The following is a 122,473-nucleotide window of genomic DNA, read 5'->3' as shown; positions in this document are numbered from 1 at the left end:
CCTAATGTTGATCTTGCTTTTTGAGCACCAACGTTGCAGCTGTAACTTTGTATTCCTCGCTCTGTTCAATCATTCCATGATCTTTATCTGGTATGATCTGCCTGTACTGCACACAAAACAAAACTTTTCACTGTACCTAGGTATGTGTAAAAATAATAAATCAAATCAAATCCAATCAAACCATCTTATTGAATGGAGCAGGGTGCATCACAGGGGTTTAGATTAGATTAGCTTACTTACAGTGTGGAAACAGGCCCTTCGGCCCAACAAGTCCACACCGACCCGCCGAAGTGCAACCCACCCATACCCCTACATTTACCTAACACTACGGGCAATTTAGCATGGCCAGTTCACCTGACCTGCACATCTTTGGACTGTTCACCTGTTCTCTTTAGCATTCACTATGCACCTACTTGGATGTTCACAGCATCCCCACTTGATTTGTGCTTACACCCACAGCATGTACCTGTACCCTCCATAGCAAAGTGATGGTGACTAAGTGATCATGTCTGAAAGGCTGTGGGGAGTTCTCCTCAGTCAAGTCCAAGGGATTGTCAGTCAGGGGTTAGCTGCACAGTAATTAAGTTGCATTATATTCCAGGCCAGTTCCCGATAGCAAACATCAGTCTTTGTTCTCTTCTCAGTTATTTTTACACATACCTAGGTACAGTGAAAAGTTTTGTTTTGTTCAAAGTTCAATTCTTAACTTCAACTCCAGCTCCAAACCAAAAAAGCTCAGTAAAATAAAAGAAAAATAGGGGTAACCTTAACACTTTGGTGCCTTGCTCTTGCTCCTGAATCAGATGGTTGTAGGATCAGTCTGCACCATTGATTTTAAACAGATAATCTCATCCAGCATTCCCATGCCATTAGAGTTTCTCCATCCACTCTGAAAACAAGTAGGATCTTCGGGTCCCTGAAGCATCATAGCTCTGATACTCCAGCAAGAGTGACAGCCAAAGCTACACTACTTTGAATCCATAAAGATCTGACGACAGAGCATGTGTGCCAGCATCAAAACATGGCCAATGTCTCAATAAGGAACTGAGAATATTGTATCAGAATGATCAACTCTTCAATCCTTGTACTCAAAATAAATGCTTGCCGAAGCACGAAACCACATGCAGCAGCAGATCCCACTGGGATTTTATTTTTTTTTCATTCATTGGACATAGGCATCGCTGGCTGGGCCAGCACTTATTGCCTGCCTCCAGTTGGCCTTGACAAGGTGGGAGTGAGCTGCTTTCTTGAACCAGGATGTGGAGGTGCTGGTTTTGGACTGGGCTGGACAAAGCCAAAAATTACACGACACCAGGTTATAATCCAACAGGTTTATTTAAAACCACAAGCAGTTCCTTGAGGAAGGAGCGGGAGCTCTGAAAGTTTGCAGTTGCAAATAGACTGTTTTTAAATGTTGGACTATAACCTGGTGTCAAGTCATTTTTGAACCAGTGCAAGATTAGAGTGGTGCTGGGAAATCACAGCAGGTCAGGCAGCATCTGTGGACCATGAAAATTGAAGTTTCAGGCAGGAGCCGTTCATCAGGAAGGAACCAGTGCAGTCCATTTAGCGTAAGAAGGCCAGCAATGTGTTGAGTTTGCAATCTTAGGTATCACAATAAGGTGCAGACATGCTGCCCTCTGTGCTGGGAAGGAGACAACACAAAGTCAGTCTTTTCCTGATGGTTATCCAGCTGCAAATGTGTTGCTGGTCAAAGCACAGCAGGTTAGGCAGCATCTCAGGAATAGAGAATTCGACGTTTCGAGCATAAGCCCTTCATCAGGAATAAGAGAGAGAGAGCCAAGCAGGCTGAGATAAAAGGTAGGGAGGAGGGACTAGGGGGAGGGGCGATGGAGGTGGGATAGGTGGAAGGAGGTCAAGGTGAGGGTGATAGGCCGGAGTGGGGTGGGGGCGGAGAGGTCAGGAAGAGGATTGCAGGTTAGGAGGGCGGTGCTGAGTTGAGGGAACCGACTGAGACAAGGTTATCCAGTCAACTCCTTTGGAATGTACATCTGATGGAGAGACTTTATACCAGGTTACCATCCTACCCAGCCAACTAGTCTGCAACCACCATCCCAACCTGATCAAATAGTCAGTCATCATTCTGATGGCATGTCATTGTCCACCAGTTAGGATGATGTGTAAGGACTAGGTTGATTAAAGACAAGAGGGTGGCTACTGCCAGTGGAAATCTAACCAATTAAAACTTCAGAGAGAGGAGGGGAGAAAGTTGCACGCGTGCATCTCAGGAAAGAAAGGGTAAGGAGAGAGAAAAGAGAGAATTCAGATTGATGACCATGGAGCACTCTAGTAAAAAATTCATTGTTCTCCTTAATGTAAAAGTGCTGGTTTCTGGAGAGGGAGAAATTTGGCTTGGTGTGACCCTGTTCAGGCTGCCATCTACTGGCGAACAACCCTGACTGCACTGAGTTTATGAGCCCTTCTCCATGCCCGAAACATCGACTCTCCTGCTCCTTGGATGCTGCTTGACCTGCTGTGCTTTTCCAGCAACACATTTTCAGCTCTGATCTCCAGCATCTGCAGTCCTCACTCGCTCCCTGCACTGAGTTTAGGCAATGATCCAAATATTTTGTGTGGGCATGTAAAAGCTCAATCTGCAAAACAAGTCGGGAACAGAGATTAACTTTAAAGAAGGCATTTTCAAAACACAATTCAGTCTTAAGCTGGATTCCTAGGGACAAAACAAAATCTAACATCATAAGGAAGGGAACATTAACTGTCCCAAGAAAGCAAATTTCACTTGACCAGTCTCAGATGAAAGTTGATTTTTGCTGAAAGCCTTTTTTAACAAAGAAATGGACACAATTTCTTTGATTATTACTTCATAGCATAACTCCATAGCTATGGCACTTCAAAGCCAACAAATAACTGTTTAAGATAGAATCTTTTTTGCAATGCAAAAAATTCAACTATCAATTTGCACACAGCAGGCTCCCAAGAATGGTGAGATGATAATGACCAGCAACCACTACCTGTGCTATTTGCGAAATAACTGTTGGCCAAGACATCAGAAATAATGCCGTGGAATCTCTTAAATTGACTCTTTTGAAATTCAATCACATCAGAGTAAATTAATCCTTTAACCCTTTTGCTCTCAGTTCTGAAATGGTTCAAAGTGATAATCTTTAGCAATTACACTAATGATGTTTGATTCAGTATAAGTTAGAGTTGGCATGTGGCAAATCTACAACAGCATTAGTAACACCATTGCACAATGGTCTCTAGACACAACTTATGACTAGGTTGCTATATGGAGAATTGCTATCATCTCAAGTCACATGACACTGTCCCCAGGTACAGGTGCATCTACGTGTTGTTTCTTAAATAAAATCACTTTTCAAGTAAAAAAAATCAAAGAACTGTGGATGCTGGAAACCTGAAACAAAACTAGAAATGGCTGGAGAAACTCAGCATGTCTAATAACATCTGTGGAGAGAGAAACAAGAGTTAACATTTCAGGTCCACTGACCCTTCTTTAAAACACATTAACTCTGCTTTCTCACCAGAGTTGCTACCAGACCTGCTGAGCTTGTCCAGCAGTTTTTCCATTTGTTTTAGATAACCCTTCAAGTGTTTAAACAACATCCCTAGCTTCCTCATATTTATGGTGGCTCCGTGGTTAGCACTGCTGTCTCATAATACCATGGACCTGGGTTCAATTCCACCCCCGCATGACTATCTGTGTGGAGTTTGAATTTCCTTCCCATGGCTGCGTGGATTTCCTCTGGGTGCTCCAAATATGTGCAGGTTTAATGGATTGGCCCTGTAGCCCTCGGATGCTGCCTGACTTGCTGTGCTTTTCCAGTACCACTCTAATCTAGACTCTGATCTCCAGCATCTACAGTCCTCACCATTGCAGTGTAGAAAACTGCCCATAGTATCAAATAATATGCAGGTTAGGTGGGTTAGCCATAGTTTGAAACAAAACCCCATGTGGGGTGACAGGGATTGGGTGGGATGCTCTTTAATGAGCCACTGGGGACTCAATGGACCAAATGGAGTCTTTCAGTATTGTAGGGATTCTATCATATATTCTCTTGGCATTTGAATTAATGTAACTGAAACAACTCAACCAACTTGAGAACATTTGTCATGGAACTTCTAAAATCTAGTGAATAATCCACTTGTGGTCTTTTAAATTGTAATGAATACTCCATCAAAGAACCAATTTATGAAAAATGAATTGTGTATGTAATGCCGATCATTAACACAGAATGTCCTAAAGCATTTGAATCATTGAAGTACATTTGACATTAAGTCGTTATGGTGTTATCAGAAATGTAGCTGTCAATTTGCACACAGCAATCTCCAACAAGTAACAATGTGATGGAAACCAAGTTATCTGTTTTTGTCATGGTGATTGAGCACTAGCTATCGGCCAGGACACTGAGGAAGACTCCCTTGCTCATCTTTAAAATGGTTCGATGGGACTTTTTTTAACATTCGCCAAAGAGAGTAAAAAGACACTCCCATTTAATATCTTTTTATTATTTATTTATGGGATGTGGGTGCTGCTGGTTGGCCAGACTTGAGAGCAACTTCCATAGTTTGCCCTTGAGAAGATGGTGGTATGCTGCTTTTCTGAAATGCTGCAGTCCATTCAGTATAGATAGACCCACAATGCTGTTGATGAGTGGGCATTAACCCAGAGACGCCGAAGGAACAATGATATATTTCCAAGACAGGATGGTGTGTAGCTTCGAGAGAAATTTCAGGGTGTAGTGTTCCCATGTATCTGCTAACCTTGTCCTTCTGGTTTATAGATTTCATGGATTTGGAAGATGCCCAAGTAGCCATGGTGAATATCTGCAGTGCATCATGTTGATGGTATACATTGCTGCTATTGAGTATTGGTGGAGGAAGGAGTGAAAGTTTGTGGATATGGTGCCAATCAAGCGGGCTGTTTTGTACTGGATGATGTCAAACTTCTTGAGTGATGTTGGAGCTGCACCCATTCAGACACATTGGGTTACTCCATCACACTCCTGACTTGTGTCTGGTACATTGTGGCCAGGCAATGGGGAGTCAGGAGAGGAGTTATTTGCTGCAGTATTCCTAGACTCTGGTCTGTTCTTGTAGCCAGAGCATTTATATAACTGGTCCAGTTTAATTTCTGGTCAATGGTACCCCCAAGATGTTGATAGTGTGGAATTCATCTGTTGCAATTACATTGAATGTCAAAAGGTGGTGGTTTGATTATCTCTTGATGGAGATGATCATTACCTGGCACTCATGTGTCATGAATGTTCTCTCAACCTGTCACCCCAAACCTGGATATTGTCCAGATCTTGCTACATTTAGCCACGGAGGAGGAGTCAATGACAGCGCTGTGTGATCATGAACAACCATCCTCACCTCTGAACCCACAATGAAATGAAGGTCATTGATGAAGCAAGTGAGGGTGCTTGGACCTAGAGCACTTACCTGCAGGGCAAAGGTACTTGTGGTGCAGTGGTAGTATCCTAACCCCTGGTCTGTGAGACTAGGGTTCAAACACTATCTGTTCTAGAGGCATGTAATAGCAACTCTGAGCAAGTCAGTCAGTGAAATATCCACTTTGAGGGGTCCTGTACAGGTGTTCTCCAACTATGCAAAAGCTCTGCTACTTACAGCAACTGACTCTTTCAATGGTATAACAGCTCTCATTTTTCCACTAGAAGTCCTAGGATTGGAGATTTAAGGACAGACATTAATATCAAAATGGCGGGCAAAGGAAGCAAGGATGGTGTGAGAAAACATTTTTTCACACAGTGAGTAGTTAGTGGCTGGAATGCACTGCCTGGGACTGTGGTGGAGGCAGGTTCAATTGAAATATTGCAGAGGGCACTGGATAGTTATTTGGATCAAAATATTGTACAAGGGCACGGGCAATACTCAGGAGGCTGACTCTTGGTAATGATGCTCATCTGAAAAGCTGGTGCAGGCACGATGGACTGAATGGTCTCCTTCTGCACAGTAACAATTTTATGATTCTGAGATCGAAGATGTTATTGTATAAAACATTTTCCACTCTCTTCATCGGTGAAACTAAGGGGCTCCTGCCTCCTTTAAAAACCTTGAGGCACCTTAATATCACATTCAGGCTGCACAATCGCTGTCAGCACATTTCAATCATTTAAATCTTTCACAGATTTTGTTTGTACCTCTGGGACACCTTTAATCTGCTACTGTAACTTTGAACAAAACTGTTGAGTATTCTGTTTGCGTGTTGTATTCAAACTTTCTGCCAACACTCAGCTGCTGCCAAGACACTGGTTCAGGGAAGATTCCTAGATTATTTCTGGAGCCGTACCTGGATGTTCCTCAACAATGGAAAGCAATGGTCACTAGATGGCACAGTTCCCTCACACAGCAGACATACAAGTCGTTGTGCTGTAACGTGATAGCTGTGTCCCTCTGCAACCCTACCTTATAGAAAGTCGCATGATGCAAAATTGCAATAGAAAATCGCACTGTACAAGATTGTGATAGAAAATCACTAAACCTGTTCAGTAGAAAGTTATCATTATCCAAACAACGTACACAATTCATCAATCGCTTTTTCTCAATTCGTGTTAACAAAACGTGTATTCTACCAAACAACCAGTAGTGCAATGTGTAGGGATATTCTTACCTCTGGACCGGACTGTTCCCTTGCTGCTCTTGACCACCCCTGTCTCACACCCTTGTTAGTGGGCGGCACGGTGGCACAGTGGTTAGCACTGCTGCCTCACAGCGCCTGTAGACCCGGGTTCAATTCCCGGCTCAGGCGACTGACTGTGTGGAGTTTGCACGTTCTCCCCGTGTCTGCGTGGGTTTCCTCCGGGTGCTCCGGTTTCCTCCCACAGTCCAAAGATGTGCGGGTCAGGTGAATTGGCCAAGCTAAACTGCCCGTAGTGTTAGGTAAGGGATAAATGTAGGGGTATGGGTGGGTTGCGCTTCGGCGGGTCGGTGTGGACTTGTTGGGCCGAAGGGCCTGTTTCCACACTGTAAGTCTAATCTAATTTAAGCCTGAATTCCAATAAAACTGTGCATTCCCCTTGTCTGAATTCACAAGAGGTCCCATTTCCTCAACACCCTTTTGCTCACTGACTGACTTGACTCCTGGCTGGCGATATCTTAAAATACTCATCCTTGTCTTCAAATCTTTCTATGATCTTGCTGCTCCTTTCCCTTTAACCTCCTCCAACCTTTAAATCATCCCCAATATCTGCCCTCATTTATTTCTGGCCCCTTGTTCAAGTCTGAATTTCACTGAGCCACCATTAACAGTTTTGTGTTTGTAGTCACCCCATTAGCATGACCACCTACTTCCACCTTCAAAAAAATGCACAACTTCACTCCTATCTCACTTATCTGTTGCTAAGACCTTGGTTCATGCCTCCGTTGCCTCTGAACTCACCAATCCCAATGCAATCCTGGCCAACCTCCCTCATTTCACCTTTCATACACTTGGGATGATCCAAAACTCTGCAGCTCATATCTTGGCTTTCATCAAGTCTCACTCTCTTATCATGATTCTGCTCACTGGCTCCCAACTCACCTAGTTCTGGTCCTTGAAGCTCTCCCAAATTCAATGACTCCATCACTGGAGGCTGAAACTTCCAGCTGCCTGGGTTTTACACTTTGGAGATCTGCACCAACCTACCTCTCTGCCTTGACACCGTATCACTTTCCACCTTTAGACTTGCCTCAAAACTGAAGCAGAAAGGAAGAAATCCAAGCCTGTGATATGCTAGGAGAAAGTGGGGACTGCAGGTGCTGGTGATCAGAGTTGATTTGTTTTTGTAGTCTGGAGTCCTGATGAAGGGCTTACGCTGATTCTCCTGCTCCTCGAATGCTGCCTGACCTGTTGTGCTTTTCCAACACCACATGTTTTAACTCTGTGATATGGTAGTAAGACACATTGATATTGTGGCACAGTGGTAGTGCCCCTACCTCTGTGTAAGAAGGTTTCAGTCCCATTACATCAGCTGTGTGTAAGTGTTGGATAGTTTTTTAAAAATATATGTCTTACATCATCACAGGAATTGTGCAATGCCTTTGATTTCTCTTGCAGCCTTTTGGGGTAATGTAGGGGGAACGAGCTGAGAATAGTTCACAGGTCGGCGCAACATCGAGAGCTGAAGGGCCTGTTCTGCGCTGTATTGCTCTATGTTCTATGTTCTAAGGTGAAGCTACAGTAGGATGTTTCCTTCCTCCATTCCTTACCTCGGCAGATTACAAAGAACAAAGAATATTTACAGCCCAGGAAAAGGCCCTTCGGCCCTCCAAGCCTGATCCAATCCAAATCCACTATCTAAACTTATCGTCCAATTCCTAAGCATCTGCATCCCTCTGCTCCTCACCTACTCATGCATCTGTCCAAACGCATCTTAAATGAATTTATTATACCTGCCTCTATTACTTCTGCTGGCAACGCGTTCCAGGCACCTATCACCTTTTATTCTATTAAAGGAGCGCTAGGAATATAAATTGTTGCTCTTGCTGTGTGGGGCCTAATCTCTAGAATTCGCCTTCTAAACCTCTTTAATACTCTTCCTCTCTCTCTTCCTGCATCTTTCCTTCTTATCTGTCTCAGTGTCGCATTTTGTGTGAAGCTCCCTCCAAAGATTCACTGTGTTAAAGCTGCTTCCTTGTTCTTGCAGCCATTGACTGTGTCTCCATCTTGAGTTACAATGTGAAGAGCTGTTGAAAGGATAAACAAATCTATATGAAGATGTTGGGTTTCCGTTTATTTTTGCTGGTTAGATCGGCACAATCTAAACGGAATCAGGCAAAACAGGAAAAGAGATCGGGAAATTTGAAACATGGATTGAATGCAGAGGCACTTACACAGTTTCAAGAGTCAATTCATCGAAAACATGGTTCACCCACTTAGATGTACAATGTGAGACAGACCCTTCGGTCCAACTCATCCATGCCAACCAAATATCCTAAAATAATCTTGTCCCATTTGCCAGCATTTGGCCCATATACCTCCAAGCCCTTCCTATTCATATACCCATCCAGATGCCTTTTGAATGGTGTCATTGTACCAGGCTACACCACTTCCTCTGGCAGCTCATTCCATACACACACCATCCTCTGCATGTAAAAAATGCCCGTTAGTTCCTTTTTTAGTTATTCCCTTTTCACCTTTCACTTATGCCCTCTAGTCTAGGACTCCCTCTATCCATGCCCCTCATGATTTTATAAACCTCTATAAGGTCACCCTTCAGCCTGCCTCTCCAGGGAAAACAGCCCCAGCCTGTTCAGCCTTTCCTGATAGCTCAACACCAGCAAACATCATTGTAAACTTTTTCTGAACCCTTTCAGATTTCACAATATCCTTCCCATAGCAACTCACTGGTTCAAATTCAAAATTGCAGGACAATATCAACATTGCAAGGTTCTGTGTTTCCACAGGTTTGGAAGAACCTTCAACACATACCCATGTTTTTTTTAATTTGCTCTTGGATATGTGCAATGTTGTCTAGGTTAACTTTTATTGTCCATCTCTAACTGATACTCAGTAACTGGTGGTGAGGTGCATTACCACTGTAGTCAGTATGGTGCAGGTACAGCCACAATGCTGTCATGGATGGACTTGCCAGCACTTGGACCCTGTGACAATGAAGGAACTGTGATAGATTTCCAAACCATGATGCTGTGTGGCTTAGGCAGGGGGTGGTGCTTCAATGGACCTGCTGCTCTTGTCCACCTCTTTGGTAGAGCTGGCAGGTTTAGAAGGTGCTGTCACAGGAGCCTTGGCAAATTGCAGTAACTGGTACGTACTATTGGACAGGCACTAGGAAGGACATTTTAAAAGATTTTTTTGCAACACAATAAAATGGTCATTGTCTAGGGAAACTAGCTAGTATACAAGGGAGGCAATGGCCTAATTATACTATTACTAGACTATTTATCCTGAGACATGTTTTGGTAACCTGGGTTCAAGTCCCACTATGGCAGATTATTGAGTTTGATCTTAAAAACAAAAAGGGAAATAATAACTTAATAATGATCATAAAATCATTGTTGGAAAAGCTAGTTTGGTTCACTAACACATTTTAGGGAAAGTAATTTCCATCCTTACCTGGCCTGATCTACAAGTAACTCCAGACCCACCGCAATGTGGCTGATTCTTAACTGCATGCGGGCAGTTAGGGATGGTTAATAAATCCTGGCCTGGCCACTAGCACACACATCACATGAATGAATTTTTAATGGTTATGTCATTTGTTTTAATAGAATGAGCATCCCTCTTCAATACACTCGTCTTTGGTTGGATAAGTTTCCATTTTGTTGCGATGTCAAGCTATCAGCTGGTGGCACTGTTGTACAAGTCTTGCCACCAATGCTTGGTCAGATATATTATTCTGGGATGTTGAGCTAATACTAAGTCATAATACTGCAGTTGTTCAATATCATTGCAAGATACAAACAAAATGCTGGAAATACTCAGCAGGTCAGGTAACATTTGTGGAGAGAAACAGTTAACATTTCAGATAGGTTTTCTTTCAGAACTGGGGACAATTGGAAGTGTTTTGAACAAGAACACTCACTGACCTTGACACCAACCTGGACAAAGCAGTCTGCTTGATTGGTACCCCATCCTCCACCCTCAATATTTACTACCACTATCACCAATGAACATTGGTCTCTCTGCTTACCATATACTCATAAGCCTCATTCAGCCATTTCTTACCAACCTGTGACCTCTATTATCTAGAGGACAAGGGCATGGATAGATGGGAATCCACTCCTGCCAAAGAATTCTCCATATCCACACACCATTTTGCTGTGGAAATGCAACATCGTTCCTTCACTGTCTTTGGTCAAGATTTTGCAAGCCCACCTCCCTAACATCACTGTGGATCCACCTACCAAAGACTGCAGTGGTTCAAGAAGAGAACTCAATATCCAGGATGGTGGAGAGGAGTGGGGGATAGGGGAGAGGAAGAACAGAAAGTGAAGATCAGTATTCAGGTCGATGGCAGGAGAGATAAGACAAGGAGGTTTCATGATGCAAGACAAAAGAGAATGGTAACAGAACAAGTATAGAAACAAAGGGTGTGTCTCAAGGAGGTGCGAATGGCAGGATAGGTGTGGGTCTAAAAGCAAAGGAAAGGGAACAGGAGAGAAATAAGAGAAATGCAAATAACTCTGCAGGAAGAAAACACAGAACAAAACGGGAAGAAATCTAACAATCTGAAATTGTTGAACTCAGTTCAGAAAAATGTAGTCAAGATTAGAGTGGTGCTGGAAAAGCACAGCAGGAGGCAGCATCCAAGGAGCAGGAAAATCGACGTTTCGGGCTGATGAAGGGCTTTTGCCGGAAACGTCAATTTTCTTGCTCCCCGCATGCTGCCTACCTGCTGTGCTTTTCCAGCACCACTCTAATCTAGACTGATCTCCAGCAGCTGCAGTCCTCACTTTCGTCCAGTAAAATGCATAAAGTCATAGAGTCATACAGCACGGAAACAAACCCTTCAGTCCAACCAGTCCATGCCAATCATAATCCCAAACTAAACTAGTCCCATCTGCCCACGCTTGGCCCATATCCCTCCAAATATGTCTTATTCATTTACATATTTAAAGGTTCTAATTGTACCTGCGTCCACACTTCCTCTGGAAGTTCATTCCACATACCAACCACTCTCTGTGTAAAGAAATTGCCCCTTGTGTTTTTTTAAAATCTTTCTCCTCTCATCTTATCTTGAAATCCCCCACCCTAGTGAAAAGACACCTGCCATTCACCTTATCTATGCCACTCATGATTTTATAAACCTCTATAAGGTCACCTCTCAACCCTCAACACTCCAGTGTAAAGAGTCCCAGTCTATCCAGGCTCTCCTCATAACTCAAACCTTCTACTTCCAGCAACATCCTGGTAAATCTCTTCTAAATCCTCTATAGCTTAATAATATTTTTCTTATAACAGTCGATAGAAAGGGCTGCCTTCCTGAATCTTGTTTTGAGTTTGATAGGAAGGCAGTAACAGGCCAAGAACAGAAAGGTCAGATTGGAAACAAGGCGGGGGAGGAATTAAAATGGTGGGCAACAGAAACGCGGGACCTCTGTTGCAAACTAAATGAAAGTGTCCCACAAAGTGATCGCTCAATCTGCATTTCATCTGCCCTTTGTAGCAGTGACCACATCATAAGCAGTAAGGGACATCGAAGGAAGGTGTTCTGAAAGACTACAAGGGAAGAGAATCTGCATTGCATTTCTCCAAATGTCCATGGTGGAGTTGGGAAACATACATCAGAACCAAGCAGATGGATGATGGGACAAAAACAGAAGCTGCTGGAAAAGCTCGGCGGGTCTGACAGCATCTGTGAAGAAAAATCATAGTTAACTTTTCAGGTCCAGTGACCCTTCCTCAGAACCAGATGGATGATGGGCTTTGGGGAATGAACCTTTTTTCGTAATTTCTTTGTTTACATCAAGCATTCCTCCATCAGCCACAGCACAGGTAGAAAACCCTTCACTGGTTTCAGCTGGAGAAGTTATTTTCAACTCATTTATGAGATGTGGATTACTGGGCCAACATTTATAGCCCGTCTCTAATTGGCACTTGAAGTGACTGGCTTGCTAGAGTTATCTCCAAGGCGAGTGAAGACTAAGGGCATTTGTAGGCCAAGCCAAGTAAGGATGGCAGATCTCCTTCCCGAACAGATGTTTGTGAACAAGTTGGGTCTTTACAACAATCACAATTAGGCCAGTGTGTTTTTTAATTCCAGATATGCATTGATTCAAGTTTCGCTGTCTACCTTGTTGAGATTTGACCCATGTCCCCACAGCACTCATCTGAGTCTCTGCATGACTACACTAATGACAATACTACTGTGATGTCACTGCCTCACCATGTGTGCAACATCCACATGTGTTTAGATTTGCACTTTCCTGTGATTGGGATTTCGGTGAGTGTGCTAAGTGATGCTCTGGATTTGTTATGTAGTGATGTTCAGTATTTATAACACAGGAAGGGGCCATTTGGTCCATCGTGTCCATGCTGATAATCAAGCACCATTTTTAGTCCCATTTCCCAGAAGTCGCCTTACATGCATTTCAAATGATCATCTAAATACTTCTTAAATGTTAGAAGTCACACAACTCCAGGTTATAGTCCAACAGGTTTATTTGAAATCACAAGCTTTCGGAGCGCTGCTCCTTCGTCAGGTGAAAGCAAAGCTCCAAAAGCTTGTGATTTCAAATCAACCTATTGGACTACAGCCTGGTCTGACTTCTGACAGATGAAGGGCTTTTGCCCAAAACATTGATTCTCCTGCTGCTTGGATGTTGCCTGAACTGCTGTGCTTTTCCAGCACCCCACTCTCGGCACTAATCTCCAGCATCTGCAGTCCTCAGTTTTGCACTTATCCACCGCAGTCCAACCCCAGCACCTCCAAGTCATTCTTAACTGTTGTGATGACTCCTGCCTCAACACCTTTTCGGGCAACGAATTCCAGATACTCATTCTTGTCTGGGTGAAAATATCCTTTCTTAAAATCCCACCTACCCTTCGCCTGGTTAGTCTTGGTTCAGGTAATTGCATTCTGACCATGGCCAAACAATGTTGTAGGTGGGAGAGCATGTCTCCTGCAAATGGATTGAAGGGATTGCTGTAATCACTGTCACCTCATCTCAGACATTATCAGGGAGCACCCACCAGCAGAGGAGCAGCTGCCCTGCAGCTATTTAACAGTAGCTCGGCCTTTAATAGACTCGGGGCAGGACAACTGCCCTTCAGCGGCAGGATAGAACAAAGAGAACAAAGAAAATGTACAGCCCAGGAACAGGCCCTTCGGCCCTCCAAGCTTGAGCCAATCCAAATGTACTGTCTAAACCTGTCGGTCAATTCCTAAGCATCTGTGTCCCTCTGCTCCCCACCTACTCATGCATTTATCCAGACGCATCTTAAATTAGTCTAGATTAGAGTGGTGCTGGAAAAGCACAGCAGGTCAGGCAGCATCCGAGGAGCAGGAAAATTGACATTTCAGGTAAAAGCCCTTCACCAGGAATAGAGCATCTTAAATGGATCTACCGTGCCTGCCTCTACCACCTCTGCTAGCAACGCGTTCCAAACGCTCACCACCCTCTGTGTGAAGTACTTGCCGTGTGTATCCCCCTTAAGCTTTCCACCTCTAACCTTGAAAGCATGGCCTCTCATTATTGAATCCTTCCCCTTGGGAAAAAGCTTGTCTCTATCCACTCTGTCTATACCCTTCAATCAGGTCCCCCTCAATCTCCTTTTTTCTAATGAAAATAAACCTAATACACTCAACCTTTCTTCATAGCTAACACCTTCCATACAAGGCAACATCCTCGTAAACCTTCTCTGCACCCTCTCTAAAGCGTCCACATCCTTCTGGTAATGTGGCGACCAGAACTGTACACAGTATTGTAAGAATGGCCGAATCAATGTCTTGTATGTTTTTTTCTTTTTTTTCCTTTGGCAAGTCGTGTTAAAATTGTACAAGGATATCCTGCATCACAAAGCTGCTGACTAATCAAAACTCTCCAGTACTCCAGGCCCAGAAAAGTCATGAGCTTCTAGCCTAAAATGGGCAATTTTCTGGAGCGGGTGCAGGGTGGTCTCATGTACCAAGCTGAGAGGACCTGGCAAGAGGGGTGGGTGCTAAGGTCTCCTGGAGAGCAAGGTAAACAGGATTCATCAAAGATTGTTGAACTTTTAACTTATTCCTTTATTTTCCTAGTTTAAATTACAAAAGTCTTTAACTACTACCTTATTTCTTTATTTTCCTACTTTTTCCATTGATTAATGCTGAACTTTTTAAGTCTGCTTCTCTTACTACTTTGTCCCTAAGTTTCTTTGTACCAAAGGATCTTAGTACCCAAGATGGCACCATGTGTGGTGATATTATACTCTGTTCACTGGACTGCTATACTTCTGCCTTGAGTACACGTGACAATAAAAATCTAAAATCTAAAAATAAATATGGAGAGGTAACATGGTGGCTCTCTCACAGCACAAGAGACCAGGGTTTGATTCCACCCTCGGGTGACTGTGGCATTTGCCAATGCTCCATGTATCTGCAGGGGTTTCCTCCAGGTGCTCCGGTTCCCTCCCACAGACTATAGATGTGCAGGTTAGGTGGGTTGGTCAATCAATTGGTCATGCTAAACTGCACCATAGTGTCCTGGGTTTTTGATTAGGTTTGATTCCCTACAGTGTGGAAACAAGCCCTTGGCCCAACAAGTCCACACCAACCCTCTGAAGAACAACCCACCCAGACCCATTTCCCTCTGACTAATACACCTCACACTATGAGCAATTTTGCATAGCCAGTTCACCTAACCTGGACTGTGGAAGGAAACCCACACAGACACGGGGAGAATGTGCAAACTCCACACAGACAGTCACCCAAGGCTGGAATCGAACCTGGGTCCCTGATGTTGTAAGGCAACAGTGCTAACTACTGAACCACCATGCCAGTGCTGGGTTATGCAGGTTAGGTGGGTTCACCATGGGAAATGCAGGGTTACATGGATGGGTCTGGGTGGGATGCTCTTCAGACGGTCAGTGGGCTGAACAGCCTGCTTCTACATTGTAAGGATTCTATGATAATTCCTTTGCAAAATGAAATTGAGCTGAATGTCAGATCAAGGGGCAATGATTTTCAGGGACTTCTAAATGGAGAAAAATACCCAGTTCTCTCATCCTGTAATTTCAAAGCAAACACGTATGTTGACTCTGCATCCCTCTGAGAGACAGTGTTCTTTCAAATAAGGATAATTAAGTTTAAGTGTCACATCCACCTCACAGATACCCATTTGATGGACTGTAGACAATTCACAATCTCAGGCTGAAATCTAGGTTTCAAATCATTGGCAGATAATGTGCGGTTATAGGAATCAGACTGAGACTTGGTGAATAGAGAACAAAATAGAACATTATATGGACTTGCTTTTAGGCTTGTATAACATTAAAAACAAACTATTTATTCTCTATTTTCTTTGGGGTAGATCCTATGTTCCACTTAAATTCACAATGCGATCTTGTGCTGAAAACATTTGGAGACTACTGACGTCACACACAGTCAGTAGACAAGTAGGAACATCACTATTCGCAAGATCCCCTTCAAGTTACTCACCATCCTGGCATGAAAATGCATCATCGTTCCATCACTGTTGCTGGCTCAGAATACTGGAATTCCATCCCTAACGGCACTGTGGGTGACCTGCTGCACTTCCAGAAGACAGCTCACCACCACCTTCTCAAGGGCAATTAAGGTCAGGCAGTAAATGTTGGTCTGACCAGCGATTCCACAAGCCTGAGAATGGATTCGAAAAATCTCTGCAGAGCACACTATTAAAGTGGAATTTGTGGGATGCACACTAGACCCTACTAATTACCTATTACTAGGTGCCACTAAGAAGGTAAAAACAATGACTGCAGATGCTGGAAACCAGATTCTGGATCAGTGGTGCTGGAAGAGCACAGCAGTTCAGGCAGCATCCAACGAGCAGTGAAATCAACGTTTCGGGCAAAAGCCCTTCATCAGGAATAAAGGCAGTGAGCCGGAAGCATGGAGAGATAAGCTAGAGGAGGGTGGGGAGAAAGTAGCATAGAGTACAATAGGTGAGTGGGGGAGGGGATGATGGTGATAGGTCAGGGAGGAGAGGGTGGAAGGTGTCAAAGCTGGCCCAGTTCGCAGTGTGGGACTAGAGTTGGATTGGAGCAGAGATGGTTGGGTCATTCCATTCCTGGAGGCCTACATAATCAATTGAGCTGATACCAGCAAATGAAAAGAACAACATAGTATTAACAGGGAAGATACAGGCCATTTGACCTATCATAAACATAAGCATCGTGCCACCATAGTGTGTCGAACTTGATCAGAATGTCCATTGCATCCCAGAGCACAATGATAATGGCCCATCTCTGGACTAGAACAGCCAGCTTCAAATCTCACCTGCTCCAGAGATGTGCTGGAACAGGCTGATTAAAAAAATCTATCCTCATGTTCCTTTATCCTCATGTATTTATCTCACTTCCTCTTAACAGATCTGCTACTTTCCTTAGCTACTCTGTGAGTTAGGAAATTCCAGGTTCCACTCACTTTCTTGGTAAAGAATTTTTCCCTGAATTCTTTATTGGAATTATTAGTGACCATCCAATGTTTATGACCCCTAAACAAATTGCCTGCTTTACCCAGTGTTATAATCATTGTCACAACCATAAACCAAACCAACGTGAGAGTTTTTCCATCTAATCAATCAACCAATGGGTGCCATAAGGGTTAAATAGGATAATATCAAATAGGAGTGTACTGGTTTCGTTTGGAGCTGGATGAAGGAAGTCATTAGGTCCAAGTCAGTCTGGTTCTCTTTAGTTTCATTGACCGTTCATTCTATAAATTCGTCAAGGTATTTTGAGAATTCAATGCTCCTTGTGAAATTACAGCAAGCTGATTATAGTCACATAGCTTGAACAGAATCAGTTATTCAGGTCTTTCAGTGTTGTTGCTTGGCTGTGGGGTGCCTGACAGTTTCACCTGACATCTCTTTGCCTGACACCTTCTTCAGCATTGGGTACCAATACCGATGAGGAGCAGGCACATTTGCTGATATTTCACTCCCCTGATAGGATGAGGGGTAGTATAGACAATTATAAAGGTTCTATAGTGGATGGTATCAGATAACTCAAATCCCTCCAGAATAAAACCAGGGATCATTTCCTCTATGTATCACATTACAGCTTCTGGCACAAACCTTTACCCAACTGAACACTGAGCAAACCATGAAACACATGTATAGACATGTTTCATGGCTTTATTTACACTGAGTAAAGGCCAGGATTAAGCCAAGTATGTTCAGATAATAGGGAATTGTGAGGAGGACATGATATTGAGGGGAGGGGGTTTGTAACTAAACCAAGGCATGTAGTTGCACTTAAAACCCCATTTTAAAGTGATTAAAATCTATCCTTATTTTGTCTTATCACTAAAACTCCCAAATTCACATTTAGAATGGCAAGATCCTATGAAAATTTGCCATGCTATTCATCATATTCCCCTGTTCCCACTACAGTATCACCACTGGTTGGAGGATTTTATATATATGTTATTTAATATTATATAACATGCTGATCAATCTACATGTTTACATCAGTGACGACCATTATTAGATTACTTACAGTGTGGAAACAGGCCCTTCGGCCCAACAAGTCCACACCGACCCGCCGAAGCGTAACCCACCCATACCCCTACATTTACCCCTTACCTAACACTACGGGCAATTTAGCACGGCCAATTCACCTGACCCGCACATCTTTGGACTGTGGGAGGAAACCGGAGCACCCGGAGGAAACCCACGCAGACACGGGGAGAACGTGCAAACTCCACACAGTCAGTCGCCTGAGGCGGGAATTGAACCCAGGTCCCTGGCGCTGTGAGGCAGCAGTGCTAACCACTGTGCCACCGTGCTGCCCTAAACTCAAACTTGGGAAAACATTTGAGAGGGACTGCATATGAGTGTGCGAATTTTCGCACATATTTCAAATGACATTCAGGTAGCATTAGAAGTAATTGTTTTCTTTTAATAGTACACAAAAGAAACAAATCAAACTCTGATCGTCAGCACTGGTCTCCAATTATCAAGGACAGACAAGCTGGTAGAAAAATAATTGTTAGTTAAGACTATGGTCAAATGCTCACCCAAATAAAACATGAAAACTAATTTTTTTTTATTTTCACCTTGGACATGTAGATACGCCATTTTTTATTTACAATTAACATACAGCACCATAAGGTTGCTAAACTAACATCCATTAAATGTGACGTGAAAGTTGACACCGGCAGTTACAAGACATCTATCACAAATAAAGCTTTTGCTTTCACCTAAAGACTAAACATAGACGATTCTGACTGAAGTGTGAAAATCGAAAAGAAAACGTTATTGCCTTTTATCAGAATAAATAACTTTATAAAATGTTACTTCTTTTCATGAGGTGGTGTGTCCAGCAGTGAATCTTTTGAAGTAGGTAGTCTCTAAAACGGAATTAAAGCAATCACTTGCCTTAGAACCAGCAGCATGCACTTCTCTCAATGAATATAAATTGTACATTTTTATACTGCGTGAATGTTTGTCAATATGTGAATGGCTAAGCAGCATGCACATTTAGACAATACACAGACATTATTTTCTTTTTACATTTTATAACCCATATACAGTCAATTAATACTGAACCCCTGTTTGTCATAATGGGTATAACAGTTTAAGCTAACAGTGTAAAGTTAGATGTATGTAAGCTGTGTCCCATTGCTTTCCAATGAAGAGTCCATGTTCTAGTTGGCTCTGTGGGTAATTTATTTTGCTGCTCTCTTTATTGATCCAGCAGTTCACAGAAAACCTCAGAGTTGGATGAGACTGTAGAGTTGATTTTTCAGCTTGCAGCCCGCATGTGAAACTGGTAACTTGGCCAATTTCCATCTGCGGTTATTTAATCTTATATAACTGCTGATCAATCTGCGTACATGTTTTCGTTCCTGCTGCTGCCTGTGTGTAAAAGACTTATTCAGTTTTATCTTAAAGATATCTCCTTCTGGGTATACAATTCCAAGAACCAAACAGCATCATTGATGTTTCCTTACAAACTTGCTGAATACATCTGATCTTCGTGCTTAGATCTAACTGTGTCTGTTATCAAAATAAAATCCAGCAGCTAAAGTTCAAGCTTACAATTGTATAGCACAGAAGGAGACCATTCAGCCCATCCTGTCCATGTGGGCTTTGCCTGGCTTTCCCAGCTCAAGAATTCTAATCCTACAATAGAAGTTGCCAAGATTTTCTTCTATTCCCTCTGACCTGCTCTCCGGAAGTTGATTCCTACTGGGATACGGTTCCATCACTATCACTATCTCCTCAATTTTCCAGTTCCATGGGAAGTCCATCAACAACAGGCAAGGACAACTGAGTACTAGTGAGAGACTCGTGATATCACAGTTAAGCCTCAATTTATCCTCATGTGATATCTTCCTAGTTTCCAACATAGATTACCAAAATGTAAACAGTATTGGAAACTTTATCTGTTACTTTCTTTCCATATCCAAATGGCATTGCGACTAATTGCAGCATCCTTATTCCCAATTCAGCTGCTCTCACCTGAGCTCGGGACCTTGTGGGCTTTATGTCCTAGATTTTATCCAACTTATGACAAACAGATATTTATAATTAATTTCTAACAAACTTCACTCTAACTCTTAATCTATGTTGAATCCTATTTAAAGGCTGGTAAAGATAAAGTCATCAGAGTGCTAAGGGACTGCTCTCTCATCAGAGAGAGATGACTGTTGGTCATGTTAACCTGAGTGTCTCCACACCTCAGACAAGGGAAGAGGGTGGGAAGGTGGGACCTTCACCTCAAATGGGCTGCAGGGTCACTCTGCATTGCAAACCAACTGTCCAGCCAACTGAGAGAATCCCAACACACACATCCCTGCAAAGCTAGGACCTAATTATCACAAAATTGTACCCATCTCTAAAAGGAGTATGAACAGAATAGAATCTCGGAAATGTGAATCAGAAATAGAAATTGTTAGGAATTCATTCAAGATCAATGAATATGCAAAAGAGAAAAATAAAATGGGGGAACATGTCACAAGTCTGTTTTGAATAAACATGGATTCCTCATCTTTGAGAAATGATTTTTTGACATCTACCAGATTCTAAAAGGGATAGGAAAGCTAAACTTGGAAAATTCTGTTGTGTCGAATCATCGGGATAGGATGAGAGGTCACAGGCTGAAAATAATTTAATGCCATCTTTGAGACTGAAATGATAACTTTTGGTTTTCTCCTTAAAAGGCGATCAGCGCTTGGAAATAACTGCAGATAAAGCCCTCAAGTTGTTTCAGAACCTAAGGAATGCTGTCCGAAGTCACTGTGGATGGATGAGCTGAAATGGAATAAATGGCTTTCACCTTCTGTAATGAAGGTGTGTAGATTCTTCATTGAAATTGCATTGATCTTCCTTTTATCTGTTGTTTAGGTGAGATGTCAAACTGAGCCCACTGTCCTTTCAGCTGGGTGTAAAAGATCTCTCAGCACTACTTTCAAGGAGAGCAGGACATTCTCCATGGAGTCCTGGCCCACAGTTATCCCACAGCAGATTAACGTGGATTATCAAGTGATTATCTGACTGTTGTTTGCCAGTTTACAGAGTGAAATGGATTACTACACTCTCCTGTAACAATAGTGGCTACACTTCAAATTAATTCATTGTTTCAAAGCACATTGGTATTTTCTCATGTCTTGAAAGTGTCTTATATAAATGCAAGTCTTCCTTTACCAGATGTGGAGGTAATTACATGCCATGCATTTCCAGCACAAAAAAAAATGCTCTGTCTTGGGTTACTGACGTTTTTTTTCTGCTGTACTTATTCCTGAGACATCGGGAAACCTGGAATCTGTAAACACACTGAAAATCCAAGGTTTAAGGAGCAATTCAATCTCACTCACCAACAGGAAAACATTTGGTGATGCTTGTGTTTGAATTGAGATTGTTAAATATTAATGGCTTATAAATGATAAATGGCTTTTCTGTATTATTCAACAGTGGGATATTCCTTGTCAAGATGTAATTGTTCAAATGAATTATACTGCATGGTTGGCTCTCAGCATCTAGCAACAACACTGGAACAAACTTTCCAATTTCAGATTTATAATCATTTTTAGACTGATACATTGTAGAAAACATTTGCAGGGCTGAGAGGAAAGAGATGAAGGAGTGGGTCAGATTGGATAGCTTTTCAAAGAGCTAGAGGGCTGAATGGCCTCTTTCTATGCAGTACATTGCAGATTGTGTTTTGCTTCCTTTCTGTTCTTGTCAAGGTGAGCAATTAAAAAGTTCTCCTTTTGTATTCCATAAGCCCCAAACACTGGCTGAATAAAACATTCTTCACTCCTTTTCAGAGAGGTTGTTGCCCCTGGGTGAGTGATCTCAAAGCACATCTTTCAGCTAATGGGGTCCATTGATCTAGCTTGATGTGAGGAGGAACTTCTTCACTCAGAAAATGGTAAATTGCTGAAATAGTCAACCCTAGATACTCCATTATTGAGTTCTAGATCGAGTTCAACGGAATCTTGAACTGTCAGGGAAACATGGAAAATCGGTGCAGGTCCTTCGAGCCTGCAGCACCGTTTAATATGATCATGGCTGATCATGCAATCACGGCATCCCACTCCCATTTTCTCTCCATACCCCCTGAACCTTTTAGCTGCAAGGACCAGATCCAGCTCCCTCTTGAATATATCTAATGAAATGGCCCCAACAGCTTCCTGTGAGAGAGAATTCCACAGGTTCCCAGCTTTCTGACTGTGACTCCTAGTGCTGGACTTCCCCAACATCAGGAACAATCTTCCCATATCGAGCCTTTCCTATCCCATCTGGATTTTATAAGTAGGATGATTCTAAAACTGCCTTAAGAACTGACTAAATGTTATTCTCTTTTTTTGTCACCAGATTCATGCACATTAAGGTGAAGCATGTTGCAGCAGGTTAGATGGAGAGTAAACCTTGCTCTAAGCCAATGTGATTCCATTCATTTCCTGTTAACATCAGTGATGTTTCTTCATGACAGTTCGGAACCATATCTACAGGCTTACTGCACACACGTTCACTGGAACATTGTCTTTTTATTTTATACATTAATTTCCAGGATATGGACAAGACTGACATTTCTTGTCCAAAGTTACTTGCCTTTGTGCATCTGTGTGCTTATTTCCTTGAGCCACTCAGAGGGCTGTTACAATGGCATGGGACTGGATTCACATATTGTCTAGGCTGGACTGAGTAAAAGTGATGGTCTTCCTTCCCTTAATCATTTACTACATTACAAGAGTGACTGTTTTCAAAACCTGGCAAGTTCCTTGGGAGTCCTGAGGTTGTGAAGGGTGCTTTGGAAAGTCAGGATTTCTTAGTGAACCAACCCCTTTGTTTCTCTTATCTCCAAATATTCTTAAACCAAATTTAAATTTCTATAGGCTTTGAACCCATATTCTCTGAAAGATGAGTTTGAACCTCTGGATTACTACTCTAGTGTTATAACCACAACGTTTACCACACCCCACGACCAAGCTCATTCCATACAGACAGCAGGCAAAGGAAAACTGCATTCCATCAATTTCATTGCAAGTAATGGCCGATCTGCAAGCTGAGATAGCAAGCCAGCCAACCCACTGAGCTACCCAGCTACCTTTGTAAAGGCCCTCTGTTGCAGTGCATGAATCAACAATATTAAACAGAATCAACTGAGGTCTCAACCTTTCCCTTATCGAATTGACCTATGCTCAGGTAAGGACCTCATGCTCAGGATCCTGAGGCAGGTCCAACAGTGGAACCAATAAACTTTCAATGGTGATGGTGGAAGAGCTAGGAACGACAGCTGCTTCCAGGTGGAGGAAGCTTTTTCAACAGGATTCGTCTTTTCTTTAGACACGCGTGAAGAAGGAGGTGGGGAGAACGCCTCACACATTCCTTTCCCTCATCGTTTTGACCATTGAAATTGAAAATGGGAGCAATTATCAGTGACTGAACAGGAAAGATTGGAGGCACAGAGAAATAAGCAGATAATCTGCCATAGGTAGATCACTACTGGACCCCTTGATTGGAGTGACCAGTAAACCTGTTTTTTCTTCAGTGCTTTGAAAGTCGGAGGAGATGGGGAGAATTCCCTGTTAATGCCATGAAACATTTCTACTTGAGAAGTAGACAAAGATCTGGAATAATGTTTCTTTCAAAGGAGAGCATTCTGTATTTGTTTTAACCCCCAAGCTAAAATTGCTTTCAACTGAACCGTGCTAACACTGATTACCCTTCATATGGCAACTGGAGCAAGGGGTGTTATAAATTACCTTTGACCCTGTGAATTACAGGCAATTTGACAATTCTTTAAGTTTCAGTCCACCCATCATGCTAAGACAAGAAGTTCCCATTAATACAGCTTTGCTGAAGCTGAAATCAGGAGAGAACAGTCAGAACGTTGATTGAACGCGGCCCTTTTAAATGTACAAGGGCTATTTCACCAAAGTCAATAATAGCACCATCGCGATAGTGATGGTGCTAGTTCATGGTTTGCACCAGATTCAGGAAACTCCCCAGCAAAACCTTACAAAATTAGCATGAAGTAGTCCGGATGAAATTTCCTAAAAATTGGTATCGGACGTTTTATAGAGGGAATACCCAATTATAAGGAAGTATGTATGGTTAGCAGAAGATCTACAACAGCAAGTTACCAGGAAATTGCAGTGCGCAAATGAGAACACTTCCAATAGTTTCCGACTTTCCCCATCTCAGCCTGTGGGGTAGGTGCACAGAACAACTTCTGTAAGTATGTGGTAACTAGCTATGAGAAAGCTTGGTGTGGGTACACAGAGCACAAGTGAGTCCAGTCACAGAAAGCACAGATGGTAGAGTGGATGCTTTAGGCTATAAGGACAGTGGTTAGCAGCTGTGCATATTACTGTGAGTCCAGAAGTGTTTGGAGAGCCCATCACATCAGAACCTGCTCTCGGGTTTCAGGAAGTCGGAGACCAAGCAGGGCACCTCCTACTAATGCAATGGAAGCCAGCAGGACAGGAACCACCTTTGTTATCTCCACAAATGAGGCAAATATTGATATACCAAGAATGGCAGCAAACTTGGACAGTCCATTCAGAATTCCAAATGCAGTTGCCCTATAGAAAGAAAAATAGATTTAGTTCGTCACCAATCACAGCAAAATACATTTGACAGATAATGTTCTTACAAAAGTCTTGTGGTGCAGTTGTAGTGTCCCTACCTCTGTGCTAGTAACTCTGGGTTCAAGGACCATGCCAGGGCTTATTGGCCATGGATATGTGTATTTGTAATGTGACCAGACAGTTTGATTTGTCAGCATATAACTCTTTCCAATACACCTGATGGTAGGTGAGGAAATACAGAGAAGTCCTTTGGTCAGCTATCCTGCAGAAGACTAGAGCAAACCATTACCCATGAGCATAGACCAATTCAATCGAAGTCCATGGCCACTCCTTGGAAATGAGGATGGGAGAACAGACTATCAAATAGCAATACAGATGTTCCAATTACTGTGGAGACTATATATGAGACATATGAAGTGACCCCTCAAAGTGTGCTCTCACTGTGGTTAAGCACTTAAGAAAGACTGGGCTGTTTGAACTTCAAGCTTGCATCTTTATTTTCTACTTAAAACTAAGAAGGTACCACTGTGGTATAATAGTTGCAGTGTTTAACTTTTAACTTTGCTCTTTCTTTCTACCTTGTTCTTCAGATTCTGTCCCTAGATACTTGTACCTAATGTGCGGCCTTGTGTGGTGTGCTCCTGTACTTTTGTATTTGATACATGTGACAATAAAATCAAAACCAAATCAAATAACATAATGATAACTTGTGGGGCGATGACATTAATTTTCAAAATGTTGACAGATAAGTCAGAAAAGTTCAGAGAAGGAATGACCCTAAGCTGTTTTGAGAAAATTAATTATGCAATGTCTTTTCCAGATCTTTGATTGATGAAAAAGAAATGGGAGCTCCATGAAGAGCAATTTCAAAGGAGCTTTACTATCCTATATCTCACTATTACTAGGCTGAGGGAGTATTTGATACTGACACAGTGTGCCTGAAAGAAAAAAGCATTGTTTAACCCAGCACTAATTCCCCTCACCTTGAGCAGAGCATTGGCAACATGAAACATGTTGCAAAGCAGTAAGGTTTTATGATGCCTGTGTATCCTAGATGAGCTGAAAATGTGTTGCTGGAAAAGCGCAGCAGGTCAGGCAGCATCCAAGAAACAGGAGATTCGACATTTCGGGCATAAGCCCTTCTTCAGGAATGAATGGTCCTAGATGAACCAACACACATGCTGCAAACATATGGGAAAGGATTCAGACCTACCTTTTATCTGTGGAATAGAGTTCCACTGTGATCACATCCAATGCATTCCAGGCTGCAATACTGACACCACAGAACAGACACTGCATTCCAATCATGGCTGACTCACTGTTGCCAAAAAACAGGAAGAAGCAAGTAATGGTCGACAACAGCATGGATCCACCTTTAAGACAAAATTAAACAAGAGTTGCCACATTATAACACTCACTGCCTCCAATCACTGTGGAAGGCAATTTGAGACATTTTGATAGGACGAGGCTTCTGTTATCTGTCTACCAATCATTCATTGACTATGTTGTGAAGGAGCCAGTGTTGGACTGAGGTGTACAAAGTTAAAAATCACACAACACCAGGTTATAGTCCAACAGGTTTATTTGGAAGCACTAGCTTTCGGAGCGCTGCTCCTTCATCAGGTGGTTTATTAGGACAGCCACCTAATGAGGGAGCAGCACTCCTAAAGCTAGTGTTTCCAAATAAACCTGTTTGACTATAACCTGGTGTTGTGTGATTTTTAACTAATGTCATTGACTAAGCAGTTATGCCTCTCTCCTTCATTAGCTTTTGCTCCCCCCGAGAAACTCTTTGAACTGAAGGGCTGTGTGAAACATCAGTTGTTGTCAGGCCAGATTGCAGCTTCCAGTTCCCCAAAATACATTGAGAAATGCAGAAGTTCTTCAGATAATAAGCATAGCTATTTCAACCAATTAATCTTGACAAATAATGCTTGGAGTCATCAAACTGAAAGTAAACTATTTCAACAGCATTGTATTTCTGCTCCATTTTGAGCACACTTAAAGGAAAACTGCAATCACAACCGAAAACTAGGTTCAGTTATCTCAGTTGGCTGTGCAGCTGATTTATAATACAGCGTGAAGCCAACAATTCAGGTTGAATTCCTGCATCTTCTCAACCTCTTCCCCTTGCTTGACCCTCAGGTTAAAACACCATCTTCCAACTGGGCTGCAACACCATATGTCGTCTTTCCCTTGTGGTGCCATCCTGACTATAGAGACACCAGAGGGAGCTGTGTTCTCAGAGTAGAATATCAACACAACATTTGTCATGTGAAAAAGAGGAATATCGATGCAGGAATTGGTCATTCAGCCCTTCAAACTTGTCCCCCAGAAGCACTGAGCTGCCTATTGGCACCTAGTGGCTATACATTCAGATCAGGCAAGAAGAGAGGTCTTAAACTAATCCGAGATAATGTGATCATCTCTTTCAAACAGTCACTACCTTCAGAAAGAAACTACCTGCAAGCCTCCTTGTTCATACAGCAGCCCCCTTGTACCCGTGGGGGATATTTTCCCGGATGTGCCATAGAGGCCCAGAAATGCGGATAGGAGTGAATCCGTTCATTTCAATGGGAAATATACCTTCCCAGCAGCCTCCTGGTTCCCTATAATATGTTCGGGGTGCGGTAATCTGCGGGTAACTGAAACTGTGGAAAATGATTCCGCAGATGGGGGGGGGGGTTTCCCTGTATTAGCAAATGCAAACTGGTGAAGTAGATCATCTAATCTTACAAGATCCTTAATGGACTTGATGTTTCTCACTGTCGGAGAGTCTAGGACCAGAGATAATAATCACAGTGTATGATGTTGCCCCGTTCAGATAGAGATGAGAAGGCATTTCTTCTCTTAGATGGTAGTAAATTTGTGGAATTCTCTCCTGCGGAGGGCTGTACAGACTGGGCCATTAAGTATATTCAAGGCTAACAGAGGTAGATTTTTAATTTATAAGAGAATCAAGGATAATGGGAGATAAAGCAGGAAAGTGGAGTTGAGTATCATCAGATTCTGGATTAGTGGTGCTGGAAGAGCACAGCAGTTCAGGCAGCATCCAACGAGCTAAAAACATTGACTACAGATCAGATCAGCCATGATCTCCTTGAATAGCAGAGCAGAATCGACAGGCTGAAAGGCCTACTTCTGCTCTTACACCTTATAGTGTTATCTTGACAGTTACACATAACTTTGTGTAACTAATTGTGGTCTTCCTAAAGAGACAAGTTTGGGGAATGCATCCTTCCTGAAAACAATGTCCTTTTAAATCCATGCGTTTTGCTAAGACAGATTATATAATGCAGTGGAGAGGATTTGGAATTGTTTGCTAAGAATATAACGGACAGTGACAGATGTAAAATAAGCCTGCATGAAGCACTTATTTAAGAACATAAGAAAGAAGTGCAGGATTAATACACTCGAGTCTTTCCCATCATCAACTTCACTTTCCTGCCCACTTGCCATATTCCTTAAATCCCTGAGAGATCAGAAATCCAGCCTTGAATACACTCCTCTGGTAACAGAAAATTGAAAAGATTCCCAAGCTTCTGGGTGAAGAAATTTCCTCCTCATCTCAATCCTAAAGAACTAACCCAAGTGCTGCTTTTGAAGGTTCCTGAGCCAGGGGCAACAACATCTCCTGCATACCCTGTCAAACCCATTCTTAAGCTTCCATGTTTCAATGAGGCAAACATTTCTTCTTCATAATTGCAGACAGCAGTTCCCCAATTTACTCAACAATTTATCACAGGTCAACCTTCTCATCTCACATCTTCACTATATCCCCTCTGAAGCAACTATATCCACCCTCAGAGATGGGGCCAAAACTGCCCATTGCACTCCAGATGTGATCTCTTAAGTCCAATACAAGTGTAGAAGGACTTCCATGTTCATGTACCTCACTTGCCTTGGAAGAAAGACCAATATGCCATTTGCTTTCCTATTCACTTTATGCAAAAGGCCTGGAGCATTGAATAATCATTTGGTTTTGACCTTAATAATCAAGACGAAGCAGGTGCTCCTATAAATAGATTTTACTGGTTTGTTTTTCTTCCAATATTCTGTTCTTGGAATTGCTGATTCCTGGAAAGATGCAAATTAACACAGGCACCAGCTGGTGTTCTCAAAGAATAGGACCAGCTCATTTTAGGGATAAGCCTACACAGTGAATGTTGGCAATATGAGGGTTTAACAACTGAATCACTCCCTGTTCCTACGTGACAGTCATGTACCTTCAGCAGTAATCACAGGGTAGTGATCAAGAGCAGCCATCTACAATGTTCCATCTCTTCCTAGCTCAGGGCAGTGCACTGAAATAATCCTTTGATCAGTTTTTCATCTCTATGCATTTCTCATTAAGCCTCTCTCTTCACTGCAAGTTCTAAGAGGCTTAATCAAACCAATAATGCAGACCCAATACCGAATATGGGAAGTTTAAACGTGGTTGCTCATGGAGAAAGAATTTTGAGCAAAGTACTGGAGGGCATCTGATGTCCATGGAGCAGTTCCCTGGCTTGTGTTGGGTGCCTTCAGGAATGGAGGGAACAGACAAGGGTGGAGGAGGGTGGAAGATAGGGGTGGGGGTGGAGAAGGGGAATAGACAGAGGTATGGGGGAGGAAGGGAGTAGACAGAGCTACGGGAGAGGAAGGAGTAGAGGGGGTGGAGGAGAAGAGTAGATAGGGTAGAAGTGATTGAGGAGAGTAGACAGGGATAGGAGTGGAGGGGAGTAGACAGGAGTAGAAGTGATCAAGGGGAGTAGACGGGGTATGGGGGAGAAGAGGAGTAGACAAGGTATGGGTGGAGGAGGGGAATAGACAGGGGTGGGAGTGATTGAGGGGTGTAGACAGGGTTATGGAGGGAGGAGGGGAGTAGACGGGGTGGAGGAAGGAGGGGAGTAAAAGGGTAAGGGTGGAGAAGAGGGGGTTGACAGGGGATGGAGTGATTGAGGGGAGTAGACAGGGGTTGGGGCGTGACGGGGTCGGTACTGGCTGGTTACCAAATGGAGGAAAATAAACTCAGAGAAAATGTTCTCCACGACTCATAGTCAAGATCAGGCAGAGGATAGGGGGCGAGTGGGTTTGCCTATGATAAGACTGACTAAGTGAAAATGGAAAACCTGCGGTGAATATCAAAGGTCAAACTCACTAACACAGCAAGATAACAAATAGCAGGGTCTATAAATTGGAGCAATTTAAACACAGGAGAAGCCTATACTCTACAAAGCTGCCATGCATGCACTTAAATAAACATAAATGTTCACTATTTGAATGAAAATGTAACATTAATGACAGGGCCCACTGTGTAGGACAACACCAAGGCTGGCAAGTGTAGGACATGGGGGCTGAATGAATATCGGGAACAGAGAATTAAATCAATAACTTTTTTTGACAAGTGACCCACTTTAGAAATGACCTTCTCGGTAATCACTCTGAAAGCCATGGAATCCTTTGGCTCCATTAGTGGACTGTTTAGAGATAAACAAATGAGATGACTCGAGCCCTTCCTGAGTTTAAACTGGGAAGCTGTAGAAGGCAGCTCTGTCGTTGAGTGATTTAAACACCAGACGACAAAGCGTGCCTCGTGGGTTTACTACATTCTGTATGTTGGCCATAACTGATCATAAAAGTGACAGGTCTGCCTGACTGAAATTTCTCTCTGGCTTCAGATCTGTTAGGAATTGCAGAAATGAGAAAATCCATTAACTGCCTGAGCTTCATCATGCTTGCCTTAAGCCTATTTCGTTACACAGGCAAGGCCATAAAAGAGTGAATTTCTTCTTTAATTGAAGCAGAAAGTATTGATCCAGAGTAGTATATCTGCCATTGCTTTTTTCATTTAAACCCCTTTCTTAAATATTTTCAATCAATTTTGCAAGATTTATCTATCAGCTAAAATAGTCCTAATACCAAATCAGAACTGTAGCTCTTGCGATTGGAGATGTGTCTTCTTTGAAAATTACTTTCTCTCCATAGGTGGCCTATTGAACTCCCCCTTACCTGCCCACTCCTTCATATAATACCCAAAGTGAGATTCTTCAATACTTTCTACAATCATTAGGACGTCTGTTGTTGAGTAATTCCATTAAAGTCAACTTTAGCCAGAATCCTATCTTCTGCCCAAACCCTCATCTTGCTACATGGTGACAATGGTCGTAGAGCCATTGGACCAGAAACAAGTGGCAGATCACCATAGTGAAGGCCAGTGACAGTACAGTGCAGTAGATGAAAGCCTTTAAAGGGTCTCCTGACCACCTGGACAATCTGCCAAACAACAGTGACAGCGCTGTAGGAGAATGGCGAACACTCGGCTGAACGATGAATTCTGCTCATCCCTTCACCCCCAACAAAATTTCCCGATCTTACAGGTGCCCAAGCAAACTGCACAAGGACAGGGTCACCAGGAAGTCTGCGGTGTCAACAGAGGTAAAGCACTATCCGCCATTTTACAACTGAATGATGCGATGAAACTCATTGCATCTCAGTTTCACAGAGTAATGGCTACGCAATGAATTCCTGATTCCTAAAACTCTTTCAAGGACTGACATGGCTTCTCTTTGTCCCCACTGAGAGCAGGTTTTATCAGATTTTCTATCAATACAGAAAGTGCCTTTGACTTAGCGTTGCCAGGACATGTAACATGGAGTCCTCCAATTAAAACACTTCATCATTCCTTCAGTTCCAGCCCAAGAATTGCAGCCTTTTGTTCACTTGCTCCATCCATTGTTTTTCTGTTCATTTATGGGATGAGGGCATTACTGGCCAGGCAGTATTTATTGCCCAGGGGGCAGTTGAGAATCAACCACATGGATGTGGGTCTGGAGTCACACATAGGCCAGACCAGGTAAGGGTAGCAATTTCTTCCAAAAGTAGAGGGCATAGGGTTAATGTGAGAGGGGAGAGACTTAAAGGGGACCGTAGGGACAGCTTGCTTCACACAGAGAGTGGTGTATGTATGGAATGAGCTGATTAGCATGGATGAGTAGGACCAAAGGGTCTGTTTCCATTCTGTAATCTTTAAACGACATGAGTGAACCAGATGGAATTTTCCTGACATTTGACTCACAGTTATCATGAGATTCTTAAATCCAGAGTTTTATCAAATACAAATTCCACCCTGGTCTCCAGTAACATTTCCTCGGGTCTCTGCATTAACAGTCCAGTGTTAATACCACTAGGCGGTCACCTCACTCTGAAAAGTACATTCTACTTCTACCTTTTCTAACCCAACCAATTTCATCCAATCCTCCATAACATTCTCTCTGTGATATCCCTTTTTGAAGGTGACAAGTCTCAGTGTAAGTGATGATGACAGTTCATCACCCTGGCACTGACCCTCAGTCTTTACTATCCCATTGCTACATTCAGGACTGAAAGGACTTCACTTTGCCGCATCAAGTAAATCTCTATGACACTCCAGTTGATGCCTTCCCACAGCCTTCAGTCTGCCCTCCCAGAACCTGCGCTCAAAGACCAATCAACACAAACTAGCATTTTAATCACTGAGAGGTTGGCTTTCCCAAGGGGTTCCTCTGTCTCCAAGAAGTTTCATGGGAACTCAAGAGAAACAGGAAATGTAGCAGTGTTTCTCAAGATGTTTCATGGATCTCCTGCCAAACATCCTTCAGGAGAACTCCCAAGGGAATACTGCCTCACATGTTTGAACACAGTTAGATGAAAATGACAGATACGTAAAGGCCAGCAACTCCATCAAACCTGTCCCAGATCGTCCATGGTCAAGAATACTTGGCCCAGCTCCCGCTTAGAGAAAGGGTAAGCATGCACCATATCACACACAACCAATAATTCATTCCAAAGGCTCAACTATCTCAAGGAAGGGAGAACCATCTGACATCAAAGCTATAAGAAATCGTATAAGGACATACTGACCAACGACACATCGAGCTATTTAATCAGTGATGGGTTAGATTTTAGAAAAAGTAATCAGAGGAAGAAAAATAACAGGCACTTCATGCCCCAGCCTGCACAGCCTTTGGTGATGAAGAATTCCACAGATTTACTATCGTCTGAGAGCAATAAAATTCCTCCTCATCTCTGTCTGAAACGGGTGTTCCCAATTATAAGTTTCTGGGTGGACCAACACTGCAGCCAGTTCTGGTCCACACTTTTAAAAAGGATGTAAGGCTTTCAGGAATGAGTGAGCTCAGTTCGAAGGTTAGATTAGATCAGTGATTCTCAATTGGTTTTTGGCAACAGCTCCCTTAGGAGCTCTTCTCAGGTTCCAGGGCCCCCCTTTTAAACAGGGATACAACACAGACAGATAGGCAGAAAGTCATTTATTATTGAACTTCAGGAAACCTTGAACATTCTGACATGCTGGACAAAACTTAAAAAAAAAGACCGTATGAAATTAAACATCTATCAGGCTTAATGCGATCCTTGAGCTTGGTGCTTTTCTGTAAGCTCTGTAAGCTCCAAATGAGGTGTTTCATCGGTTCAGTTACCAGAGGGTCTATAAACCCTTGGGGCTCCCCTTCTCACAGTTTTCAGTCTGTGGGCCCCTAAGGGGGTCATACAGTGCCCATTGAGAATGGCTGAGTTAGATTATTCTCCTTGGAGGAAAGGAGTTTGAGGGAAGATATGAGGCGCACAATGTTATGCCAGGTTTAAAGCAGACAAAGAAAATGTGTTCCTTTTTGTTGGTGGTACAAGGACTAGCAAACATAGCTTTAAGGTTTTGCAGAGGAGAGGCAGAGAAGATGTAAGGACAAATGCAGTGATAATGGAACTCCCTACCTGGGAGGACGGCACAAGCAGAGACAATCAATGGTTTGAAAAGCAAATTGGATGGCCCAGTGAAGGAAATAAATTTTGCATGGTTACAGGGGAATGGGACTGACTGGATTGCTCTATAGAGAGCTAGCATGAACTCAATAGGCTGAATGGCCTCATTCTGTGCTATAGTGGCTTTGTAAACAAAATGCATGGCCCAGGATTACCCCCAACCCACACACTGAGCAACGAGCCAATTAACACCCTAGATCTCACTCAGCTCCCACCTTTCCCATCAAAAGATTGACTCTTTATGAGGTTGCCAATGACAACTCACCAATCATCTTAATCCTTCCGATTTTATCCATAAAGAGTGCAGACACAATGTTTCCCGGCAACACAGCCAAAGAGCCCAGGAAACTGACCAGGTAAGTAAGAAATGCAGTTTCAGCATCATCACTGAAATCGATCTGGCAGCCTTCCTTATTGTGGAGGAACGTGCTGTTTATAAATCTGCTGTGAGCGAATCGCGTCTTGAACAGATCTGCAAAAGAAAGAAGAGTTCTATGTGATGGCATGCGAGATATATGAAGGGATACTCGTCCACAATGTGGGTGAAGGCACCTTTCTGGAGTAAAGCAAGGAGGAGCTCCATTCTGAATGCCTCCTTGTGATATACCAGACGTGAGGGTAACTACATGGCACATTGGAAAGGGAGCTTTGACATAACAGATCTGGGAGAGCTGGACATCAATAATGTGTCACCTAAAGTGAAAAAGCTTTCCCACTTCCCCTCACGGACATTTTTCTTCTTAATAAAGATAAAATCTCGCTGGAAACAACATTTGACAAATGTACCAAAACAAAACAAAACTCCTTTATTGCCTGAGCCTGTCTTTGTAAGATTATTAATGACACCCAAGCTGATCTCTATGCAATCGGCTGTGTGTAGACAAAAGTGTGCACGTTTGATGGGGTCTTGTGGAGCAATGGTAGTGACCTTATTTCTGAGACAGGAGATCTAGGTTCCAGTCCGACCTGCTACAGAGGTGTGTCACAGTGTGCTTGATAAGGCTGATTAAAATATTTACTAATAACATTCTCGTGTACACGGTGCTATTGGTATGTTTTCTCTTTAGCAATGCTGATGGTTTTTTTCCTTCTTCACTGTGAAATCATCCCTTTCTCCATTATTCTAAAGCTCCTCTTTCTCCATCTCTCTTTTTCTCCGCCTCTCCCCATGGCTCTCTCTCTCTCTCTCTATCTCTGTCTGACCCATCCATCCCACAACACAACTGTGTTCTTCCCTCTTCCACTGGCCATCTCTCCTCATCCCTATTCTTTTCCCAGATTTCCTGCATCTACAACCTTCAATTTGGCCAAATGCCTTTAGTCTAGACAAGAAAAATGCATCCCTCTATTTTACTCATTGCAATTGGAATCCCAAGAAAGGACAAATTTCAGCATCAGATTAAAGGAATTATTTGACTTTTCCACCTTTGGATTTGAATCCAAGTCAGGCGGGTAATACTTATTAGGTTAACACAGACAACATAAACACACCATCTGTTAAAAATTAATTACAGTTTGCTATATGAAGTGACAGAGATATAATCAAATCTGCCTCAAGAATTAATCATTTGCTGCCATTTTTAATTATGTCACACTCAATGCGATCTTAATCATTTTGTTTCATCCTATCTTAGAACTGAACTGAATTAGAAACAGCTGCAAATGTAATTCAAATAAATATCTATCAGTGATGCTATTATACAGTTCAGAAGCAAGTAACTCTCTCCACTTTCTTTAATTATGCTGTTGAGCCATGTTATGATACATCTGAACGATAGGTAGGACTTGAACCTTCTGACCCAAAGGTAAGAACAATGCTACCACAGAACACCAGCTCATGTCCCAGTATTTTAAGGGTTGAGAGTGTGCTGCTGGAAAAGCACAGCAGGTCAAGCAGCATCTGAGAAGTGAGAGAATCGACGTTTCGGGAAAGGCCATTCCTGGTGAAGGGCTTGTGCCTGAAATGTCAATTCTCCTGCACCTGGGATGCTGCCTGATCTGCTGTGCTTTTCCAGCACCACACTCTCGACTCTGATCTCCAGCATCTGCAGTCCTCACTTTCTCCAAGCATTTTAATCCTGGCCATTTAAAAAAAAACATGAGATGGAATTTGTAAAGGGAATGTTAAAACATGGCATAATAAGAATCTTGGAATCTCCAGGCTATAATGTTGTAATAAAGGTTATCACACTAAAACCTTGTTTTGCACTGTGTATAGTTCAGGAGAATGACAAACTTATTTCATCTACAGCATCTCCCAACCTCTCAACCGCAGGCAGCAGATGCCTGGGAGCGCCAGTCATGTTCTACTCCACATTAAAAACCGTCTTGACTTGGACATTCATACTGCAATTTTTTCACCATCGCTGAGTCAAAGTCCTGGAACTCTTTAATGCAGCATGGAGTTTGTACCTACACCACACAGATTACAACGCTTCAAGAAGATAATGTACCATCTGCTCCAAAAGGGGATGGGTTGTGTTCTTCAACCTTGCCACTGATGGCTGTATCCCATGAGTGATTAATAATAAAAGAAATTGACTGAACACATACAGAATAGCAGCTTAGGGGTTCCAACTGGACCCAGCTCTCCTTGGGCTTGGGAAGGAGGAACGGGGTGTGGCAGAGAGAGGAAATCAGCTCTGTTCTTAAACACAGCTGTTCACAAAAGGAGCCTCTCTATTACTATCGACAACTACCAACCATGGAGAACGGGTACAGGAATCTGGTATCCATGGGTTACCAAATCAGCAAGGATGAGCACCTTCACTAATGGGTAGAAAATCAGGGTTAATAAATTATAATCTGTGGGTCTTAATTAATGAGGGTGGGCTGTTTTCTTCCATCTCGTTATGTTTGTAGAATGGGACACCTCCTTATGCCATTGGCGAATGGAGACAACGATCATTCCACATCTCAGCTCTCCCATGGGAATAGTGATTGGAACAGACAAAGCAGCGAAAGGCTGACCTGTGTTATAGAAGAGAGTCGCTATGAAAGTGCAGTTCCTAAAGTGTGTGTTCGTCGATGTAATGTCTTCAAAGTAGCATTCCTCAAACAAGGAGTCTTCAAAGGTTACAGATTTAAATTTAATCCCAATGAATCTGTCCAGAAATAAATTTGCAGTTAGAAAAATACAGGGGCTTGGAGTATTACACAAGACAACATGTCACACAATGAGCATTATGCAGCTTGGATTTGTATGTATACTTTCTGCAAGACCCCATGGCCTCAACTACATCTCATGGTACAGCAGTACATGCTCTAACTACTCCCAGTGTGTGTAAAGGGAAAATATCTTTTACCTCTCTATTACTTTCTGGTTATTTCTAACAGCAATGTGGATTTACCTACCCCATGCAGTTGTTCAAGAAGGTGACTCACTAACTCAATTAGAGTTGGGCAATAAATGCTGGCTCAACCAGCAATGCCCACATCCTACGAATGAATTAAAAAAACATTCTTTCTATGACATGACCATCAAAATGCAGATAACAGTAACTAATGCCCAGTATAAACTGATCATAATATCTTCGCTCTTGTTCCCAGTTTAAAAGCCAAGATCCTATTTGTTTATATTCCTTCCCAATAGTCCCAGGAGCAATTACTGAGTTAGTATGAAGCCAGGGACTCTCTGCAGTTCAGAGCCTGGAGCTGATTGAGTAACACCAAGCATAAGCTTCTACAACAACCAGACAGAAGTGAGAAAAACATCAGTGATTGGCAAATCAATGACTGCCAGGCCAGATCTCTCTTGGCTGCCTCTCAATGTTTGCCCTGTGATTTTACAATGGACTTCACTTGAATGTGATTCCTCTACATGAGATTTAATGGTATGGTTTTGTGGTGCAATAGAAAACTACACATGTAAGTCTGGCTAATCCAAGGTAGTCCACACTAGTCCAGGACTTTGTAGTCTCATAATAATACAGTCTATACTGTTTCAAACTCTAGACTCTGTGCTGTTGACAAGATAACAGCTTGAAATGTACTGAATGTTAAAAAGATCAGGATTATTCTGATCAGTAGATAGAGTGAATACTTGTCCCACTCTGCTGGCCTGACGCTCCACAGTAGGTTTACCTGACATTGATGTACTCTCCTTCTGTATGCAGCTGGTTCTCCAGTGTGAAGTTAAACGTAAAGTCTTCAACTCTCTCCTGATGAAATGTCTTCATTTTGGATTCATACTCTTCATTTTGAAAGTACTTGATCATGTCCGGGAACCACACTGTCAGTCCATAGTAGCTGAATAAGAGCAGAATCCAAATTGAGTAAAATTCAATATACAGTTCCACAGCCTGTTAATACTTAGTAAATGCCTCAATCCAGTGTGACAAAGCTGCCTAATCATTAGTTTATTTGTCAATTGTTAAACGAATGAGAAGTTGAAATTGAAGGCAGTCCTGAAAAAGTAAAAAAAAACAGTGAAACTTGTGAATGACTCATACTGGTCCAACCTGGTTTGTATGCATCTGAACCATGCTGTAATACAACCAGTACATTCATTTCTCTTTTTTTTGCTGTTTCTTCTTCTGGGACCAATAACATAAGAGTCCAGTAAATTAGGACTTCTGACCTTAACCAGCTCTCTCAACTTTGTAAACCAGACTCAGTCTGGGATCAATACTGGCTTTGACCAATTGGTTGACTTGCATTATTAACTTGTGAACATCATGGTGACAACAAGTTGTGTTTAGCTTCGAAAGTTGGGGTCATCAACAAGCGTGCTTTGATGCGTCGATAGTGTGACCAGATTTCCAAAAATGAAAACCCCAAAATTCCCCTGAAGCACCCTCACAACATAGACAGACTTCCTTTTGCCATCCCCACAGGTACAACAGACTCTCTGCTTGTTATCATTGACGTACCTGAAAAATTGAGAGACTATTTCTTCTTTTTAAGTTCATTCCCCACCTGGGCCTGAAGAAACTACATCCTGCAGATGTCAACAATCAGAGAAGAGCCTTCCTATTTTCCTGTTATGGGGACCAGGCAGGATTGTGGAGTTGAGGCTGAGGTAAGATCAACCATGGTCATTTCAAAAGGTACAGCAGGCTTGAGAGGCTGAATGGCCTCCTCCTGTTCTAGTTCATATACTTCTGCTGCCCACTTGCTGTCTGCCTCACCCTGATGAGCTGTGCAGAAGTTATCATGGAATCATACAACACAGAAAATGCCCTTTGGCCCTTCATTTCTGAACCAGCAAAACTACTCCAAGTCTACGTTAGTCCCACTTGCCAGCCCTTGGCCCACAGCCTTGAATATTACAACAGTTCAAGTGCTCAACTAAGTACATTTTAAAAATTCGGAGGCTTCCTGTCTCTGCTCCCTTCTGAAACTTCACCTGAGGAAGCGGCAGTACTCCAAACGCTTGTGATTTCAAATAATCCTATTGGGACCATAATCTGGTGTCTTCACTTGTGACCCTCTCCAACCCAGTCCAACATTGGCACCTCCTCTTTGTGCTTTCCAAGACACTTTCCAGATTTCCACCAGATGGATGAAAATAATTGCCTCAAATTCCCTCTAAACCTCCCAAGTTTCACCTTAAAATTCTGCCCCTCATAACTGACCCTTCAGCTCAGGTGAATAGCTGGTTTCTATCCACCCCGTCATACCCCTCGTAATCTTATATGTCCCAATCAGGACCCCCTCAAACCTTTCTGTTCTGAAGAAACTAATCTGAGCTTATCCAGTTCTTTCTTCATACCTGAAGTGCTCCAACTCAGGCAACATTCTGCTGAATATCATCTGCTATCCATCCAGTGCAATCCAGTACTCCAGCTGTGGCCTAACCAAAGTCTTGTACAGCTCTAACATAATAACCCTGCTTTTATAATATATGCCATGACTGGCAAAGGCATGTGTCCCCTATGCTAGCTTAGCCACTCTAATGACCTGCTCTGCCACCATCGGGATTTTGTAAATCGAATGCCACGCTGGCAGAACAGAGCAACACCCTGCGCCGAATGTGAGACGATCCAGGTGATTTACGGAGCATTTGCAAACTTAAACTCCATTCCAAACCATCCCACTGCTGCAGAATGAATTGGAAATCTGTCAACTGGGAGCATCTGCACCATCCTGAGGAAACGGCTGGATGTTTTAACGAGAAACCAGAACTGTCCTGTCAAACCTGGTATCGCTGGTCACCCAAAGTGTGGAGGGTATTGCATGGGGAGCTTATCACTCAGTCGGAAGGAGATTCTCTCAGATAGCTGTGGCTCCGCTCATCTTTAGCTCTCTAGTGTTGTGAAAATTCAGGTTTCAGTATCCAATTCGATTCCCAGGAGAACATAAAAATTAAAGACTGAGTGATTTTTCACTGTTGATGCTTTGCTAGATCAGCACTAACCTGAACGATAAGGTGAACCAAACCACTGCGAGGAACAGAGTTGTCATCCTGTACTTAGGTGTAAAACAAAGCAACATGTTCTGCCAAACCTGAAAAATAGTCAAAACCCTAATGTCAGAAACTACTTGTGGATAATCCCCTGTGGCACTGTTTTATAACCATTATATTCCACCTTAATCAGTGAGAAAAGTATCAACATTAAACACAATGTTGTTTAGCTTTCATATAGTGACAGTCACATGTAATGTCTCTCATACCTTAAAGATTGGGTCTTTAGACTGACAATTCCAACAATTTACATTGAATTAAATCAGCAACCATACCATAAATAAGGGATTAAAAAGGACAGTAAATGCAGGGTAGCCCTGATGAACTGGTCAGTAAATCCACAATGTCAATGCAGGATGATATGATTAACATATTGATTAACGATCAATACTGTAATGTACAAAAAGATATTTGACGGTTGAGAAGCAGACTTTGAACTTGGTGTTGGCATTTCAACATTTCAATGTTTATGTTACCAGTAACGTATCTGAGACAATCATATAGACCAATCATAACCCATTGATGTTTTATGGAGAAATTTAAGGACAAAAATACCAGACTGTTTAGGTGGAGCTTGTTGTTGCAGCCATTCAATGAGAAAATTATGCATGTGGCAGGAGGAGATTGCCGATGCATTGTCAAGACTTGAATGAGAAACAGAGGCGTTCATTGGCAGGAGTACAACAGACTGAAAGAGAATGTCATTGTGCGTGTTTGCATGTTTATAGTCAATGTAATGTGCATGTGTGTTGTAGAGTACTACCAGTTTAAGATTAAAGAGTTTTAACATGAAGCCATGTTTGGGTATTGATTGTCCATTTTTTTGAAAGGGGGAGATGTGGCGATACTGCTCCTTTAACAAGGTTATAGAACATGGAACATAGAACATTACAGTGCAGTACAGGGCCTTCGGCCCTAGTTGTTGTGACGACCTGAAGCCCACCTATCCTACATTATTCCATTTTCATCCATATGTTTATCCAATGACCATTTAAATGCCCTTAAAGTTATTGAGTCTGCTAATGTTGCAGGCAGTGCATTCCACGCCCCTACTACTCTCTGAGTAAAGAAACTATCTCTGGCATCTGTCCTATATCTATCACCCCTATGTCTTCTTGTGCTAGTCATCACCATCCAAGGGAAAAGGTTCTCACTGTCCACCCGATCAAACCCTCTTGTATGTCCCAATTAAGTCACCTCTCAAACTTCTTCTCTCTAATGAAAACAGCCTCAAGTCCTTCAATCTTTCCTCATAAGACCTTGCCTTCATATCAGGCAACATCCTAGTAAGTCTCCTATGAACCTCCTCCAAAGCTTCCACATCCTTCCTGTAATGTGCTGACCAGAACTGTACATAACACTCCAAGTGCAGCCTTACCAGTCTTGTACAGCTGCAGCATGACCTCATGGCTCCAAAACGACTTAACAACCTATCAACCTGGGTAGCAACTTTCAGGGATCTATGTGCATGGATACTAAGATCTCTCTGCTCATCTACACAACCAAGACTACCACTACCATTAGCCCAGTACTTTTTATTTGCTGTTGCACCTTCCAAAGTGAATCACCTCACACTCTACCACATTAAACTCCATTTGCCACCTCTCAGCCCAGCTCTGCAACTTACTTATGTCCCTCTATAACCTGCAACTATCCACAACTCCACTGACCTTAGTGTCATCCACAAACTTACTAACCCATCCTTCTACACCTTCATCCAGGTCATTTATACAAATGACAAACAACAGCGGCCCCAAAACAGATTGTTGCAGCACACCACTGGTAAGTGAACTCCAGGATCAACATTTCCCATCAGTGACCACCCTCTGTCTTCTTTCAGCTAGCCAATTTCTGATCAAATTGCTAAGTCACCCTTAATCTCATGCTTCCATATTTTGTGCAATAGCCTACCGTGGGGAACCTAATTAAATGCTTTACTGAAATCCATATACACCACATCACCCACTTTACCCTCATCCATCTGTTTGGTCACCTTCTCAAAGAACTATGTTGTCCTTGGCTTTTTTTTTCAGAGATGTTGTAAAAGACACAGGCTCTGAAAAGTCTAAATTGAAGGGTTTTAGGACTAGTTTGATTATAGCTAACAGGTACTGCCTCAGGCAACAGGCTTTCAAGTTTTTGAAAAAAAACCACTTATACAATGTAAAGGGAGTGGCCAGTACTCCCAACTTAGCTTTTCTCTGGTTTGGTTTGGTGTTTAGCAGTATGGGGTAAAAATTGCTGGACTCATAGAAACAGGACCAGGCTGGTATTCTCTCTCTCTCTCTCGCTCTCTCTCTCTCTGACTTGTCTCCTGTAAGAACCTGTGATTGATTTTACCTTTCGTGCCAAAGTGTTTTTTTATAGGAATTGTTGCAAGTATTTGGAAAAACATCATTAAGTTGGTATAGCCTGTTGGGTTTTTGGATAGATTAAGTTACTGTGTATTCTGTTTTCCATTGTTTGTGTTTCATTCAGTAATCTTGTAAATAAATTTGGTTTTATTTAAAACTGTGGTTTGATCAACTGCACCCCTTCTGGAATATCCGTGTTGCACCTGCTTAAAACAATGAGCAAAGTTAGGGTCTGGGCTACTTTCTTGAAATGTTTTGAGGGGGTTTGCCCTTGTCCATAACATCGACATGAATAATTGATCAAATACGTCTGGAATAAAATGCTGGAGTCAGTAATGGTGACCATGAAACTGTCTGCCACTTGTCAAACAAAACATTTGGATCAATAATATCCCTTCAGGAATAATATGGACTGCTGTCACCCAATCTGATCCATGTGTGATCCCAGAGCAATGGCAATGTAGCTGACATGTAACTATCCCCCTCTGAAAGGTTTACTAAGCCCCCCCAGGCAGATTCATCAAGGCAGCTCATTACCATCTTAAGGGCAATTACAGATGGCCAATAAATGCAGGTCTTGTCAGTGAATGAAAGCAAAAGTTGGTCATGCGATTCCCCCGCAAAGTCATTCAATTGGATGGTTAGTATAACAATGTGCTGGAAGATCTGAGTTCAATAATGTGTCATAACACGTCAGAACAGGTTAATTAAAAATATCTGTTATTGGTAACTAAAGTTAAAATGGGGTTTGTGGGTAGCAACAAGGATACAAAGTCTGGCTGTAGAATTGTAAAGAACATGTTAACCAATTGGCTTCGAGATGGAACCTATTCAGTGGGGGCAAAATTGCAGTGTGCACATTGAAATGCAATCAAATAAAATTGTAAAGAAATCCCATCAGCTATGGTCATCAAAAGATAACGATCAGTGAACAAATGGAGTTAATCAGCTAATATCCAACTGAACGAAAGTACAAGCCAGAGGGAAATTACCTACTTCCATTGGCTTCACCATTTTAGTCAGCACTTTACTCTTACTTTACTGATCCTCTTCAGCCTAGTTGGGATCAGCTGAAATATTGCTGGTGCTACATAAATGAAAACACTTGTATTTTATTGAGCATCAGCTAAGGATGAGTGGACAGCATCCTCAGCCCTGTCTAAGAAGGTTGTGGGTTCAAGATCGAGTCTGGAAACAAATCCAGGCTGGCACGTTGTGTCCTGAAGGTGTGAGGAGCTGCCTTTCAGGTGAGATGCTAAACCAGGACATGTTTGCACTCTAAAGCAGATAAATACCATGGTAACACATCAAGGAAGAGCAGTTGCATTCTCTCTGATGTCATGAGCTAGTGTTTTTCTCACACCCAACATCATGAATTTGGACATTATCATACTGTTGTTGTGAGAGCTGTGTTGTGTGCAATTTGGCCGCTGTGATTCTGACATTACAGCATTTTAAAAAGTAGTGAACTGGCAATATATTTTGGGATAGGTGGAAGTGGGTACTGCAGATGCTGGAGATTAGAGTCAAGCTGAGAGTGGTGCTGGAAAAGCACAGCAGGTCAGGCAGCATCAGAGGAGCAGGAAAATCAACGTTTCGGGTAAAATCCCTTCATCAGGAATGAGGCCCAGCTCTCAAATATTTTGGGATACCCTGAGGTTGTGAAAGGTGCTATATAAATGCAAGTTCTTCTTTTCCTTCACAAAGAAATAAGACATCTCATATACAACCAGCTAATTTTCACAGGCAGTGTCTGCGGTTGTACAGGCACGTGGTGCGTGTTTCACTGTGTGAGCAAACTACCACAGACAGCAATGAGGTGAAGAACCAGGTCATTTCTGTTTAGTGTTCAAATCCCATGGCAATGCCATTCTACATGGAGGTAAACATGGTGTGATTCACTCCCATATGAAAAGATGACAAAAGCAACAACACCACAACTTTCCTGGAATCTTTCTGTTATCCAAATAACTTAGCTCTTTAAAGTTTAAGATGAAAAGGGTTCATTGGGTTGCAATCTTCTCTGTCTACCTAACATTTCTCCTGAATGGTAAGTTAACAAAAAAGCTTTATGATTGATTTATACAGACCTGCTTTACCACAGTCATGATCCTGACCAACCAACGCTGGAACCAGGTTCCTGTTGAGCTCTGAATCTCAATGAATTCATCCATTTGTATCGGGGTCTTTATGTGGGAAACCTGAGAAACATGAGAATTTGTATTTGTTTATTTATTGCTGCTTATATTCATCCAATCCCCCTCCCATGCCTCCTGCTCTTAGCTAAGTTAAGGAATGATGTCTGCGGGGGGGAAACATTGCCTGAAGTTTTGTTACTCAATTTTATACCTTCGTGTCTTCGGCTGTGAAGATTCAAAGAGAGAGGAAGTCAGGATAGATGGGGGAAGGAGAGAACTTAAGAAAATAAAGAAAAGGAAGGAGTCAGGAGAGGAGAAAAAGAATGAGAGGGGTAATAGTAGACAAAGAAAGGAGAGAAAAAGTGGGTGGGGAGAGATGGATATGGGAGAGTAAACAGATACATAGAACATAGAACATAGAACATAGAAGGATACAGCGCAGTACAGGCCCTTCGGCCCTCGATGTTGCGCCGACCGAGTCCTACCTAACCTATACTAGCCCAATAACTTCCAAATGCCTATCCAATGCCCGCTTAAATGAACATAAAGAAGGAGAGTTCACCACTGATACGGGCAGGGCATTCCATGAACTCACAACCCGCTGTGTGAAGAATCTACCCCTAACATCTGTCCTATACCTACCACCCCTTAATTTAAAGCTATGTCCCCTAGTAACACCTGACTCCATTAGCGGTAAAAGGTTCTTAGTATCTACCCTATCTAAACCCCTAATCATCTTATACACTTCTATCAGATCTCCCCTAAACCTTCTCTTCTCCAATGAGAACAGCCCCAAGTGCCTCAGCCTTTCCTCATACGATCTTCCTACCATTCCAGGCAACATCCTGGTAAACCTCCTCTGCACTCATTCTAAAGCTTCCACATCCTTCCTATAGTATGGCGACCAAAACTGCACACAATACTCCAGATGAGGCCTCACCAGAGTCTTATACAACTGCAACATGACCTCAGGACTCCGGAACTCAATTCCTCTGCCAATAAAGCCCAGTACACCATATGCCTTCCTCACAGCACTATTTACCTGGGTGGCAACTTTCAGAGATCTGTGTACATAGACACCAAGATCCCTCTGCTCATCTACACTACCAAGTAGCCTACCATTAGCCCAGTAATCCATCATCTTGTTATTCCTACCAAAGTGAACGACTTCGCACTTAGCTACATTGAATTCCATTTGCCACATTTCCGCCCAGCTCTGCAACTTATCTATATCCCGCTGTAACCTACCACTTCCTTCCTCACTATCCACAACTCCACCGACTTTCGTGTCATCCGCAAACTTGCTTACCCAGCTTTCAAGTCCTTCCTCTAGATCATTTATAAAGATAACAAAAAGCAATGGTCCCAAAACAGATCCTTGTGGTACACCGCTAGTAACTGCGCTCCAAGATGAACATAATCCATCAACTACTACCCTCTGTCTCCTTCCAGCCAGCCAATTCCTAATCCAAACCTCTAATGTATCCTCAATGCCATACCTCTGAAGTTTTAGCATTAGCCTACCATGGGGAACCTTATCGAACGCCTTACTAAAATCCATATACACAACATCTACTGCTTTACCCTCATCCACTTCCTTAGTCACCTTCTCAAAGAACTCAATAAGGTTTGTGAGGCACGACCTGCCCTTCACAAAACCATGTTGGCTATCCCTGATCACGTTATTCCTACCCAGATGTTCATAAATCTTATCCCTTACCATTCTCTCTAAGACTTTGCCCACCACTGAAGTCAGACTCACTGGCCTATAGTTACTAGGGCTATCCCTACTCCCTTTCTTGAACAATGGGACCACATTCGCTATCCTCCAGTCCTCTGGTACTATTCCCGTTGACAATGACGACATAAAAATCCAGGCCAATGGCTCTGCTATCTCCTCCCTAGCTTCCCATAGGATCCTGGGGTAAATGCCATCAGGCCCAGGAGACTTATCTATATTCATCCTTTCCAATATTCCCAAAACCTCTTCCCTGCATATTTCCAGGGCATCCATTCTAATTATTTGTGATTCCATATTCACATCAGCAACAGTGTCCTGTTCCTGAGTGAATACTGATGAAAAGTACTGATTTAATGTCTCTCCAATCTCCTCCGCCTCCACACACAACTTCCCACTACTATCCTTGACTGGACCGATACCTACCCTAGTCATCCTTTTATTCTTGACATACCTATAGAAAGCCTTTGGGTTTTCCCTAATCCTACCAGCTAAAGACTTTTCATGTCCCCTTCTCGCTTTTCTTAGCTCCCTCTTTAGCTCCTTCCTGGTTACCTTATAACTCTCAATCGCCCCTACTGAACCTTCACGCCTCATCTTTACATATGCCGCCTTCTTCCCTTTCACAAGGGACTCCAATTCCTTACTAAACCACGGCTGCCTCACAAGGCCCTTTACACCATGCCTGACTGGTACATACCTATCGAGGACACGCAGTAGCTGCTCCTTGAACAATCCCCACATCTCATTAGTGTTCTTCTCTTGAAGCCTGTTTTTCCAATCCACACAACCTAAGTCATGCCTCACTGCATCATAATTTCCCTGCCCCCAGCTATAGCTCTTGCCCTGCGGCGCACGATTATCCCTCTCCATCACTAAAGTAAAAGTCACCGAGTTGTGGTCACTGTCCCCGAAGTGCTCACCTACCTCCAAGTCTAACACCTGGCCTGGTTCATTACCTAGAACCAAATCCAATATAGCCTCCCCTCTTGTTGGCCTGTCGACATATTGTGTCAGGAAACCCTCCTGCACACATTGTACAAACACCGACCCATCTAATGAACTCGAGCTATAGCTCTCCCAGTCAATATCTGGGAAGTTAAAGTCCCCCATAACAACCACCCTGCTACCTTCACTCTTTTCCTGAATCATCCTCGCAATATTATCCTCTACTTCTCTAGGACTCTAGATAGGGAGGGAGAGGAAGTGTGAGAGAGAGAGAGAGAGAGAGAGAAAGACAGAAGGGAGTGAAAAATAGAATGGAGAAAAATGCAGGGATAAAAGAGAGAGATCAGAACGCAAATCATCCCAAGCTTTTAGGAGCAAATTATTGCAGATGCTGGAGTCTGAACTGAAAACAAAAAATGCTGGAGATCACAGCGGCTCAGCTAGCATTCATAGAGGGAAAGCAAGTTTGCTCTCTCTCCAAGGAAGCTGCCTGACCCACTGTGATCTCCAGCATTTTTTGTTTTCATCCCAATCTTTTAATGAGTTGACAGAGATTTGGGCCTTACATCACTGATATGAGAGAAAAATAAAACAAACAGGAAGAAGATCACAGCAAAAATAAATAAAAACTTCAATATTATATTATCCTCAATGATCAGCTGTTGAGTTTGCTTTCAGCTCACCGTGAAGACAGCTTCCGGGTGCCCTCTGGCCCTCATGTTCGTATCATAAATCTGCTTTAGAATCATCCAGGCTTCATCGTGCTTTCCAATCTATTCAGCAGAAATTCAAAAGCGTGTGATCAGGACAATGCTTAGAAATCAGAATTATCATTAATACTGACAGGAGATCAGCTTTGCTTGTCGCAGTCATAAGCACTTGCCAATCTTCATCTTCTTCAAAGGTCTTGCACGTCCATCAAACAGTTATTATTAATGTTCATCCTACCCTCATCTCTCCCTGATTCCACATCGCCAACCTCGGAAACCCCTACTAAATATACACCCTGCTGCAATTCACTAATTTCTCCTGCTGCTGGCCTACCATACATTCATTCTCTCCTCTCCAGTAACACTGTCATTGCCTCCATCCATCACAACGCTCAACTGAGGAATGTTACTCATGAACCTCTCAGCCCTGCTACAGCTCTCTAAAGCCTGCTTAAAGCTGCCTCTTCAGTCTCGTTCTTCAGTCACCTTAACCAGCCTCCACCGCACTCCTGCTCAGTAACCAGACTCTCACTTTGCAAAGTGGAGGGTCTACTCTGTCACAGCAATTACATGAGTAGAATTTATTGTCATTAAACCAACAACTCTAAAATCAAAGTTTTCTTTTAAACTGTGGAGGGAAAGGAATTTGTCCTGTTTATATGCTTTACCTTTGGCAAATGATCTTCAAATACTCTGTTTCACTGAGATTTATGGAAAATTTAACAGCAAAAATACCCAGAGGGCGGCACGGTGATTCAGTGGTTAGCACTGCTGCCTCACAGCGCCAGGGACCCAAATTCGATTCCAGCCTGGGGTGACTGTCTGTGTGGAGTTTGCACATTCTCCCCAGGGTTTCCTCCAGGTGCTCTGGTTTCCTCCCACACCCTGAAGATGTTCAGGTTAAGTGAATTGGCCATGCTAAATTGCCCATCGTGTAAGGTGCATTAATCAGAAGGAAATGGGTCTGGGTGGGTTACTCTTTGGAGGATCAGTGTGGACTTCTTGGGCTTGTTTCCACACTGTAGGGAATCTAATCTAAACCCCAAAATGTATAAAGCAATAAGTCTAAAATTAATTATGTCCTGAAACCCAGAGGTTAAAGGAGTTATTCTTAAAAGCCTTGAAATGTGCTGTTTCTCTCAGGTCTTTTGACAATTATGCATCATAGCAGTATCATTTGGGATGCTAAAGTATCACCTGACTTATCAAACTGTTGTCATACCCCGTACTCTTATGAACAGGATGTTCGCAAAAGCAGCATAATGATTATCCTTTGATCCAGTGGGATTACACAACGCAGTGTCCCTGTAAGGGGTACCAATGGCCACCAAAGTGTTCTTGGGAAATAGATAAGGGTGCATCCAAGAGGTGGCATGAAGTCATGCCTTGCTCAAGTTGCAGTGGTCAATTATCTTGTGTAACTCGCAGCACCAACTGGATCCCAAGGAAGCTAAGAATGATATTATAGAATGTCACGACATAGATGGAGTTTATTCATCCCATCGTTCTTCTGTCAGTCTTTGAAAGAGCTATTCAATTAGTCACAATTTTCTTTCCTCAGAGCTTGGAGTTTTGTTTTTCTGTCAAATGTTCATCAAACGCCCTTTTGGTAGTTCTTATTGAATTAGCTTTCACTATCTTTTCAGTCAATACATTGTTCACGCCACTTCAGCTTTTTTTGAAGCCAACCAGCTTAATCTCGTCACCTCTAGTTCCTGACGTTTATGTCACTGGGAATAGTTTCTCGGTTTTGTTCCGTACAAATCCTTCACAAACATGTCACCCGTCTATCTCATATTCTGGTAAACCTCCCTGCTCTGACATCAAAAAATGTATTTTAATGTATCATTTCACAATACTGTGTCTCCCATCGAGAGCTGCACTCACTGATTGTGTGAAGATTTGGGTCTAAAACACTGTACTCCCATTTGCTGATCTAAGATAATGCAGATACACTGACAGGGTAAACTAGGGATCTCAGGCATATGTTAAATACATAGAGTCAGAGCGGCCTACAGTATGGAAACAAGCCTAAGGTGCCCAGTTTTCACAATTAACTAGTCCCAGTTGCCTGCATTTGGTCCATATTCCTCCATACCTATCACATCCACGTACCTGTCCAAATGTTTCTTAGATGGTGGAATGGTACTCACTTCCACTACCGTCTCTGGCAACCCGTTCCCGACACTCACCACCCTCTGTGTGAAAAACTTTGCCCCACTGGACCCTTTTGTATCTCTTCCCTTTCACCTTAAACCTATGCCCACTAGTTTTAGATTCCCCTACCATGGGGAAAAAGCTGTCAACTAGCTAACCTTATCTCTGCCTCTCAAGATTTTATAGACCTCTTACCGCACATCACAGAACAACTTAGCCTTGAAAGATTAAAAGAAAATTTTGCAAATTATCTATAGAGGGGTTAGTGAAGTGACAACCTGGGTAGCTTCTACTCTGCTGGTCGTCTCACCTCTAGTAAGTAGCGTGGGCTTTCTGGCACAAAGAGAAGGCCGATCAGGGAAGACAGGCAGGGTAGGGCACATACCACGACAAACAGCCGCCAGCTGTGGAACTGAAACGAGGTGCCCATGCTGAAACCCCAACCTGTAACAGATAGAAAGACAATCGTTGGTAAGGTCAACTCTGCCACCTGTGCCAATCAAAAGAGCAGCTGGCAGTCCCTGGACCTTCTACTCCGACCACAACATTCCATTGACCTGACTTGCCTCCTGCCAGGTCTCACATTCGGATTCTATTCCATGGGTCTAACATTACCTTGCTCCTGTAACAACACAGAACATGCTTTTAGACATGCAAACACACAGTCTCTCACCTGCACTCACACTAACATACACACACTCACTCTCTCTCTCTCTCTCTCATGTATGTGCACACACATAAAAGTCTATGGAGTGAATTTGTATTTGCAGAATTATATTTGCAGATACATTCTATTTTGCTCAAAAAATAGGCAGGTAGTCAATACAGACAGTCAATACATGTAATATTTCATAAATTCCACTTTGAAAATAGAACCAGTCTGAGAGAGTTTTGAGAAGATTTGTAGCTCAGGTTGAGGTTTTGGATGTAGGTTTGTTTGCTGAGCTGAAAGGTTCATTTCCAGACATTTTGTTATCTTACTATGTAGCACCTTCAGTGGACCTCATGCAAAGCAATGCTGAAAATTCCTGCTTTCTATTTATTCTAGTTCTATAAATAGAAAGCAGGAATTTTCAGCATTGCTTCGCATGAGGTCCACTGGAGATGTTACCTAGTAAGGTAACGAAACATCTGGAAATGAGCCTTTCAGCTCAGCGAGCAAACCTACATCCAGAACCAGTCTGACTCAGGATTGGGGTACAGACACCTCTAACCTCACACCTTTAATGCATTGTCTGAGCTGAGATGTCACCTTTTGTTATAAAACCTTAAGTTATCTCGAGAACGTGACTTAAAAGGAGTTCTGGGATTTACATATTAATGACCGAAACCTGCAACCCATTCTAAAAGATAAAAGACTTAACAACAATCCAGGTTTGTTCAATATATCATTTCAGTTGTATGATACTGTAATGTTTTGCTATAAATTCTGTCACTTATGGTCTGATGCTCCACAAATACTTGATGAAGGAGCAGCACACCAAAAGCTAGCGCTTCTAAATAATCCTGTTGGAATATAACCTAGTGTTGTGTGATTTTTAACTTTGTCCACCACAGTCCAACACAGGCTCTCCCACATCCTGTAACAAGCCTAAGTAGCAGTAAAAGCCAGCCCAGCAGGGACTGTGAAAGAGCATTTCAACAGTCCTAATTTTCAGATAATTAGCAGAAGGAGGAAACTAAGCGAATTCAGGTGAGCAGCAACCATTCTTATCTCTCACGTGAAAATTAACATTCTAGCATGCAGATATGTTATGGTAGGTAATCCTGGCTGTCTCCCATTAGCAGTTATCTATCTTGGACCATCTCTTGTCTAGGATAGCCATTAGCAACACCCGCCAGAAGCACATTGCTCTCTCTTGACTTTAGATAGTGCACAGCTCAGCAAAAGGTTTCCAGAGAAGACATTCAACAAAAATAGGTGCCACTTGCTGATCCAACACACCCAGTAAAGGTCAACCACACTAAAACTAAGAATTTCAGAAGCTGAACATTGGAAACAAACAGAGAAATTGCTGCAGAAACTCAACAGATCTGGCAGCACCCGTGAATAGAAAGCAGAGTTAACTGAAGAAGGCTCACTGGATTCAAAACATTAACTATGTTTCTCTGACCTTGAATGTTGCTAGATCTGTTGAGTTTTTCCAGCACTTTCTATTTTTTCGCACAAATAAATACCAGCAAATGAGCACATTCATATGTGTTCAGTTCTTGTATCCTCTCCCTGTGATTAATCTTCACCACTGACAGTACAGGACATCAATGTTTTTAATGAGCATTTTATTCAATTTTTTAAAGAAATCAACAAGTAAACATTACCCATATATCTTAGGGGGCATTGTTTTAAATTTAGGGTCTCTCCCTTTCAGGATAGAGATGAGGAGGACTGGGCACTCTATTTAAACTCCAACCAAGGTTCTGTACAAGAAGAAAATAGTATGGAAATTTACAGTGAAATTTTCTGTCATAAACTGTGAATCTTTTTGCTTTAGCTTTCACTCACGATATTGAGTTTTATTTAATGGTATACTAGACCCAGATCTCGTTCTCTCACAGTTGGTATTTATTCTGTAGAGTGTTGGCATATCTGCCAATGGATATGCATGATATAACGCTGTCTCAATTCAATCTCATTTGCCAAACATGAATTCTTCAGCGTCTCCTCGCAATCGCCAAGTATGAGTTACAAAAATCAGGCTTGTTTTCTTTGGCAAAGCAAGGATTTTGACTTTGCTAAACATGTAATTTTTGGTGCCATATCTGAATTGACATTGTAGAGTTGTTTACAATGAGCATGTGGACATGGAGTGCCAGGGTAAAAACCTCTTCTGAAATTGCCTGGCTGAGGATTGAAGCACAAGGACACGAGACGTCCCAAAATGTTAAAGGAGTATGCTGCTTTGTTTCTAAAGGAAGGTTTTGGCCCAACTATTTGCATATTAGATGTGAGGAAGATGTGGACAGATTAAGTTTAGTAATAGTAAAAAATGAGGTCTGCAGATGCTGGAGATCACAGCTGCAAATGTGTTGCTGGTCAAAGCACAGCAGGTTAGGCAGCATCTCAGGAATAGAGAATTCGACGTTTCGAGCATAAGCCCTTCATCAGGAATAAGAGAGAGAGAGCCAAGCAGGCTGAGATAGCAGTGAGAGAGGGACTCACTGAAATCCTTGTAGAGGGAGGAAGAGAGCTTCTTCAAGGAAGGCATCCTTGTAAGAGGATTCGCAGTAGGTTAAAATCTTCGAGTAAAAAATGAGGTCTGCAGATGCTGGAGATCACAGCTGCAAATGTGTTGCTGGTCAAAGCACAGCAGGTTAGGCAGCATCTCAGGAATAGAGAATTCGACGTTTCGAGCATAAGCCCTTCATCAGGAATAAGAGAGAGAGATTCGACGTTTCGAGCATAAGCCCTTCAGCTGTGATCTCCAGCATCTGCAGACCTCATTTTTTACTCGAAGATTTTAACCTACTGCGAATCCTCTTACAAGGATGCCTTCCTTGAAGAAGCTCTCTTCCTCCCTCTACAAGGATTTCAGTGAGTCCCTCTCTCACTGCTATCTCAGCCTGCTTGGCTCTCTCTCTCTTATTCCTGATGAAGGGCTTATGCTCGAAACGTCGAATTCTCTATTCCTGAGATGCTGCCTAACCTGCTGTGCTTTGACCAGCAACACATTTGCAGCTGTGATCTCCAGCATCTGCAGACCTCATTTTTTACTCGAAGATTTTAACCTACTGCGAATCCTCTTACAAGGATGCCTTCCTTGAAGAAGCTCTCTTCCTCCCTCTACAAGGATTTCAGTGAGTCCCTCTCTCACTGCTATCTCAGCCTGCTTGGCTCTCTCTCTCTTATTCCTGATGAAGGGCTTATGCTCGAAACGTCGAATTCTCTATTCCTGAGATGCTGCCTAACCTGCTGTGCTTTGACCAGCAACACATTTGCAGCAGATTAAGTTTAGTCACAGATAAAGATTGTTTTGTATTAAAACTGAAACACTTAGCTGAAGGGTCAGGTTCTATGGTACAAAATGGCAAACTTGAAAATAGACTCAGGATTCTAGGTGAGTGAAGACATTTAGATTGGATTTTGTAAATTGTGGAATTGTAGGTGGCATGGTGACTCAGTGGTTAGCACAGCTGCTTCACAGTGACAGGGACCCAGGTTTGATTCCACCCTCAGGTGACTGTATGGAGATACACATTCTCCCAGTGCCTGCATGAGTTTCTTTGGGGTGCTCCGGTTTCCTCCAAAGATGTGCAGATTAGGTCAACTGGCCAAGCTAAATGACCCATAGTGCCCAGGGATGTGTAGAAAAGGTGGCAAATGCAGGGTTACAGGAAAAAGGTGGGATGCTTGTCAGAGGGTTAGTGCAAACTCAATGGGCCAGATGACCTCTCTCTGCACTGTAGGGATATTTGGAAATACAGGGGAGTGTGCAACACATTACAAACTCCATCATGCCACCCTTTTCCCTAAATGCAGCAGTTGTCAAGTGTCAAGAATGAGCTTGAGTCAAAAACAGCACAGTAAACCTTGATTTACATGTAGCAAGGAGGAGGAGTTTGTCACCTTTTATATTTTAGAGAACCCAGGAGGAACATCAAATGAATGTGGCTCAGTGCAATGTCAATAAACTAGTGAAAAGGCAAGGTTGCAGCAGAGAGCTGGAGAGGATGGAGCTGAATGAACCATTGTCTGACCATGACACATCTAATGTCAATTTTTGAATGATACATTTTATCACATTTCTGGTGGTTAGTGAGATAGCCAAGCAATGTTCGGTATGACAGTCTCTGGTAGTTTTTAAAATTGTTTACACCTTAATCATCATAGAGTCACAGAGTCATAGAAATGTACAGCATGGAAATAGACCCTTCGGTCTAACTTGTCCATGCCAACCAGATATCCCAAACAAATGTAGTCCCACCTGCAAGCACCTGGCCCATATCCCTCCAAACCCTTCCTATTCATATACCCATCCAGGTGCCTTTTAAATGTTGCAATTGTACCAGCCTCCACCACATCCTCTGGCAGCTCATTCCATACATGTACCAGCCTCTGTGTGGAAAAAGTTGCCCTTGAGGTCTCTTTTATATCTTTCCCCTCTCACCATAAACCTATGCCATCGACATATCACTTAAAATACACCTAAATTTAATCTTCCATGCCTTACCTCTGCATCTCAACCAAATCCTCCTTTGGCTGTCCATTAATGTGTATTACACTGTTTTATTAATTTTCACATGCTCTCATGACACCAGTTAGTTCAATCACTTCAATATGCTCTTTAAATTTCTCCATACATTCAAATGTATTCTTAAAATATATTTTTCTTGACCATAGTTCTGGCTGTCACGTCAAACATCTCCAATTCTCCAGTACAGAATGCTGTCCGCATTAAAGGTGCGGAGTTTTATTTTACAGATGCATTGTAACTTATCAACACGAGCCTCAGGATGGATTGTGTAAGCTGCTGTATATGTAAATAATTTTGCAATCACAATAAACATTTATTTTTGATTAATATAGACAATTAAAGGTAAAATTGCCATTGTCCTACCAGACCATAGGGCTAATCTTTCATTAGAGAGAGAAATGGATGACTGATGGTAAGTTTAATTTAACCTAAGGGTCACTACACCTCATGGAAGTGGAGAATCCTTCATGATAACCTCAGCCAGTGCAGGAATTGAACCCACACTAATCATATCACTCTACATTCTGAATCAACTGTCCAGCCAACCGAGCTAATCCCATTTATTCAATCCTTAACAAGAATGCGACCTAATTGGAGCACAGTTACAAGGTGCAATGTACCAACCAGACTTTGCGGTATGTTTCTCGGCTCCTCCCTCACCATGACAACAAGAGGTGTCAGGCGTAGGACCAGAGAGTGTGCTCATGTGGGTGTGCTGCAGTTTACCATAGCTTCTGTTCTTGCTTTCTTTCTGTAGCCCATCACTCACAAAGTCATGAATCTGACCACTGGATCCAAAGCACTGGGTGCTTGCAGATAATGCATGGGTCTATGAGCAGAAATATTCATGCTGCATGCAATCAATGTATTAGTAACATTACTCAAAGCATTTCTGCATTCTTGCAGGAAAAATCATTGCTGCAATTTCTCTTTGCTTCACCACAGGAGCTAACTTTTTAAAGATACCATATTAAGAAGTGCAACAGTGCACTCATGATTGGATCAGAAACATCAGCTGACATCCTTGTTAAATCTTGAAGCTCATTTCAATTTCAATGGTAACATGAGCTATGAGACATCACTGATACTCTGCTTCCTGCAGAGTCCATTTACAGGGATACTAATCAGAGAGTGGATGTCTGCAGTGATGACACTCCCTAGGGGACATAAAACAGCCTTCATGAAGTCCTTGAAAATAAACTGAGAAACCTAAAGCCCATAATACAGGACACTATTAAGGTTGAACTAAATGGAACCTGTCTTATCAGGCAAACATACTCTCTGGTATGAAACCAAACCCCATAGATGTTTGTCGGATTAAGATGATTTTGCAAATTTCAGACTGTGCTATATATGGCCTCAGTCTGCTTTCGTTTCAGGAGTATGCAACTGCGAGAAAGCTCTTTATTTCAGTCCAGGCTGGATTCTGAGCTGACCCCAAGGTGAAAGGACATTCTGTCACCCTACTGCACTTTGCAGTTTCCTGTCAAAACTCTGTGCAATTAATAAAGATGGGTGGATCATCCTTTATTTGAAACATACGAGTGATGGGAGTGTGCTGGCATAAATAAGAACAGCAAAGCTGGAAATACCCGAGAGGTCAGGCAGTACACGTGCAGTGTGATGACCATGAGACCTTACAGTCAGATGGGGAAGAGGGGAAGAAGATGGTCAGCCCAACAGCTTGGGCTAAAAAGCAGGAAGGAAACTGGGTTACCTCCATCTGAAGCTCAGTTCATCGGGGCACCAGCTCCCCATCACCACCAGGCCTCCACCCTCCAGTGATTGTACCCCTGTTAGCTCAGTTGTCTGGACAGACAGTTTCTGATGCCAACAGTGTTCCCACACTAGCTGGATCAACCACAATGCCATGGGGTCTGGATTCTGACAAGTAAACTCCTTCCCTAATGGACATTAGTGAGCCAGATGTGTTTTTTTAAACAACAATTAATGGCAGTCACCATTAGATTCAATGTGGAGGAGATGGTTTTGGAATGGAGTTGACAAAGTTAAAAACCACATAACACCAGGTTATAGTCCAACAGGTTTATTTGGAAGTACAAGCTTTTGGAGTGCTGCTCTTTCATCAAGTGGTTTGATCACCTTATGAAGAAGCTGCGCTCCGAAATCTAGAGCTTCCAAATAAACCTATTGGACTATAATCTGGTGTTGTGTGATCTTTATTCATTAGATTCTTAATTCCAAATTTTTTTATTGAATTGAATTTCCAACATCTGCCATGGTGGGGTTCAAAGCAAATTGTTACTATTATTGACCAGCAACAATACTACTAGGCCATCATCTCAGACTCTCGCTCTCTCTGAGCATGCATATAAGAGGTCGAGAAAGGATTGTGACACTCACCGTAGTGTGGGATGATGCTCCAGGCCATCACTGATGCGTAAATCCCACCCACCATCCAGAACATGCAGAGCCAGCTGAGATGCTCCCCTCGCTTCTCCCGAGCCAGGAATTCCGAGAAATAGGAGAAAACAATGGGGATGGAGCCGCCAATACTAAAAGAGAGAGAAATGACAGGCATTCTTGTGGGTAAATTTGTTTCCTTTTAAAATTTTCCTTCTGCTCTTTTTAATATTATAAATTATTTTGTTATGGCCTTGGCATATGGGTAATGCAGATGAGGCTGCAATTAATGTCCACTGTCGCTCTGAAAATGTAGCACTCGGTCTTCTTCATGATTCTTCCATGGATAATGCTCCCAAAATCCCCACTTTCCATTCCTGCTTGTCAAATCAGCAGTGGCAGTTGATTGGATCCAAATTATCTGATGGTACAAATTATATCTTTGGGTTACACCCAAAACGTTGAGTCCTCCACCTCCTGATTCTGCCTGGCTTGCTGTGTTCTTCCAGCCCTCCCGTTTGTCTTCTTTGGTAACTGAGACAATTAGTGTTAACCAGAGCCTCTGAGGGAAAGAGTGATAAATAACAACAAGAACAGGAATTGCTGGAAAATCTCAGCAGCTCTGGAGCTCTGAAGAAAGGTCACTGGATATGAAACGTTAACTCTGATTTCTCTCCACAGATGCTGCCAGACCCGCTGAGTGTTTCTGGCAATTTTGGTTTTGGTTTCTGAATTTCAGCATCCAGAGTTTTTTGGGTTTTTTTCTTTGAGTGATTAAAGAACAAATTGGCAAAATCAGGTCACTTACAAATTCCACAGAATCAAATTCTTAGCCCAAGCATCAGGCTAAATTTCACCTTTCATAATTTCACAAAATCATTTTGAAGAAGATATTTCTTTTGACACACTTGAGGTTACATTTCGTGAGCAGTGGACCCAATCATCATTCCAGAAACTCTGAAAAAGCATGACGCAAATCGGCATACAATACAGCACTCTCATCTTCTGCAGGTACATGCAGGAGAGATAGCTGCACATTCATAACTTGGCATGTGTTGTACATTGCAAAGTCTGCGCATTTTGGTATATCTCTCTTTCTCTTTACTGGGAGTAAATAAACATAGTCCATTCATGAATGTCTGCAGCACAGCGTGTATTACTTTTACTCAGGGGTAATACACAACAGTGTGTGTGCCCAACCCAGGAACAAGAATGCTAACAAGAATGACTAGCTAGTACTCAAATGCAATATCTCTGTGTCAATACCTTGTTTCAAAAGATTGATATCCCTTACCCAGCTCCTGAAAGTAGTCGGCAGAACAGGAATATACCATAACCCTGGACAAATGATGAAAAGATGATAAAGACTCCATTGATGCTGAGGGCAATCATCAGACAATATCTTCTGCCCATTTTGTCTGCCAGACCACCCCAGACAAAGGCTCCTACCATCATTCCCAAGTAAACTATCAAGCCTGAAAAACAGTAATAAGGAGATTAATAACAATCATATTAAATTTTTCCTCAGAGATTGAACTTTGTTTTGATTGATGTAAATATTGTTACGTGACCAAACACACCAGCTAATTCTGCACCCAGAATGATCCCAAACATATTCTTCTTTTTTGTTGGTATTGGCTGGTTGGGTCTCCGGGAGAACTCACTGCTTCCCTTAAAATATATTAAAGCTTTAACATCCATCTTAACACGCAGAAAGTAACTTGGTTCAACATTGCGTCAAAAGGATGATTTTAGTTAAGCCCTGAACTATGACCTTCTGCTTATGAAGGGTCGGTGCCATCCATTAACTCTTGCTGTTAAACCATAAACATACAAGGGCACTGAGTGAGGGCAGGATTAGACTCAGCTGGGATAACCATATCTGGGCAGCATGGACAAGTTGGACTGAAGAGTCTGTTTCCATGCTATGACTCTATGGCCCTACTTAATTACATTCAGTATCACCACCTACAAGGAGCTCCTGAAGGTGGGTATGAAGTCATGGCTTAATATATATTAGCAACTTCAGGAGAAGATAGGCAAAGGCTAAGTAATGGTTCACTGGGCTTTGGATTATTATGGAGGAGAAAGTGAGGTCTGCAGATGCTGGAGATCAGAGCTGAAAACGTGTTGCTGGAAAAGCACAGCAGGTCAGGCAGCATCCAAGGAACAGGAGAATTGACATTTCGGGCATAAGCCCTTCTTCAGGAAATGTCCTGAATGATTTCCTGAAGAAGGGCTTATGCCCGAAACGTCGATTCTCCTGTTCCTTGGATGCTGCCTGACCTGCTGTGCTTTTCCAGCAACACATATTCAGTTTGGATTATTAAGGGCCAATTTCTTCTCTGAGTTACCACAAAGCATCCTGCTATTGAGTAGTTTCAGAGATTAGATGTATGAAGTAGAGAACAATCCTGGCTCATTCACCTGGCACAGGCCTGCACCCTGACAGAACCTTGAATACTTCTCCTCCCCACTTACATTAGGAACTTCTGGCTGTTGTTGGAATATCTTTTTATAATAGATTTTCTTATTCCTCCCAGGATATGGATGTCACTGGCTGGGCCAGCATTTATTACGAGGTTGCCAAGAAGGCAGGTGAGAGTCAACCACATTGCCATGGGTCTGGAGTCACATGCAGATCAGACCAGGTAATGATGTCCTTCTCTAATGGACATTTGTGAACCAGATAGATTTTTTTATTTGACAATCGACAACTGCTTCGTGGTCACTCGCCTCTTAATTCCAGATTTTTAAATTGAATTCAAATTCTATCATCTGCCATGATAGGATTCAAATCCGGATCCCCAGAACATTACCAGGGATTCTGGATTAATCACCCCCTCAGCAATCACCTAAAATATTGTTGGGGCATTTCTGAAGATCTGAAGAAGGTTGCTGAACAAGTCTGTTCTCCAGGTTTGCTGGGACACCTTTCCACTTGGGGGCTCCAAGGTCACAATCAAGGGACAATATCAAGCTGGAGAGTCTAAAACATCTCCCATCATCTTCTCAATCACATCATTGTCCTGGGTCTGTGTCCACCACAGCTACACCACTAGGGAGAATCTCTCAAAAAGCTGGGTTACTCAGTGGAGTGGAGCCCCTGTGCCCACTACAAGCCTTTACGGTTTGTGCCTAACATAGAAGAGCTTAAGGTGAAGGAATCCTTAGGAGGCAGTGATTATAATATGATTGAATTTATTCTGCAATTTTAGAGGGAGAGTATAGAATCAGAGGTAAAGGTATTACAGCTGAATAAAGGCAACTACAGAGGCATCAGGCAAGAGCTGAGCAGATTTGACTGGAAGAGGAGCCTAGCAGGAAAGACATTGGAACAGCAATGGCAGGTGTTTCTGGGAGTGATTCAGGAGACATGGCAAAGATTCATCCTGAGGAAAAAGAAGCATGGTACAGGGAGGATGAGGAAACCATGGTTGACTAGGGAAGTCAGGGCTAGCATGAAAGCAAAAGAGAAAGCATATAATGTGGGGAAGGGCAGTGGGAAACCAGCGGATTGCAAAGCTAACAAAGACCAACAGAGGGCAACAAAAATAGAAATAAGGAGGGAAAAGATTAAATATGAGGGTAAGCTAGCCAGTAATATAAAGGAAGAGTGTATGAGTTTCTTGAGATATATAAAGGGCAAAAGTAAAGTAAAAGTGGACATTGGACGACTAGAAAATGATGCTGTTAGAGATAGTAGTGGGGATTAATTAAATGGCTGAGGAACTGAATAATGACTTCGCATCATACTCACAGTGGAAGACACAAGTAATATCCGAAAAATTCAGGAGAATGAGGAAGCAGAGCTTAGTATGGTGGCCATCACCAAGGAGAAGGTGCTAGAAAACCGGAATAGCCTGAAGGTGGATAAATCACCTGGACCTGATGGACTACACCCTGGAATTCTAAGGAGGATAACTGAAGAGATAGTGGAGGCATTAGTGGTGTTCTTTCATGAATCGCTAGAGTCAGGGAGGATCCCAGAGGACTGAAAAATCACTAATGTCAACCCGTTTAAAAAGGGAATAAGGCAAAAGATGCAAAATTATAGGCCGATTAGCCTAATCTCAGGCATGGGTAAGATTTTGGAGTCCAAAATGAAGGATGAGATTTCCGAATACTTGAAAGTGTATGGTAAAATAGGGCAAAGTCAGCCTGGTTTCATCAAGCAGAGGTCACGTCTGACACATCTGCTAGAATTCTTTGAAAAAGTAGTGAGCGGGTTAGATCAAGGAGAACGAATGGATGTTATCTATCTGGACTTCAAGAAGGCCTTTGATAAAGTGCCGTACAGGAGGCTGCTGAGTAAGGTAAGGACCCATGGTGTTAGAAGCAAGGTGTCAGCATGGATAGAAGATTGGTTGTCAGGCAGAAAGCAGAGAGTGGGGATAAAAGGATCTTTCTCAGGATGTCAGCCTGTGACAAGTGGTATTCCACAGGGGTCAGTGTTGGGACCACAATATTTCACTTTATACATTAATGATCTAGATGAACATGCTGAGGGCATTCTGGCTACATTTGCAGATGATACAAAGCTAGGTAGAATGACAGGTAACATTGAGGAGGTGGGAAGGACTGCAGAAGATTTGGACAGGTAAGGAGAGTGGGCAAAGAAGTGGCAGATAGAGTACAATTTGGGAAAGTGTGAGGTCATGCACTTTGATAAGAAGAATAGGGGCGTGGACTATTTTCTAAATGGGAATAAAATTCAGAAGTAGAAGGGGCAAAGGGACTTGGGAGCTCTAGTCCAGGATTCTCTCAAGATAAACATGCAGGTTGAGTCAGTAGTTAGGAAGGAAAATGCAATGATGGCATTTATTTTGAGAGGACTCGAATATAAAAGCAGGGATGTACTTCTGAGGCTTTATAAGGCTCTGGTCAGACCACATTTGGAGTATTGCGCTCAGTTTTGGGCCCTAGATCTCAGGAAGGATGTATTGACCCTGGACCAGATTCAGAGGAAGTTCATGAGAATGGTCCCAGGAATAAAAAGCTTAACATATGAGGAATGTTTGAGGACTCTGACTCTATGGAGTTTAGAAGGATTAGATTCCCTACAATGTAGAAATTGGTCCTTCAGCCCAACCCAACCGTCCAAAGAGTAACCCAACCAGACCCATTTCTCTCTGACTAATGCACCTAACACTTGGGCAATTTAGCATGGCCAATTCACCTGACTTGCACATCTTTGGACTGTGGGAGGAAACCCACACAGACACAGGGAGAATGTGAAAACTCCACACAGACAGTCACCCAAGGCTGGAATCGAACCTGGGATCCTGGTGCTGTGAGGCAGCAGTGCTAACCACTAAGCCACCATGCCACCTTCAAAGCTAATAGGGAAATCCCAGAAAATTACAGACCAGTCAATCTTAAGTCTGTGGTCAGCAAAGTTTTGGAAAGAATTCTGAGGATAAGAGGGGATCTAATTGAAACTTACAGGATACTAAATGGCCTGGACAGAGTAGAAGTTGGGAAGATGTTGCATTGGTAGGAGAGACTACGACCCGGGGGCAAAGCCTTAGAATAAAGTCATGACCTTTTAGAATTGAGATACAGAGAAACTTCTTGAGCCAGAGAGTGGTGAATCTATGGAACTCACTGCCACAGAAGACTGTGAAGGCTAGATCATTGAGTATATTTAACAGGTAGATAGGTTCCTGATTGTCAAGGGGATCAAGGGTTACAGAGAGAAAGCAGGAGACTGTGGTTCAGAAACATATGAGCCATGATTGAATGCAGAGCAGTTTCGATAGGCTGAATGGCCTAATTTCTGCTCCTATGTCTTATGGTCTTATAGGTCATTGAATGAGAATAGAGCACAGTCCACTTCAATTACTTCCTGTCCTCATGTAGCCTGGTGAAACAACAGAGTCATTGACTCATCACATCAATCAATACAAATTTGTCAAGTTCAATGTAGCAGAAAATCATTCCCATTAAAGTCAATGGTTTCGATTTCTATCCATTGTAAATGGTTCACTAATGTATAGTCAAAAGGAAATACAAAAGGAACAGCAAAGAGGAGACTATTCCAAAACCATTTCACCATCTCTGATGATTCCGCCAGTTAATAGTTTCTTCACCTCACACTTGAGCCACTCCTGAACCAATCTATTCCAGCAAATCAGCAAAGCTTGCTCTGAAATAGAAGATTGTTTTGTATCAGACACAGCTCAGGGTGATGATGCATATTGCTAGACACCTTGAAGTAATGCTGTTGTGTGTCTTTGAGGAGAAACAAAGTCGATGGCCGAGATGTCAGAACATATTACATTTTACAACTGCAACATGCAGTTACATAGTAGTAGTCATCACCTTAATCTCAGAAGACTATAAGGCTGCTCTCTTACTAGACAGGGTCAACTGGGTCACCACAGTTCATGTGAAGGGCAAAGTTGTGAAAGCAGGTAGTGAACTCAGCTGATGATAGGAATTAAGCCCATTCTGTTAGTATAGAACATAGAACAGTACAGCACAGAACAGACCCGTCAGCCCACGATGTTGTGCCGACCATTGATTCTCAAGTATGCACCCTCAAATTTCTGTGACTATATGCATGTCTCTTAAAAGTCCCCAATGACCTTGCTTCCACAACTGCTGCTGGCAACGCATTCCATGCTCTCACAACTCTGTGTAAAAACCCGCCTCCGACATCCCTCCTATACTTTCCTCCAACCAGCTTAAAACTATGAGCCCTCATGTTACATGGATAGGGTGAATACCAAACGTCTTTCCCCCAGGATACGGGAGACCAAAACTAGAGGGCATAGGTTTAAGGTGAGAGGGGAAAGAAATAAAAAGGGATCTAAGGGGCAACTTGTTCACGCAGAGGGTGGTGCATGTACGGAATGAGCTGCCAGGAGAGGTGGTGGAGGCTGGTACAATTTCAACATTTAAAAGGCATCTGGATGGGTTCATGAAAAGGAAGGGTTTAGAGGGATATGGGCCAAGTGCAGGAAAATGGGAGTAGATTAATTTAGGATATCTGGTCGGCATGGACGACTTAGATCGAAGGGTCTGTTTCCGTGCTGTACAGCTCTATGACTCTAAGTGACAGATGTGGGTACAATTACAAGACATATGGATAGATAAATGAATAGGAAAAGTTTGGAGGGATATGGGAGAGGAGCAGGCGAGTGGGCTTAGTTTAGTTTGGGATTATGTTCAGCATGGACTAGTCGTACCGAATGATAAGCTTCCGTGCTGCATGACTCTATAACTCTATTAGAAGACATAAAAATGCAATACATGTAAATTAAAAATAAGAGGCAAGCACATAAAAGATAAAAGCCAAAACACATATATGGATCAGTCCGAGTTCTGTGAAAAGCAGACAATGTTCTGTTGTGGATCTTCCACTGGATGATGCTGGTAACACTGACATTGACGGATACTCTTGGTTTTGCAGTTAGCTTAAATTCTTTTGTTCTGTTTCTCCCTGATGTGAAATGACCAGCAGTGTTCAGAGTAGGAGAATGCCTTTACCTTTTCATCTGCAATGCTGGAGTGTTTAATGCCTGCCACCAAGCTGTGACCCTCATAGCATGTTAGTACACACACACTAGCATGAAAGTCCACTACCACACACAGACTACAGGTTTCAGTTTCTACATTCCGGAAAGGATAAAAATGAACATGTCTTTCTTGATCGTATTCTCTCTGTCTCAATGTTGTACTTCTGAGAGGAAGAAATTAGTTTGTCTTATACTTCAGCCTTTTGAAGTCTCTCTTTGTGAGGCTTCCTTGACACCTGCCAGGTGTGACATTCCATGATGCCCCTCAAGGCTGTGGATAGTTCACACTGGTCATGCAGACTGTCACAGAATTACATTGTTCAGAATTTCCATTCTCAGTCAAGTTTTGGCACTAAGTTTTCTTTTTAAAAATTATGTTGGGCAGAACCTTAGAGATTTGAACATGTGACACGGTGGCTCAGTGATTAGCACTGCTGCCTCACAGCGCCAGGGTCCCAGGTTTGATTCCAGCCGTGGGTGACAGTCTGTGTGGAGTTTCCACATTCTCCCTGTGTCTGTGTGGGTTTCCTCTGGGTGCTCTGGTTTCCTTCCACATTCCAATGATGTGCAGGTCAGGTGAATTGGCCATGCAAAATTGTCCACAGGTTTTTAGGTGCATTAGTCAGAGGAAAAATGGGTCTGGGTGGGTTACTCTGCGGAGCGTCGGTGTGGACTTGTAGGGCTGAAGGGCCTGTTTCCACACTGTAGGTAATCTAATCTAAGTGTGGGGTAAGGTGAGTAAGATAGCAGTATAACAAGTCCAAATGGCCTGTTTCCAGTCTGTAGGGAATCTAATCTAAAAAGTGTTCAGCGAGGCTAATCTCAATGTTGGGAACAACTTGCTTCATCTTTTAACTAAACTTCCCACCTCCTCCAGCAGGACCTTTGGGTTTCGACCCACAAAGTGGAATGATGATTTCCCTTTCTTTGCAACGTCTGGTGGAAGTGTCAGGCACAGTGCAAGGCAGCTCTGGACTGACTGTGATTGGCTGGGTGCAAAGCAAGGATGCATCCTGGGATATCCTGGCACTACAGGTTGTTCCCGGCCTGGCAAGTGGTAGGATGGGGATAGAATTGGGCAAGGGGGCACCATGTGGGGTAGTTAGTCACCAAATGCAGTCAGAAAATCCCAAAAGCATGCAGAAAGATAGTGGACTTCAACAAAACTGGCACATCGCCCAAAAAAAACTTCTGCCCTTTGTAATGAAATGTTTTTAGGCTATCTGGGCATTATGATCTATCGTCATGACCGTGATACTCTGTTTTTATCATACGTCTTATAACACATTAAAAGAATTTAGAAAGACGACATGCCTATGATATAGGGAACCATACCCACTTGATTAACAGTGGCAAAATTCAATGGTAGGAGAAATGTTGGTTGAGGTGAATGAAATCTTTTTCAGAGGTTACTTGCAAAATGTATAATCAGTTACTTTTAGAATGCTACCACTGTTCCTCCATCAGCAAATAGTGAACAGCTTGTATACAGCAAGATCCTACAAATTACCTAAGGAGTTATCAGTTAGTGTATTGGTTCATCTTAGTAGAGGGAGAAAGTGAACCAAGGAGTGGCATGGTGGCTCAGTGGTTAGCACTGCTGCCATACATTGCCAGGACCCAGATTCCACCCTTGGGCAACCGTCTGTATGGAGTTTGCACATTCTCATTGTGTCTGCATGGGTTTCCTCCTACAGTCCAAAGATGAGCAGGTTCGGTCATTTGGCCATGTTAAATTGCCCATCTTGTTCAGGGTTAGGTGGGTTAGCTGTGGAAAATATTGGGATGAAGTGGGTCTGGGTGGGATGCTCTTCAGAGGATTGGTGTGGACTTGACAGGCTAAATGGCCTGCTTCCATACTGTAGGGATTTTATGATTTTAAGAAAACTCTCCACCTTTCTTTCAATAGGACTGAGTCATATTTTTCTATTTATTAGAGCAGATTGTTTAACATTTCTCCTTTTTTGGTTTGCTTTATTATTGTCACATGAACCAAGGTGCAGCAAAAAGTTTTGTTTTGCATGCTGTACAGATCGATCACACCATAGAAGGTGCATTAGGGTAATAGAACAGAGCTGAAAATGTGTTGCTGGAAAAGTGCAGCAGGTCAGGCAGCATCCAAGGAGCAGGAAAATCGACGTTTCAGGTATAAGCCCTTCTTCAGGAATGAGGAAAGTGCGTCCAGCAGGCTAAGATAAAAGGTAGGGAGGAGGGACTTGGGGGAGGGGTGTTGGAGATGCTTCTGTGCAGAGGAAATGACCTGGGGTGTGCAATGAGAGAGGGACTCACTGAAATCCTTGTAGAGGGAGGAAGAGAGTTTCTTCAAGGAAGGCATCCTTGCAAGAGGATTCGCAGTAGGTAAAAATCTTCGAGGAGAAAGTGAGTGCTGGAAAGCAACATATTTTCAGCTCTGATCTCCAGCATCTGCAGTCCTCACTTTCTCCTCGAAGGTAATAGAACAGAACAAAGAATATAATGTTACAGCTGAAGAGAGGGTGCACAAAGAGTGAGATCAACATTTAAATTTAAAATCTGATAGGTCCATTTAGAAAGTCTGATAGCAGTGGGGAAGAAGCTGTTCCTGGACCTGTTGGTCCATGTGTTTCAGCTTTTATATCTTCTACCCAACTGGAAGAGGTTGGAAGAGATTCTAACCGGGGTGGGAGGGGTCTTTGATGATATTGGCTTCCCTCCTGCAGCAGTGAGAAATGTAGATGGAGTCAACGGATGGAAGGGCGGTATGTGTGATAGACTAGCCTATGTTCACAACGTCCTTTAGTTTCTTACAGCCCTTGCAGAGCAGTTGCCATACCAAGCCATTATAGAATGTTTTCTGTGGTGCATCTATAAAAATCATTAAGAATCTTTACAGACATGCCAAATTTCCTTAGCCTCCTGAGGAAGTGGTGCCATAGTTATGCTTTCTTGACCATGAGTGGACCAGGACAGATTGTTGGTGATCATCACTCCCAGGAACATAATGCTCTCAAACACTTCCACCTCAGCATCATTGATACAGACAGAGGCATGCCCTCCACCTTGCTTCCTGAAGTCAATGACCTGCTCTTTTGTTTTGTTGACATTGAGGGTTTCAGCTTAGATTGTATCTCAGGTCCCTAAAGGATTTGAACCCACAGTCTCAAACTTAAAATGTGGCCAATGAAGCTTGCAATGAGATGTAGAAATCCAGGGCAAAAGTTTCTGTTTGATTGTGTTGGTGTGTCCAGCACAATTCACCCAGTAAACCAAGGAATTTCAAATACAAATGATGTCTAGCACAAACTCAGTTCCACAGTTTTGCACACTGGTTTAAAAACTGGTTTAAAACTGGCCTTGCCCATAAACCTGATTGCATTCCCAGATTGGAATAATCACTTTATAGAGTTTATATTTGGCACCACGCAAACAAACTTGATCCAAAACTCAAGAGAATAAAAGCTCCTAAAGGTAGTGCTAATTTTAACGGAATTTACGCTGGGATTGCATTATTTTGGCCAAAAGCTGGAGAAATAAAGATTAATGAACACGTCGATGAGATTCCGAGCTAAACTGTGACCTCACCGTGACCTCACCGGTGCGTATGCTAGTGTTTTTTGGAAGGCTGTCTCTCAAGTGGGGGGGGGGAAAGCGGAATCTTTGAAAATTTTCAAGGCAAAAAACTGATAAATTCTTAGTCAGCAAGTGAGATGTCGTCGTGGGTAAGTGGGAATATGGAGCTGAGGTGACAATCAAAACTGTCATCGTCTTAGTAAACGATGGAGCAGGCTTGAGGGGCCAAATATCTTACTCATGCTCCTAACATGTTTGGAGCCTATCCAAACCGAAGCATGTTGCTCTGTAGCTTTATCACCACGTACAATGTAATCATGAACATGGTTTAACAATTAGTGCAATGTTTGGACCAAGTTGCCTGGATTCGATTCCACCCTTGTGAGACTGTCTGTGTGGAGTTTGCACATTCTCCCCATGTCTGTTTGGGTTTTCTCCCACAGTCCAAAGATGTGCAGGTTAGGTGGATAGGCCATGCTAAAGTGTCCAGGGCTGGGGGTGGGGTGGGATGCTCTTTGGAAGCTTCGTGTGAATGCAGTGGGCTGAATAGCCTGCTTCCACACTGTAGGGATTCTATGAAGACCCAGAGAACCCACAGTACAGCACATCAAATAACTATCTCATTTTTAAAATCACTGTTCTGTATTATTTTCATGCTATACAAAGTTGCATAATAAATATAATTGATCTCCTGCCTTCTACTGGGAATCATATCAAGGGAATGAACTGCCTTGTTAGTTTCTCAGGATGTCACCAGTTTTGAATGAACCTACTAACAATAAAGTGATTCTACTCTGCAGAGGAGTATATCGTTTGAGATTTGTGCAGCAAACAAAATAACTGTGTTAACAATAGCTGATAGACTGATAATTGTAAAGACCTCATCTTTTTAACTCCACCAAACTCTTTCCAATTAGTTGTCAAAGTGGTGTATAATTAGAAAATTCACTACAAATTCACTATAAGCACAAAGTAAAGGCTGCTGTGGCACAGTGGTAGTGTCACTACCTCTGGGTCAAGAGGTCTAGATTCAAGACCCACCTAGCCCAGAGATGTGTCATAATGTGTCCAGTCAGGTTGATCAAAATAAGAATGACATATGAAGAGTAAAGAGGTCCCATACACCTCAGACAATGACTATCTAAATCATGGTAAGGAACTGTGGAATTTGGGGTACGAATACTGAGATCATTAAACATGGTGATACAGGTTAATAAAAGCAAAGCTAACACATATTTGGGTTCACCTATAGGATTGAGTAAAAAATGAGGTCTGCAGATGCTGGAGATCACAGCTGAAAATGTGTTCCTGGTTAAAGCACAGCAGGTTAGGCAGCATCTCAGGAATAGGGAATTCGACGTTTCGAGCATAAGCCCTTCATCAGGAATGAGAGAGAGTAGCCAAGCAGGCTAAGATAAAAGGTAGGGAGGAGGGACTTGGGGGAGGGGCGATGGAGGTGGGATAGGTGGAAGGAGGTCAAGGTGAGGGTGATAGGCCGGAGTGGGGTGGGGGCGGAGAGGTACCTGGGGGGTGCAGTGAGAGAGAGACTCACTGAAATCCTTGTAGAGGGAGGAAGAGAGCTTCTTCAAGGAAGGCATCCTTGCAAGAGGATTATAGGATTGGAAATGCATTTTAAACTAATATAACCGTTGGTTAAACCAAGATTGCAATGCAATGAACAGTTCTAAATTCCATTCCCTAGAAAGAATATCATAAAAGAATGAAGAAAGTGCAAAAAGCGTGTACTAAAACTTGGAGGTTATAAGCTGAATGTGGAGCCTGTTATCACAGTAGGTACCTAGATCAAGTAACAGAGGTGCATTCAAGAGGAAGCTAATTAAGGACATGGGGATGGAAGAGGGTTGGATGAACAGAGATGGACGAGGCTCAGGTGTAGCAAAAAAACTGACATGACCCATTTAGGCTGAATGGCTAAATTCTGTACATGCTCCATAATGTTTTGTAAGGAACATTCTATATAAATATTCAAAGGGCTAATTTTCTAGCCCTTTTTTTGGCCCTAATTTTTTAGGGCATATATTTGAAGGGCTAATTTTCAGGGTTAAGGGTTAAAGCTGGGCTTGGGACTAAATTGGACAGCTCTTTCAAATAGAGATAAATCCTTATTCAGGACACCAGGATGTCATATTGAGATGCATCCAAATCACTGAAACAGAGGTTGTTGTTATTATTGAATACTATATATGGTCTATTTGCTTCATGGCATGAATCTATGAAGGAAAAATATCCTCCTGCTCCTAGTCTAGTTTTGCTGTGACTATTTTCATCTCCTCCAGACATATGTTTTGTTTCTTTACTTTTCAGATTACTGCCTACTTTTATTTTGTTCTATCATCATTTGTAGAATAAAATCAATCCTGTCCTCCATCGTCTCTCAGTCTTTCCCCTTTCCTCCTCCCATCACTGTCTCTCTCTTATATCAGCTATTTATCCTTTCACGTGCTCCACTTCTCATGAAAGGTTAAATGTTAAATATTGCTTCTCTCTCCACACATGGTGCCTGACCTGCTGAGTGTTTAACAGTATTGCCTGTGTTGATTTTAAAAATTCCTATTCTGGATAATGGCCTTCTCTATATAATGGCTGCAAGGGTATGGTTATTGCCCAGTACATTATGGGATGAAGTTTACTTTAAACAAGGAAACTTGCAGCCAACAGAATAAAGTACCTTTTCATCCCATCAGTCTGAAAGGATCGAAATGAATGGATTCAAATGAGAAGTGACTGCCGCTTATTGTGCTGTCTGTATACAGATTGGAGTACTGGAGGTTCGTGCTCAGGATTGGAATTGTTATTTAAGGAAGCTTATAAATGTGTTAGAAGAAGCAGTTCAGAGAAGGCTTACCACACTAAGACCTGAAATGGATGGGTCATGTAATGTTGAATTTGTACCGACTGGAGTTTAGCAGACTAAGAAGGAACTTCTTTTATTCACCTGTGAGACGTGGGTGTCACCGGCTGGCAAGCATTTATTACCCCTCCCTAGTTGCCCTTGAGAAGGTGGTGGTGAGCTGCCATCTTAAACTGCTGCATTCAACCTGTTGTAGATAGACCCACAATATCATTAGGAAAGGAATTCCAGGATTTGGATCCAGTGACAATGAAGGGACAACGATAAATTTCCTTGTCAGGATGGTGAGTAGCTTGGAGGGGAACTTGTAGATGGTGGTGTTTCCATGTATCTGCTGCCCTTGTCTTTCTACACAGAACTGATCATGAGTTTGGAAGGTGCTGTCAAAAGGAGCCGAAATGAATTTCTGCAGTGCATCTTGTAGATTGTACACACAGCTGCTGCAGAGACTCGGTGGTGAAGGGAATGGACTCATGTGGATGCGATGGCAATTACTATATTGAAACATATAGGCTCCTATGTGGCTGTGGAAAGGACGTTTCCTCTTACAGGAGAATCTAGAACTAGGGGGTTACCATTTAAAAATAAGGAGCCACTCATTCACAGCAGAGATGAAGCAATTCTTTTCTTACAAAGATCGTGAGTCTTTGCAACTCTCTTCCTCATAAGGAAGTGGAAGCCAAGTCCTTGAAATTTTTGAAGACAGAGATGGATAGATACTTTTTCAACAAGGGAGTGAAAAGACATCGGGAGTAGAAAGATATGTGGAGTTGAGGTTACAATCATTATTAGAGCTGAAAATGTGTTGCTGGAAAAGCGCAGCAGGTCAGGCAGCATCCAAGGAGCAGGAGAATCGACGTTTCAGGCATGAGCCCTTCTTCAGAAACGTCGAGCCCTTCTTCAGGCTCATGCCGAAACGTCGATTCTCCTGCTCCTTGGATGCTGCCTGACCTGCTGCGCTTTTCCAGCAACACATTTTCAGCTCTGATCTCCAGCATCTGCAGTCCTCACTTTCTCCTACAATCACTATTAGCCTATTCCTGCTCCTAACTCGAACGTACATCCAAAATGTACAAATCAGTTCTTTTAAACAAAACATTCAGGAGAGATTAAACGTGTGAGCCATGAGTACACCGAGATTAAAGAAAAGCTGCTTCCTGCATGACCATCAACAGATCTTCAATCCCGAATTCAGAACAGCATCCCATTTTGCATCAGTAATGCATTCCAGCCTCCTGTTTGTCTACTTTGGATTCCAGCATCTGCAGTTTTTTTGTCTCGAACTCAAGATAGCATTTGCCTCATTTCCTACAGCTTTTCTGAGCATGAATTGTCCAGATTAATACGAGATTACAGCAATTCTGGGCTTTGTGTTCCATGCCCACTAGGTATTGACTTTCCCTTAGAAGGACAAGAATGCTTCTAACTCACCAGACTGGCTGGATCCAAAAGCTCGAGGTGAAAGGACAACTTCTAATTCACATCAATGCCCAGTCCCCAGGGAGGAAAGCCAATCTGTCCCAACCTTTATTTGACTTTACAGCAATGCTGCTCGAAAACTATTGAGTGGTTTTGAGGCACTCTGCAATCACAATCTCATTATGTTCCACTTTGGCCAAGGTACTTAAGAGTACTACAGGTCCAAAAATTTATTTGCTTGGTTGTCAATACATAAAATGGAAGATGGTACTTTACCAGATAATTTTTATTATTCTCCTCAATCAATAGGAGAGCTGAGAGCTCACATCACAGATCATTCTCTGTACAGTCTGGGCATTTGGCCATCATTTTAATGAGCTCCTACACGGACAGCAAAATATTGTTTTCACTCTTGTTAAAATGGTGTTAACCATTCAAAGTACCTCTATCGCATTATTGTTTAAAACAACTATTTAACCTCTTGAGTATTTAAAGACTTAAAGTGCTGCATCATCACACATTAACCTGAAATGATGCTGCGTCTTATTTGTGCAGGTTAGTGAGAGAGAAACTGCTCTCTTACTTGGGCACCTTTCTCCCATTCTCCCAGACCAACTTTCTCCCATTCTCCCAGACCAGCATCCTCTCACTCTCCCAGACCAGCATTCTCTCACTCTCTCAGTCAAGTTGAGTTTAACATTCCATGGATTTGAGGAACTTTCACAGATCTCATTCAGCTGTTGTTCTCCACCTATCAGCCTAGAGAATGTGGATGGTGTCCTGTTGTCATTATCTAATCTGACATTAGACTCTTGGAGCAGGATTTTCCCAGCACCTGGTTTTGGGGATGAGAGTCTGAATGAGAAAGAACATGTGAGAAGGGAGGAGATGGAGATATGTGTGAAGGGCAGAGAAGGTGGATGTGGGAGGAACAGGAAGAGTGTGAGGGAGGGCTTGGCAATGCTTATGGGAGTTGGGGTTGGGGTTGTTGTTTGTGACGGGTGGGGATGGTAGGTGTGGAGGGTAGGGGTGATACTTTTAAGGGAGGTTTGGGAATGTTGTTTGGAAGGGTGAGGGTGGTGTGTGTGTTGCGTTGGGGATGGGGATGATATATGTGGGGTGGGGAATGGTGTGTGGAGGTATGGGGTGGTGTGTCTGGAGATTGAGTGGGATTGGTGTTTCTTTGGGGTGGGGTGGGTGTGGTATGTGTGGGGTTGGGAATGGTGTGTGGAGGTGTGGGGATCGTTTGCGTGTGGGAGCGGGTTGGATAGGAGTGGTGTTTGTGTGTGGACATGGGGGTGGGTTGATATGTGTGGGGTTGAGAATGGTGTGTGGAGTGGTGGAGATGCTGTGTGTGGGGTGTGATAGACACGAGCAATAAATGCTGACTCAGCCAGAGATGCTCACCATTTATTTAAATGAAAATTGATGATAGCTTCATAGCAATATTACTGACACGAGCTTTTAATGCCAGTTTTTCTATTAATCATTGGAATTTTATTAATTGATTGAATTCAAAGTCCACCAGCTGCTATGATTGGACTCGAACTCAGAATATTGGCCATATCCACAAATCCAGTGACTCTGTCACTCCACCTCTATCTCCCCCTGATTCCCACTGTACCAAATATCCCTGTGGTACCACTTACCCAGCATTCCTTTGTTGGAATTAGACATGCACATGTCCCTTTCGGCAACAGGAAGTACAAAGCCGACCACAAACACTTCGACTCCATCAGCCATCAGTGCTAAGCCTAAGACAAAGAAGAGTGTCCACTGGAAGCGTCCATGTCCGCACTCCTCAATGATTGACTCGTACTGGTGTGCCAACTGCTCCTCATCCTTCATACGTTCAGCAATGAGATCTGCTTGGTCCCTGTACTCATCAGAAATAGGTTGTGTTGCTGCCATCCGATTGGCCTTAATATCATCTGGGTGTGGGATCCCCTGGTATTCCCCCTCATAGATTTCGTCATCTTCATCATGCCCTTCTGTGGCATCACTGTCAGCATCTTCCTGAGCATGGGGATCATCACTGTGGTAATATCCGCCATCTTGTGAGGCATGTTCCCCACCACCTTCGTACCGTCTAAAAGAGTCTTGCATCCTACCATGCCTCTTCACCTCATAGGCAATATCCTTGGCTCCTTGAAAGAAGTTTGAATTATTCCCAAATCTGTCGTCCATTGTGCTGACAGGAAAATAGACCTCTTGTGAAGGACACCTCAGTTACATGTACATAGTTTTGTCTGCATAAATCACAATTGATCTCACTGTCAAAAACAAGCCACGCCACTGTTTGAATTCTCCTCGGCAGGTTTCCTAGCGGGACACTGATGCTGTAAGAACTTTGAAATTCTTCACTATTTTTCAGTTCTACAATGAGGTTACTGCATGCCTCTGAGAGAAATGCTCATGTAAACCCGAAAATTGTAGGGCAAGTCTTGCGACTATAAAATCCTTTACTATTCGGTTCTATCGATGTCTTGAAGTGATGGATGAGCTTCAGTACCTCTCATTGACTGGTCCAAATGGTCAATTTCTGCAGTAAAGAAGAAAAAGAAAATAAACTTAGCTGACTTCAAGGCATAGATTGGAAATGAAATGAGTTACTTTCACAACCTGTCTCTTTCCAATCTCATCTCTGATTAAGCTGTTAAGATTGTCTGGCAAACTGACAGTCCGTAGAGGCTGCAAATAAAAATCTACATACGGTGGAATCTCCAATCCATTTAATTAAATGCAAAGCCTAAATTAAATAGATAGGGGATAATTTTTTTTTCAAACATAATGGGTAATTTATAGAGGAAAACCAAAGGAACTGCGGATGTTGTAAACCAGGAACAAAAGCAGAAGTTGCTGGAAAATCTCAGCAGGTCTGACAGCATCTGTGCAGAGAAATCAGAGTTAATGTTTCAGGTTCGGTGACCCTTCCTCATTCTGAAACGTTAGATTTAATTTCTCTTCACAGATGCTGCCAGACCTGCTGAGCTTTTCCAGCAATTTCTGTTTTTGTTGGATCATTTATAGATCCCGTTCATCAAAGTATATTGTTTGTTTTTACAGCTTTACTAGTCTCTGAATTACAAATGTGGGCGGCACGGTGGCACAGTGGTTAGCACTGCTGCCTCACAGTGCCTGAGACCCGGGTTCATTTCCCGACTCAGGCGACTGACTGTGTGGAGTTTGCACGTTCTCCCCGTGTCTGCGTGGGTTTCCTCCGGGTGCTCCGGTTTCTTCCCACAGTCCAAAGATGTGCGGGTCAGGTGAACTGGCCATGCTAAATTGCCCATAGTGTTAGGTAAGGGGTAAATGTAGGGGTATGGGTGGGTTGCGCTTCGGCGGGTCGGTGTGGACTTGTTGGGCCGAAGGGCCTGTTTCCACACTGTAAGTAATCTAATCTAATCTAAAAAATCTAATCTAATCCCCATTGTGCTCTGATCCTGGGCTGGCAATAGGAATAGGTGCAGTCCATTTGGTCTCCTTTGTCTACCCCAACATGAGGAGGTGCTACAACAGATGACAGTAGAGTTGTACAAGGAGGAGAGAAAACAGCCAACATTCCTATTGCAGGCTGCTGTGCCTGCTGGAGGATGCATGTAAATGGATGTTGAATGAGAATCAAGTGCTTGACTTGAATGCCCCCACCCCCCATCTCAAAGAACAACCTGACAATTATCAATTACAGGTATTAGGGTCACAAGTTTAGAATAAATATTTTGTTGAAGCTTTTCATTTTTGCACTCACCAGGAGAAATGCAAGAACACCAAACTTCAAATGGCAGCCATGATGTGGAGGTGCTGGGGTTGGGCTCATGTGAACTAGGTCAGAAGCCACATGACACCAGGTTATAATCATAGAGTCATAGAGATGTACAGCATGGAAACAGACTATTCGGTCCAACCCGTCCATGCCGACCCGATACCCCAACCCAATCTAGTCCCACCTACCAGCATCCAGCCCATATCCCTCCAAACCCTTCCTATTCATACGTGTGGAGTTTGCACGTTCTCCCCGTGCCTGAGTGGGTTTCCTCCGGGTGCTCCGGTTTCCTCCCACAGTCCAAAGATGTGCAGGTCAGGTGAATTGGCCATGCTAAATTGCCCATAGTGTTAGGTAATAGGGTAAATGTACGGGTATGGGTGGGTTGCGCTTCGGTGGGTCGGTGTAGACTTTTTGGGCCGAAGGGCCTGTTTCCACACTGTAAGTAATCTAATCTAATCTAATCTAATCATATACCCATCCAAATGCCTCTTAAATGTTGCGATTGTACCAGCCTCCACCACTTCCTCTGGCAGGATATTCCATCCTCGTACCACTCTCTGTGTGAAAATGTTGTCCATATTCAAGTTCTCTTTTATATCTTTCCCCTCTCACCCTAAACCTATGCCCTCTAGTTCTGGACTCCACCCCAGGGAAAAGACTTTGCCTATTTACTCTATCCATGCCCCTCATAATTTTGTAAACCTCTATAAGGTCACCCCTCAGCCTCCGACGCTCCAGGGAAAACAGCCCCAGCCTGTTCAGCCTCTCCCTATGGCTCAGATCCTCCAACTCTGGCAACATCCTTGTAAATCTTTTCTGAACCCTTTCAGGCTTAGCAACATCTTTCCAATATGAAGGAGACCAGAATTATACACAATATTCCAACAGTAGTCTAACCAATGTCCTGTACAGCCGCAACATGACCTCCCAACTCCTGTACTCAATACTCTGACCAATAAAGGAAAGCATACCAAACGCCTTCTTCACTATCCTATTTACCTGCGACTCCACTTTCAAGGAGCTATGAACCTGCACTCCAAGGTCTCTTTGTTCAGCCACACTCCCTAGGACCTTAACATTAAGTGTATAAGTCCTGCTAAGATTTGCTTTCCCAAAATGCAGTACCTCGCATTTATCTGAATTAAACTCCATCTGCCACTTCTCAGCCCATTGGCCCATCTGGTCAAGATCCTGTTGTAATCTGAGGTAACCCTCTTCACTGTCCACTACATCTCCAATTTTGGTGTCACCTGCAAACTTACTAACTGTACCTCTTATGCTCGCATCCAAATCATTTATGCAAATGACAAAAAGTAGAGGAATCAGTACCGATCCTTGTGGCACTCCACTGATCACAGGACTCCAGTCTGAAAAACAACCCTACACCACCACCCTCTGTCTTCTTTGTCAGGTGCACCTCATGATTTCAAATAAACCTGTGGACTATAACCTGGTGTCATGTGACTTTTATCAAATTTCAAATGATTTCAAGAATTATATTACAGAAGGAAAGGGATTCTGATTGATCAACAATATTGGCTGTGATTGGCTGAAGTGTTGCTATAGAGAAAGTAACAGGAAACTGTAATTTCCCCAAACTGCTTGTATAATTCCAAAAAGAAGCAAGACAAGAACATATTCCTTTTCATGAACACATGATGAAAAGCAGAATGTCTCCCTTTGCAGCCATATTCAAGTTCACCACCACCAACTGGCTGAATGATTATTTTACTCAACTGTTACACACTTGCCTCTGAGGCATATGTTTCTCAACAAACAACATCAGAGTAAGAACAGGCTATTCCATCTGTTCCACCATTAAAATAGATCATCACTGACCCATACCTCCATCTCATTTACTCCTCTATCTTCCATATTGCTCAGTTCAGAAAAATTAGCAACCACTATCTGAAAACTTTCAAATCCCACCAGAGGCAAGAGGTTTTTCTGTGTCTATCCCATCAACTTCTGTCCTCAATTTAAGCACCTCAATCAAATTAGAGATCACACCAAATGTGAAGATATTTCCCCAAACCAGTTGCAAATGTAAAAAGAAGTGCGCTTTTATGACTAAAAATCATTATGTTATCAGATCATCTATAGCCTTGTCACACAAGAATATTAGACCACCAATGTTATTCTGCAGCTTCACATTAATGTAAGCCCTGTTTCAATAATTAAACTATAGATAACCAAAGGGAGGCCAAAGTTCCAATTAAATCAGAGTGTATCTTAAACTGTCTGAACCCTCGGATTTGATTGCATTTCTAAATGCAATGTCTAAGATCTAGCAGTTGCTTTGTGCTCATCAAGGTCAATGCTGATAAAACAAAGGCTTCTTACATTTTGGCACTTAGAACCAATATTAAGAACTCCCATGTCATATATAATTGGTGTTATGTCCAGAAAAGACCCCTGCCCTGCCTTTTCAATATTTTTAACCTCAGTCCCAGAAGGGTGTAACTCCCTTCCCTTGTGGACTAGTGAAATATTTCCATCTTCCCCAGCAGCACCCATATTATTTCTCTCTATGTGGTTTCTAAATTAGTAACAATGTGACATTGTTGGATGTCAGACATAATCTGTTGACGATGCTCATGAGGTAGTAGAATGGGAAAGTAATCTTCTCAACTTAGGAAAACCGAAAGAACTGCAGATGTTTTAAATCAGAAAGAAAAACAGAAATTGCTGAAAAAGCCAGCAGACCTGGCAGCATCTGTGGAGAGAAATTATAGTTAATGTTTCAGGTCAAGTGACCCTTCCTCAGAACTCAATTTCTCCTCAGTGCTATATGGCTGACCCCATATCCCAAGATCACCATCCTTAGTCCAGGAGAAACTGGTTGTCAAATGCTCCCAGAATTTTATATTTCAATGTGATCTGCTCTCATTCTCCTAAACTCTAGAGATTGTAGCCCATTTACTGAATTTCTCCTCATGGGTCAGTGCTCTCATAACAGGTTTCAATCTAGCAAATCATTGTTCAGCCATTCTCTAATGCAGGTGCAGGTACGTTCTCTTGAAACTGCCTGTCTAAACTCCCAAGTTGTCAGAAAACTGGATATCTTTTAGAACAGACCACACATCTTGTTATTTTACTCGATCAAAATGTACCAAACTGTATAAAAGCTGAAGATCACAGCGGGTCAGGCAGCATTCATGGAGAGAGAGCAAACTAACTTTTTGAGTCTACATTTCTCTTCATCAGAGCCTTTTAGACTCGAAACGTTAGCTTGCTTTCTCTCCATAGATGCTGCCTGATCCGCTGCAATCTCCAGCTTTTGTTGTTCTCAGTGCAGATTCCAGCATCTGCAGTAATTTGTTCCTCCAAACTGGATAAGTTGGTTAGATGCTACACGGCACCACACTTCTTGTCTCTTTCACCACTTCTGTGTGCCAGCTCATTCCTGTGCTCTGCGTGACCCTTGACCTCACCTGGTTTGAACCATCCAATGTGCTGGACCTGAAAACTGGCAAAAGCCAAATTCTGGCACAAAAGCTTCAGCCTAAAGACTATTGGTTTTGAGGCAATGTATCTGCCTTTCCTTCTTTAGAGAAGGTGACCAAAACGCCATGTGTGCCTTCAGCGAGGCCCTGTACACTTTTCACTGTATCTAGGTACACGTGACAATGTTAAATAGTTCTAAATCTAAAAGAAATCGAAATACCATTGCAGCAAGACTTCTTTGTACTAAACAAAGCTTTGTAATAAAGTCCAACATAGCCTTTACATGTTTCATATTTGAAATTCAGTCCGATGCCAATTTCTTTACTTCTGAAAATGGTAATAGAACATAGAACATAGAAAAGTACAGCACAGAACAGGCCCTTTGGCCCACGATGTTGTGCCGAGATTTAATCGTAATGTTAAATATAGTAACTTCACCTACGTACTCCTCAACTCACTGCTATCCACGTGCATGTCCAGCAGTCGCTTAAATGTTCCCAATGTATGGTGAGAACATCTAGAAACAATCACTAAAGGGGGATTGCTGTTCATTGTCCAGATACTTCCCCAAAATCCTATCTCACATTTGAGGCCAAGAAGGTTTGCAAAGTTTGGATAAAAGCAATCTATCAAAAATGCAACAACTAAAATAATTTGTAACAATAACATTCAAAATTACTCACTAAGGTCAATGGAATCATTGACAGCTTTCACCTGTGGAGCGGTGCCAAACTAGAAGAGCTGTTAGAAGTCATTCTGTGTCTACTGTAACACAGCTAGACTGGGTACTGTCAATCTGTCATTACCTTTGCACTGTACTACAACAAGAGCAGATATTAGGCCACAGCTGTCCTTTATTGAAATGTGAGAGAATCATCTGAAGAGTGTCATCACCTATGCCACATGAACAATCCAGAGAAAAACTCTTTAAAAAATCTGATTCTGTGAAATGATAAAATTATTGTCATTTTTAAAATGATTACAATCACATCTACAGCAAAGGCTTGTCTGATTCATTGCTGGTTCCCTGCATTTATGGGGGTGGCTTATGCCTCCAGAAAGCTTTTGTTAATACACAGATGCATCTGTTCTGCTACTGTTTAAAGGGATACTGCCCTTTTGATCAAGATTTCCCAGCAACCTACTTTGCATTTGTTTGCAAAGACTTAATATGCGCATCGTGCTTGTATTTCAGTCATTTACACATGATGCTACATATGAGAGAAAAACTCATATTTTATCTTCATCGCATAAAATTTTGGCCAAACATATTTTCACAATGAAATGCCTTTAATTATGTCAACGCAAGGATCCCAGGAGGTGTTCTATACAACGTCGCAGAAGCTTTCTGAACTCCCCAAATGGTTTCTTAATTTATTCCGTTCGGGAAGAACTGTTGTTGGTTAATTAAGCGCTGCTCAGCGGCTGTCCTTGTTTATTCTTTAATCTTCTGTGTTGATAAGGTGAGAACTGTCGGTGTTGTTAAAATGGAAAACCAGCCACATCACCAGCCAAGTGTCAGTATCAAGCAGTTCCAGATCGCCTAAAGTTCTTATTATTCACTCATGGGATATCACTGGCTCAGAGCAAAATTCTCTCTATATCAACAATGTGCCTGGCTCCTACAGGCAGTTTCCTACACAGCGATAAAATATTTTTCTATTTTCCACGTCATCTATCTTGTCGCGACCTACAATGACCTCCAGACTGGTGAAGCCTCAATTCTAAAAGCCTCATCAGTTTTCAGATCTCCCCTTGGACTGATCGAGCTTTCCATAGCCCTGCAGCCCTCACAAATATCTCATTTCTTGAATCTCTTGTCTCCTGCGCTTTCCCCGTTTTTAATCAGTCACCCCCATCAGCTGCCTGAGACCATAGCTCTGAATTTCCTTCTCTACACCTTTCTCCCTCTTTGTCCTTTAAGATATTTCTTAAAACTTATCCCCAGCCATGTTTTTGGTCACTTGTCCTGCTATCTTCTTAAGTAACTCAGAGTCAAAGTTTGTTTGATAATGCTTCAGAGATGCAATATTTTCCCACATGAAAGGTGCTATACAAATGCAACTTGCTGCTGTTGTACTAATTCTGCTTTCCCCTCCAGCAGTACTTTTTCTACGAAAAAACTTGCCATTTAAGGAACAGCTCGGACAAGTTATGGCACTGTTCCATTGCAGATGAGATCCACTGGTCCAGAGATAGGGGCAGTACCACTCTATTGCATTTAACATAGAAACTCTACAGTGTGGAAACAGGCCATTCAGCCCATTGAGTCCACACCGACCCTCCAAAGAGCATCCCATCCAGACCCACCCACACCCTATCCCTGTAACCCTGCATTTCCCATGGCTAATCCACGCAGTCTGCATATCTTTGGACTGTGGGAGGAAATTCACAGACTCAGGGAGAATGTGCAAAGTCCACATGGACAGTTCCCCAAGGGAGGAGTCAGTGCTTTTCTTGAATACCAGATATGCTTCATAACTAACAAAGTAAAAATAAAATGTAGCCCCTGTAAAGTAGTAGGAAATGTGACAACCAATGTCTGCACAGCAAGATCACATAAAAAAAATCAATGTGATAACATCACTTCTTTTATGATATTGAGCAAGTGATAAATAGAGGCCAAAACAACAGTGTAACCCTCCCCGCTATTGTTCTCCAAAATAGTACCATGCGATCTTATACATCCATCTAAGCATGTTCCACAACCACCTGATGAGGGAGCGTCGCTCCGAAAGCTACTGCTTCCAAATAAACCTGTTGGACAATAACCTGGTGTTGTGCGATGTTTAACTTTACCCATCTTAGACAGATCAGGCCTTGATTTTCCATCTTGTTCAAAAGATGTCACCTCCAATAAAACAGCACTCACTCAGTGCCGGAGTGAAAGGTCAGCCTAGATGTTTTTTCCCTTGCAAGTGTGTCTTGAAGGTAGTACCTCAGAGGTCAGAGGGGTACCAACTGAGCCATGGCTGACACAATCAGGTGACCATCTTTGACACTTCCATTTTACAATGTCAGGAAAGAGATAGTGGTCAAGCCTACTTGGCATTCCAGCAGCTTCCTGCCAGGATTCGAGGGAGGTTCCATTGGAATAATCAGTTAGCTCCCAACAAGGAGCTGTCTATCTTCCTTCCCACTTATCCACTCCACCCTCCACTCTGAACTTTCACCCATCACCCCTCACGTTCATCTACTTATCGCACTCCTAGCTACCTTCCTCCCAGCCCCAACCTCCCCCTCCCATTTATCTCTCCACCCCCCCCACATTCCTGATGAAGAGCTTATGCTTGAAACGTCGACTCTCCTGCTCCTCGGATGCTGCCTTACCAGCTGTGCTTTTCCAGCTCCACAATTCTCGACTCTGATTTCCAGCACGTTCCAGAAGCATCAGCATTGGAGATTAACAAGAGCTTCTGTGTCCCCGCCCTCCCCAGGACTCACTGTTTTTCAGGCTTTTTGAGGCAATCTTTCAGTCAGTACAAGTGCGCAATACTGTGTCAGCCCAGTTATGCCCAAAACATAGTATTTCAAATTATTCACACGCAAATACAATTCATTTTTGAATCAAGAGCCTACGAGCAGATGCCAAGGTCCACCTGATAACTTAATTACCCACTCAGCTATTCTTTACTGGGCCAAAACGTGTGGCACTGGAAAAGCACAGCAGGTCAGGCAGCATCCGAAGTGCAGAAGAGTCGATGTTTCGGGCATAAGCTTTTCATCAGGAATGCTCTTTGAATCTGCCTGACCTGCTGTGCTTTTCCAGTGCCACACTGTTTGACTGGTCTCCAGCATCTGCAGTCCTCACTTTCTACTATTCTTTACTGGGCTCCATGCAAGGCCTCACTATTTGCTGATATATTAATTACAACCATGCTTATTACTGATTGACAGTTTCCAATTGATCCTTGCTTCAGGTTTTTTCTATGATTTCCTCATCTTTTACCCCCCACCACCGTGTCTTCCCTGAAGATGCCGTCTCCACAGTGATGGAGTTACCCTTGTGCTGCCAAATCCCAAATGTCTATTCCTCAGATTAAAGTGGCAAGTTTCATCAGACTACTTAACCGAGGCGATTTGGTATCGTCAAGCCAATTCTATTATGATCCCAGACTCATGTATGTACACAATGGTAGAGATGAACAGCCAGGATTTGGATTCCTTGATGATATTCCTTTTTCTGAAACAGTGCCAACCCAGCACCTCCTGTCCTGTCAGTCGCAACAGTCCATAAGCCTTGGCACCCCAATGAATCATGCTTTCACTTACCAGACCAGCAGAGGAGATGGAGCTCATTTACTTTCATTGCAATTAATGTCACTTCCTGCAGCGACTTAGTTTTCTCAAAGTCATCTCTCACTGCCATTAATCCATGTTCATTAAAGCTGCTAATTAGCTGTGGTAATAGGATCTGCATTGTCAGCAGGTCTCCCCACTCTTGAATTTTTTGTATTAACCGGCTAACAACAAAAACCACCGCCAACCAGAATGTTTCATGGAAAATGGAAATCTGATCCACACTTCACATCTCCCAAAGGGCTCTTGACACCACTTAGACAAACATGCCTCATGACCAATCTCACAAGAATATCCGAAACTAAAACTAATGCAATATTTATAAAATTACCTGTGCCAACTACTCCGTGACTTCCTTGAGTAAGGTTGCTATTTATTGACCATGGTTTCTACTCTACCGCTGGGCGATGGTGCTGTAGCAGTTATATCATTGAGGACAATAACGTCAGATCTGACGCCAAAATTATGGTATACAGAGATGTAATGGTTCCCGCCCTCCTACATGGCTCTGAGACTGACTACAGTAGACACCTCAAGGTACTCAAGCAGTACCACCAATGCTGCCTGTTCAGGGTCCAGTGACTCTGCTGGGAAGACAGACACACCAACACCAGCATCCTTGACCAGGTCAACATCCCCAGCATCGAGGCACTGATCCTGCTTGATTGGCTGCGATGGGTTGGGTACGTCGTCCCCAAGACCGACACGAGACTCCCCAAGTAGGTGCTCTAACTGCCAGCTCTGAAACGGCAGGCGTGCCCCAGGTGGACAGAGAAAGCGCTTCAGGGATACCCTCAAGGCCTCACTGCGGAAGTGCGGCATTCGCACCGACATCTGCCAATCATTGGTGCAAGACCATCCAAAGTTGAGGAGGAGCATCCAGGAAGGCGTCAATCACTTCGAGACTTGCCATCAGGAAAAAGTGGAAACCAGGAGAAAACAGTGTAAGGAGCCAGCTGCCACTCCTGTGCCCACCTTCTGCCCCTAATGTTATAGAGCTTGCATTAGCCACATAGGTCTGTCCGGCCACCTACGGACTCACCCTGAGAGTGGAAGAGAGTCATCCACGTCTGTCAGGGACAGCCGATGATAATGATGGCCCAGTGATGCAGGGGTGCAGACTAATACTCTTAAGAGTAGGGTTCAAATTCCAGCATTGCAACTGGTGCAGTTTAAATACAACTAATAAATCCGGGACCATAACGGTTATGATCAATTGTATGAAAAACCCAATTAGTTCACTCATATTAAGATCAGAATTTGCTGGAAAAACTCAGCAGGTCTGACAGCATCCAGTGACCCTTCTTCAGAACTGATTATAGCTGGGAAAATATTAGTGCATATGCTAAAGATGGAGTGGTGGGAAAAAGGGAGGAGTAAACAGGAGGTGGAGATGGAGCTCAGAGAGAGAGAGAGAAAACAAACAGTTGGACAGACAAAGGTATGGGCTGAAAAATGTGTTGCTGGAAAAGCGCATCAGGTCAGGCAGCATCCAAGGAGCAGGAGAATCGACGTTTCGGGCACAAACCCTTCTTCAGGACTGAGGAGGGTGTGCCAAGCAGGCTAAGATAAAAGGTAGGGAGGAGGGACTTGGGGGAGGGGCGTTGGGAATGCGATAGGTGGAAGGAGGTTAAGGTGAGGGTGATAGGGCGGAGAGGGGGTGGGGGTGGAGAGGTCGGGAATAAGATTGCAGGTCAAGAAGGCGGTGCTGAGTCTGAGGGTTGAGACTGAGATAAAGCGGGGGGAGGGGAAATGAGGAAGCTGGAGAATTGCTGCCTGACCTGCTGCGCTTTCCCAGCAACACATTTTTCAGCTCTGATCTCCAGCATCTACAGTCCTCATTTTCTCCTTGACCAAGGTATGGGTAAAAGTCAGCCTAGGAGAATGAATAGCTGCTATGGGAACCATTAATGGCTGACAATGGTTTGTTTGTGGTAGAAGCCTGGGTGATAACAAGACCTGGTATGTGGGGGTTCACCAATGGGAAAAAAATTGCTCATCTTTGTCTGGTGTGGCCTATTAGAACCTCATGCTCACAATGCTGCAATTGACTCTTAATTACTCTCTATCCACTCAGTTGAAGGGATGTGTGAGAAATGCTGCCTTTCCAAGAATACTCTCATCCCATGAAAAAAATTAAATAAACAAATGAATTGAAGTGCAACATTTTCACCCAGAAGGTGTCGCATACGTGGAATGAACTGCTAGAGGAATTGGTGGATGCAGGTATAATTTCAACATTTGAAAAGATTTCTGATAAGGACATGAATGGGAAGGTTTGAAGGGATATGGACCAAATGGCAGACAGGTGGGATTAATTTAATTTGGAAACATGGTTGGTTTGGACTGGTTGGATCAAAGGTTCTGTTTCCATGCTGTATGACTCTAGGACTCTAATGGGAAAAGTTTAGAGGGATTTGGGCCAAACGCAGACAAATGGGACAAGTTTAGTTTGGGAAACTTGCTTGGCGTGAATGAGTTGGGTCTGTTTCTTTTCTGACTATATAAATTTATGACTCTATAAAAGAAAGCACCCAGGTATCAATCAGCAGTTTGCCTTTGGTTGAGCTTGGGAAGGAATGAGTGAGGGAGACTATAACTGTAAAAAGCAGCAGACTTAATTGCACAGCAAATAAACAAGCACGATTAAACATTCCGGGAAAATCGTAGTAGGTCAGCAGCTGTTGCCGTGAAAGCTTCAATCAGAAAACTGGACTGTACTCTGAAAAAAACAATTGAATTGAAAATAGATTTTCCTCTCCATTAGAGCCTTTCACTTCAGCAGGGTGGCCAATAGAAATGGTCATCTGGGATGAGGCAGCAGTGGGTAGCTAGCAGCTTAGACCATTTATCAGCTCCGAAAGCACATGTCATCCTAATCAACTCCCCCAAAAATGTACAGAATTTAGTCAGCTTCCTTACTCTAATCTCAGAATAACATTGAGAAAAAAGAAATTGGATTAACCTTGAATTGATTTGGGACCAATGCAATCCTGTACTTCCAGTGAGTGTCGAGCATTCATACTCCAAACTGCCTCTCATTTGGTACCAAATTTTAATTCAGCTGAAGGTGCGGTGGGAAGCAGAATTGTGCAGAAGTGTCCGTTCTGGCCGTACTACTATTGTTTAGAACATAATGGGCCCAAGTTCTGTTCTTAAAACGTAGGAATATAATCCAGTCTGACATTTCCATGTAATACTGTGGGAACAGCTGTATCTTTTCGTTGTGGCTTTGATGTTTGTGCTAGGCCTGATGAATGGCACTGTTTGAGGAGGAATGGGGTTGTCTGATATCAATCCCTTCAACACGATCAGGAAAATAGACAATAAATTCAAGAAGATTGATAATAAAAGTAGACAGTGCTGGACATACTCAACAACATCTGTAGAGTGAGAAACGGAGTTAAAGGCTGGGATTTTACTGGAGACATAAGATTAGATTAGCTTCCCTACGGTATGAAAATAGGCCCTTCGGCCCAACAAGTCCACACCGACCCTCCGAATAGAAACCCACGCAGACCATTTCCCCTACCTTATAGTAACCCATAACTAATGCACCTAAAACTATGGGCAATTTAGCACCTAACCTGCACATCTTTTGGATTGTGGGAGGAAACCAGAGCACCCGGAGGAAACCCACACAGACACGGGGAGAATGTGCAAACTCGAGACAGAAAGTCGCCCGAGGCTGGAATCGAACCCAGGTCCCTGGTGCTCTGAGGCCACAGTGCCGCCTACATTATTAGTAGAATAATTACTGGAATAAATAAGGTACATTTCTATCGGTTATGTTTTGCTAGCGGCAGACCACCTTCTCCCTTCCACAACGAAAGAATAGAAGGCCATTCAGAGATTGGGAGGCAGGCTCTGTGAAACAAAAAGCAGGCAGACCCTCAAGATCCAACAAGTCACCCAGCCCTGAACATTTTTAATGTTTTGGAACTTACCTGCTTTGAACTCAAAGTCTCCTGCATGTCTTGACAGCAAACTACTGCTGCTGGCAGAGCTGCTGAGGCTTCAGACTTGGCCACTCAGTGCGGAGAGACCAACTACCATCTTTGACAGACGAAACAATGGCTCAGTGATTAGCGCTGCTTCCGTGCACTGCCAGGGACCTGGGTTTAATACCAGCCTTGAGCAACTGTCTGTGTGGAGTTTGCAAGTTTTTTTAGATTAGATTACTTACAGTGTGGAAACAGGCCCTTCGGCCCAACAAGTCCACACCGACCCGCCAAAGCGCAACCCACCCATACCCCTACATTTACCCCTTACCTAACACTACGGGCAATTTAGCATGGCCAATTCACCTGACCCGCACATCTTTGGACTGTGGGAGGAAACCGGAGCACCCGGAGGAAACCCACGCAGACACGGGGAGAACGTGCAAACTCCACACAGTCAGTCGCCTGAGTCGGGAATTGAACCCGGGTCTCAGGCGCTGTGAGGCAGCAGTGCTAACCACTGTGCCACCGTGCCGCCCATATCTCCAGGTGTCTGCGCTGGTTTCTGCCGGGTGCTCCGGTTTCCTCCCACAGTCCACGTAGGTCGTTCGGCCGCGCTGCACGACCCAGGTTAGGTCGGTTAGCCATGGTTAATGCAGGATCTTAGTGATTGGGTGGGAGGGTCTGTGCAGACTTGATAGGCCGAATGGCCTGTTTCTATACTGTAGGTATTCCATTGGCTTTCTGGCAACTGCCTCGAGAAAAATTGCTGTTTATTAAGAGGTTAAGGTATGGTAGTCAGTCACTCACATCTGTTTTCCATCATAATGTATTCATCACTGGGAAGTGCTATAGGTACACACACTGACGTCAAATGTTAAAAAGGGAAACACTCCCCACAGTGAGAGCATCGCTGAACAGCAAACACATGAGAATACCGAAAATAAAATGGCCTTCAGCTTTTCCTTGCATTTTTCTGACCTGTTTCTACTTAATTGCCTGTAGGCATGGCAACTACGAAAAACTGTGAAAAACACAAACAACCTGCGTGATTAAAATACTCTGCTATATATCTGAAACAGAAAGAGAGAACTTTAGAAGGTTTTTACAGAAGCCCAGCCTAGTTCGATCTCCAGAGGAAACTGCCTATATAAAGCACAAAGGATCTGAGCTAAAATGGGGCCAACAGAACCTGGAAAAATGATGAAAGATTAATTACACTGCATACAAAACCTTTGTTTAATGCCGTTTCCCTGATTTGCAATATTTAGATTATTTTTGTGCTAATGGTACTATTTTTTCTTACTTTCCATAAAGCACTCCTCTGCATTAGATTCCACTCTTTACCTCAATACTCCACTGAACAGATCCACTTGATGGGTTTAAAGTGAAGACTGTGTTCATCCTGGGAGATGTGGCTGAAAGGTCACTCCCCAGTGTTCTATCATGGCAGCAATGCATGTGTGCACACAGTGATGTTGTTACCGCTTAATGCAGGGTTTTGATTCAAGTTATATCCCCATGTTGGATAAAGCAGAATGTTTTGGAAGCACATTAGTGTGTCTTTTGCCATCTGCATGGAGTAACAATGAACCATTTGCAGAATGGTTTCAATGATGGAGTCATGTCCCAACTATTAAACCTGCCCATTCCTGTTTGCAAAACCAGCTGTGCTTTCTCAAATGTTCTGCTTTACGGAGAGTCAAACGTCAAGCCTTCGTTTTTGTTAACTTTTCAGCTCAAAGTACAAAAGTTTTCGGAGTATTTTTCACAAAGAGATGCAGCCCCTTTAAGTAAAACTGAGTTCAAAATGGAGAAGACAGATTAGATTAGATTACTTACAGTGTGGAAACAGGCCCTTCGGCCCAACAAGTCCACACCGACCCGCCGAAGCGCAACCCACCCATACCCCTACATATACCCCTTACCTAACACTACGGGCAATTTAGCATGGCCAATTCACCTGACCCGCACATCTTTGGACTGTGGGAGGAAACCGGAGCACCCGGAGGAAACCCACGCAGACACGGGGAGAACGTGCAAACTACACACAGTCAGTCGCCTGAGGCGGGAATCGAACCCAGGTCTCTGGCGCTATGAGGCAGCAGTGCTAACCACTGTGCCACCGTGCCGCCCTAATAGGATGTTTAATAGGAACAGATAATATTCATAAAATCGAAGATTGCACCCATCACTTCTGTGAACAATGTCCTGGTTGGATCTATCTATCACACCTGCCTAAAGATCTTTTCCCTCTGACCATAACAGGGATACTTTTGCACAGCTGCTGCATGTAAACGAGTTAAGCAAAACCTGGCCTCATCATACTGACAGAGAATCCTGGACTGTGTCTGAATCCCTGCAGTTATACAGCCTCTGGGTGTGGCTGATTTATATTGGTCATTGGCAAGTATTCATTGATTCAGACAGCGAGTGCTGTCTGCATACTGATGCCAACCTGAAGTTAAATGCAAATTTAGACTACTTTAAATGATCAGCAATTGGCAATCCAAACCAAAATTCCACCATTTGACACATAGAAGGTTCATTGCAGAATTAACAATGATAAATATACATGGATGCATTTATGTGCCATACAAAAAATGCTGCAGGTTATTGTGTATGTGTGCGTGAACCTCGACTCTAGGTCCGGAACAAATAGGCTCATTGAAGAAACAACAAATGCTGTTACCTCTGGTTGCACAGTTATGATGGGCTGAATGGCCTTCATCTACGCTGTCCATTCCCATGAGCTGGATATTCTAAGGCATGTCAATCTCATGCCACTCTGTTCTTTCTTTATTATGCAATGAAAGAGCCCCTTGTTTCTAATAGGACCTTCCAGTCAGGATGCCTTCTGAAATACAGAGCTGTACTTCCATTCTGACAGGTCCATCATACTGTAGAACAGAAGAGGTGAGGGCCTTCTCAACATCAGTCACTAGCCATATTCTGAAATTCAAAAGTCATTACTGGCAAACACTTTGACAGAAGCTGTTAGAGTGAGGACATCAGCTCAGTGTGAGGCTAGGTACTAGGAGGGCTGAGTGTCAGGCGGATAAGGTGTCAAGTGTGTAAAGGTTAGTGTGCCAAGGAGCAGTGGGTCAGGTAGGTATTGGGTCAGGTAGATAGTGAGTCAGGTAAGTGGTGAAGTATTTAGGGTAGGTCGGGGTTGGTGATTAATTTCAGCGAGGGGTGGGGAACGTCAGATCCTTGGGGGAATTGGTCATGCAGCAGAACAGGGGAGCGGTGGTGGGATGTGTAGGTGTGAGAACGTTCAGATCTGGGAGCGGGGATGGGGGAATGGAAGGGGAGTGGTGGTGGAATCAGAGCATTGGGTGGTCAGGTCCTAGGCAGAGGACAGGTGTGGAGTTCATTACCAGGGCTGTTAGGTGCTGGGGAAAAGCAAGGGTGTTGAATCTGATGGTTATAAAGGGTCTAGGGGAGGTGCCGATGGGGGTACACTATAAGCTACATTGGGTGACTAGTTTCTCAGGAGTTGGATTAGGTCTTTAGTGGACAAACTTTCTCTGAGTAGCCATTTTACTGCATTATAGTGAAGCATTCTGTGTTCACTGATTTAAATGGATACTTTCGGAAGGTTCCAGGCCTCAGGGTCTGCCCAGCAACTCTTCAATTTTCCAGGCAATTACTTTCAGAGTCCGCTATGACATGGATTCAGCAGGGTCTCAACGTGCAACTCCCAACTACACCAGAAACAAGGACCTGGCCATAGGAAAATCTGGGGCTCATTGAATGGTCCAGTAAACTAGTGCAGTTTATTGCTCAACTGTACAGACTTTAGTGGCATCAATCGTCAGGGTGCAATAATTGAAGTGATGGCATGGTGGCTCAGTGGTTAGCACTGTAGCCTCACGGTGCCAGGGAGCCAGGTTAGATTCTAGTCTTGGACGACTGTCTGTGTGGAGTTTGCAAATTCTCCCCAGTCCAAAGATGTGCAGGCTGGGTGGATTGGCCACATCGTTACGAGGATGGGGGATGGGTCTAGGTGGGATGCTCTTCAGAGGTTTGGTATGGACTCAGTGGGCCAAAGACCTGCTTCCAAGCTGTAGCGACTCTAGATCTTAGCATCCTGAGCCTTACCATGAGACCATAAGATGTAGGAAGAGGAGTAAGCCATTCAGCCTATCAAGTCTGATCTGTCATTGAATGGAATTATGGCTCTGCAGTGATTTGTTTAGGAAGTGTAGCTCCATGGATGTTAGCTTAAGGGCTGGATGGGGAGGAAGCAGAGCAGCAGTGATTCCTGTCTTGGGTCAAATAGCTCAGTGTGTGCACTTGTCATGCTGGACATGACTAATGGAAGTTTGGATAACCTGTAACCCAGCATCTTTGGAAAGGGGAATTGGCAAGAATATAGGGGTAAGAAACCTATAGCACTAAACAAGCATTGTTGTAACTTTCAGCTATGGCGCATTAACCAGAACTGAATATTAGGTGGTCCATATGGCAGATAAATATTTGTAACTGACTGCTTTCCTCTTTCCAAGACATGTTTTTATAGAATATATACCTTTGCCAAAATATAGCTGATCAGAGTGCAAATATTCTTTGGATTTTTTTTATTTAAAGCCTTTAGCGTCCAAAAAATAAGCTTACTGTCTGAAGACACCTTCCCCAGTTGCTGATGTAAACGCTGGAAAGTCCGCATTCCTGATTTTAATGATGTTTTTCCCCCAAGTATCAGAATGACAAGATCTTGCCTACCAGAGAGTTGTTTCATGAAATGACTTAGCCACCAGGCAGAACTGTGCGAGTCAAAGATTTGAAATCTTATTTTGTTTTGCAGGAATTAAGATGTCAATTTGATGAAACACAGAAAAAAAAACAAAATTATACTTCAAAACAGAAAGATGGAGAATAGAGAATAACAGAAATGACTGTAATGTAGGCAAAATTATAAGGGGCGATTTTTTAACTCTTCCCCACGATGCAGCTTTGAGTGAGGGAGAAAGTAAAACTGTAAAAGAAAATCTCAAATCTATTTTTGACAGACAATAGATGAGAGATGGAGTGTTAGTCATTAGAATTTAATGAGATTGCATACCTCAGATTTTAATCTCCATTTTAAATTGAACCCTGGCCAATTCAGTTTCCCAGGACTCAGGAAATCTGACTGCTACCAGGAGCCAATAAAGGAAGGTGATGACCTCTTGATCACGTCATGACATAACTGTGAAGACAAGAATATCACTGAGGCCTGGGCTCCAGTCCTGGCGATGTAGGTTCAAGTCCCACATTTACAGCTGGTGGAGTTTAAGTTGAATTTTTTTAAAAACTTGCCAGTCATCATTACCCTCCTTGGTTGTAAGAAGTCACCTGGTTCACTACTGCTCTTTCGAGAAAGAAATCTGCCGACTTGACCCAGTCATAAGATTCCTAACTCACAGCCAAGTGGCTGACATTTAACTGCATTCTAAAATGGTCCAGGAAGCCACTTAGATTAGACTTACAGTGTGGAAACAGGCCCTTCGGCCCAACAAGTCCACACCGACCCGCCGAAGCGCAACCCACCCATACCCCTACATTTACCCCTTACCTAACACTACGGGCAATTTAGCTTGGCCAATTCACCTGACCCGCACATCTTTGTGACTGTGGGAGGAAACCGGAGCACCCGGAGGAAACCCACGCAGACACGGGGAGAACGTGCAAACTCCACACAGTCAGTCGCCTGAGTCGGGAATTGAACCCGGGTCTACAGGCGCTGTGAGGCAGCAGTGCTAACCACTGTGCCACCGTGCCGCCCACTATGCCACCGTGGAAACCAGGGTTTAGTAATAAACCACCAGAACCCCACTCACATCCTACAAAATGGGGAATAAAAAGGTCCAGAAAGCAAGCATCTTTCTGCTCCCCTGCTGGATCCAGCTCACCGGCTTCCAGACTCCCATGCAATAAAAATGTCCCGTCCGCACCCATAATGGCTTCAAAGACATCCCAACTCCTTCCTCCCAGCCTAGTCTTCCCAGTGCTTTCTTCATTCCTCTATTCTCCCTGGTTGTGGCCTTTCAGCCAGGATTTCTCAATTTTTTTCCCTCACCCTCTGCAGCACTCCCCCACAAATCTGCTGCACTATATTACTGACCTCCAATTATCATTCTCCTACACCCTTTACTCTCCAATCTCACCACAATTTCCAATACCTCCCTCCAGCCTGCGCCAGGACTGGGATCTGGAGCTATAAAACAGTACACACCAGATAGCCTTGCACAATCTGAATGGCTGTAGCCACAAATTCAGCGTTAAAACTACTCATCAGACAGCAAGACCTGAGAAAATATTAATCTCCCACATTTTCCAATCGTAAAACTGTCCCCCTTTTCCCTTTCTGTAAATATTGGGCAATTAGGTGTTACATTTTTAAACTTTAAATTGGGATTTTAGGGACTTTCCAGTGGCTTATTCTTGTTACTTGATGTTATCGTTCCATTCATAAAAGCTCTATCTGTTGATTTAATTGGTTTATCACTATAACATTAATTTTCCTTTCAGTCTGAAAGGACCCAGTCAGCCACTTTAGAGAGCTAGCTATACCCACCTACCTGTCATCTAACATCTAACTTTAATTGTAAACTTAACTTTAACTATAGTTAAATGACAGCTTTAGTATGGAAGGGCAAAATGTGGCCACGTAGGTTTGGAGGGCTTGTTCCTGTGCTGTACTGTTCTTTGTTCTTTGTTCATAGTTTATTCTGCTCTGAGTTTATGCCCTGAACACAGCATTATTTTCCTTCCTGTTTTATTTCATTTCCTGTACTTCTGTTCACACCTTTTTTTATTAATTTTGAAAATGACAAACACATTCAGATCCAGAGACAATGAATGGCGATGCGTGGGTTTGAGTGGAGATTAATATCCTATACAGAAGAGAAAGATAAGGCTCGCAGCCGCTCAGCTTGTTAAATCACAAAGCAGCAAGCTGTCTGAGACACAGGATGGATCAAGTGGGTGAGACAACTCAATGCAACAGGTCCACAACCGTCAGAAATTCACCTGCATCTCTACCAATATCATCTACTGCATCCATTGCACCCGGTGTGGTCTCCTCTACATCAGGGAGACAGGACGTCTTCCTGTGGATCGTTTCAGAGAACATCTCTGGGACACCCGCACCCACCAACCCCACCGCCCCGTGGCTGAACACTTCAACTCCCCCTCCCACTCAGTCAAGGACATGCAGGTCCTGGGCCTCCTCCACCACCAAACCGTTACCACCTGATGACTGGAGGAGGAACACCTCATATTCCGCCTTGGGACCCTGCAACCACACGGTGCAAATGTGGATTTCAACAGCTTCCTCATTTCCTCTTCCCCTACAATATCCCAGTCCCAAGCCTCCAACTCGGCACTGCCCTCCAAACCCGTCCATCACTGCCCCCTCTGACCTATCACCTTCTCCCTCACCTTCATCCACCTAACGCTTTCCCAGATACCTCCCCCTATCCAATCCCCCCCTACCCAACACCCCCTCCCCTTCCCCATTTATCTCTCAGCCCGCCCCACAAACTTCAATCCTGATGAAGGGCTCCTGCGCCTCTGATGCTGCCTGACCTGCTGTGCTTTTTCAGCACCACACTCTCGACTCTGATCTCCAGCATCTGCAGTCCTCAGTTTCTCCTAGGTCTAGTGAAAACCAAGTTAGCAAAGGGAAACATTGTGTGACATTCTAGGGCTAAACAGGATCCAAAAAAAAAGTCATCTTTGCCAGGTTGTTCACAATCTTGACTATTGCCGACTTTACCCCACCTGTTCAGTGCCCTGAAGAACAGCACAGCTTATCTCATGAGAACATAAGAAATAGGAGCAGGAGGAGGCCATCCGGCCCATCAAGCCTGCTCCGCCATTCAATAAGATCATGGCTGATCTTTTTACCAGCCCACTCACCGTAAACCTTAATTCCTTTACTGTTCGAAAATCTTTCTATCTTTGCCTTAAAAACATTCAATGAGGTTGCCTCAACTGCTTCATGGGGCAAGGAATTCCATAAAGACACAACCCTTTAAGTGAAGAAGTTCCTCCTCTACCCAATCCTAAATCAGCTCCCCCTTATTTTAAGGCTATGTCCCCTAGTTCTAGCTTCACCCGCCAGTGGATATAGCCTCCCTGCTTCTATCTTGTCTATTCCCTTTATAATTTTCCTATTTGATTCCAAAAAAAATTCAAACCTAAGAAATAACAATCTATTCTCATGGCTCTCGTACTCTTGTCTTGTTGCCCGCTACACTTAGCTACTCATGCCAACCAGAACAACTCAGGAACTTTGGAATCCATGTTTTCCTCTGAGCACTGGCCACCTTAGTTGGTATGTAGCCCTACACCCACATTATACACGTGCCTTGGAGCATTTTAAAGGTCAGGATCCAGTTTACTGTCATTCCCACTTTTGATTTGTTTGTACATGGATACAGGTTTCACTGGCTGAGCCAGCATTTAATACCCAACCCTAATAGCCCTGGATAATATGGTGGTGAGCTGCCACCTTGAATCATTGCAGTCCTTTGGATGAACGGCCAACCCACTCGAAGCAACAGGGCAATCAGAGGATGGTAGCTCCTTGCTCCTAAAGTTCACTGATGGAGGTCTCCTCCACAGGAAATCCAGCAGCAATTCAAGGTGAGGGACTTGGAGGGGACTTGCATGGGATACTGTTCCCATGTATCTGCTGCCCATTTCCTTCTAGATGGAAGTGGTCATGGCTTTGGAAAGTGGCATCTGAATATCTTTGGTGACTCTCTGAGGTGCATCTGGTAGATAGTGCTCACTGTTGTCCCTGGTGGTTGGAGTGAATACTAGTGGATGTGGTGCCAAACAAGCAGACAGCTTCATTCTGGATGGTGTCAAGGGAAGATAATTGAGGAAGCAGCTGAAGATAATTGGGCCTAGGTCACTACCCTGAGGAACTCATGCAGAGATGCCCCAGAACTGAAAGAATGACTCCAACAGCCATAACCATCTTCCTATGTGCCAGAAATGACTCCAACCAGTGGAGATTTTGCCCCTGATACTCACTGATTTCAATTTTGCTCGGGCTCCTTGATGCTACATTCATGATCTTGATGTCAAGGGCTGTCACTCTCACCTCACTCACTAGAATTCAGCTCTTTTGTCCGTGTTTGAATCAAGGCTGTCATGAGGTCAGGAGCTGAGTAGCCCTGGCAGAACCCAAACTGGGCATCACCGAGCAGGTGTTGCTTGACAGCACAGTTGATAACACTTTCCATCACTTTACTAAAGATTGCGTGTAGACTGATAGAGCAATAATCGGCTAGGTTGGATTTGTCCTGCTGTTTGTGTGCAGGACATACCTGGGCAATTTTCCACATTGTTAGGTTGACGCCAGTGTTCTGCTAGGGGAGCGGCAAGTTCTGGAGCACAGTCTTCAGTACTATAGCGGGAATGGTGTCAGGGCCCATAGCCTTTGCAGTATCCAGTGCCTCCAACTATTTCTTGATATCACATGGAGTGAACTGAATTGGCAGAAGACCAATACCTGTAATGCTAGTGATTACTGGATGGATCATACACTTGATACTTCTGGTTGAAGATGCCCTATGGGACATTTGTACAGAAGAACAAATTTTTAAATAAAATTTGTGGAATCACTGTCATTGGAGATCCATGAGAATTGGGTGATAGACGAATGAAATGTAGCACTGAACAGGACAAGAGTGTCAGAGATGCAGATATGTTCTACAGAAGAGTCTGAGATGGCAACGAGAGGAACATTTGAAACCACAGTGGGAAATACACACTGGGGAACCTTTTCAACCTTCTCAACGTTGCATGAGGTGTGATGACCCTCATGTTAAATTCCCCACCAGTCATCTCTCTTTAATGAGAGAGTGGGACTATGGCCACGTTACCTCTCACTTTACAGAAAATATGTGGAATACATAATGGGGCATGCAGAACACGTTAAAGTAAAATAAGGTACAAAGAATAAAATGAAGGAATAACGGGATTTGCGCAAATACAAAAATACTATATAAACCAAAGTATTTGGAGAATAGATAAGGATGTATAGCAAAGAACACAAAATATTTAATGAAGAACAATGAACTACATGCAACACACAATACGAGGCAGTAATGGTGTAGAAAGTATAGGAATGTACAGAGTACTGTATACAACAAAGAAGAATTAGATTCAGAGAATAAAAGATAAGGGTTGCAATTGCAAGATATGAAGTTCAGAGTTTCAGAACTAATGAGGAACATGCTTTAAATAGAGACCTAGGAAGATACAGTACAAAAGATTTGTGCGATATCAACATTCTATGCAGGCTGGAATCAAATGTTCTTGTTAGCCACTAATTATTAGGATAATTCTACAAGATTAGTCTCCCTGTCGCATAGGTTGTGGAATCTACATTTAAATTGGAACAGTTTAATACAAAGCGTAGGGAGCCCAAGTTGAACTTTCTTGCCATAAAATATACAATACTCTGTGGTACAACTAAAAGAAAAGAAGTTCCATTAACTGAAGCAGTTTTTACAGCCTTAGTATTCCCCAAAGCTTTTTACAGCAAGTGAAGCACTGTTACAATGTAATCCATGTTGTATTGCAGGAAGAACAGCAGTCAATTTGGACACAGTAAGCTCTGGCAGTCAGTAATGAGGTAAATGACTGCTGATGAATATTGCTCAGAAGGACAGGGAAGCACATCCACTCTTTTTCAAAAAAATGCCATTCCACATCTCCTTGAGCTGGCAGATAAAGCCAAGGTTTAATAATGTATTAGGAGGAAAGGACCACCAAAAACGTAGCGCTTCCACAGAGCTGCTTTGATGATGCAAATGAAATTAGGAACTCAAGCCTCTAGAGTAGGACTGGAATCTACAATCTTTTGTCTCAGTGGTCATTGCCTTGTCACTGAATTCTGTGGCGTGCCATTTGAGAGACATCACATTTAGTTATGTAAAATATTTTAATCTGCTTCCACAAATCAGCTTCCGACAGAATGCTTTTTGTCAAATGACAGGGGTATCTGTCATTTATTGTCCATTCCCAGTTGCCCTGGCCTAATACTGAATAACCACTTCAGAGGCAAGTTACGAGTCATCCTCGTTACTGTCGGACTGCAGTCACACATAAGCCAAACCATATATGAACAACAGGCTTCCTGCCCTAAAGAGCAGCAGTGAATAAGTTAGAATTTAACAACCATCGGTCCAGTGATTTTTACTTTGCAGATTTGCTTTTAAATGAGACATGAATGCATGTTTTTTGGAATTATTACTTCAGTTGCTTTGGTTACTGGATCAGTAACATAACCACCATGCTATTTTACCCTTCAGTTGTACACGGAACAAGACAGCCAGAAGACCAAGGATCTTAGATCCTGATGACAGTTCCAGATTCCAAGTAAAGGTCTGATAGGTTTCTTTTATCTACAAATTCAACTACATTTCACGTCATCAGCTGTTTAATCCAATATGTCTCATAGAATGAAGTTTATTCCATCACTTGATGTCAGAATGGAAAACATCTCTGACCAACTGCTGACATTAGGCAAGAAGGGGAATGGATTTTCCTCCAAGTGATTAATCATCATTGCAAGATTCTCTGCCCTCTGAGTAGAATTTTGGTATTTGTTTTACAGGAGCAATTATGTGGTCAAGAGAAGACCCTTTGGAAAATGCATTAATCAGTATTGCAAGCAAATATTCTGTAAATCAATGATGAACGAAGTATATTACCATAAAATGTTACATATAAGGCATACCTTAGCATTGATTTAAAGATCTAAAGACCTACATATTGTAGCTAATGCACCACCTTTGCAGAAACAGGCTCAAAATTATGATGTGAAGTTAATAAAACAAAATGAGAGACTTTTTTTGCATTGGATAACAAGTCTGTAACCACAAGGCCCACCCAAAACCACCCCAACCTCTGTCATTGAATTCCAGTATGCAATTGAAGCATGTGTGTGTGTGCGCACACGCGTGCACTCAAAGAGGGGATTGGTCAGCTCAGTTAGCTGTATGGCTAATTTGCAATGCAAAGTGATGCCAACAGCATGGGTTCAATTTCCCTCACCTCCTGAGGTTACTATAAATGACACTCTTTCTCAACCTCTCTCCTCAGCTGAGGCATGGTGACCCTCAGGTTAAACCACCATGAGTCATCTGTCTCCAATGAGAAGAGCAGTCCCATGATCCTTTGGGAGTATGGCAACTTTATCTTTGCACTCAATGACTGAACTGCAAAACATCATCAATGCATTCAATGAGGTATCTGAGAGAATAAGCCCAAGGCTATACATTCACATGACAAAAGTGCTGTACCAGCCTGCTTCTGCCACACAACGCTGCCCCAAATATCAAATCCACAGTGAGCCACTGAGAAACATGGATTAATTCTCAGAAATCAGAAGTCTCCTTTCAATAATGGCAGAAGGTGACAATGAAATTCAACATACTCTTCAATGTGCCAGTACTGCCATCTGAGGAACACTGTTTGATGACAAAGGACTCAAACCTAGTACCAAGCTCATGGTCTACAGAGTGGCAGTGTTACCAGCACTTCTGAGTGTCTCAGAGGGAGGAAGACAGAGAGAGAGAGAGAGTTTGGGAGGAAGAAAGAGGTGTGAGTGAGAGACGAAGGAAGGTTGAGGTGGCAGAAAATTAAAGAGTTTGTGTGGAAGGGAGGGAGAGACAGAGGAGTGAGAGGGAGAGAGGAACAACCTTCAGCTTAAGATTTATTCAATTCCGCAGACTATCATTGTGGGATTTGAACCCATGCCCTCAGAGTACTAGCCGCAGCCTCTTTACTACTAATCCAGCAACAATGTCCCACGACCCCACCATCTTTCCCCAGTGTTCATTAAAGAGGTTACAAGACAGTTTTGTGGCTGATGCATTGACAAGCACATTCTTCTACCAGTGACCTTATGTTTGAGAGAAAACCCATCATTGACTGGAATATCAAATGCTGCTGAAGGGGATGCTCACCATTTCCCAATCATGTCAGAAGCACCTTTGGGAGACCTTCTGGGTCATTTTGTTAAGCTTTCACCTAATCGAGAACGATATTGATTTCAGAAATTCTCCAAGGACTTCACATAAAAGGAATAAATGTTTTGCCACTCGATCTTAGTGAAGAATGGGAATATTTGGTCATAGGCCTCTTGCTCAGGGATCCCTGTTATTCTGGATGAGGGTGACAATGCAGAGCAACAGCAGCTGTTGCAGGAGAGAAGGACAGGTGCAAAAGCTAAATTCTTTCCACTGCAGGGAGAAAATGTTCAATCTCTCTTGTATCTCCGCATCAGGCTTTTCAGTGCTGCATCCAAGAACCTGAGCTATCCTGTAACATTGCAACACGTGACAGACAGGTCATCAGTGGAAATGGGAGCCTAGATGTACAACTCAGTGAAAACATTGATCAGTTCGCGAGTGCAAATCCTTCATATTTTTAGTCTAGCATCTTCAGGTAGTTAGGCACAACGATCAGTAATTATGACTAAAATTGTGTGCTAAATCCAAACTTTCAATCCAGTTGATTATAATAATATACAACCTATTTGATAAGTAGAAGAAAACTCAAGCTTGTAACAAGGGAAGGATTAACAAATAAGATGCAATATTCTATTTACATTTTAGCATGCCTCAGGAACATGGACAATAAGTAAAGATTTGTGGTAGAATATAGAGACCGTTGAGATGGGAATACTAAGATGTGTGCAAAAATTCTATTTACAGGAAATAAGACAAACAAAGCAGCATTGCATTTGAAAGAGCAAACCCCAAAAAACCCATAAAGTGACATCCAAAAGAGAAAATCACAGCATTTTGAGCATTTGGTAAGAGTTGAAAAGCCACAGCAATCTCTTCACGAACTGGAAGGCAGAAGAAAGAGTGAAGGAGTGTGGTAAGTTGGGTGATGGAATTGCAGGCTAGCTATCTACAAGAGTGTGAGGATTGGGCAAGGCAAAAGACTGTGATATCTGCCTAGCTCCTAATCTCACAATCTGTATGGCCAAAATAACCCCAGAATGTCCTATCAGGAGCAGTAGGAGAACTTGGTTCTGTGCTTGTTTTTAAAGAGAGTTAATAAATAGTTGGCAAAGTACAAAGGATGGGGACATGGGATGAAAGCAGGGCCATCGGATTGAATTGTTAAATCTTTCAGAAAGCTACCTTGGGAACAATAGGTCAAATGATCTCCTTCTGTGATATAACATTGTGATTTTATTTGCCTATAAACTGGAAATAGCTTGTTGAGTAATGTTTTATTATTCAATTTATTTCTAACTCTGGAGAAATACTTGTGAAGCACATTAAAGCAAAGAAAATGTATTGTAACAGCATATTTGCATAGACATGCAAAGAGTTCATTCCCAGCTGCCTGCCCCCCCAGTCTACCGCCCTCCCATTTACCTCTCAGCCCCCTTGGGCCACTCCCCCATTCCTGATGAAGAGCTTGTGCTCGCAACGCCGAATCTCCTGCTGTTCAGATGCTGCCTGACTGGCTGTGCTTTTCCAGTGCCACACTCTTCGAATGCAAAGAGGCCCAGGTAATGAATAAAATTGGTTCAATAACTTTCTTCACTCAATTGTCCTGAGATGGCAGGCTGGTTACTATGTCAATTCTCTACGTCAAAACAAATACACTGTTGAGAAGGACAAATCAAGCTGCCTGAACTAAATGTATGAGATTTAAAAATTGAGGTTAATGACATTAAAGGACATAGAAAAAGTGCAGGAAAATGGCATTGAGGAGATAATTAGCCATGGTCTAAAATTGTGCATACCCTTGATGGGCTGTATAACCTAACCTATTCATAGAATCCAATAAAATTTAGATACTCATTTAATTTGGGGACCATTATTACCCAAATTTCTGGGAAAATCAATTTGCTGTCACCATGAAAAGCTCCAATGCTGATATTAATGAGCACAGCAATGATAATTCTGCCCCGAAAACAGTCACTTTTATGCCTTTCATGCACTTGGAAAGCCTTTGTCATAAATTCAAAAACTTAGGTGCAATTCAGCAATTTCCAGTGTGATTTAATTTATGTTTTTATTAACTAGCATTGATTTTCTCTCTAGTTTGCAAACGGACATTCGACAGACTGTGCAGTTATCTAAGTCACCAATTGCTGGGACGCCAATGTTACAGAAATAGCACAGTTTCCTATTTCAAGTGTTCAGCATCAAGAACTGCCAAGCTCAAGTACAGTATAGGTTAGCAGCAAAGTATGTTACTCAACAGTCTTTCCAAACTATTGGCAGACAGTTGCCACACTACCAATGCTGGCTGTTGCAAGTCCTTTCTAAGTTTGGTTATCGATTTTGCCCCAATTGGTGCAAAACTAAGGGCTGTCTTATGCTCTGGGTCTGTAGCCAATCACAACTGGATTGAAACTATGAAAACACTAATTACCTAGAACTCTTGTAGTAAACAGAAGAAAATTTCCAATCCATCTTTCTTGACTGGATTTAAAAACATTTCCCACAGGCATGATGTCAATCCCCAACCACAATGCTGTCACATTTACATTTTTTAAATTTGAGAAGTTATTTTCTCCCTAATTTCGCATGACACTACCATTTAAAGCATTTCCTTCATCTCTAAGGCTGGTGGATACCATAATCCCAGGCCTATCAACATTATTCAATTTTTTAACAAGTCACATGACCAACCAGCTTCATGCCCTCACCTTGATTATCCTTCCTTCCATTTTCATAGTCATAGAAGTGAGAAAAAGGATTTAACTGAGTATTTCCAATGTTTAGATTAGATTAGATTCCCTACAATGTGAAAACAGGCCCTTCAGTCCAACCAGTCCACACCAACCCTCCGAAGAGTAACCCACCCCGACCCATTTCCCTCTGACTAATGCACCTAGCACTACGGGCAATTTAGCATGGCCAATTCACCTGACCTGCACATCTTTGGACTGTGAGAGGAAACCAGAGCACCTAGAGAAAACCCATGCAGACACAGGGAGAATGTGCAAACTCCACACAGATAGTCGCCTGAGGCTGGAATCAAACTTGGGACCCTGGTGCTGTGGGGTAGCAATGCTAACCACTGAGCCACCGTGCACCCCCCAATCCTGCATGGGCTTTTCCTCGCACTCAACTAGGAGAGATTTGCCAGACAATTCAATTTCATAGCTAAAAGTCTCTCAACACCAGGTTATAGTCCAACAGGTTTATTTGGAATCTTTAGCTTTCGAAGGGCTGTATCTTCATCAGGCTGCTTCAACCAACTGATGAAGAAACAGCACTTCGAAAGCTACTGATTCCAAATAAACCTGTTGGACTATAACCTGGTGCTAGGAGAAAGTGGGGACAGCAGATGCTGGAGATCAGAATTGAGAGTGTGGTGCTGGAAAAGCACAGCTGGTCGGGCAGCATCCGAGGAGCGGGAGAATCGATGTTTCAGGCATAAGCCCTTCATCAGGCATGAGGTTTTGTGGGTCGAGGCTGAGAGATATATTGGAGGGGGCTGGAGTTGGGGGGAGGTAGCTGGGAAGGTGATAGGTGGATGAAGATGAGAGGTCAGAGGGGCCAGTGATGGACGGGACTGGAGGACGGTGCCCAGTTGGAGGCTTGGGACTGTGGGGGAAGGGGAAATGAGAAAGCTGTTGAAATCCACAATTATACCGAGTGGTGGCAGGGTCCCAAGGTGGAATATGAGGTGTTCCCCCTTCAGGTGTCAGGTGGTAACGGTTTGGCAGTGGAGGAGACCCTGGACCTGCATGTCTTTGACAGAGTGGAAATGTTCAGCCACAGGGCGGTGGAGTTGGTGGGTGTGGGTGTCCCAGAGAAACGATCTGTGAAACAGTCCGCAAGAAGGTGTCCTGTCTCCCCATTGTACAGGAGACCACACCGGGTGCAAAGTATGCAGTAGATAACATTGGTAGAGTTACAGGTGAATTTCTGATGGGCGTGGAAGGATATTTTGGGGCCTAAGATGGAGGCGAGGGGAGTGGTGTGGGCGCAGTTTATGCGCTTCCTGCGGTGGCAGTAAAAGGTGCCAGGACTGGGATGTGGGCTGGTGAGGTCTGTGGGCCTGATGTGGGAGTCACGGAGGGAATGATCTTTCTGGAACGCTGATAGGGGTGTGGAGGGAAATATATCTCTGGTGCTGGGGCCCATTTGGAGGAAGTGGCGGAGGATGGTGGAATGGAAGGTGAGGACCAGGGGGTTCTGCCCTTGTTGCGTTGGGAGGGGTGGGGTTCAAGGGAGGTGGCGCATTAAGTGGAGGAGATGCGCTGGAGGGCATCGTGGGAAGAGAAATTGCAATCGTGGAAGAAGGAGGCCATCTGGGACTTTCCTGGTGCTGTATGATTTTTAACTTTGTCCACCCCAATCCAACAATTTCATAACAACATTCCTTTGTTGGATCAATGTTATAAATTGAATTATACACTGAAAATAGGATTAATTCTGTAATCCACTGCATCTCAGCAGTCAGAGAAAAGGTAGGGTACAAGGATGAAGCCGATGTCAACTATACCACTAGTATATTCCCAGATACATGGTTATATTAGATTAGATTCCCTACAGTGTGGAAACAGGCCCTTCGGCCCAACAAGTCCACACCGACCCTCCAAAGAGTAACCCACCCAGACCCATTTCCCTCTGACTAATGCACCTAACACTATGGGCAATTTAGCATGGCCAATCCACCTGGCTTGCACATCTTTGGACTGTGGGAAGAAACCGGAGCACCCAGAGGAAACCCACGCAGACACAGGGAGAATGTGCAAGCTCCACACAGACAATCACCTGAGGCTGGAATCAAACCCGGGTCCCTGGTGCTGTGAGGCAGCAGTGCTAACCACTGAGCCACCGTGCTGCCCCAAATGGTGTCTGTTGTAATCCTGTCCATTGGAACCATCTAAGATGTGTTGATAGATTCACTGCCACAAATCTTCTTCTTGCTATTCAACTTAGTAACTGATACAAAGCAAGAAAATATGAAGAACCTAAGGAAAAGAGCAGGAGTAGGACATCCATCTCCTCAAGCCTGCCCTGCCATTCTATAAAATTGTGGATGATCTGCCTCAGGCCTCAGCTCCTGTTTGGAGCCAGCTCCTCAAAGCCAACACCTTCTTCATATTTCAAAAATCTACCTATGTTCTCTTTTATTACTTCCAGTGATCTAGACTTTGCAACTCTCTGGGACAGAGAACTCTTGACATTTCTTACCCTGTGAGTGAAATTCCTTCTCATCTCAGTTTTATTCTGTAACTATATCCTCTAGTTTGAGATTCCCCTCCAGTGACTGTAACAAGGTCACCCCGCAAGACCTCATAGAATATGAGTTACCTGATTGGGGTTGTTAATCTAGTCCAACGAGGGACCCCTGGCTGACACAAAGGAATAAGTGTCAGGAATATTGGGACCCTAAATGTCTGATTCGGCAAGAGGTAGTGCTATCATCAAAGCCTATGCATTTTTAAATAGATTGGTGGTTGAATGTGGCCTCTGTAGTGTTATTTCATCCCCCACTCATGGAAACATCTTCTCAAGATCTCCCCTGTCAGGCCCCCTCAGAATCTTGTGTGTTTCAAATGAAAGGATGCCAGCCCATGAAGTCTTCAGAAAAAGAGAGGCTCAACCTTGATAAACAGCGTAGGTTTACTACATTATACCTAATTGCTACTTACATTATATTACATTAGTCAGGGGTAAAAGTGGAGTAACAGGGTAGGGGAATGGGTTTAGTGGGATACTCTTTGGAGGGTTGGTGTGGACTTGTTGGGCTGAAATAAGATGGCCTTTGATAAGATACCACACGGGAGGCTGCCGAGCAAGGTGAGGGCCCATGGTGTTCGAGGTGAGCTACTCGGTATGGATTGAGGACTGGCTGTCTGACAGAAGGCAGAGTGTTGGGATAAAAGGCTCTTTTTCGGAATGGCAGCCGGTGACAAGTGGTGTCCTGCAGGGTTCAGTGTTGGGGCCGCAGCTATTCACATTATATATTAATGATCTGGATGAAGGGACTGGGGGCATTCTAGTGAAGTTTGCCAATGATACGAAGTTAGGTGGACAGGCAGGTAGTACTGAGGAAGTGGGGAGGCTGCAGAAGGATCTAGACAGTTTGGGAGAGTGGTCCAGGAAATAGCTGATGGAATTCAACGTGAGCAAATGCGAGGGCTTGCACTTTGGAAAAAAGAATAAAAGCATAGACTACTTTCCAATCGGTGAGAAAATTCGTAAAGCCAAAGTACAAAGGGATCTGGGAGTGCCCGTCGAGGATTCTCTCAAGGTAAACATGCAGGTTGAGTCCGTGATTAAGAAAGCGAATGCAATGTTGTCATTTATCTCAAGAGGGTTGGAATATAAAAGCACCGTTGTGCTACTGAGACTTTATAAAGCTCTGGTTAGGCCCCATTTGGAGTACTGTGTCCAGTTTTGGTCCCCACACCTCAGGAAGGACATACTGGCACTGGAGCGTGTCCAGTGGAGATTCACATGGATGATCCCTGGAATGGTAGGTCTAACATACGAGGAATGGCTGAGGATCCTGGGATTGTATTCATTGGAGCTTAGAAGATTGAGGGGAGACTTAATAGAAACTTACAAGATAATACATGACTTGGAAAGGGTGGATGCTAGGAAATTGTTTCCGTTAGGCGAGGAGACTAGGACCCGTGGACACAGCCTTAGAATTAGAGGGGGTAAGTTCAGAACAGAAATGCGGAGACATTTCTTCAGCTAGAGAGTGGTGGGCCTGTGGAATTCATTGCCGCAGAGTGCAGTGGGGGCTGGGACGCTAAATGTCTTCAAGGCAAAGATTGATAAATTCTTGATGTCACAAGGAATTAAGGGTTACGGGAAGAATGCTGGTAAATGGAGTTGAAATGCCCATCAGCCATGATTGAATGGTGGAGTGGACTCGATGGGCCGAATGACCTTACTTCCACTCCTATGTCTTATGGTCTTATGAAGGGCCTGTTTCCACACTATAGGGATTCTATGATTGTATGATCTGAGACACAAGAGTCTTTTGTTAGACCTCAGACGAGACTTAAAGAAAAATATACATTACTGTTGAAAATGTGTTGCTGGTTAAAGCACAGCAGGTCAGGCAGCATCCAAGGAACAGGAAATTCGACGTTTCGGGCCAGAGCCCTCTGGCCCGAAACGTCGCATTTCCTGTTCCTTGGATGCTGCCTGACCTGCCGTGCTTTAACCAGCAACACATTTTCAGCTCTGATCTCCAGCATCTGCAGACCTCACATTTTACTTATACATTACTGTTGTCTACGTAGAACTTGGAACTACAACTGATAGCTAGAACCTGATCTCCCAAGAACAGTCTTTATATCATGATGAGAAATGTCAGGTAACACTTTAATTAATAAACGCCTTACATAACAAACACCATGTCTAAGAAGAGTAGGACAGCAGGGATAGTAAATCAACTTGGGCTTGAAAATTGGGAGATAGTAGGAGGAAGGAAAAATTGAGGGATCAAAAGGAGTTTCATCAAGAACACATGAGTGAGAGATATTGTGCTGGCAGAGTGAATGTTAAGGGTGGAGAACTAACATTTAGGAATACACATGAATGACAATACTAAAACTGGCCATTCAGCACCAATGGACTCTGTCAGTGTCAATGTTTCACATGAATTTCCTGCCATTCAATTTCAGCTAACCATGTTAAACTAACCACATTAGAATGAAGAATGTGAAGCGTAGAAGGAGCAAGAGAGAGAAATTCAGATGAGAGCTCTGATCATAGATAATGTTACTAAAAACAAAATATTGGAGATCACAGTGGACCAGGCAGCATCCATGGAGAGAGAGCAAGCTAGCATTTCAATTCTAGATGACTCTTCATCAGCTGTTAATCATCTAGACTTAAAACATTAGCTTATTCTCTCTCCATGAAGTTAAAAATCACACAACACCAGGTTATAGCCCAACAGGTTTATTTGGAAGCACCGGATTTCGGAGTGCTACTCCTTCATTAGGTGGTTGTGGAGTATAAAATCGTAAGGCACAGAATTTATAGCAAAAGTTTATAGTATGATGCAACTGAAAGGATATGATTAGATTAGATTAGATTAGATTGCCTACAGTGTGGAAACAGGCCCTTTGGCCCAATCAGTCCACACCGACCCTCTGACTATTAAAAAAACCTGGATTGTTTGTAAGTTTCTCATCCTTTAGAATGAACATGCTGGTTTCGAGAAGGAGCTGAAACCAACATGGTCATCCTCAAAGATGAGAGACTTAGCAAACAATCCAGGTCTTTTTCAATATATTCTTTCAGTTGTACCACATTGTAAACTTTTGCAATAAATTCTGTGCCTTACAATCTTATACTGCACAACCACCTGATGAAGGAGCAGCACTCCAAAAGCTAATGCTTCCAAATAAACCTGCTGGGCTATAACCTGGTGTTGTGTGATTTTGAACTTTGTACACCTCAGTCCAATGCCGGCATCTCCAAGTCACCTGTCCATGGATGCAGCATGGCCTTCTGTGATCGCCAGCATCTGTTGTTTTCAATACAGATTCTAGCATCTGCAGTAATTTGCTCATGGACAATGTTATGATTGTAGTGAAAATTCAATATTAATATTTAACTTTTTACATCTGCCTTTAATACCTGAGATTTCCATTGAGTAAGAAAATTGATTTTAAAAAATGACAAATACTGACCTAAAATGGCAGCTGTGATCACCTGACCAAGTTGAGCCAATCTCAAGAATCCATTAGTAAATAAGGATCAGTTTGAGCCAAAATTAATATTGTTGTAAAAGGCACTGAAGCTCAAATTTATATTTTGTGGTTGTTTCACACCTTTCTGGAAGTTACACATTGAGATGAAAGACTATCTGTGGGGTAATCAATTTGGGAGAACAATGAGGAGATTCAGGGATATACAAGTGAACCTGTATCAACAGCTGCCTCTGAGCAATACAGGAAAGACAAGAAAACCATGGATTTGCGAAAGAGTTCTCTAGGACTATTTCTGCCAGTCTCTCTCTCTCTCTCTTTCAGTCTCTCACGGTCAATCCAAAGCTCAGTCATTCAACAACGAAAGGCAACTTGAAACAACAGTAAAAAATGAGGTCTGCAGATGCTGGAGATCACAGCTGCAAATGTGTTGCTGGTCAAAGCACAGCAGGTTAGGCAGCATCTCAGGAATAGAGAATTTGACGTTTCGAGCATAAGCCCTTCATCAGGAATAAGAGAGAGAGAGCCAAGCAGGCTGAGATAAAAGGTAGGGAGGAGGGACTAGGGGGAGGGGCGATGGAGGTGGGATAGGTGGAAGGAGGTCAAGGTGAGGGTGATAGGCCGGAGTGGGGTGGGGGCGGAGAGGTCAGGAAGAGGATTGCAGGTTAGGAGGGCGGTGCTGAGTTGAGGGAACCGACTGAGACAAGGTGGGGGGAGGGGAAATGAGGAAGCTGGAGAAATCTGAATTCATACCTTGTGGTTGGAGGGTTCCCAGGCGGAAGATGAGGCGCTCCTCCTCCAGCCGTCGTGTAGTTGTGTTCTGCCGGTGGAGGAGTCCAAGGACCTGCATGTCCTCGGTGGAGTGGGAGGGGGAGTTAAAGTGTTGAGCCACGGGGTGATTGGGTTGGTTGGTTCGGGCGGCCCAGAGGTGTTCTCTGAAGCGTTCCGCAAGTAAGCGGCCTGTCTCACCAATATAGAGGAGGCCACATCGGGTGCAGCGGATGCAATAGATGATGTGTGTGGAGGTACAGGTGAACTTGTGACGGATATGGAAGGATCCCTTGGGGCCTTGGAGGGAAGTGAGTGTGGAGGTGTGGGCGCAAGTTTTACATTTCCTGCGGTTGCAGGGGAAGGTGCCGGGGGTGGAGGTTGGGTTGGTGGGGGGTGTGGATCTGACAAGGGAGTCACGAAGGGAGTGGTCCTTGCGGAACGCTGATAGGGGAGGGGAGGGAAATATATCCTTGGTGGTGGGGTCCGTTTGGAGGTGGCGGAAATGGCGGCGGATAATACGTTGTATGCGCAGGTTGGTGGGGTGGTAGGTGAGAACCAGTGGGGTTCTGTCTTGGTGGCGGTTGGAGGAGCGGGGCTCAAGGGCGGAGGAGCGGGAAGTGGAGGAGATGCGGTGGAGGGCATCGTCGATCACGTCTGGGGGGAATCTGCGGTCCTTGAAGAAGGAGGCCATCTGGGCTGTGCGGTGTTGGAATTGGTCCTCCTGGGAGCAGATGCGGCGGAGACGAAGGAATTGGGAATATGGGATGGCGTTTTTACAGGGGGCAGGGTGGGAGGAGGTGTAGTCCAGGTAGCTGTGGGAGTCAGTCGGTTTATAATAGATGTCTGTGTTGAGTCGGTCGCCCGAGATAGAAATGGAAAGGTCTAGGAAGGGGAGGGAGGAGTCTGAGACAGTCCAGGTGAATTTCAGGTCGGGATGGAAGGTGTTAGTAAAGTTGATGAACTGTTCAACCTCCTCGTGGGAGCACGAGGCAGCGCCAATACAGTCATCGATGTAGCGGAGGAAAAGGTGGGGGGTGGTGCCAGTGTAGTTGCGGAAGATGGACTGTTCCACATATCCTACGAAGAGGCAGGCATAGCTGGGGCCCATGCGGGTGCCCATGGCAACTCCTTTAGTTTGGAGGAAGTGGGAGGATTGAAAAGAGAAGTTATTCAGGGTGAGGACCAGTTCAGTCAGTCGAAGGAGGGTGTCAGTGGAAGGGTACTGGTTGGTGCGGCGGGAAAGGAAGAAGCGGAGGGCTTTGAGTCCTTCGTGATGGGGGATGGAGGTGTACAGGGACTGGATGTCCATAGTGAAAATAAGGCGTTGGGGACCGGGGAAGCGAAAATCCTGGAGGAGGTGGAGGGCGTGGGTGGTGTCCCGAACGTAGGTGGGGAGTTCTTGGACTAAAGGGGACAGGACCGTGTCGAGGTATTGGGAGATGAGTTCGGTGGGGCAGGAGCAGGCTGAGACAATGGGTCGGCCGGGGCAGGCAGGTTTGTGGATTTTGGGCAGGAGGTAGAAACGGGCTGTGCGGGGTTGTGGGACTATGAGGTTGGAGGCGGTGGATGGGAGATCCCCTGAGGTGATGAGGTCCTGGATGGTCTGGGAGATGATGGTTTGGTGGTGGGAGGTGGGGTCGTGGTCAAGGGGGCGATAAGAGGAGGCGTCCGCGAGCTGGTGTTTGGCTTCAGCGGTGTACAGGTCAGTGCGCCAAACTACCACCGCGCCTCCCTTGTCTGCGGGTTTGATGGTGAGGTTGGGATTGGAGCGGAGGGAGTGGAGGGCTGCACGTTCTGAGGGTGAGAGGTTGGAGTGGGTGAGAGGGGTGGACAGGTTGAGTCGGTTGATGTCACGGCGGCAGTTGGAACCCTCCAACCACAAGGTATGAATTCAGATTTCTCCAGCTTCCTCATTTCCCCTCCCCCCACCTTGTCTCAGTCGGTTCCCTCAACTCAGCACCGCCCTCCTAACCTGCAATCCTCTTCCTGACCTCTCCGCCCCCACCCCACTCCGGCCTATCACCCTCACCTTGACCTCCTTCCACCTATCCCACCTCCATCGCCCCTCCCCCTAGTCCCTCCTCCCTACCTTTTATCTCAGCCTGCTTGGCTCTCTCTCTCTTATTCCTGATGAAGGGCTTATGCTCGAAACGTCAAATTCTCTATTCCTGAGATGCTGCCTAACCTGCTGTGCTTTGACCAGCAACACATTTGCAGTTGAAACAACAGTAACCAAGAACTCCTGGACAGCAGCAGTTTCATCATTAAGGAGGAAGAAAGACAGCAACTAAACAGTGGATTCACCTTTCACTCTCAAAACTCCATGTCCCTAAAACCTTTTATCGCTATGAACTCAAACGGAAAAGGTAGAAATCTTTTTGTTGTGACTGTCAGAGAAGGGTTTATAAAAGGAAGGGGGCTGTGACCTTGCCCGATAAGAAAAAACAGTGCTTAATAAACAGAGACAGAAGCTGTGATGGAAGGTAGGGTCTATTTCCCTGAATTGCATTTTGTACGACTATTAGCCATCTTTCAATCCCTAAACTGATTTAAATATTTACCTTATCGACAGATGACAAGATGAAAGGACTTTAATTCCATTTACACAATTGTCTAAAATATATCATCAGGTAAACAGACAATACACAATGATGGAAAGACTGTAATCTAATCTCAAATTACTTATGACCATTCACAAATAGCCCAAGCTTCCCTTTCGCATTGACTATTATCACATGAACTTCTCAATTAGATTTCAGCTTTGACTCCTGTGTTTTTTTCTACATATAACATTTCAATTGTATTGGACTGCAACATCTAATCTTGCTCAATAAAAATATGATCAATAATTACTGGGTTTTTTAAAAAACTTTTTTTGTGTGTTTCTAAGCAGAAACTAAAATGAGACAGATGCTGGAAACTGAAATGTTAATGGAAAAGTCTAAAAACACATCAGTAACATACCTCGTCAGCTGGTAAAAAGTTCATTAACCTGAATTATCTCTGTTTCTCCCAGCACAGCAACTGCCCAATGTCTCTGGCATTTTGTACTTCAATTTTGTTTCTACACAGCATTAACATTACAATGAAATCAGTTGGATTAGAAAAATCTAGCTACACTGAAAAATTACAATATTCGTGCAGCAACTTAAGCTCTGGTTGTGAGGAAACAATTTACTCTTATTAAATAGCAATCAAGTTTTAGTCATCTTTGCTCATGTTAGCTTTGTATAGATGGAATAAGAACATAAGTATGAGAAGAGAGAGGAGGCGAGTCCCTCAAACCTGCCCCACTGTAATCTGTCTATTGCCTCCTTAAATTTACCCAATGTCCTGGCATCCACTATATTCTGGGTAGTGAATTCCACAGATTCATGGCCCTTTGAGAGAAGTAATTTTTCCTTACCTCTGTTTTAAATCTGCTACCCTTACCCTAAAACTATGAGCCCTTGACAGGATGATATATTTGTTGATAGGCAGATTGCTTGAGGTAGACCTGAAATATTCAGTTACCTGATTTGCACTGAATTAAATGTTTTTCCTTTCTAAAAAAAACACACAACTTGTTCAGAGATGTTATAAAACACCTCTGGAGCAGGTGAGGCTTGAACCTGAGCCTCTTGTTCAGAGATAGGGACACTATCACTACACAACAAGCATCCTCATAGACTCCATGCTTGGCCTATAAGTCATGATTTCAGCTCAGGTTATAATTGTCAATCATAACAAACTTGAAATTTTGAGCTGTGCGGGACAGGGTTAAAAATCAGTCAGCATTAGTTGCTGGAAAGTACATTGTAGATTGGAGGCAGAGCTGAAATCGTGTTGCTGGAAAAACGCAGCAGGTCAGGCAGCATCCAAGGAGCAGGAGAATCAACGTTTCGGGCATAAGCCCTTCTTCTTGAAGAAGATTGGAGGCAGAGACATGATTAGGTTGGCCACAGTGTTCATTGTCATAAACCTCTCTGACAATCTTCATCCAGACTCCTGTGTTGAGGATTACCAAGCAATACACGTACCTATATATCAGTATCTTCAGGAGAGGAAGGGTGTTATAAACTGTTGAAACAAAGACTGCTTCAAGGAAAATTAAGATGCATTCAAATTGGAATAGGCTTCTGAAGGAAAAAGAAATCCATACAATATTTATTTGAAAGATAAATTCTTAAAGGACAAATTTGCATGTAATTGTCTTTAGGAAATATTGGCATTGACCAGAATGCAAAACATTATTTTTATTGGCAGAGATAATGGATTATGTGCCAATTAAGAGGCTCTTGTAACTCAATCACAAGCACATAAACTAAAACATATGACCTAACCCTCATGCACTTCACTAAGGCAAGCCTCCCTGTGATCTTTGCACTTGCCTCGATCAAACTCATGTTAGTGACCAGTGATGTTAGACTCAGAGTCATAGTGATGTACAGCACAGAAACAGACCCTTCAGTCCAACTCGTCCATGACCACCAGAGATCCTAATTAATCTAGTCCCATTTGCCAGCATTTGGCCCATATCCCTCTGAACCCTTCCTATTCATATTCCCATCCAGATGCCTGTTAAATGTTGTAATTGTACCAGCCCCCTTCCCCTTCCCCTCCCCCAGTCCTGATGAAAGGTTCTGACCTGAAACATTGACACCCACCCCCCCACCACCCTTCTCTGATGCTGTGCCTTTCCCAGCTCCACTCTCTATCCCCTCTGACTCTCCAAAATCTGCAGTTCTCAATATCTCCAGCCTTTACCACCTCTTCTGGCAGCTTATTCCATACACACACCACCCTCTGTGTGAAAAAGTTGCCTCTTAGATCCCTTTTAAGTTTTTCCCCTCTCTTCTTAAATCTATGCCCTCTAGTTTTGGACTCCCCTACCCTGGGAAAAGACCTTCACCCTATCAATGCCCCTCATGATTTTATAAACTTCACCCCTCTGCCTCCAACACTTCAGAGAAAACAGCCTCAGCCTATTCAGTCTCTCCCGGTAGCTCAGACCCTCCAGCCCCAGCAACCTTCTTGTAAACCTTTTCTGCATTCTTTCAAGTTTCACAACATCTTTCCTATAGCAGGGAGACCAGAATTGAATGCAGTATGCAAGGTCCTGGCATGGGTGGAGGAAGGGCTGACTGGGAAAAGATACTGAGGATAAAGGAGTCTTTTTCAGAATGGCAACCACTGACTAGTGGAATTCCACAGGGGCCTGTTTTAGGACAACAACTATCCATTTTATACATTATTGATCTGGACCAAGAAACTGAGGGCATTGTTACTAACTTTGCAGAATAGACAAAGGTAGGTAGAGTGGCAGGTAGTCATATTCATGAGACCTGTCTCAGGAACATCTCTAGTGTAAGACTTCAAATTGATTCTCTCGCAATTTTATGTCAGTACCTTCACCTGTTTTTCCACCTCCTGTCTTTTTATCAGGATGAATAATGTCCTGTGCAGTCAGGCATATAGCTCCATTTACAACATTGTTGCTGATTGCTGCTGTACATCCAGAGAAATGGAGCAATGTTGCTTCTACTTTGGTACAATAATGTGCTGTGTAATAGTCTTAGAAGAGAGACCAATACTGCATCATTTTCCCTTAAAGGGTTTGTCAATTTTTATTGACAATGGAAGTAACTTTTCCTTTGCAACAACAACAGCAGCTTTCATTAATATAGCACCTTTAAGGTAATAACAACATTCCAACATTTGATACAGAACCATATGAGGAGATATTAGGCCAGATGGCCAAAAGTATAGTCAACTGGATACATCTTTAAGGTGCATCTTAAGAGAAACACAAAGTGAAAAGTGGTAGAGAGACAAGAAGGGAATTTCAAACTTTTTGCCCTAGACAGCAGAAGGGGCCACATTGGATGTGGTGTTGGGGAATGAGCCAGGCCAAGTGGTAGAAGTTGCAGTGGGGGATTTCTTTGGGAATAGTGACCACAATTCTGTAATTTTAGAATACTCATAGACAAAGATGAGAGTGATCCGAAGGGACGAGTAATAAACTGGGCCAAGGCCAATTGTATCAAAATTTGGCAGGAGCTGGGAAATGTGAACTGGACACAACTATTTGAAGGAAAGTCCACATTTGATGTGTTGGAGGCTTTCAAAGAGAGGTTGAAGATAATGTAGGATAGACACGTCCCTTTGAAAACAAGGGATAAGAAAGGCAAGATTTGTGAACCGTGAATGACAGGAGAAATCGTGCGACTAGCCAAGAGGAAAAGGGAAAAGTACAAAAGGCCCAGGCAGCTAAGAACAGAACGGGCCTTGGAGGAATATTGGGAGAGTAGGACCAATCTTAAAATGAGGAATCAAGCGAGCTAAAAGGGGTCCATGAAATAACTTTAGCGAGCAGAATTAAGGAGAATCCCAAAGCCTTTTACTCTTACATAAGAAGCATTAGGGTAACCAGAGAAAGGTTCGATCCACTAAAGGATAAGGAAGGAAGATTGTGTGTCGAACCTGAGAAAACGTGCGAGATTCTCATTGATTATTTTGCATCAGTGTTCACTGAGGAACGGGAGGTGATGAAAGTTGAGATTAGCGATAGAAATTTGTTTACTCTGATCACGTTGACATAAGGAGTGCAGATGTGTTGGGTAGGCTAAAGGATATTAAGATCCCCTCAGGACCGGACGGGATCTATCCCAGGTTGCTGAGGGAGGTGAGAGAGGAAATAGCTGGGGACCTGACAGATATTTTTGTAGCATCCTTAAACACAGGTGAGGTGCCAGAGGACTGGAGGGTTGCTCATATTGTTCCCCTGTACAAGAAGGGTAGTAGGGATATTCCAGATAACTGCAGAACAATGAGCGTGACATCAGTGGTGGGAAAATTGCTGGGGAAGGTATTGAGGAATAAAAGCTATTCATATTTAGAAAAGAATGGGCTAATCAGTAATTGGCAACATGGTTTTGTGTGGGGTAGATCGTGCCTTACCAATTTAATAGAGTTCTTTGAGGAAATGACAAAGTTGATAGATGAAGGAAGGGATGTAGATGTCATATATGTGGACTTTAGACAACATATGACAAGGTTCTCCATGGTAAACTAATGGAGAAAGTAAAGTCACATGGTGAGCAGGGTGTTCTAGCTAGGTGGAAAACAGAACTGGTTGAGCAAAAGGAGACAGAGAGTAGTAGTTGAAGGGAGTTTCTCGAAATGGAGAAAGTAACCAGTGGTGTTCCACAGAGATCAGTGCTGGGGCCATTGTTGTTCATAATATACATAAATGATCTGGAATAGGGCATTGTTGGTCTGATCAGTAAGTTTGCAGATAACATGAAGATTGGTGGAGTAGCATAAAGCATAAGAGACTGTCAAAGAATACAGGAGGATATAGATAGACTGGAGAATTGGGAGGAGAAGTGGCAGATGGAGTTCAATCCAGGCAAATGTGTGGTGATGCATTTTGTGAAGTCTATATTATAAACGGAAGAGCCTTGGGAAACGTTGATGAACAGAGAGATCTGGGAGTTCAGATCCATTGTACCCTGAAGGCAGCCACACAGGTGGATAGAGTAGTCAAGAAGGCACATGGTATGCTTGTCTTCATTGGACGGGACATTGTGTATAAGAGCTGGCAGGTCATATTAAAATTGTATAAGACATTGGTTCGACCGCATTTAAAATACTGTGTACAGTTCTGGTCGCCACATTACCAAAAAGATGTGGACACTTTGGAGAGGGTGCAGAGAAGGTTTACAAGGATGTTGCCTGGTATGGAAGATGCTAGCTATGAAGAGAGATTGAGTAGGTCAGGATTGTTTTCATTAGAAAAAAGGAGATTGAGGGGGGACCTGATTGAGGTTTATAAAATCATGAAGGGTATAGACAAGCTTTTTCCCAGGGTGAGGGATTCAATAATAGAGGTCATTAATCAAGGTGAGAGGTGAAAAGTTTAAGGGGGATATGCACGGCAAGTACTTTACACAGAGTGTGGGAGGTTCCTGCAACGCGTTGCCAGCAGTGATAGTAGAGGCAGGCACAGTAGATTCATTTAAGTTGCTATAAAATCAATAACAAACTTATATTTAATAGAGGAAGTTTAGAATGAACTTTACCTAATTAACTAGGTTAGAGGAGGAGGGCGGGTGGGAGACAAACTTAGAGCATGGATCAGTACCTGGTGCTATGATGTTGTGGCCATAACAAAGACATGGGTTTCTCAGTGGCAGGAATGGTTGCTGGATGTTCCAGGGTTTAGAGCATTTAAAAAGAATAGGGAGGGGGGAAGATAGAGGAGGGGGTGTAGCACTACTAATCAGAGAAGGTATCACAGCTACAGAAGCTTCCACTGTTGAGGAAGATCTGCCTACCGAGTCAGTATGGGTGGAAATTAGGAACAGCAAGGGAGCAGTCACCTCTTTAGGGGTTTACTACGGGCCCCCCCAATATCAGCAGGGAGATGGAAAAAAGCATAGGTCGGCAGATTTTGGAAAAGTGTGGTAGTAGTAGGGTTGTTGTAATGGGTGACTTTAACTTTCCCAATATTGTTTGGAGCCTCCTTCGAGCAGAAGATTTGAAAGGAGCTGTTTTTATAAGGTGTGTTCAGAAGGGTTTCCTAACTCAGTACATTTACAGGCCGACGAGGGGAGAGGCAATTCTAGACTTGGTGCTCGGAAACGAGCCGGGGCAGGTGTCAGATCTTGTGGTGGGAGAGCATTTTGGTGATAGCGGTGGAGCTTCTCGTCAAAAGGAAGAAGTTAGCTTACATAAGGTGGAGGACGCTAAGGTCAAGCTCAGCTCTGCAGGATTATAGGCAGGTGAGGAAGGAGCTTAAAAATGGTCTGAGGAGCGCCAGGAGGGGGCACGAGAAAGGCTTGGCAGAATGGATTAGGGAGAACACAAAGGCATTTTACACTTACGTGAGGAATAAGAGAATGGTCAAAGAAAGAGTAGGGCCGATCAGGGATAGCATAGGGAATTTGTGTGTGGAGCCTGAGGAGGTAGGGGAAGCCCTAAATGAGTTTTTTGCTTCTGTCTTTACAAAAGAAATGAACTTTGTAATTCCTTTGAAGAGCAGATGTGTATGCTGAATTGGATAGAGATAGAGGAAGCAGATGTGCTGAAAATTTTGTCAAACATTAAGATTGACAAGTCGTCAGGCCCGGACCAGATTTGTCCTCGGCTGCTTTGGGAAACGAGAAATGTAATTGCTTCGCCACTTGCAAAGATCTTTTCATCCTCGCACTCCGCTGGAGTCATACCTGAGGACTGGAGAGAGGCAAATGTAATTCCTCTCTTCAAGAAAGGAAATAGGGAAATCCCTGTCAATTACAGATCAGTAAGTCTCACGTCTGTTGTCTGCAAGGTGTTAGAAAGGATTCTGAGGGATAGGATTTATGACCATCATGAAGAGCATGGCTTGATTAAATGCAGTCAGCTTTAAATGCATGGCTTGATTAAATGCAGTCAACACGGCTTTGTGAGGGGCAGGTCATGCCTTACAAACCTTGTCGAGTTCTTTGAGGATGTGACTAGAAAAGTTGATGAGGATCGAGCTGTGGATGTGGTGTATATGGACTTCAGCAAGGCATTTGATAAGATTCCCCATGGTAGGCTCATTCAGAAGGTCAGGAGTAATGGGATTCAGGGGAACATAGCTGTCTGGATACAGAATTGGCTGGCCAACAGAAGACAGCGAGAGTAGTAGAAGGAAAATATTCTGCCTGGAAGTCTGTGGCGAGTGGAGTTCCACAGGGCTCTGTCCTTGGGTCTCTATTGTTTGTAATTTTTATTAATGACTTTGATGAAAGGTATGAAGGATGGGTCGGCAAGTTTGCAGATGACACAAAGGTTGGAGGTGTCGTTGACAGTATAGAGGGCTATTGTAGGCTGCAGCGGGACATTGACAGGATGCAGAGATGGGTTGAGAGGTGGCAGATGGAGTTCAACCTGGATAAATGCGAGGTGATACATTTTGGAAGGTCAAATTTGAAAGCTGAGTACAGGATTAAGGATAGGATTCTTGGCAGTGTGGAGGAACAAAGGGATCTTGGGGTGCAGATATGTAGATCCCTTAAAATGTCCACCCAAGTGGACAGGGTTGTTAAGAAAGCATATGGTGTTTTGGTTTTCATTAACAGGGGGATTGAGTTTAAGAGTCGTGAGATCTTGTTGCAGCTGTATAAAACTTTGGTTAGACCGCATTTGGAATACTGCGTCCAGTTCTGGTCGTCCTATTGTAAGAAAGATGTGGATGCTTTGGAGAGGGTTCAGAGGAGGTTTACCAGGATGCTGCCTGGACTGGAGGGCTTATCTTATAAGGAGAGGTTGACTGAGCTAGGACTTTTTTCATTGGAGAAAAGGAGGAGAAGAGGGGACCAAATTGAGGTATACAAGATAATGAGAGGCATAGATAGAGTCGATAGCCAGAGACTATTTCCCAGGGCAGAAATGACCAACATGAGGGGTCATAGTTTTAAGCTGGTTGGAGGAAAGTATAGAGGGGATGGCAGAGGCGGGTTCTTTACACAGAGAGTTGTGAGAGCATGGAATGCGTTGCCAGCAGCAGTTGTCGAGGCAGGGTCACTGGGGACATTTAAGAGACTCCTGGACATGCAAATGGTCATAGAAATTTGAGGGTGCATACATGAGGATCAGCGGTCGGCACAACATCGTGGGCTGAAGGGCCTGTTCTGCTCTGTACTGTTCTATGTTCTATGTTCTAAGTATAATGGTCAAATTAGTCAATATTATTCACTTTTCACTATCAATACCAAAATTGTTCATTTTTTGCTGTCAACCAAAGTCAATATTAACGACAATTTGTGCCAGTTTTATGCTCCAAGCTGATACTCACTTGAAATGGATCATTTAATACAGAACTCCTAAAGGAACATTTACACTGCACCAATTTGCAAATTCCAAAGGAACACTTAACACTAGGCCCACTGCTTGGCCAATGCTCTGCCATGACAGATGCTTCTTAATACATACTCTTTTATTTGAATGAAATAGATCGCATATCAATCATACTGAAAACTTCTTTGCCCATTAGTGATGTCAAGTGTAAACACACAGTGGATGTCAGTTGCAGCACTGTGGTATTTCTCTTACATCTGAGTCGGAGGACTGTTGGTTGCATTGTCCCCTCCAGCAAAAACAAGTTTTAGGCTGATATTGGCGTATATTTTGAAACAGAGTGTACCGTTCCCTTAGGGGTGCCATCCTTTGAATGAAACTTTAAATGGTAGACCTAAGGCATGATTTTGATGACTAGCACGTGAGTAATTCCCCTGACTTGGCAGATATCTGTTATGTTTTGTTTCACAGTTGATGTGCATTATATCTTTATCTGACATGCTTCAGATATCTTGGGTCATAACTTGGGACCTAGGTGTACAAATGCCCCAGTCTCCATCTTAACTGGAGACACATGAAGCATGACATGAGTATTAGCTCATTCAGTGAAAATCTAATGACTGAAATATATATACATATCAGCAAATGTATTATAGCTGCTGATGCATGCATGTATATCTGTTAGATCTTTCAGTTATCTATAACTAGTTCTTTATGGGAGCCAATGTGAGCATCAGGTGCAAATACCCTACTGGAGGAAAAGCCCACATCACAGAGATACTACATGGTATGTAGTAGTGACTGTTTAAAAAAGAATCCAAGTTCCCAGTAGTGGACACTTGGAAACCTCATTGAACATCAGCCAGACAGCAGCCCTAAACTTCAAAGTATCCGTAGAGC

The 122,473-nt window shown here is 43.2% G+C and overlaps 1 protein-coding gene across 2 annotated transcripts; it reads right to left on the bottom strand.

Annotated features, from left to right (window-relative positions):
* Positions 1-20,602: 20,602 nt before the first annotated feature.
* On the bottom strand, positions 20,603-75,045 carry LOC132834406 (synaptic vesicle glycoprotein 2B-like). Of its 2 annotated transcripts, none has more exons than XM_060853302.1 (12): positions 74,508-75,045; positions 58,790-58,970; positions 57,496-57,647; positions 50,250-50,383; positions 47,756-47,845; positions 44,339-44,449; positions 39,847-39,935; positions 37,572-37,736; positions 36,459-36,592; positions 33,754-33,960; positions 25,906-26,065; positions 20,603-24,686 (listed from the first exon to the last, which is right to left on the bottom strand). In XM_060853302.1, the coding sequence occupies exons 1-12, from the start codon at positions 75,043-75,045 to the stop codon at positions 24,503-24,505; spliced, it is 2,145 nt and encodes a 714-aa protein (XP_060709285.1). In that variant the 3' UTR covers positions 20,603-24,502. The 2 variants fall into 2 exon arrangements, with proteins under 2 accessions (XP_060709285.1, XP_060709286.1); XM_060853303.1 differs by having other exon boundaries at positions 50,325-50,383; positions 74,508-74,677.
* Positions 75,046-122,473: the final 47,428 nt, after the last annotated feature.

The sequence above is a fragment of the Hemiscyllium ocellatum genome, chromosome 39 (genome assembly GCF_020745735.1).
Source record: "Hemiscyllium ocellatum isolate sHemOce1 chromosome 39, sHemOce1.pat.X.cur, whole genome shotgun sequence".
Lineage (NCBI taxonomy): Eukaryota > Metazoa > Chordata > Chondrichthyes > Orectolobiformes > Hemiscylliidae > Hemiscyllium > Hemiscyllium ocellatum.
Note: the sequence above shows the minus strand (reverse complement) of the source record. Positions and strands in the feature narration are given on the sequence as shown.

What these genes read in the sequence shown, in the direction of transcription:
- LOC132834406 (XM_060853302.1), bottom strand. Translation starts at nt 75,045, where the DNA reads ATGGACGACAGATTTGGGAATAATTCAAACTTCTTTCAAGGAGCCAAG. An exon ending in TGGTTCACCTTATCGTTCAG is followed by an intron (nt 37,737 to 39,846) that starts GTTAGTGCTGAT and finishes GCTCTTATTCAG; the next exon opens with CTACTATGGACTGACAGTGT. An exon ending in GGAGAGTACATCAATGTCAG is followed by an intron (nt 36,593 to 37,571) that starts GTAAACCTACTG and finishes ATTTCTGGACAG; the next exon opens with ATTCATTGGGATTAAATTTA.